General features: G+C 41.9%; 9 protein-coding genes across 13 annotated transcripts; 4 read left to right on the forward strand and 5 right to left on the reverse strand.

The window, feature by feature from the left end:
• The first annotated feature begins 1,142 nt into the window (after positions 1–1,142).
• On the forward strand, positions 1,143–30,666 carry lmtk3 (lemur tyrosine kinase 3). The gene is made up of 16 exons (XM_072461468.1): positions 1,143–1,382; positions 4,361–4,494; positions 8,867–9,020; positions 11,516–11,589; positions 12,335–12,453; positions 14,187–14,274; positions 14,507–14,655; positions 14,737–14,821; positions 15,022–15,143; positions 22,058–22,207; positions 22,567–27,886; positions 28,187–28,362; positions 28,514–28,650; positions 28,728–29,053; positions 29,125–29,209; positions 29,447–30,666. Exons 1-16 carry the CDS (start codon positions 1,292–1,294, stop codon positions 29,584–29,586), a joined length of 7,350 nt encoding a protein of 2,449 aa, XP_072317569.1. The 5' UTR covers positions 1,143–1,291; the 3' UTR covers positions 29,587–30,666.
• A 167-nt stretch (positions 30,667–30,833) lies between these two features.
• Positions 30,834–35,404, forward strand: prpf31 (PRP31 pre-mRNA processing factor 31 homolog (yeast)). Its single transcript, XM_072460964.1, has 13 exons — positions 30,834–30,933; positions 31,671–31,883; positions 32,580–32,640; positions 32,720–32,803; positions 32,882–32,979; positions 33,055–33,161; positions 33,237–33,406; positions 34,177–34,334; positions 34,415–34,504; positions 34,612–34,739; positions 34,818–35,019; positions 35,099–35,197; positions 35,273–35,404. Exons 2-13 carry the CDS (start codon positions 31,674–31,676, stop codon positions 35,387–35,389), a joined length of 1,524 nt encoding a protein of 507 aa, XP_072317065.1. The 5' UTR covers positions 30,834–30,933; positions 31,671–31,673; the 3' UTR covers positions 35,390–35,404.
• A 1,751-nt stretch (positions 35,405–37,155) lies between these two features.
• cnot3a (CCR4-NOT transcription complex, subunit 3a) lies at positions 37,156–51,061 on the reverse strand. Of its 5 annotated transcripts, none has more exons than XM_072461634.1 (18): positions 50,890–51,061; positions 50,243–50,332; positions 49,455–49,522; positions 49,047–49,121; positions 48,878–48,967; positions 48,581–48,709; positions 47,513–47,608; positions 47,211–47,430; positions 44,310–44,437; positions 42,652–42,708; positions 39,374–40,265; positions 39,159–39,264; positions 38,937–39,078; positions 38,624–38,723; positions 38,360–38,558; positions 38,143–38,275; positions 37,948–38,073; positions 37,156–37,880 (listed from the first exon to the last, which is right to left on the reverse strand). In XM_072461634.1, the coding sequence occupies exons 2-18, from the start codon at positions 50,265–50,267 to the stop codon at positions 37,782–37,784; spliced, it is 2,685 nt and encodes an 894-aa protein (XP_072317735.1). In that variant the 5' UTR covers positions 50,268–50,332; positions 50,890–51,061; the 3' UTR covers positions 37,156–37,781. The 5 variants fall into 5 exon arrangements, with proteins under 5 accessions (XP_072317735.1, XP_072317732.1, XP_072317733.1 ...); XM_072461631.1 differs by having other exon boundaries at positions 49,455–49,540; XM_072461632.1 differs by lacking the exon at positions 50,890–51,061 and adding an exon at positions 50,733–50,868 and having other exon boundaries at positions 39,383–40,265; positions 49,455–49,540; positions 50,243–50,336.
• A 642-nt stretch (positions 51,062–51,703) lies between these two features.
• tfpt (TCF3 (E2A) fusion partner) lies at positions 51,704–55,932 on the reverse strand. The gene is made up of 7 exons (XM_072460274.1): positions 55,790–55,932; positions 54,993–55,135; positions 53,892–54,014; positions 53,461–53,531; positions 52,611–52,680; positions 52,400–52,528; positions 51,704–51,824 (listed from the first exon to the last, which is right to left on the reverse strand). The coding sequence occupies exons 2-7, from the start codon at positions 55,089–55,091 to the stop codon at positions 51,732–51,734; spliced, it is 585 nt and encodes a 194-aa protein (XP_072316375.1). The 5' UTR covers positions 55,092–55,135; positions 55,790–55,932; the 3' UTR covers positions 51,704–51,731.
• A 62-nt stretch (positions 55,933–55,994) lies between these two features.
• ndufa3 (NADH:ubiquinone oxidoreductase subunit A3) lies at positions 55,995–57,741 on the forward strand. Its single transcript, XM_072460272.1, has 4 exons — positions 55,995–56,072; positions 57,249–57,323; positions 57,401–57,478; positions 57,555–57,741. Exons 1-4 carry the CDS (start codon positions 56,066–56,068, stop codon positions 57,644–57,646), a joined length of 252 nt encoding a protein of 83 aa, XP_072316373.1. The 5' UTR covers positions 55,995–56,065; the 3' UTR covers positions 57,647–57,741.
• An 87-nt stretch (positions 57,742–57,828) lies between these two features.
• Positions 57,829–77,114, reverse strand: LOC140373660 (BAR/IMD domain-containing adapter protein 2). Its single transcript, XM_072460271.1, has 16 exons — positions 77,016–77,114; positions 74,884–75,017; positions 74,574–74,649; positions 74,317–74,403; positions 71,302–71,363; positions 70,800–70,871; positions 69,829–69,966; positions 67,555–67,707; positions 64,477–64,632; positions 63,125–63,386; positions 62,259–62,651; positions 60,926–61,121; positions 60,778–60,840; positions 60,035–60,200; positions 59,920–59,960; positions 57,829–59,021 (listed from the first exon to the last, which is right to left on the reverse strand). Exons 2-16 carry the CDS (start codon positions 74,929–74,931, stop codon positions 58,949–58,951), a joined length of 1,986 nt encoding a protein of 661 aa, XP_072316372.1. The 5' UTR covers positions 74,932–75,017; positions 77,016–77,114; the 3' UTR covers positions 57,829–58,948.
• Positions 77,115–110,531: 33,417 nt separating this feature from the next.
• LOC140374239 (neuronal pentraxin-2) lies at positions 110,532–115,520 on the forward strand. Its single transcript, XM_072461070.1, has 6 exons — positions 110,532–111,048; positions 111,360–111,457; positions 112,136–112,574; positions 112,694–112,941; positions 113,500–113,679; positions 115,300–115,520. The coding sequence occupies exons 1-6, from the start codon at positions 110,532–110,534 to the stop codon at positions 115,507–115,509; spliced, it is 1,692 nt and encodes a 563-aa protein (XP_072317171.1). The 3' UTR covers positions 115,510–115,520.
• Positions 115,521–122,499: 6,979 nt separating this feature from the next.
• Positions 122,500–131,396, reverse strand: cyth2 (cytohesin 2). Its single transcript, XM_072461408.1, has 12 exons — positions 131,204–131,396; positions 129,402–129,552; positions 128,817–128,883; positions 128,622–128,740; positions 128,461–128,541; positions 128,245–128,357; positions 127,544–127,692; positions 126,201–126,312; positions 124,890–124,966; positions 124,272–124,343; positions 124,021–124,175; positions 122,500–122,735 (listed from the first exon to the last, which is right to left on the reverse strand). The coding sequence occupies exons 1-12, from the start codon at positions 131,268–131,270 to the stop codon at positions 122,648–122,650; spliced, it is 1,251 nt and encodes a 416-aa protein (XP_072317509.1). The 5' UTR covers positions 131,271–131,396; the 3' UTR covers positions 122,500–122,647.
• A 1,105-nt stretch (positions 131,397–132,501) lies between these two features.
• Positions 132,502–139,103, reverse strand: sphk2 (sphingosine kinase 2). The gene is made up of 7 exons (XM_072461407.1): positions 138,463–139,103; positions 137,690–137,839; positions 137,525–137,619; positions 137,310–137,425; positions 137,038–137,235; positions 135,393–136,959; positions 132,502–134,778 (listed from the first exon to the last, which is right to left on the reverse strand). The coding sequence occupies exons 1-7, from the start codon at positions 138,926–138,928 to the stop codon at positions 134,716–134,718; spliced, it is 2,655 nt and encodes an 884-aa protein (XP_072317508.1). The 5' UTR covers positions 138,929–139,103; the 3' UTR covers positions 132,502–134,715.
• Between the last annotated feature and the right edge of the window lie 2,544 nt (positions 139,104–141,647).

Consider the following 141,647-nt stretch of genomic DNA (forward strand, 5'->3'; position numbering starts at 1 on the left):
ATAATGACCAGGAGCCCGTTCTGATCATAATGACCAGGAGCCCGTTCTGACCATAATGACCAGGAGCCCGTTCTGATCATAATGACCAGGAGCCCGTTCTGACCATAATGACCAGGAGCCCGTTCTGATCATAATGACCAGGAGCCCGTTCTGATCATAATGACCAGGAGCCCGTTCTGACCATAATGACCAGGAGCCCGTTCTGACCATAATGACCAGGAGCCCGTTCTGACCATAATGACCAGGAGCCCGTTCTGATCATAATGACCAGGAGCCCGTTCTGATCATAATGACCAGGAGCCCGTTCTGACCATAATGACCAGGAGCCCGTTCTGATCATAATGACCAGGAGCCCGTTCTGACCATAAGGACGACCAGGAGCCCGTTCTGATCATAATGACCAGGAGCCCGTTCTGATCATAATGACCAGGAGCCCGTTCTGATCATAATGACCAGGAGCCCGTTCTGATCATAATGACCAGGAGCCCGTTCTGACCATAAGGACGACCAGGAGCCCGTTCTGATCATAATGACCAGGAGCCCGTTCTGATCATAATGACCAGGAGCCCGTTCTGATCATAATGACCAGGAGCCCGTTCTGATCATAATGACCAGGAGCCCGTTCTGACCATAATGACCAGGAGCCCGTTCTGATCATAAGGACCAGGAGCCCGTTCTGACCATAAGGACGACCAGGAGCCCGTTCTGATCATAATGACCAGGAGCCCGTTCTGACCATAAGGACGACCAGGAGCCCGTTCTGATCATAATGACCAGGAGCCCGTGACAATGCGCGTGCCGCGCGTCTGACGTAAGATGCGAGCGAGCGCAGAAAAACACAGAGACAATGTGAAGTAGCGGACGAGAGAGAGAGAGAGAGAGAGAGAGAGAGAGAGAGAGACCGAGGGGCAAACGCGCAGAAATCCTCCAACCGGGAGAACCGTGCGCGCGGGTTGTTTTGGTGAAGGAAGACGTCAGCTTCTGGAGGAGCGCGAGCCCAGCGGCACCGCGAGGACGCACAATAGGGCACCGCGCGCACCGTGTTCAATTGCGGATTATCGGGGTTTGGGGGGAGGAGGCGGCGGCTTTATTATTAGGAGAAACCCGTATTTGAGGAGGGAGGGAGGAGGAGGAGGGGGGGACACACGGAGGAGACGCGCGCACAGACCGCGGTGGAGTCGACGGAAGGAGGAACGCTGCTGGGAGCGCGGCGCGGCACCGACAGTCGCCCGGACCCCGCTCGGATGGTGCTCGCCTTGTTGTTGTCGCCATCGGCCCGGACGCGACGACGATGCGGCCGCACTGCTGGGTGATGGTAGCGCTTGCGGGGATCATGTCGTACTTGAGCCCGGAGAGAGCGCTCGGAGCCCCGCAGAGGGAAGGTGAGCGGCAGCGGCGGCGGGCGGTGTTGACGGAGGAGGAGGAGGAGGAGGAGGAGGAGGAGGAGGAGAAGGATGCTTTGGCAAAGGGGGCTTCTGTTTGGAGGGCGGGGGGGCGGGGATCTGACAGTGATGCTGCGAGAGGAGAAAGGAGAAGGCCCCGCACATCCAAATGAATGTAGTGCATGGTTGTTATTGCAGAAACAGTCAGGTCGCGTTGACGATGGGAATATTGTGCATCCACGCGCAGCCATAATCCCACTTATTGCTCAGTGCGATGTCTGTTTAGCTCCCAAAAAAACCCATAACGTGGCCAGATATTCCATCACGTTAGTCCCCGGTGGCATCTTCTCTCGTGTTTAAATCTGCACTTGCACCGCTCTTACAACGTTTGGCACGGGGTTGTTTATGTCACCGCCGCGCGCACCATCGTTGTTTTTATAGGAGACGTTTGCTTTTGGCACTGGAGCCGCCGATGAAAAAAAAAAAAAAAAAAAAAAGGCCTCTACAAGGGTCCTATTTATATTCAGGGTCTGTCTGGACGTCTGTCTGTGGAGAAAGATGAGAGAAATGCTGAGCAAAGGAACTGTGCGTCAAGTCTGAGACGCCAGAGGAGGTTGTTTGTGTGTTTTTGTTTATTTGTTTGTGTTTAGCCGACGTTGCACTGCAAAGAAAAATGTCCAGGAGTGAAATTGCTTTGATTTAGGTGATGTGTCTTGTCTTGTTTTGAGACGTTTTGTCTAGTTCAGATTGATTTTGGGAAATTGCCTGTATTTCTGACTGGTTTCAACATATCTCATTTCTATTTCTGTGGCGTGAGTATTAAAAAAGACATCTAAAAAGTGAATACATATAGGTACATTGTATAAAATGTACAGATATTTGTACTTGAGACAGTTGTTTAAACACTTGTGGTGATTCCAGCAGCAGTATTTGCTCATGTTGTCTCATTTCCTAAACTGTCCCTCCAAATAACACTGCACAACTTGTAGCTTCGGTGTGATCACTGGTATCTTTTGCAAAGCTTTACAATATTCATAACGTGTGTACATTTTTAAACAGCCTTTTAAAATGCAAGTGTTTTCAGTATCAAGACCCGAGGTTACATTTAGATCAACCGCAGAATGTATGTCACCGACGTCAGAGAGAAATATGTGACGACACAGTTTTGTTCTGATGTTTTTTCCAATCGTTTTTGAAAGACACGAGCGATCGGTGGTTCTTGGACAGCACAGCACTCGCACTGTAATGGGATGGAAATTGCATTTTTTAACCTTGTTTCCATAGCACTATCATAAAAAAACCCAAAACTGTTCTCATACTGAGTTAAAGTGGCACTAAGAAACGCTTCCGGTCCATGCCACCTGCTTGTTTCTATGGCGATGTCTGCGTAGACCCTCAGTCGCGCAGGCAGTGTCAAAAGTAACAAAAGGGTTGAGAGTGGATCAGCTTTGCCACTCATCCAAGTTGTTTCTTCAGTTCCTGTTTCCCACAATAAGATTAGAGATGCTAACTCTAATCTTACAGTTGTTTTCATCATATTACCATCATTTAAGGCGGTAGAACAGATCATTTCCACACGCAATCACCCACAAATACGCTTTTAGTCACTGTACTTGTTGCTATAACATATTACCGATGCCGTTGTTGCCGTGCTGTACAGTAAAGTGTGACCTGAGCATTGGTGCAAAGTTAAACTCCTGCCCCCCTCCCCTTTTCTTCTTCACAGATGGTTCACTCCCCTCACTCGACCACGTTGAGGTACAAACATCCAAATGTCCCGATCCCTCCCCTCTCTCACCCGCGTGACTCCCAGTTCTTTACAATGACCACAAGCCTACTTCTTTTCCAGTTTCCAAATCCCTCCCAGTTCGCGCTCCTCTGTTTTTACCTCTGAAATGACAACAGCCTCTTCTTTCTCCCCCTTTTTGCTTCTTAACCGTGTCTTCCCGAGTGGAATGCCATATCCAAAAAAAACTGTCCCCCCCCGCTCCCTCTCTCCTCGTTGGAATGGTCTCTTTTACCCACTTTCAGACTGCACACAGTGTTTTGTATCTGGAAGTAAGCTCTGCTCTCCGCTGCTTCCTGCCGACTCCCAAACTTCCCCCCGATGCGAGCTGTTCCATTGGGGTCGTTGTCCACCGTGTCTCCGATCCGCTGCAGCCACCAAAGCTCCAATGGTTTTTTGCACTGAACAAAATACTTGTTCTACAGTATACTTCTCTGACTGCGTGAAATCTCTGTTTTTCCCTTTCGATGGCAGAGGTGGGTAGAGATTGAGAGGCCAAAACATGATCAAAGTCAATAAGGAATAATGGTGAAATAATCCAGTGATTGGTTGTAATTTGACATAACAAAAGAATGAATTATATATTTTAGTTTAGTTTTCGAGACTAAGGAACCCTTTTGTCCCGCTTGGGCGTAAATAAACTAATTCTGATTTGATTTTCAAGCTAACAAAAACAACAATGCACGTTTAAAAAGCGTAATAACTTCCAAATAGTCGAATGTTTTCACCTTCACACATTGTCAACATAAATCTTGTCTCGTATTGACTTATTCAGTGTGCAAAGTGTCCAGAAATGTTACTCAACTAAAAGTACTGTGAATGCTAATATATAAATGTACCGTATTTTCAGCACTATAAGGCACACTGGATTATAAGGCGCATTAAGCGAAACAAAACCACACAAAATCGCTTCGAGCTCAGTAAGCACAGCCAGAATTAATCCATATATAAGACGCACTGGATTATAAAGCGCACTGTCGTTTTTTGAGAAAATGAAAGGCTTTTAGGTGAGCCTTATAGTGCGGAAAATACGGTAGAGACAAAACCACAACCAGTACAACATCTCCAAAGTTAAAGCGAATATAAATCATCTCCACCCACCTCAGTCCTCTGGCTCGTTCCCGTCAACTCCAGGCCACGATCGGCGCCAACAAAACACTAAAAGTTGTACATTTGTGTCTTTTCGCTGCAGTCGCCCAGTCCAGGGTGGTGTCCCTCTCTCCTCCGCCCTACGTCGTCATCCTCATCTCGTGCTCGGGGCTCGTCTCCTTCGTCCTGCTGCTCCTCACCTGCCTCTGCTGCAAACGAGGCAGCGTCGGCTTCAACGTAAGTCTGGCTTCGCATCGCCCGAATAGAATGTCGTTTGCTAATTAATATTGTTCAGTATTTGCACAGTCTAGCACGTTGGTGATTTAGTTTTGGCCTTTGTTTGAGAGCACTAAACGCGACGGCAGTAGTTCACAACCTTTTTCTCCCAGCGACCTCTATTTTACCTGTGGATAAATGCGCTGGAGACCCCAAAAGTCTCTCCCACACGACAAGCATGAGGAAAAAGATGTTATGTAGGGATGCAACAATTTAATCGATTCATCGGGATGTCACAATGTCAAATTTCAGTGTCAAGGTTATTGTGAGGAAAAAACATCACAGTTTAACGATTTTTTTACCAAGGTTGTGTGAAATCTTGTTCAGCACGTCACTGTTTCTCAAGTTTGTGATCAGCTTTATGAAACTGAACTGTCTGAATGACAAATAAAGTGAATGTGACTAAAACAGCCGGATAAAAAAGTACTTTATATCTAGATGTATTTTTTTTTTTATTATAGATTTCATTAAAACCACTTAATTTTGCTTCTAAAATAGTCACGATTATTATTATTATTATTATTATTATTATTATTATATTGTGACCTAAAAAAAACACAATAATCGATTCATTAAATAATTATGTCATCCCTAATCGCATCTAATCGATTATTGAGATGATCATCAACTAATTAGTATCTAGCGATTGAATAATTGTTATTGGGATTATGAACAGACTCCTAATGATGCCACGTGTGAGGGAAGATGTTTTACGACTGGTACAAAGCAGCAATAACATCAAAATGACACAGGACACGTGTCATTTTAGCGTTTTTGATCACACAAAGCTGCTTTATTTGTAATATACTGTATCAGGACGTTCTCAAGCTGAGTCATTTTAATTAAGTGATTGATAGTTGCTGCCCTGATGCCGTGGTCATTGAGGATGCTAATGCTAATGCTAACTGGAGTGCGTTAGAATAATGAAGGTAGTTTCCGGCATAAGTGAATCCCATTCTCTTCACCTCATTCCAGTGGACAATTTACACAAATGAATCTACTTTATAGCATATTTTAGAGTTCCTGCTCAACCGGAAGTGCGATTACAACGGAAGCGCTGATCTGTGGCATAAAATGGCAAAAGTGGGTGAAATAAGGTCAATATCACTACACTGCGGACGTCACCAAAGCAACGGCTGAACAAATGAGCTGCTGTTAGAACAGATTAGCTTCAACTTGACTGAGATAACTGATCGCTCGGATGGCAAACGGCCACAAACTGTTCCTTTATATTTGCTAATTGTTTATGGCAGCTCGTGGGACCATGGTATAAGCAGATTAAACACCTCGGAGCCGTGCGTTACATGATTACATGGTCCATTTCTGAGCCTTGGTGTGTTATGAAATAGAATGAGGTTTATTCCAGCCCTGGCCCTGGCCCTGATCCCACCAAAGTCCGACCAAAGCTTGTAAAAAAGCAGAGTGACGTTTGTTCACAGCCACATGTTGATTACCTTTCATGCTTGAAGACCGATACAGATAAACAAAGGCGTTCCTGGGGGAGACTGTGACTGCCAAGCGTCTTTACACCCTGTGTGTTAATGTATGTAAGATAAGATAAGCTTTATTTGTCCAACAATGGGGAAATTTCATTGTTGCAACACGGATGAGGCACAGAAACAGATTAGGCAAAGAAGTATAATCATAAAAAAACAGAAAAAACCCTCTTATTGAAAAACTATTATTAAAAAACTCTTATTAAAAACGCTTATAAAAAAACTCTTTTAAAAAAAACTCTTATAAAAAACTCATAAAAAACTCTTATTAACAACTCTTATAAAAAACAAATACAAAAAAGTCTTATTAAAAAACTCTTATTAAAAACCCTCTTATTAAAAAACTCTTGTAAAAATTAAAAAGTCTTATTAAGAACTCGTATTAAAAAACCCTCTTATTAAAAAAGTCTTATTAAAAAACTATTTTAAAAAAAACTCTTGAAAAAAAAGTCTTATTAGGAAACTATTTAAAAAAAAACTCTTGGAGAAAAAAGTCTTATTAAAAACAATTTTTAAAAAAACTCTTGGAAAAAAACCTCTTTAAAAAAACCTCTTCTACTCTTAATAAAAACAACACTTCTTTACGGCTGTTATATGGAGTGTTCCTCTGGCAGAATCACATGCTTTAACACAAAGACAGATTTCTTCCTCAATAAGAACATAAACATTGACACATTTCCATCACACTCTTCAGCGCGCTTCGTGATCATTAGAACCATTCTCAAAATAACACGGAATTGCTCGATGCTGTCGTTCTGATTCCACTTCAATCCCGATGAAACTTTATAGAAGTGTTTGACTCGCACGCAAATAGTTATTTTTCTCTGAACCCGTCGGGACCCTTTGGATCCAGGTCCAGACTTCTTCTCTGAGTCACACATTTGTAGAGAAACAGGCCAGTGGATGTCGAAGAGTCTTTGAATATGATCAAATATGACCATGATATGATGGTGTAGACCGTAACTGAACTTATTTCATATCCTGTAATGTGGGGGAAATTATCAATATCAGCTTGACATATCGGCCTCGAAGCAAATTGGCTATTGGCTGCTCTGGATTAAAAACTGATATACACACAAAAACACCACCGACCAATTATTTTATATTAGATGATAAGAATTTATATGGGACAACAGCGATGAAAGTGAAAGTGGCACGAGTCAGATGAGGATTTGATTTTTACTTGTACCGTATAAGTTGCACATTTTTTCATAATTTTTGGCCGGGGTGCAACTTATACTTATATTTATACTTATATACTTATACTCCGGAGCGACTTATATGTGATATTATTTGTTATTTTCACACTTGCAACCGCATTTCATACTCCAGTGCAACTTATATATGTTTTTTTTCCCTTCTCTATTATGCATTTTTTGGCCGGTGCGACTTATACTCCTTAAAAATACATTAACAGGTTTCTAGAGCCTTTCTGTATAAATAGTTGTTTCTGCATAAACTCCCTGCGATTACAGTCTTTTGAGTGCAATCTGGGTCAGATACATGACTGAGACTCTGTTTTAAGAGATCTCGCGCCACTTTACTCGACCGCAGTCCGGACGCCCTCACCAGACTCTTCCCTCTCGTTTCATTTTGGTGGAAGTCTCCTCCAGGAAAGGATTCTTCCATTAAACAGACATAATAGTCAATAAAGCAATGAAGCAGACCTGGGCATCCACCGTGTTTGATTAGAGAGACGGCAAAGTTCAGGAGCAGAGACAGGGCGCCTTTACTTCGGCCTCGGTGCATTCCCGTCTTCCCAATCACCAGATCACTGAACGCAAGAGCTGCATTTATCCGTGACTATCCTCTGTGATTAATACATTAGAATGCCCAAAAGCCTACGTTTAATCTATGTTTCATTAGGCACTGTTTATAGAAAATAGAAGGCTGGGCTTTAAATACAATGTTCTTTTAGTTTGTGTGTTGTACGAAGAAGGGAAGTGCAATGAAATAGAGGAAAATACAAGGACACATGCATTAATCTTTCTGTTTTAATGTACAGCCAATTTAAGCTCCTGATGCAAATATTGAAGGATGCAACAATATCCAAATCTCAAGATACGATATTATCACAATGTACACGATATTTACTGAATTGATATTTGGAAGAGACAAACAGAATTGTGGACAGAATGTGATCAAAGTGCTGCATTTCATTCATTGAGTAAAAGTACATCTGGTCAAATAATACAAGACATAAAAGTTAAAGTACTGTATTTGGTTTGAATGTGCTAAACTGTAGTATAAATTAGGTAAAAGGTTAAATTAGAAAGCCATATTTAGTTATAAAGGGAACATTGGATAAAGGAATTAAATTAGCTGACATTTTGTACATTTACTATTTCCAAAACAAGAGTAAGAATAACTTGTCAGAAATGTCAATATTGTTAACGACCTTCAAAATGGATCAAGGCCAAATGACAACAATCCATGTGATGAGTGACATTACAGCCACAACATGTGAAAACCTGTGAATCTGGAACTTCTGCACAGTCTCTGTGAGCTTCATAGAAAGCTTTAAATGGGACAAAAGACGCATTCATAAAATCCGTGGTCCGTGTAGTTTTACCTGTTTCGTGTATAAAGTCTATATCACGACATTTTGGTTATAGTTATATTACCAACAATATTTATGAAAAAAACATCAAACTTCTGCCTTGTAGTTAAAATATACGGACAGAACTTATCAGGAATTGTTTGCTTTGGTTCTTAAAAATGGTATGAACTGCTGCATGTTTTGTGCCGAATGTCTCTCCCCAATTGTCACACCTTCGTGCTCGCCTCAGAGACCGTGAAAAGGGCTTAAACGTTGTGTGCTGTTGTGGTTCCTGCAGGAGTTTGACAATGCCGAGGGCGAGGACTGCTCAGGAGGCTCCAGTCCGATCCAGGAGGACAGTCTCTCCTCGTGCCCTTCTCTCCCAGAGGTCTACACTCTCCCTGTACGGGACCGGCCCAAGTGCCAGGGGCCGCACATACACGACACGTCCGGTGAGTAACATCTCAGGTGTTTAGTTATAGATGGAAAATGTACCGTTGTTTTTGAGACTCGTGTGTTACAATGAACAAAATGTAAATCTACCAATGTTATAGTCACAGTTATATGTACCTGAATAAGCATAATAATGTGTCTTTTAAAGGAAATGACTAATTTAAACAGGTATTTTTATTGATATATATATATATATATATATATATATATATATATATATATATATATACATTTATATATATATATTTTTAATTTAATTCAATTATTTTTTATTTTTTATTTTTAGGCCCGAGCGCCACAAGCTGGCGAGAGGCCTATTAATCTCGTATGGCTGTGCGAAGGACGGCTGCGAAAGTGCGCACATAGTGCGCACGAAATCGAGCGCACTAATTAGTATTAGGAAAATGGAACATTACCGTTGTAAACGGGCGAAGCCCGTGCAAAAGTGCGCACTAAACGAGCACTTTACATTGGGATGACGACCGCTTCGCGGTCGTCATCCCCATATAAAGCACTCATTTTCGCTAAGTAGCTCACGAATACGTTCCCCATCTCTTGCATGTTCCGTGCATATAAGCATGTAATGCAAAAATTGAACATTATTACTGTATAGAGGGCCAAAAACACAAAGTGGGCGGAGCCCACTCAAAATTAACGAAAGTACCCGTCAGTGACCAGGGACCCACACCATGAGGTAGGAAAGCGCGAGCGCTTTGCATCGGAATATTATTCTTTCTTTCTTCTTTCTTTCTTTCTTCTCGGGACCAACCCTCCTATTTTTCACCCAGTGAACATTGACGAAAAGTCACAAAAATTTGCACACCTCTAAAAATCGTGCCTCTCTACATTCTGGCTATTTCCCTTTTCTAAAATAAAAAAAATTGGCGCATCAGCGCCCCCAAATGTACCAAAAATGCATTGAGAGAGGAAATGACCCAAAAAAAATCTGATCGTAGAATCATGAAATTTGGCGCAGAGGTAGATGGTGACAAGAGAAGTAAAAAATATTATTACGGCAACGCCGTCCACCCAACCAAATGTCGGCCTTATTGGTTCAAAAATGGCTAAGCATGACTCGGGAGTTTTTCCAAACGTCGTACTTTTACGAACTCCTCCCAGGGCGTTGGCTCTAAAAAGCTGAAATTTGGTGAAAATGCTACTGAGGAGTGGGACATCAAAAGTTATTCAAATTACATTGATCCCTGTCACGGTCTCTGTGCGGCGAAGCCGCAAACTTTAGCTAGAATTTCAGAAATCTTCCAAATTTAACATTTCTGCCGTTTGCGCAGATAAAGTCCGAATTGCGTCAAATTAGAATCAGTTGTTAAACTCTTTGCCCTAAACCTACTTGAAGTGAAATCAATTAATTTGGCGCCACAGCGCCCCCTACAGATTTTATATGGAGGTTAAATGTTTAGTTTTGCGAAATTATCTGAAATTTGACACAAAACTCAATTTTGGCCCCATCAAAAAAGTCAATGAGACCCATGTCATAATTGTTATGGCGTTGCCGTAACGATGACCGAAACCTTCCATGTTATTCCAATGGGGAAATCACCAGAACATGTTTACACTTTAGACTTTCACAAACTCCTCTTAGGGCGTTAGACATATTAACCTGAAATTTGGTGAGACTCATCTTCAGGTGTGGACCATCAAAAGTTATCCACATTTTTATTCAAAGAGTCACGGTGTCTTGCCGCACATTTTGCCAAGAATTCAAAATAAAATTGCTTTTTGATGGTAAAACAAAGGGGAGAAGATGTGACAGCGTCACAGATTCAGCAGTAGGCATAATAAAAGGACAATTGGGGCGTGTTAGCGCCCCCTCCTCTTGCGGCGTGGCGGCGGCGTGGCGGCGGCGTGGCGGCGGCGTGGCGGCGGCGTGGCGGCGGCGTGGCGAGGGCCGATCATTGCCGCTTGCGGCTATATTTTTATTATTATTATTGTTAATCTATTTGTTAGTATTTTGTTATTTTATTTATTATCATCAATTTGTTTGATTATTTATTTATTTATTTATTATATTCTGGTTTTGTGCTTTATCTAATTTATCTAATTCCTAGCCAGACTTACCGTACTTTCTCTTTTTAACCACTCAATAGCGTTGATTTGATCACAGAGGTGTTTGTAACATCTAGTTTGCATTTAAAAACGTTAAATGGTAGATATCTAAGCTGGATGAATATGTCTCACGTTGATATATTTTTAAAAAGATCGTGCTTTAAACCGCTCACATGAAAGCCTCAAACGTTGAACTTTTGAAGAGTGAACTTGTGAACGCTGGACTCCCGCTGGACTCCTCCCGCTGGACTCCTCCCGCTGGACTCCTCCCGCTGGACTCCTCCCGCTGGACTCCTCCCGCTGGACTCCAGTCAAGCAGAAACTGTGAACTCTTTGGTCCTGGACAGTGGATCCGCACGTGCCATGTCCACATAAAACACACAAAAACCACTTGTATTATCCTATTTTAACATGCCCGTTCTTTTCTCAGATCCTAAGTCCCAGTGCTTCAAAAGACACTCTTTAAACTACCTTCAGGAGATCGGGAATGGCTGGTTCGGAAAGGTAAAACGATTCCTCTGAGAACTGTAGATTAGGTTTTCCTCATTTTTATGTTCTATACTTGGACTGCTAGATTTTGTGCATCGTTTAATCGTTTAAGGTTTTGTCCTTCCAGTTAGATCAACAACAACAACTACAGTTACTCTTCCCGCAGTTATTCTCATAGTTTCCCCAAATACTTTTACTTTTACCTGAGTAATTTCCTGAAAAAACGACTTACCGTATTTTCCGGACTATAAGTCGCACTGGAGTATAAATCGCACTGGACTATAAGTCGCACTGGAGTATAAATTGCACTGGACTATAAGTCGCACTGGAGTATAAATCGCACTGGACTATAAGTCGCACTGGAGTATAAGTCACATTGGAGTATAAGTCGCGGCAGCCTTAAAATGCATAATAGAGAAGAAAAAAAGATATATAAGTTGCACTGGAGTATGAAATGCGGTTGCAAGTGTGAAAATAACAAAAAATATCACATATAAGTCGCTCCGGAGTATAAGTATAAGTATATAAGAATAAGTATAAGTATAAAACTATGAAAAAAATACAATATGTTATTATTTTGAAGTGATTCTGCTATAATCTGACACATTTGAATTCACATTTTACGACTTATCTGTGTAAATCTGAGCATTATTGTGATACTGAAGTTTAGTTTGCTGCCATAGAGCGATGTGTTGATCATAAGTTGTTCAGTTCCACATTGTGTGATCTACAAAAGCGCCGTGTTGGCTGTGGTTTGCAGGTGATCTTGGCTGAGCTGTTGTGTGACCGCAGCTCGTCTCAGGCCGTGGTGAAGGAGCTGCGCGTCAGTGCCAGTCCGCTGGAGCAGAGGAAGTTCCTGGCTGAGTCCGAGCCGTACAGGTGGGATTTATCTGTGGTTTATTCTGCATTTTACGTTTGATAATATATGTTAAAGAGCTAAGATTTTGACAAATACGGATATCTCGACCTGATAGGACCATCCCGATGACACTGTTTTGACAATCCATCAGAAGATTTACTGAAACGTGCCCACGAAAGTGCTGAAATATCACTTTAAACTTCTTTTTTTTAAATAAATAAATATACTACACAAGTTTATGTTATTTTTATGTGCAATCAGCTCTTTTTGTAGCCTAGTTAATTTTAAAATAAGAATAAACACAACACTAACACAACAGATCTAGACCAGAGAGCGAAAATAAAATACAAATAAACATCAACTACACATCAAAGAAACAACATCATAAAGCATATCTAAATTAAAGTATTTCGAATTTGTACATTTAACTGTCTATTTAAACAGCTTTTATTCTTCTATTTTGATATGCTGTTACAACGTTACCCATTGCATCCACTATTTGTGTTTCAGTTTCATTAATGTTTCTATGTAAACCCTTTTCAAATGAACTGCTGTGTACAGATAATAAAGTGTGTTGAATTGAGTTGCTTTGGAGATGCACTGTTAAACCAAAGGCTTTGTGGCTATTTTGAGTCAAGGTTATTCATGTTTTTGTCCTTTGAGATAGTCTTCATGCAGACCTTGTTTCATCAGGCTTATTTTAGACCTGTTTTATCTGAAGTATCTGCACGGTTTAGACCCGTTTTAGTCCATTATAACCAGCTTTAGCCCTGTTTTTAGTCCTTTTTCATTCTAGTGGTTCTCGGAGACCCTGAACGTTTGAAATGCATTGACCTAAACCTTCCCGCTAAACAAAGCTTTTCTTGGTTGGTGTTTAAGTGGTCATGGTTACATAAGGCTCGCTGTAGTCGGGGATGAGTTATTCCCTGTGTGTGACTCAGAATTATATTTTGGCCGTCCCGCTCCGGCTTTAACATTCTCTCAAGGACACTTTTCCTTGGGGCTGCCTGGGGCCATTCATTTTCTCAGTTCGTCTCTTTGGCTAAAACCCATCGCAAATTCACATCTTATTTTGGTACAGTTGTGTGCTTTGGCCGAAGAGATCAAAATTAAACCTGCATAATTCAGAATACTGAGTGGATTTAGTAGTTATCGTCTTCAGATTTCCATTTTGTTGTTATTAGGGACTGGACTCACGAGGAGAATGCTCCAGAGAGATTTGTTTTTGCCCTTGTGTTTACGTTTAGCTCGGGCATAAAAAGGGTTAACGGCGGTGAGATGCGTCTCTTGAGAAGGGTTCGTCTCGTCGCGTGGGATTTGCGTCTCGTCCAACACCTTTAATATTGAGGTTAAAGTACAGTTGATTGTGCCTGTAGGGAACATTTTGTACTTGACTCATCATTGAACACCGCTGGGAAAGCAGTGCAGCCCCCGGGGGACCCACCTCAAACTCTCCAGCTAGATTCATGGTCAGTTCCTTGTTGGAGGATTAGTCTTTTGTGTTGTAGCTCAATGAGAGAAACAGGGAGAAACCCAGGGGGAAAACCAAGCAGAGACAGCTTTAGTTGAGATGAGCACCAGGCATTACTATTGTTGGAGGAATAGTTTAGCAAAATAATACTGTATGGACCTAGTTATAGTCATAATATAATGATCAAGCCAGGTTGTTTCCAATTAAAATACATTTAGCACATAATAAGCATTTAAAAACAACAAAACCTAGTCTTAAAATGTTGTGATCTTTGCGTTTCAGGAGCCTGAAGCATCCCAACATTCTCCAGTGTCTGGGACAATGCAGCGAAAGCATACCGTACCTGCTGGTCATGGAGTTTTGTCAGCTGGTAAGTACTTTATGTCTTCATAACAATCCAGGAAAATGGGCTGCTCTTATTTATTTAAGAAGAGGATATTTACGGATATGATAAAAATTATAAAAAGCATTACACAGCAAGTTCAAACTACATGTTTATATATACTTTTTTATCAAATTATGGCTGTGTATGGCTTCACAAATTAAGCTGGAATTCTCGTTTTAACACCATAGGACTGACTCATTTACATTTGTTCCCATAGGGCGACCTGAAGCGGTATCTGCGAGCTCAGAGAAAGTCAGACGGGATGACGCCTGAGCTGCCCACGCGAGACCTTCTGACTCTGCAGCGCATGGCCTTTGAGATCACCTCAGGTCTGCTGCACCTGCACGAGAACAGCTACATCCACAGGTCCGGAAACACAGCAGAGAACAATGCAGAAACATGTGCTCATAATGATAATAATTACACTGTATGTTTGACTTCCTGCAGTGATCTGGCATTAAGAAACTGCCTGCTGACCTCTGACCTCACTGTGAGAATAGGAGACTACGGTTTGTCTCATAACCATTACAAGGTACAGTTACATTCCTCCTTTAAATAATAATAAATACATGCTAATAAGAAACACGTTAACTGCAATTTAGAGTTTAAAATCACGTCTATGAATCTGCTTAGTGCTGATGACTTACCTCATGTTTGCGTTATACACTATGATTCAATATTTACAATATAGCCGCTTATTTCACATTCAGTTATTCCTGTTTCTTTCTTCAGGAGGATTATTACTTGACACCAGACAAACTGTGGATTCCTCTCCGCTGGATCGCTCCAGAGCTGCTGGAGGAGTACAGAGGCTCTCTCATCGTTACAGATCAAACCAAGACCAGTAACGTGTGGTGAGTTCAATCAACAACATCCTGAGTACAAGCAAGTTTCCTCTCTATAGGTTCATTTTATTACAGCGAGACACTGCAGGTGAATAAGAGAAATATTTAATTTAGAGACATCAATTTAAAGCTTTATCTGTATATAATTATGTAATCTTTTCATATAAAACAATAGCATTTTATGTGTAAATAATGCCCAAATTGTATACATTTGGGACATGCCAGGTTTAAATTTCATGCTTCATTTGGAATATTTATTGCCTTATTAATCAGTTAAAGTTAAAACTAATAATAAATCATATTTACAATTAGATATCAACAAATCCTTCAGTGCAATTCTTCAAAATCATTTCAGTACAAGATTGTAAGGCTTGGTGTGTGTATTTTAAAGTATGATCTTTATGTATCTATAAATGTGTTCTAAGGATGCATGAAGATTAGCTTAAACAATAAAACATCTTTAGGAGCAGACTGGGCATTTTTGTTATTTCCAGGTGAAAGCTTTTATGATATATCCTGCTTCCGAGTGCACACGCTTTTTTGCTCGCTCCGCTTGCTATCGCTGCTTTCCTTATTTATTTTGCTTTTTAATCAGTTTTTGTCTTCCAAACATTTTTGCTTTAGACTTTTTCAAGTAAACCAAGGATTTTAAGAACATTTTTCCAGTTTTAACGACATATCTGACGCCAGCGACATGTCCGGGAAAAGAAGGGAGAAAGACTGTGAACGCTGTCGGAAATATCAACAAGAAATTAATGAGCTGAAAACACGGATATTTGTTTTGGAATCTGAAAAAGTTCTTCACGATACCATTCCTGTGTCAACCGACGGTAAGAAGAGCACACTTTTTACAAGAAAAACTGCTACTTTCAACCTAAACCGCAGTGACTCTGTGTCGTTTCCGAAACTGTCTAAAAACCAGAAAGACCAGGCTGTTTCTTGGAACAAACTTGGAGCAAAGCCTAAACGATACAAAGATAACGCAAAGTCACCTAAAATACAGCTCACCAACAGATTTTTACCACTTTCAGAGATGGAATTAAATGAAAAAAGGAAAGATGACGTGGCCAAAATACAGCGAGGAGGATCTGTGCCAGGAGCCAAGGTCACGTTAGTAGGGGACGGCGCGATAAGTCACGTGACGCATGAAAAGATAAACACACATTCTTTTCCAAGCGCCACTGTTTCTGAGATAACGTCACTCCTTCCAAATATTATGGCTAAGCATGGAGGAGCTAAACAGCTGATTGTGCACGTGGGTGCAGTGGACATGCGGCGGGAACAGACTGAAGTTTTGAAAAAAGACTTCTTGAAGTTATTCGACGTGCTTGATAAAATGGAAATCAAAACATTCATAAGTGGACCTCTTCCAAACATAGACAGGAGGATAAACAAGTTTAGCCGGCTTCTTCAGCTGAACACATGGCTGTCCAAAGAGTGTTCCCCGAGAGGACTACACTATATTGAGAACTTCTATCTATTCTGGAAACGAGAGGACCTGTTTAAGAGAAATGGCCCCCACCTATGCAGAGGTGGAGTGAGGGTGCTGACAGAGAACCTGCTCCACGCTCTGAGGCATTGGACTGGGCCTGGACAGGGTCCTGAGCAGATAGTTAGAGAAGAGAGGAATGAGAGAAGAATTCCTGCTCCATCAGCCAGAGACCGAGCCAATGTTTCAACATCAAAAGCACCACAACCTCAGCCTCCACCAAAGGATTCATCAGCAGCTGCTCCACCACCACCAGCAAAGGATTCAGCTCCAGCTGCTCCACATTCACCTCCACCGCCTCCAGCAAAGGAACAATCTTCAAAGGCCTTGGACCCATCTGTGACAAGCCCAACAACATCCCTGTCATCGCCCCTGCCTTCACACCAGCCCTGGGTTCCCCCTGCAACATCTACTCCCACTAAAGATTCATCATTCTCCTTCTCATCTCCACTCTCACCCATGGGCCTTCCCAGCCATTTTGAAAGTCTGATCAAATCAGGCATTAAGATGGCTCCACTCACGCCCAATATAGCAAGGGCTATGTCAGTACCGACTACACCAACAAAAGCCCCACCACCCATCCCCCCTCGCCTCTCACCTGGTCCCAAACTCTCCTTGGCTACAAAAGCCCCACCACCCATCCAACCTCGCCTTTCACCTGGTATCTCCCATAGCTAGGATGCACTGGGTCTCAGCGTTGCCGGGACTTATTGTCACATTAAAAAGCAAACAAACCCGGGGCCCTATGTAAAAAGAGCCCCCCCTAGTGCTATTTCTGTAGTCACATCATCACAGAGATGGAAAAACAAAATGCGAGTCAGGCCCAATCTGAGAAATGTGATTCATATTCCCTGTGAAAAGATAAAGCCCAGTCTCACTGAAACTAGTCTGAAACTTGCTGTGCTAAATGTCAGATCCTTATGTAACAAATCTCTCTTAATTAATAATTAGGCCCGAGCGCCACAAGCTGGCGAGAGGCCTATTAATCTCGTAAGGCCGTGCGAAGCACGGCTGCGAAAGTGCGCACGTAGTGCGCACGAAATCGAGCGCGAAGCGCTCGCCCACTTCCAAACACTCACTAACGCACTCCTCCACTCATGCACGCCCCGTGCATACTAATTAGTTGTAGGAAAATGGAACATTACCGTTGTAAACGGGCGAAGCCCGTGCAAAAGTTCGCACTAAACGAGCACTTTACATTGGGATGACGACCGCGAAGCGGTCGTCATCCCCATATAAAGCACTCATTTGCGCTAAGTAGCTCACGAATACGTTCCCCATCTCTTGCATGTTCCGTGCATATAAGCATGTAATGCAAAAATTGAACATTATTACTGTATAGAGGGCCAAAAACACAAAGTGGGCGGAGCCCACTCAAAATTATCGAAAGTACCCGTCAGTGACCAGGGACCCACACCATGAGGTAGGAAAGCGCGAGCGCTTTCCGAAAATGTATAGTTTATGATATTTGAAAAATGGGAAACATTGTTTTCGCATCGGAATATTATTCTTTCTTTCTTTCTTTCTTCTTCTCGGGACCAACCCCCCTATTTTTCACCCAGTGAACATTGACGAAAAGTCACAAAAATTTGCACACCTCTAAAAATCGTGCCTCTCTACATTCTGGCTATTTCCCTTTTCTAAAATAAAAAAATTGGCGCGTCAGCGCCACCAAATGTACCAAAAATGCATTGAGAGATGGGAAATGACCCAAAAAAAATCTGATCGTAGAATCATGAAATTTGGCGCAGAGGTAGATGGTGACAAGAGAAGTAAAAAATATTATTACGGCAACGCCGTCCCCCGAACCAAATGTCGGCCATATTGCTTCAAAAATGGCTAAACATGACTTCGGAGTTTTTCCAAACGTCGTACTTTTACGAACTCCTCCCAGGGCGTTGGCCCTAAAAAGCTGAAATTTGGTGAAAATGCTACTGAGGAGTGGGACATCAAAAGTTATCCAAATTACATTGATACCTCTCACGGTCTCTGTGCGGCGAAGCCGCAAACTGTAGCTAGAATTTCAGAAATCTCCCATATTTAAAATTTCTGCCGTTTGCGCAGATAAAGTCCGAATTGCGTCAAATTAGAATCAGTTGTTAAACTCTTTGCCCTAAACCTACTTGAAGTGAAATAAATTCATTTGGCGCCACAGCGCCCCCTACAGATTTTATATGGAGGTTAAATGTTTAGTTATGTTTTGCGTAATAAAAGGACAATTGGGGCGCGTTAGCGCCCCCTCCTCTTGCGGCGTGGCGGCGGTGTGGCGGCGGCGTGGCGAGGGCCGATCATTGCCGCTTGCGGCTATATTTTTATTTCTTCTTATAATCTTGATTTTATGTTTTTAACTGAAACATGGCTTGACAAAAACACAGGAAATGTAGTTCTGATAGAATCTGCTCCACCCAACTTTAAGTTTGAATCTGAAACACGAGAAAACAAAAAAGGGGGTGGAGTCTGTGCTGTCTTTAGAGATGAAATAATGACCCGCAGGTTGTCTTTTGGGGTGTTTTCATCATTTGAGTATGTATCCTTTAAAATGGAGCTAAAACGGTCTCCATCCATTCTCTTCATTGTTTTATACAAGCCTCCCCAGCACTGCCAAAGTTTTATTGATGATTTTACTGAGATGCTTTCAGTCGTATGCACAGACTTTGATGGTTTGGTCATTACAGGTGATTTCAATGTGCATGTTGATAATATTTGTGACAGAAACGCTAAAGAGCTTGATGCTGTCCTTGAAACCTTCAGTCTTACTCAGCATGTGAGAGGCCCCACCCACAGCAAAGGACACACTCTAGATCTCATAATTACAAAGGGGGTAAATATTTCAAATGTTAATGTGATCGATGTTGCTCTGTCTGATCATTTCTGTGTCTTCTTTGACCTGTCTGTTTCTCCCAAACCTCCGGTTGGTCCTGCAGTTGTTCAGAGGAGACACATAAGTGATGGCACAGGTGCACTGTTTATGGAAATGATAAACTTTGAAAATGTCTCATGTTCTAATGTAAATGATTTGTTGAACTCTGTTACATCTAGTGTTTTGAATGTTCTGGACACCATCGCCCCTATAAAGGCTAAAATGGTTAAAAATAAGCAGAAGGCGCCGTGGAGAAATGATGATTCGGTCAGGGCACAGAAAAGGGAGTGCCGCAGGGCCGAACGGAAATGGCGCAAGTCAAAGCTCCAGGTTCAAAAAGAGATTTACAAAGAAAAGCTGAACATGTACAACCTAATCTTATGTAGAACTAGGGAAAGATATTTTTCTGAAATAATTGGAAGCTGCAGTAACAACTCGCGTGTCCTGTTTGCAACAGTAAACAGATTAACAAACCCTCCAGCTCAGCTGCCGTTAGAACTCATTTCCACATCCAAGTGTAATGAGTTTGCATTATTCTTTAATGACAAAGTTCAGGGCATTAAAAATGCTATAAATCCCACAATGCAAAAAATTACCCTAAAACCACCAAGACACTTAGAGCTAACTCACTTCGCACCAGTAACTGACAAAACTGTCCATGAGATCATCACCAGTCTGAGTTCATCTACATGCTGCCTTGATGTGTTACCCACCAGATTTCTAAAGTCTGTGCTGAACAGTTTGTTAGCACCACTCACTCACATAGTTAACATGTCGCTTCAATCTGGAACATTCCCAATGTCTTTGAAAACTGCGGTCATAAAGCCTCTCCTAAAGAAGAGCAGTCTTGATGCCGCAGTACTGAGTCATTACCGGCCCATCTCTAATCTTCCATTTTGGGGCAAAGTCCTTGAAAAGGTTGTTTACCAACAGCTCACAGATTTCCTCTTAATAAACAACTCATTTGATGTTTTTCAGTCAGGTTTTAGACCTCATCACAGCACTGAGACTGCTCTTGTCAAGGTGACAAATGACATCCGCCTGAACACTGACACGGGCAAAGCCTCAGTCTTAATTCTGTTAGATCTGAGTGCTGCTTTTGACACTGTCGATCATGGGATCCTCTTACAGAGACTAGAGGACTGGGTAGGCATCACTGGCACTGCCCTAAACTGTTTAAGGTCCTATCTGGAAGACAGGAAGTACTTTGTTGAAATTGGTAGCTGTGTCTCAGACCACATGACCCTGACCTGTGGAGTGCCCCAAGGGTCAGTCCTGGGTCCCCTTCTGTTCAACCTCTACATGCTGCCGTTGGGTCAGTTGATACGCAGTGAAAATGTGTCCTATCACAATAATGCAAACGACACTCAGATCTATGTTTCACTATCGGCAGGTGACTATGGACCAGTAGATTCACTCTGTCACTGCATCCAACAGATCAGTTTGTGGATGCAAAACAACTTTCTCCAGCTGAACTCAGACAAGACTGAAATAATCGTTTTTGGCCCACAGAAACAAAGAGAAAGTGTTAGCGGTCACCTCCAGAGTCTCGCTCTAAAACCTACAAACCAAATTAGAAATCTGGGGGTAATAATGGACTCAGACTTGAACTTTAATAGCCACGTCAAATCAATAACATCAGCAGCTTTTTACCATCTAAAAAACATTGCCAAAATCAAAAATATAGTGTCAAAACCAGATTTAGAGAGACTTATCCACGCGTTTGTCTCCAGTAGATTAGACTACTGTAACGGCCTGCTCACTGGTCTCTCCAAACGAGCTGTAAAACAGCTGCAGTACATCCAGAACGCTGCTGCTCGGGTCCTGACCAGAACCAGGAAGTATGATCACATTAGTCCTGTTCTCAGGTCTCTGCACTGGCTCCTGTGGCTCAGAGAATAGACTTTAAAGCAGCTCTGCTTGTGTACAAGTCTCTCCATGGCCTAGCACCAAAGTACATCTTGGATATGTTAGTGCCATATGAACCATCTCGGACTCTGAGGACCTCAGGGACCGGCCTCCTGCTGGTGCCCAGAGTCATGACTAAACATGGGGAATCTGCGTTTCAGTTTTATGCAGCTAAAATCTGGAACAGTCTTCCTGAAGATGTGAGACAGGCTTCTACTCTGACAATGTTCAAATCTAAGCTAAAAACAGTTTTGTTTAGCTGCGCATATGACTGAAAGGATTTTTTCTTTGCACTCTTCTCTTTTGTTTGTGATTTTATTAGTTTAGAAAATCAGTTGGATTGATAATTTTTAATTTAGTTAATTTTATTGTATTTCTGTTTCTGTAATTTCTTTGTGATTTGAATGCATTTTTCCTGCTGTGTGAAGCACTTTGAATTGCCTTGTGTATGAAATGTGCTCTACAAATAAACTTGCCTTGCCTTGCCTTCGTTTTATGTTTTATGTCTTGCTTTAATGAATTGGCTGTCTTATTTGAGAGATTATAGGAATTACTTAAACCTCCTCAACTCCTTTATCAACCTGTTAGCATTTATATTCAAGTTAGTACGTCAGACTGTTACTTTTTATACAAGCTTCTGTTAAAACTCCTCTGTTTCCTCCTCAGGTCGCTGGGAGTTGTGATTTGGGAGCTGTTTGAGTTTGGTTCTCAGCCGCACAGACACCTGAGCGACGAGGAAGTGCTGACATTTGTCATCAGAGAGAGGCAGATCACTCTGGCCCAGCCCCGACTCAAGCTCTCCCATGCAGACTACTGGTAAGAGCTCATATACGCTCATATATCCATGGCCACACTTGCCAAAACTATTTCTTTTACAACATCGGCTGATGATGTGTTTAATCTTCCTTTTTACATACAATTTTACTGTTTCCTAGTACTTTTCTGTATAAATACTCATAGACATGGTCAGATCATAGACATCCAGAAATTTTTTGATAGATTTGCCTGTTTCAAGTTTTCTTTATTTAAACAATCGATCGCCAGGGCATGTCTTTATTTGACTTTAGTCAACTATAGCACTACACACTCACTTGTTGCTGTACTTGCATGTATCATCACAAATAACGAACTTCACACGCAGTTATTAAACTCACTCTATCCTCTCCTATTTTCAGGTATGAGATCATGCAGTCGTGCTGGCTTCCTTCGTCACAGCGGCCGTCTGTCGCGGAGATTTTCCTGCTCCTCTCCTCTCTGCTGGCGGCTGAGGGCGGCGCCTCATCCCGGGGAGACGCGGGAGATGAGGACGAGGAAGACGAAGAGTTTGAGGAGGGCAGAAGAACGAGAGGAGAGAGCGACGAGTCGTTCGAAAGACGCTGGGATCTGCTGCGCCCGCCTGCTTTTCAGATCGCTGCCAACGAGCGACACAGAGCATACTGCAGGGACGACACGGACAACTCTTACCCCCTGCTGGATCCCGTGGGGAACTGCATCACGCCAACGTCCACGGAACTGGACGACATCCTGACCGTCACAGAAACCAGCAAAGGCCTGAACTTTGAGTATTTTTGGGAGAAAGCACACGCGAGAAGAGGCTATAAACAACTCCCTCCCCCTCAGCCAATCCCGAACGCGAGCGGTAATCACAGACAGTCACTGGACACGCCCACTGTTGTACCTGTAATAAGCGCTCGAAGCCCCTCCCTCGCCAGTGAATACTACATCAGATTAGAAGAGCATACACCTCAAGACAGGTCGCCAACGCTTAAGGTGAAGTCCACAACGCGCACCAATTCTTCCTGCCCTGGTGACGTTGAGCTGGTGGAAATTCGCAGCGGGATGCTAGGGAAAGAACATGTTCCGTATTGTTCGGAAAAATGTGGCGGCGCGAAAGGCATCCAGACAGTGAGAGCGAACGAAATACAAATCCAAGTGCCCAGAACTGGAGTGGCAGAGTTTCGAGACGTGTCGAGCAGAGTGACGGATTTCTCCATCGTCGATCTTGGCGATGACGAGGACGAGGACAAGAACAGGGGCAAAAATGCGGACAACAAGTCATCCCAAGCTCCAGTGCTGCCCCCGAAACCTCGCTCCATGTCCATGTCGTCAGGCAGCCAGCTCCACTCGCGCCCGCTTCCCGCCCCTCCGCCAATGGGATACAGAGGACTGCCCCACTATAACATGAGCGGGAAGATCGAAACTGATCCCCTTCACGTCGTCAGCAGCTGCCCGCCGTCCGCTTTCGATCACTTAGGGCTTCATCGCACCAGACAAGCTTTACCGCCCTCGCCCTCTCTGTCGCCCTCCCTGCCCCCATCCAGCCATCCAATTTACCCCATGTGCTCGCAACCTCTGCCGCCGCACTCCAAACAATGCTACAACAATATTGACTCATACTCCCGATACAGAGCGCAATCCACAAGAGACCCGCTAACTAGTGATTTATCTGAACGCGATGGCAACATGAGGTATAACGCTAAAGAAGCAAGTCATTCGCGCGCTAAAAACTTTGAATCTCCCATGCGCCGCGAAAACCCGCTCCGCCCCATTTACCGTAACATCTCGCGACCGCAAGACCAAGACCTTGAAAGGCAGTCGTCGTCAAGTCCGACTTACTCAGACGAGGACGATTCACCTTTCGGTTCGCCGGACAAGTTTGGTGGCACGACTATCGCTCACTCCAGTTTGTCCGAAGACGCAGACCCGTCCTCTTCGGAGCAGTTTTCTCGCGGCATGAAGAGAACGCAGTCCCGCCTCGACACGATCCTGCCAGCAATTTGGAAAGAGGATGCGGAACTCCAAGCCGCAGCGAGAAAATCACCCATGCACCTATTTCTTACCGAGATATCGACGGTGACGGAAGCGAGCAAGTCCAAATCAGAGGTTTCGTCAGAGGAGGACAAGCGTGAAAGTTGGGGGAATTTTGTTTTACCGAATCGTGGTATGAGGCGCTCCCAATCGCTTTTAACTGAATTGTCCGGGCAAAGTAACAGAACGACCACGGACGAAGGAGCTGTCGTGAATGATCCATGCCAAGGCGATTTATTCTTGACTGAAGTAAATACAGGAAGCATTGAAATAAATGTAGAAGATGAGTCCAGTAACAATGACTCAGTTAAATATCTGTACCCAGGTGGTCCCAGGTTGCACCCTCATTCTTCTGAAGAAACATTGCATAAAGAAGCAGAGGGGGTTTATTCAAAAGGTATGCCACGTTCCAGATCACTCCTCTCCGATATGACAACGGAAAAGCAGCAGGATGAACCAAAACAAACCGAAATGACAAGGGAAGAGTTCTTGAAAGAGATTCAGTCGGCGGAAACGTTCTTGACCGAGATCATGTCCAGACAAAATGCAACAACCAACGCGCAGGAGGTAGAACATTCGCCAACGCTTTTATCGCCAGAGTACGAGACGATATGCTTGAACCCGGACGTGGCACAGACCATACGTTTTCAGACCAACAAAGGCAAGGATGACACACACACGGAAGCCATCTACGCCCAAGTGACCAAACGTGCAAAAAAAAGCGAGGTTAAGATTTCCGTCAAACCGGACATCCCTCTACTTCACATCGCTTCAAATATTCCAAACGAAAATCAGGAAAGTAACGAAGCCTCTCACTGCCAGTCCGACGATTTTGTCTTCTCGGAAATCATGCCAAAAAACGGTCTTCTGCACAACCAAACAGTTTCTAGTCCGGACAAAGACGAGGACAGCTCTGAGGCACCTGCTTTACCTGCCAGAGGAGGAGACAGGGAAAAACTACTCGCGGAGGAATCGGATACCGTTATTATGCGAATGAATGAGCTGCTTCTCACAAGTGACCCTCTCGTAGGCAACGGCGAAGTCGTTAAAAATGGTACAAGCCCGAAGCCAGAGGAACAGCTTGACGATACAACAAGAGACATTGTCCAAAACGATAACGAGTCTTTGTCCTGCAGAGAAAGTGAAAATATCGACTGTTATCTTGTCACGTCCGATGCCTGCACTCCTTCCACTCCAGATTTCTCTTCGTCCCTTATGACTCCGTCCGATTCCGTCCTTTCGCCGATGACTTCCAGTTCAGCAGGAGGTCTAACACCCAGCGATTCTTGGTCCGGAGGAGGTAGACCTCTGGGAGCCCAAACACTGCACCGCGACTCTGCTTATTTCTCTGACAGCGACTGGGAAGGGGACGCGACCAAGAGGAGCAGCAGCGATGGTTCGCTGGCGTCCAGGCCTTGCAACGGGAGAGGGACGGGCCTGAGTGGAATAGAGGAACGCATTGAAGAAGACTTAGCCGAAAAAAGTCCTCTAAAACGTGTGTATAAATTTGATAAGTCAGAATCCGAACATGGCGTTTTTGAGGACGGTGACCAAATAATTAAAGGACTGTCAACTACACAAAGGGACGATTGTGGTATTTTCCTGAACAAAACTGGTCCGAATGAAGATCAGCAAACCAAGGAATGTGCAGAGTTTATCGACAAGTTACTTTCTAAACTAGATGACGAGTCCCTGAAAGAGCTACACGCCAGCGATGACTTTCCCAAAGAAAACCACTTCACAGAGAGCTTAATTTGTCAGATATCGGACAGCAAAACTCACGGATCTTCTGAACTCTATTCCAAGTCACAGTCAAAGAGCGACATAGAGATGAATGATTTGATAGATCGCGCAAAGGAGCATATTTTAATTGATAAAGAGTATGAAGATAATGGCATTTCATGTGTAAACAAGCTGAAATGTACACAAGACATACTTGAAGTAGAGCTGAAGATTTGTGACATTCAAGATGAGGCCAATTTGTTGATAACGGATGATAACGAAAGTGTAGAAATGAATCACAAAGAAGTAAGCTCAACAGATCAACCTTGCTCCTACAGCGGTGATGGCCTTTTAGACACAAAAGAGGCAGGTGGCAGCAATACGGCGGCTACGTCTCCTCACAGACGAGCGGAGATGTGGAGGGACGGCTCTGTTGACAAAGACGAGGAAAATCGGAGGTCACTTTCCAGCCAAGCCGAGGAGGACGAGACGGGGAGCGGAGTCGTCAAGGGAGAGTTGGATTGCCACCGCTTTTCAGAGCAAAAACCGCGCTCGCGCCCGGACGAGAACGACCAGTGGGCCTCCCCGGAGAAACGGGCCCAAGACGCCGAGCTCAAATCTGAAATGTTCACGGGGTTCAGTGACGCAGAGTGGGGAGTGAGGGAAAGGATAGTTATCTGTGAGGAATTCTGGGAGGAGAACGACGAGCTGGCCGGAAGTGAGCCCCATCCAGCCGCGTTAGAGGAGGTTGAAGATGCGAGCAACCATGAAATACAAGGACGTGACACAAGTGGCGTCGAGTGGGAGCAGCGAGTTGAGCAGGTTTTGGATGTGCAACAGGAAGAAAATATGGAGGAACTGTTGTACAGCAGTAACTTGCAGGAAAACGAGGAAGAAGAAGTCGAAGAAGTCGAGAACATTGAAATCCCGGAGAGAGAGATTATGGGAAGAGGGCGGAGGATTATAGAGGGTCAAGACAGTGAGCGGGAATCTACAGACACAGAAAATCACAATTTCAATCAGTGGCCTCGGAGTTGCAATCACAACGAAGAGCAGGTTTTAAGTGAAATCAGTGACGTGACAAGAATATCCGTCTTTGTCCGACAGACGGACGAGGACAACCTGCAAGGAATTGAAAATGCCAAAGATGTTAAGCTTGACACGAGCCCAGGGAAACAGTGTGATGAGGGCGATGTCGCAAGGGGGAATTCAAAGGAAGGCTACAGAGACATGTCCTTTGAATTTCAACCCCGTAATGTAAGAATGCAGGACGTTTCGGAGCCGTCGCAGGACAATTTTAGCTCGGTCGATTTTCCCAGTCCTCCGCAGAGCATTGACCTTGACGTGCAGGATGAGAAAAGTTTGGACGACTCGTTCCCCAGCCCGCCGCCATCTGTCAGCGAGGAGTTTATTACGAACATGAATCTAGACCAGCTTGCAGCCAGCACAGAGACACACTCATATATCTCTACAGCTCACAGCGTAGAAGTCCCAGAATCATCCGCTACAACTCAAACTAAAGTAATCTCTCCTGTGCATAATAAACTAAGCCACGAGCCAGCACCGACGTCCAAAAATGAGGACTCACAAAGCAACACAGTCCATAAAACATCGCCTGATGTTACGCAACAAGATGTGAACACGATCCCCAAACTTATGATTTCTGAGTGGAAAGACTTGGACGAGGAAGCTTTGGAGGATTTTGAAAAACTTGAAAAATTGTGTTGTATTTCTGGCGATGAAGAAGATCTTTTTCTGGGAAATCTGGAGCTATTGGAGTCATTGAGGAAAAGTCCTGATCGTAATGGAAGAACTGCAGATGGCTGTGAAGAAGTCTGTGGCACAGCTTCAGAAGAGTCTACACAAGTGGAACAAGAGGAAAGTGAGGAGACGTCCAACATGGTGTCTGACGAGGTCAAAGACAAGAGCTCTCGTGCGAAGACAATGAATGGCCTTATGATGCAGGTGAGTTCATTAGCGTTTAAAAAAGGGCTGGGTACTGGTAAAAGCTCCTTTTAGACACTTTTAGCAATGAAAATATTTTAATACAGGAAACTGTGTGTGCAGTTTTAGACTGCAAGTGTGAATCCAGCCTAAAACTAATGCTTTTGCTCGAAGAAATAGTATTTTATACTTTTCCTGCATTGTTTTCTAGATATTCTATGAAAAACAGGAATAATTTCTTTATTTAAGGTATCCAGCCCTAATTCAAGCTTGCGTTAATGCCTCCTGATGTGACTCTAAATATAATTTGTATTGTTTTAGATTTGTGAGGAACGCCTACAATTTTCACTCAGTGAGAATGTGAAGACAAACATGCTTTTAGCGGAGACCATTAAGGACACAGTGGATTCGCGGACATGGGAAGAGCAAATTGCAGAAACTGCAGAAAGTGAAAGCAATGGAGAAGTGGTCAATGACCCACAAGAAGATGAGGAAAGGTAGGAATGATTTCTGAAGTATAAAAGTTGTCTCATGCTGTTACCTTTTAAAATATATATACATATATATATATATATATATATATATATATATATATATATATATATATATATATATATATATATATATATTTGAAATGTTCTGATGTAGCCAAGAAAACCTTGAAGCAGTTTCAAGCGCTGAACTGGGTGAAGAGCCATCTGAGGAGAATCAACCTGAGCCACTCACTGTGATAGATCAGCCTGAAATTACACCAACGCAACAGACGACAAACCAGGCAATGAAAGGTATACATTCAACAAATGATTTAGTATTGTCTATCTAGTGTTTATTCAGTATTAAAATGTCAATCTTATTATGCTAGCCAAGTTAGCGCGTTTGTCCCTGGCACTCCCTCCTCTTGCTGTGACTCTCCCTCCGACGGGGAAAGGCTTCAGAGATGGACCGATTGGGAGCCGCCTCGGGCGCCGGAGAGGCCTGTCCCCGGGCAGCGACCAGGACGAAGACGAGGAGGACGAGCAGGAGGACGAGCGCTCCAGACGAGTCATTGTGGTGATGGAGACAGACACAGACAAACGCGTGGGCCTGAGGAGTCTGCTGAAGTCACCTAAAGAGCCGCTGGACAGACAGAGGGACATAGGAAGAAATGTGTCCTTTTTTGATGATGTCACCATTTATCTATTTGATCAGGTACACTTGATATTCACTCAAAAACACAGTTAACCCATAAATCGCCTGACGTCTTTCTCTTGTTATAACAGGAAACTCCGACCAATGAACTGAGTGTCACGACTCCGACAGGTCCAGCCCCTGTCACTGTCAGAAACTCTAAGCTGGATGTTCGGGGTAAGTCCATATCGCACCGATCGCTTCAAGTTTACATTCTGTTCTTTCTCCTCTACAAACTGATGCACTGTAGCTAAAATAGACAGTTATGTAATGTTGTAGCACTTCAAAAGGGCAGATGGAGCTGCAGTTTTTTTCATCCTTGCGCGTTTCATTGTCACACTTTGTTGTATTAAAATGTTATCTTGTTTTGTATATACTTTTATGTTAACCATCTTATTACATTATTCTTTAAAGGGCCAAATGCTAAACGCAAGGACTCCAAAAGAAAAGAAGATTACTCCATCAAACCCAAACCCAGGTCCCCTCTCGGAACAAACACAGTGACATCGTCTCGTTTCACTGTCAGCCCAGCGGACGACCCTCACTTAGTCTGAGGCCACACGAGGAGCAGCACTTTGAGCTAAACTCAAACTACCAGCCATTTACCAGAGGCTATTTTTATATTGAAAAGCACCTGAAGGAAAAGACTCCCGTAAGAGCTGGACACAGTCCAGGTTTTACCGGCAACAGGATTTTGTATGATGGTCTGCAGAGCTCAGTCTGTGTGTTTACAGAGGTGACTGTAAACGCAGCTGAGCTCAGAGTCTGGAAGAGCCTGGAGTTTGTAAAATCTGACACAGATTTGACAGCTATGCACCGGGAGTCCTGCTGAACCAGCCAATATTTTTCAGGCTTCACCTTTTATGTTACATTTGTATATTATATTCCAGGTGTGTGGATTTTTTCTTTCATGTGTCCATGTTGACACCTCTCATTTCCTAAAGGGTTTTGATTGTTGTCATTCTGTTCTTGTAGGATGCAGTCGTGAACGAAATCCCTTCACTGTATTTATAAATACACATTGTACAAATCTCATCCTGCAAATGTATCTAAAACTGTTTTAAAACTGGTTTCTTTAACTATATTGTTAGACTGCACGGCAAAACAGTTTCTTTAAAATAAGTCTCTGCACACTACTTTACTATTTATTATATTATTTATTAAATTATGCAATATTTATTCATTTTAACTATTTATTCAGTTTAGTTGCGTTGCCATTCTAGGTACATTGCTTATTTTGGGACGGAATGCATCTTCACAAACTTTCCTTAACAAATAGAGATATTTTCCAAGACATCATAATTGCAAAAGTATTTTGTATAATTTAACTTATTAATATAATGTGTATGGAAGTATGTTAGGTCTTCATTTACCATGTCTTTACATCATGGAGCTGTCGAGTCTCTGTTTAGCTTGTTTAAGGACTATAATAGTAGTTTAGCATGAAAACTGAATAATTTCATACGTAAATAATATCATTAGATATTTTGTGTATTAGTTATTTTGATCTCTTCATACAATCCAGATAAAACCAGTCCATTAGTCTGTTAAACGTTGGTTTCAAACCTGTATTGTTTCAAATGATTTTAAAGGGCGTGTATAAAAGGGGAATAAAACAGTCAGATGGAAAATTATTTCTGTATCAATAAATTGCTTCATTTGTACTCGTCGTCATTACAAACCTACGTAACGCAGTTTGTATTAATGAACTACATTTCCCATGGTTCATTGCAACCATGACGACGTATTGATCGTGCGACCATTCAGCCCTGGTTAAATCAAACGCAGCTGCTGTAATCTTTCAACACTAAAGGAAAGGATTTTATTCTTCTCTTATTTAAGGTTTTATTCTTTTTAAGTCGACCTGCATTTCGTAGCTTAGGCCAGACTTGACCTCGGAGGTGAGTTTTGTGGAGTTTTATCTGTTTTATCTTCACCAACGTTTGCTAACGTTAGCTTAGCACGAGCCTGCGGTTTGTTTGTGATCTGCTTCTTCTGCGGTTTATGAAATTCACGCAAACATAACTCAAATACTCTACGTGTTGTTGCTGAAAATCAAGTGAAACTAAAACATGTTGATGTCAAGGTGTTCATTTTTGTGAATTATTTTAATTTTTCTTGCTCGTTTTTGCTTTGGAATAGAAATATCTTGACTGCACGGACTTAAAAAGAAGACATTTTGGTTTTTAATTGAAACTACAACGTACAAAAATCGGTATATTACATTTAATTATTTGTGAACTGCAACACGATCTAAAACGTCTTAATAATAGAAACGGGTTCACTGACTTCCTGTTCTATACTGAAAAACAGATCTTTATTTACTTTATTGATCGAATATAATAATGAAATAAAAAAGACTAAATCATAAGTACAGTGAAGTGGGCGGGCATAGGGGTCTGGTGAAGACTTATTTTTTTGTGCACTCAAGCCTCTAATGCAGGTTAATACTGAATTATTCAAATACAATCAATCACAATACAACATTGAGCAAGTTTAGGATGAGGCAAAATCGTTACAACATGGATAAAAGCTCGTGAAAGTACATTTTACATATTTTTTCCTCTCTAAACCCTGCGTCTTTTGCGTGACAATGATATTTCTTTCCCGTAAAATGACTCTTTTTGCGCTCGTGCAGAGGATGTCTCTGGCGGACGAGCTCTTGGCCGATTTGGAGGAGGCCGGGGACGAGGACGGGCTGTATCCAGAGGACGAGGAGGGGGATGAAGATGGCGATTGCGTGCAGAGGGCCGGCGGGGGCCTGGAGGACATCGCGGAGGACGAGATGGAGGTGGACTACAGTAAAGCGGAGAGCGTCACGTCCATCGCCAAACTACGTAACAGCAAACAGGTCCGTCTCCTCAAACAGAGTCTCTCGCCGACGGGAAAGTGGTTCTCTTAAAGCTCGATGATGTCGACGCTTTGAATTCAGCTTGAGCCCGTTCATATTGTTCCGTTCTTGGGCAAAACGCTTCACTCGTGTCATTCACACAACAGAGCCAGGAACGTTTTAATCAAAACAAAACAAAAAACACATAAAACATCCTAATATACTATACGATACGTTTAATCTGGCAAATCTTCTCAATTACTCCACTGTCTTGAATTTGGGAATTTTTGACGATATTTACACTTAAATCTCCTGCCAATGTTTGGTTTGGTTAACTGCATTAAAGAAAAACCTAAAGCTTTATGTGAACACTTAAGTGCAAAGAACGAGCTCCTGAAAATGTAAAAACACTGCTCTGTTTTTAGTCAATGGTAAAACAGGGTTATGGTTGTCAGAATATCATTTATATTGATTTTGTATTATTATATTTCCGTTATATTTTAGTCATGTAGAGCAATGCACAGTTTTGTAGTCATTTAAAATAAGCTTTTTTTTTTTTAATTATGAAAATTGGCTACCAACCCTAAAATACCTCCTCATATCAGTCGATCTCTGTATGAATAATGCCTCATCCTAAAGTTCTGATGATTTAAAAAAAAAAGGTTGAAGAATCATGTGTTTTGTTTCACTTGCTGATTCACCTTTTTGTTTCTTCAGTTTTCAGAAATCATCGATAAAATCTCCGACTACATTGGAAAACAGCGCAATAATTCAGAAGGTGAGTTTTGCCCTCCGTTTTAATCTTTCAACGCCATCGATTTAATGCTAATTATTAAAGCTTTTCATTGTGGTTTCAGTCTCTGGCCCAGTGGAATCGGATCCAGAATACAAACTCATCGTGGCCGCCAATAATCTGACCGTAGAGATCGACAACGAGCTGAGTACGTGATTCTGAACTGTCCCGCATTAAAAACCCTGCGCTCGTCTCGTCATTGTACGTGTCATTTTTGTATTTTCAGATATTATTCACAAGTTTACACGAGACAAATACTCCAAAAGGTTTCCGGAGCTCGAGTCTCTGGTCCCAGATTCTTTAGATTATATTCGCACTGTGAAGGTAAAGCACAATCTGTCGTCGCGCTCCTGTTTCCGCGGTTACACCAACACATTTAACGTTTGGTTCTCTGTTCAGGAACTCGGAAACAATTTGGAAAAGTGCAAGAACAACGTGATACTGCAGCAAATCCTCACCAACGCCACGATCATGGTCGTGAGCGTGACCGCCTCGACCACGCAGGGGTGAGTGTCGCGGTCTAATGATGGCGAGCGACGGCGACCACGACGACGAGCTCAACGTTGCCTTTTGCTTTACAGGTCGTTGCTCACGGAGGAGGAACTGAAGCAGCTGGAGGAGGCGTGCGACATGGCGCTGGAGCTGAACCAATCGAAACACAGGATCTACGAGTACGTGGAGTCCAGGATGTCCTTCATCGCCCCGAATCTGTCAATCATTGTGGGCGCGTCCACGGCGGCAAAGATCATGGGTAAGAAAATCTATGACTAATCAAAGTATTTACAAGTGTTTTCCAGTAAAATCACAATAAAACACAATATGACTCGGCAGAAATATTAGTACTTACAAAAGTGTTACCTCGTCACCTTTTTAAAAACAGTTTAAATAAATGCATGCAGTTTTTATTATTAGCTTGTTTGTTATTAATACATACGAATAATAAATCATTTTTTTAAAAGTCCTCAAACCTTGTTGCCACTTCATTATCTGGTTTGCTTTAGCTGGAATGCTCCACACTGGCTTTAAACGTAGCATGTTTCCAGTTATAAGTTTCTCATCGCTCAAAAATAATTGGAAAAACTGGGGGAAATGACTCTTCACATTCACAGATCTGCCCAGTTACCAGGCCAGTCACCTCCTTGTCTCCATGGAGATAGATGTGTTTAATGCCTTTTACTGCGGAACTTTCAGGGCAAAGCAATGGCATCTCCGTAGAGACGAGCGGGTGACCTGAACTAAAGAAAAAAAAACGAAGGAGGCTACAGATTGCTCCATTTTAACATTAATTAATCTTAAGTGTTAAAGACAGACTGAAGCAAATCAGAGGAAGAAAAAACGTCATAAATCACTGTGTCATTTCCCGTATTCTGGTGCATTTTAACGCATTATTATATTGATTTATTCTAGCTTCTATTGTGGAGCGTTCTTGTGCGTTTGTGTGGTTTGCATGGACTTTACAAACGATGAATTACCAGGTCTTGCGTTGTTACGATGTCTTCTGTTTGTGGTCCTTTGTCGTAGGCATCGCTGGAGGACTCACAAACCTGTCCAAAATGCCCGCGTGTAATCTCATGCTGCTCGGCGCGCAGAGGAGGACCCTGTCTGGCTTCAGCAGCACGTCTCTGCTGCCGCACACTGGCTTCATTTACCACTGTGACGTCGTTCAGTCTCTGCCCCCCGTGAGTGAAGTCATGTTGGGCTTTTTAAACTCTTCACGTGCCGAGCTGACGTTTCACCGTCTGTTTTTTTGTGTGGTCAGGATCTGAGGAGGAAAGCCGCTCGTCTCGTGTCCGCAAAGTGCACTCTGGCGTCGCGAGTGGACGGTTTTCACGAGAGCTCTGATGGAAAAGTGAGAGCACACCAAACATAAGCTGCTTTAGATTTATTTAAACTATAGTTGATTTGAACAAAACTAAACTAAAATGATCTTGCTGTCTCTAACTCACATTTGTGCAGGTTGGTTACGATCTCAAAGAAGAGATTGAGAGAAAATTTGACAAATGGCAAGAGCCGCCGCCGGTGAAGCAGGTCAAGCCCCTCCCGGCCCCCCTGGACGGACAGAGGAAGAAGAGAGGAGGAAGGAGGTGAATATTAAAACCTGCTGTGTGGTTCAAGTCATTGCTTCTGTTCGGATCACTTAAGGAAGCTTTCTGTTTGTGAAGGTATCGAAAGATGAAGGAGCGACTTGGACTGACCGAGATCAGGAAACACGCTAACAGAATGACCTTTGCCGAGATTGAAGACGATGCTTATCAGGAGGACCTGGGCTTCAGTCTGGGTCAGTTGGGGAAAAGTGGCAGTGGGCGTGTCCGACAAGCTCAGGTCAATGAGGCCACGAAGGCCAGAATCTCCAAATCGCTGCAGGTGAGCTCTGCAGAACAATGTGTTTGGGAGGTTTTCTCCTTTCTCTGGTTTGTGTCTAACTGGACAGTTTCATCTGCAGAGGACGTTACAGAAGCAGAGCATGACGTACGGAGGAAAGTCCACAGTCAGAGACCGGTCCTCTGGAATCAGCTCCAGCGTGGCCTTCACTCCTTTACAGGTACAAGTGCATTTGTTTGTTCTCCATTCAGCAGATTCAGCTGATCAAACAAAGATCACTCTGATTATTTTACAGGGGCTGGAGATCGTGAACCCACAAGCTGCAGAGAAGAAGGTGGCTGAGGCCAACCAGAAGTATTTCTCTAACACGGCCGAGTTCCTCAAAGTGAAGAAGGAGGTCGTCAAACCGTAATCAAACAGCATCAACTTGTTTTAAAGACATTTTGTTTTTATTTTCTGTTTGTAAAACTTGTGTTTTAATAAATGTTGTTTACACACTAAAAGGTGTTATTCTGAAATAGATATTCAATATTTTTGGTCAGAAACACATCTACTCTTCTCAGGACTTGCAGTTCTCAGCTTTGTCATAACTCCTGGTAAACATCTTTGACAAGCGAAACTTTAACCCCTTTTGCTATTTGAGATCCATAAAAAAATTTAAGCGGTTCCTGAACCTCTGGAGCACAAACCAGTGTCTGGAGCCTTTGTGAAGCTGAGACTAGTTTTGGACTCCAATCTCTGTTTTACTCAGTTGAAACAAGCGCTGCTCTGAGGAAATCAGATGTTAAATCCCGCCTAGATTCTTATTCAATATGAGTAAAGCTGGTTTCTGGAGAGATCGGCTGATTGACACTAAAATGAGCATTTGTTAGGTTTGACAACACTTAAGAGCGGGAGGTAAAATGACAATAGTTTTCGGGACTTGTAATGTAGCAAAAATAACCAGGCAGAATCTATATACAAGTCCTATTTTTCCATTACCGGTATTTCATTTTTAATGTGTTAAGATAAGATATTCCTTTATTTCCCACATGGGCAAATTTCATTGGTGCAACGCAGGAAGATAGAGGTAGATACAGAAGAAAAGAACAGATCACTTATAGGAAGTCTGAAATACACTTTCAGTGTTAATCCTGATATTTCCCAGAATGATTGATTTGACTGGAAATAAGAGGGTTACAGCTTGCTTTTTAGGTACAGCATATTAAGAGTTCCCTTTTATCAGATGTGGACAAAATGGAATAAATAAAAAATCCAAAGTCTCATGTGTGGGACGCCTTAAGCAGAAGTATAGAAACCCTGTTTTAACTTGACTCAGGGTTTGTGTTTAGTCATGTACTTGTCTCGACAGTTTGGAGCTTGTAGTAAAACAGTAATAATCAGACTGGCACGTCATTTCATAAAAGTATTTATTGAAATTGTACAATCCTGATAGACTCCTGTTTATGACATCTCCCATGCAGAACTGTAATGAGGAAAATGTAAATTGTTTTGAAATTCACATTTTAATGTTGCCTTTCTGAAAACATTAAAAGCCCCAAAAATAGAATCTATAAAAGGCAAAAATCTTTCAAAACTTAACATATTTTCATTTTTATATTTTCACAAACACCTTCCCACCCAAAGTCTGAAGTCTACACAAGGAGCTTATTTGATTGAATATTAAGTTAAAATCTTCAGTACACTGTTTATGTTGCTTAAAAGGATATATATTATCCAGTTGATGTAACACTCGGATTATTGGTCTGAGTTTCTCTAACAGCTAAAGACAAAAAGCTCATGAGTGTGATCACCATTTACATGTGAACAGTTTCAGTGCACATTCACTGTACGGCTCTGGAGCTCAAACAGGTGGAGAACGTAACAGAGCGATACCAAGTGAGACTAAGAACAGCAAAAGTTAAAACGGGGAACTGCGTGGTCTTACAAAAGGCTGTGGTCAGTATCCGGGTCATTTATTCAGTGGTACATTCATCTTTATGGTCAGTGTGGACGATGGCATCAAGGCTGCTGGGAAAAAAACTGCTGCAATAAAACAAATATAGGGTTTGAAAACTTTACTTTAAGATTTATTTTACAAGTTTATTAATTTCTCACAAACAATGCGCCATAATAATGCATTTCTTTGACAGGATAACTTAAAAACATTTTCTGTAAAGAGAGGGAGTCAGAGACCAGTTCAATTGCATAGCAATTTAATCCATGTCCAATAAGGACTCTTTCCCTGTCACAGGGAGAGGCCCTGTGGTCACTCTCAATCAGCGTTTAATTGACCAAGACAATATCAATAAAACTTTTGATAACCGCTTACTATGTCTAATAGTGACCATATTAACAGGCATCAGAGGGTCTTAAAAGAAGCCATTCCTACACTCCACGACTAAATGTCCACTGTACTTCCAAGTCTAAACCACCAATTACAGTAAATACAAGATGGGCAGTTTACTATCAAATCCCCAGTTGATTTGTGTCGAGTCGAAGGTTTCCGGGCTCATGTTGGACAGGTGGTACAGAGAATTTGTTGAAACAGAAAAAGAAAAGGAAACATGAGAAACATGCATGGGGTAGGCTTTCCTAATGCCACGTGTGCACAGACTGGCACAGCCTGGCACAGCCCGAGCCCCTGCAGCACACGCCCGAGCGGCCCATAGGGACGGCCAGAGTCTGCCACATGACGAGCTGGGGCTTTGAGGCTCCACCACACAGAGGGCTTCTACTACACATCACAATCTCTATCCACAGTTTGGAGTTCAGTCTCGGAATGTCAACAGCAGCACGTTTTGTCTCTGTCCTTTCTGTAGCCGTCACTGTAGATCGCGGTCTTCCAGGTATCTGTACTCGAAGGTAAACCCCTCCTTTTTCCGCTGGCCCCATTTTTCATAGTCAAAGTAAATGTAAGTGCCCTGGGGAAGGACAGACATTAATCAATGTTGTACAAACAGTCCTTCAGAGAAAGAAGACAATAGTCACCTGCTCAAACTCGTCCGTGATGGTCTTGGGCTCCTCGTGCCGCTGGAACCACATCATGTACTTAGTGTGAAACCTCCACGACTGCTTCTTAAGCGCCTTGGCCGACAGATACTGAGCTTTTGTGCCCTGAGACACCAGAGAACACCGTTACACGCTGAGGAGAGCAGGCAGAGGCGCTGTGTGGGTGTGTTTTACCTCCAGGTAGTAGAAGATGAAGAACAGCGTTTCTGTGGACAGTCTCTGGTAGAACTCTATAGAGTCAGAGTGATGTGGCGGCACCTGGTGGTGAAACGGCAGCGTCGGACATGGGTTCCTCATCAGGTACTGCCTGTGGGACGTCACAAAGACTGTTAGAACCGTGTTGTAACGCTTATGATTACGCGTGTCCATGAAGGTGCTAAAGAGCCTTCACCTGATCCTCTCTGAGTCTGAGGGGTGGGGCATGTGCGTCCACGCAGACTCCTGCATGGCCTGCTGGTACAGCTGGTCTTTGGGCAGCGGTGTGGGGCCGAGTGGACACACGCCGAGCGACGGTGGTATGCTGACTTCAGAGATGGACGGTTGTGGAGCAGCGGGAGTGCCGGGCACCGCAGACGAGCCGGAGAAAATATCTGCAGGATAATTGTGTGGTGAGTGGGGATCCTGATGTTTTGGTGGTGTCTGTGTGTTCACTGACCTCTGTCGGTCAGATGCAGATTGCTGATTTCTCCGTCCAGACCTGAACCCAGAGCTGCTCTCTCAGCCATTGCCTTCAGAGAACTCAGAGGCTCCGGCGCCTGTGGAGCACAAACACAGCACGAGTCACTCTACTGTCCCACCATCTGAGACAGTTTCACTGGTCTCAGTCGGAGACGAGCTCCAAAAGGCATGAGTGAAAACTTAAAGTGGTGTTTGTGAATTCGACTGATTAAATTAAAGTTTCTGATTTTCCTAACTTCTTTACACACGTTGAATTTCTGTCTCAGTAGAATTACAGTCCTTCATTTTACCTTGAGGCCTTCAGAGGACTGAGTGTACGAGGGCGGCCCGTTGAGGAGACTCCCTCCTCCGGGTGTGCTGTCTGAGAAGGACGGGGACGGAGAGCTCGGAGGCAGCGTGATGGAGCTGATTAAACTGGGACCATTGTCCATCCTGAAGCAGAGAAAATGCATCTTTTACAAACAAAGATGATGATTCTTATTATTATTACAAAGACAAAGTGCAGGACGTACGGCTGACTGGTGGAGGAGCTGAGCGATGAAGGTTGGCTGCTCTGGGACTGGCTCGGTGTGCTCGGAGCTGACTCTGTAGAACTCTCTGCCACAACCGCGCTGTAACCTGAGCACAACAGCAACACTACTTTTAAGATCTACTTTCACATCTGATCTCAATCTGTCATCTCAGCAAACACAGACGATGACAGAAAATGACTTTCATAACAACATACTTGTGCTACCGTTTTGTTTGAGTCCGCTTGGAGGCCTGGCAGGTGCAGAACTGACTCCTCCGACGACTCCGACGCCGCTTCCGTTTCCTCCCATCAGACCCACCACACCAGGAGGTGAGCTGACGGAGCTGGAAGGGACCTGAGGGGCCCCCGGGGCCAAACTCTGTCCAGGCACCAGTCCCAAAATGCTGCTGCTCAAAGAGCTGTGTGCAGAGCTGGAGCCCAGCAGACCCAGACTTGTTCCTGTGCCGTTGGTGACGCCGCTGGAGCCTGAGGTGGAAATGGAAGTGCTCTCCACTGAAATGCTGGACTGTGAGGTGCTGTTCAGCCCCAGCGCTCCAGAGGCCGCAGCCTGAGCGTAAGGGGCCGGCGTGGAGCCCGACATGAGCCCGGACATGGAGTTTAGCGAGGGGCCGTGGCTGATTAAACCCAGTCCTGGGATCTGACTGGAGCTGGTCCCCGACAGGCTTTTGCTTAGACTCAGGCCCAGGCCCAGGCCTAAGCCCAGGCTGAGACTGGAGGCGGGCGAGGGCGAGCTCAGGGAAATGGGGGCGGAGCTGATGGGCGAGCTAGGCGTAGGCAGAGAGGGGGTGCTGGAGGCGGGCAGGAGGGGGTTACTGGGAGGACTGGGCGTGCTGTGCCCTGTGACAGAGGGTTTGGACTGAGGAGGCTGCGTCAGGTTAAGTGCCTGCGACGGCGGCTGCACTGGAGAGAGTTGATGCTGCTGCACCGCGCTGCTGAAGCTCCCGATGAGGCCGCTGCTCGAAGGGACCGAAGGAATGCCCCCGACGACACTCGCCATGGAAACAAGAGAAGACGAGGACGACGAGCCAGAGGTCGTCGAGGAGGAGAAGGAGGAGAGCAGGGATGGGGTGCCATTTTTCACAGGCGACTGGAAATAACACAATCAAATTAGAATATGTACAAGAGACAAAGGCCAATGTGTGTTAAACACATGGTCCACACACAGAGGAGCCATCATGGTCCACACACAGAGGAGCCATCATGGTCCACACACACAGAGGAGCCATCATGGTCCACACACACAGAGGAGCCATCATGGTCCACACACACAGAGGAGCCATCATGGTCCACACACACAGAGGAGCCATCATGGTCCACACACACAGAGGAAACATCATGGTCCACACACAGAGGAGCCATCATGGTCCACACACACAGAGGAGCCATCATGGTCCACACACACAGAGGAGCCATCATGGTCCACACACAGAGGAGCCATCATGGTCCACACACACAGAGGAGCCATCATGGTCCACACACACAGAGGAGCCATCATGGTCCACACACAGAGGAGCCATCATGGTCCACACACACAGAGGAGCCATCATGGTCCACACACACAGAGGAGCCATCATGGTCCACACACACAGAGGAAACATCATGGTCCACACACAGAGGAGCCATCATGGTCCACACACAGAGGAGCCATCATGGTCCACACACACAGAGGAGCCATCATGGTCCACACACACAGAGGAGCCATCATGGTCCACACACACAGAGGAGCCATCATGGTCCACACACACAGAGGAGCCATCATGGTCCACACACAGAGGAGCCATCATGGTCCACACACACAGAGGAGCCATCATGGTCCACACACAGAGGAGCCATCATGGTCCACACACACAGAGGAGCCATCATGGTCCACACACACAGAGGAAACATCATGGTCCACACACAGAGGAAACATCATGGTCCACACACAGAGGAGCCATCATGGTCCACACACACAGAGGAGCCATCATGGTCCACACACACAGAGGAGCCATCATGGTCCATACACAGAGGAGCCATCATGGTCCACACACACAGAGGAGCCATCATGGTCCACACACACAGAGGAGCCATCATGGTCCACACACACAGAGGAGCCATCATGGTCCACACACACAGAGGAGCCATCATGGTCCACACACAGAGGAGCCATCATGGTCCACACACAGAGGAGCCATCATGGTCCACACACACAGAGGAGCCATCATGGTCCACACACACAGAGGAGCCATCATGGTCCACACACAGAGGAGCCATCATGGTCCACACACAGAGGAGCCATCATGGTCCACACACACAGAGGAGCCATCATGGTCCACACACACAGAGGAGCCATCATGGTCCACACACACAGAGGAGCCATCATGGTCCACACACACAGAGGAGCCATCATGGTCCACACACAGAGGAGCCATCATGGTCCACACACAGAGGAGCCATCATGGTCCACACACACAGAGGAGCCATCATGGTCCACACACACAGAGGAGCCATCATGGTCCACACACACAGAGGAGCCATCATGGTCCACACACAGAGGAGCCATCATGGTCCACACACAGAGGAGCCATCATGGTCCACACACACAGAGGAGCCATCATGGTCCACACACACAGAGGAGCCATCATGGTCCACACACACAGAGGAGCCATCATGGTCCACACACAGAGGAGCCATCATGGTCCACACACAGAGGAGCCATCATGGTCCACACACAGAGGAGCCATCATGGTCCACACACAGAGGAGCCATCATGGTCCACACACAGAGGAGCCATCATGGTCCACACACAGAGGAGCCATCATGGTCCACACACAGAGGAGCCATCATGGTCCACACACAGAGGAGCCATCATGGTCCACACACACAGAGGAGCCATCATGGTCCACACACAGAGGAGCCATCATGGTCCACACACAGAGGAGCCATCATGGTCCACACACACAGAGGAGCCATCATGGTCCACACACACAGAGGAGCCATCATGGTCCACACACAGAGGAGCCATCATGGTCCACACACACAGAGGAGCCATCATGGTCCACACACAGAGGAGCCATCATGGTCCACACACAGAGGAGCCATCATGGTCCACACACACAGAGGAGCCATCATGGTCCACACACAGACGAGCCATCATGGTCCACACACAGAGGAACCATCATGGTCCACACACAGACGAGCCATCATGGTCCACACACAGAGGAGCCATCATGGTCCACACACAGAGGAGCCATCATGGTCCACACACAGAGGAACCATCATGGTCCACACACAGAGGAACCATCATGGTCCACACACAGAGGAACCATCATGGTCCACACACAGAGGAACCATCATGGTCCACACACAGAGGAACCATCATGGTCCACACACAGAGGAACCATCATGGTCCACACACAGAGGAGCCACCACGGTGCACAGAGGAGAATATGATGCTTGTCTAAAGCTCTCCACACACATCACAGAGATCTCACCTGACAAACTTCAGGGTCTGTCGACCGGCCCCGTTTCTTATCGTCCTCAGAGTTCTCCTAAAGGAGGAGAAACCTCGTTATGAAAATCCACTTAAAAATAATCATCTAGCAAAATAACCAGTGGATCAAACACAAATGGACTCAAAATAATAAATGTTATTGGCACAAATGTGTTCTTAAGTCCTGTATTCTGCCAACAAGACTTTGAGGTTTTACATATTATAATAATGATTATAGTAAATAGTAAAAACACAGTTTGAGCAGTTCTGTGTCGACTCAAATGTCCTTCACTGCACAGCTAATCCACCTAAGCACGTGTTAACTTGGTGTCATAGAAATTAGAGTTGGCAGATGTTATTTATATATTAAAAAAAAAAAAAGGATAATATCACAATAGTTGTTTTGGACAAATGCAAAATGAGAATATAGAGTATATCTCATCTAGAATAAAATTATTAAAAAAGACCTAGTGTAAAGTATAAAGTCATAGTTCTGATTTTATGGTCCAATTCATGTTTCGCACGAGACTCAACAAAGACATTTACGGGCTCATTTCACACATTCCTGATGCTTTGTTAAATATCAGCTGAATATTGTCAAATATCAAAATAATGCAAAAAAGATTCAGATCTCCATTTTCAATATTCAATAGGATTTTAATACGATAAAAGATAATTAACAGTTTTAAAGCCAATTAAAAACAAATAATGATCAGGTTTGACAAAAGTGTGTAGAGCTGGGTTTCGATTCAAATTTCAAGAATCGATTCGATTCCGATTTTTACGTTTCCAAATCGATTTTCTCAGATTCGATCTGATTTCGATTCGATCCGGGGGTTAATGTTATTAAAAATGAAAAATGTATTTGAACCGTTTCCTTCACTTCATGACTGTGTAGAGAAGCAACATATTAAAACTAGTATTATATCAATATTAAACAGCAAATCTTACAAGTATTGGTAGTTACTGATGGAAGACTGATGAAAAAGGGTCAATCTACCTTCAAGAAAGATAATTCAGGACAATAAATGGAGGACATGATTGAGGTGACGACATCTGCAACAGTGGATTCTACTGGGACACTAACCAGTGCATTATTATTATGCTTTAAAAATAATTAAGAATTCACCCAAAAGCGGTTGCTACCAAAAGCATTTTTATTTTAAAACTGCTCACACACTGCCAGTACTGAAACTGGAAGTATAAAATGTAAACGTTGAGCATTTTTCCCAATAAATCTTTATTTTGAATTTTTTTTTTTAAATTCTACTGGAAAAAATATTGATATTTGGACGTACGAATCGATAATCGGTCATTAATATGCGAATCGATTAAAAATCGGAAAATCTATTTTTTTCAACCCAGCTCTAAAAGTGTGTTTTCAGTTTGAGGATATTTCTTTCTAAATTTTAATTTCAGAGATTTTGACCAGTAATATTTATTTATTTATTTAATGGACCACCAGATTTTTTGGCCTGTAGGTTTTATCAGACAGGACAGTTCAGTGTGAAATGGGCACGAGACTGCGGAAAGACACGCAGCAAACTGTCGCGAGTTGATCCTACGGTGAACAAAAGCCTGACTAATGCAAAACTACAGGAGTTTACAGCAAATCCCGTCAAGTCCAGACTGTGTTGATCGTTCAGAGTTCACACTTACGGCCGTGCAGGCGGCGGGAGACGGAGGAATAGGTGACGATGACGTGGTGGAGGTGGGAGTGCTGCTCGAGTGGAGGTACATCTCGTCCTCCAAGTTTCCTTGACCCGACGGCGACGTGGCCACCAACGCTGCAGATAACGGCAAACAAAGCGCATGTCAGGGAAGCACGATCAAAAGAGTCTCTCACACACACACACACACGCACACACAGGCACACACAGGCACACACACTGGCACGCACACACACACACTGGCACGCACACACACACACTGGCACACACACACACACTGGCACGCACACACACACACACACTGGCACACACACACACACTGGCACACACACACACACACACTGGCACGGCTTCTGGTTCTGCACATTCAAGTCTCATTTCCCCCCCAGTCACTTTGTCGGAGGCTTTACTTGTAATTTTCATCACAATAAAAAAAACAGCAATTTACTGTTTTAATGAGCAAATTGCAAATGTTTTAGTAACTGGAAACGAAAAATAACCAATCTTTATTTATAACACGCCAGCAACAAAACCTCTCTACAGTCTGATCTGGAGAGATATCTGTGTACAATGACCTCGTACCGGACCCAAACCGCCTCGTACCTGACCCAAAGCGTCTCGTACCTGACCCAAAGCGCCTCGTACCTGACCCAAAGCGCCTGGTACCGGACCCAAACCGCCTCGTACCGGACCCAAACCGCCTCGTACCTGACCCAAAGCGTCTCGTACCTGACCCAAACCGCCTGGTACCTGACCCAAACCGCCTCGTACCTGACCCAAAGCGTCTCGTACCTGACCCAAACCGCCTGGTACCGGACCCAAACCGCCTCGTACCTGACCCAAAGCGTCTCGTACCTGACCCAAACCGCCTGGTACCTGACCCAAAGCGTCTCGTACCTGACCCAAACCGCCTGGTACCTGACCCAAACCGCCTCGTACCTGACCCAAAGCGTCTCGTACCTGACCCAAACCGCCTGGTACCGGACCCAAACCGTCTCGTACCTGACCCAAAGCGTCTCGTACCTGACCCAAAGCGTCTCGTACCTGACCCAAACCGCCTGGTACCGGACCCAAACCGCCTCGTACCTGACCAAACCGCCTCGTACCTGACCCAAACCGCCTCGTACCTGACCAAACCGCCTCGTACCTGACCCAAACCGCCTCGTACCTGACCCAAACCGCCTCGTACCTGACCCAAACCGCCTCGTACCTGACCCAAAGCGTCTCGTACCTGACCCAAACCGCCTCGTACCTGACCCAAACCGCCTCGTACCTGACCCAAAGCGTCTCGTACCTGACCCAAACCGCCTCGTACCTGACCCAAACCGCCTCGTACCTGACCCAAAGCGTCTCGTACCTGACCCAAAGCGTCTCGTACCTGACCCAAAGCGTCTCGTACCTGACCCAAACCGCCTCGAAAAACGACAAAGGTCACACAAATACAACCATTCATACAGAAAAGTGTATTTATATGTAAAAAGGCAGATTAAACTCCAACTTCCTGCTACTGTCCCAAATAAAGCTTTTCAATCTAAATAAATAAATCGACTAAACATCTGCTTTATCCACGCAGTTAAAGCGTCCTTCCTTCAGACTGCACTCATCTTTAAGGTTAAGAAACACTGGTTTAGACTTAAGCAAACGTGTTCTGAAAAGCAGTTAAAATGTCACTCTTCTCTCAGATGTGAACGCTCGTGGACGTGTTTACAAAGAGCACAGCAAACTGTATCTCTGCATCTCAAACATCCAATGTTTTGTTTTGAGGATTTAAATGGTGCACTTAAGGCCGGAACACAAGACAGGATGAGTCTTAAACTATTTATAAACACGAGACAAAAAGCACAGACGTGGAGAAAATCGTACGAGCGTCGGCCGTTTCCTGTCCAGAGTAAAGCCACGAGTAAATGTTCAAAACGGTCAAGTTCATATGCAAGTCCAAACTGTCCCATTATTATTTCGTAAAAGGATCAGGTCACAATAAAAAAAAATATATATATATATTTAGAAGCAAAATTAAGTCTTTTTAGTTAAATCTTTAGCCCAAAAATAGACATAAATGTAAATAATATTTATCGTTTTTTGCGTTGTAACAACGAAATTTCCCCTTGTGTGGATATTAAAGGATTATCTTATCTGGTCATTTTTGTCAAATTTAACATAATTTTGTCTGTCAGAAAGTTAAATTGCGTAAAGCCGGTCACAAACTTGAGGAATAGTAACGTGTTAGACAAGAATTAATGAAAGAATATTAAAGTTAAGTCTCCGAAGTGAATAATAATCGTGAATCATCATTAAATTGTGATGTTTTTTCCCCTCACAATTATCGTAACACTATAATTTGACATGGTGACATCCTAGAGAGGAACTACTTTCACTTTTTTTCCACTTCTTTATGTTTTAACACTTGTGATTGAATGTAGGATCGTGACAATCGTCAACAAAGATAAGAAGATGATCGACATTACAGCATTTCTAAACAGCATTGTGATATTGTTAATCATATAAATCTGGGCCATGATAATCGCACAGGTTCAAGCGTCAAATCAGAGTCACATCCAAGTACTTTCGGAAACCTAATCACAGAAAATGGCTCATATTTTTGCAATTTATATGATTTTCTGTTTAAAAAATTTGGTCACATCCACATTTTCTCAACCTTTACCTCCCTCCTCGGCGCGCCTTTACCTCCCTCCTCGGCGCGCCTTTACCTCCCTCCTCGGCGCGCCTTTACCTCCCTCCTCGGCGCGCCTTTACCTCCCTCCTCGGCGCGCCTTTACCTCCCTCCTCGGCGCGCCTTTACCTCCCTCCTCGGCGCGCCTTTACCTCCCTCCTCGGCGCGCCTTTACCTCCCGGGAGGCGAAACCCGACGGTGAAAAGCATGTGTACTCACGGATGTCCTCTAGGTCCAAGTCGTCGTACAGGAATTCATTCTCTTCAAAGTCCGGGTCTTGAGAGGAATCTATGTAGTACTCGACGTCGTCCTTGATCTTCTGGATGGCATCCACGGGCACGGAGTCGTTGTCGAGCATGCGGTATATGGTCTCCAGCATTCGAATGTGAAATCGGTGCCTCTCGATTAGCCGCTTCAGCTCTTCAATGCGATCTTGTTTCTAAAGGACAACAACGGGAACAATTGTCAGAGCAAAAACAACAAATATGAACAGGTATTTTTTAAATAGTTTTTTCAAATACCTCTTTGTCTCCTTTCTTTTTTCTTGTTTGGACCGAGAGAGATTCAACTTCACTTTCAAACTGATCCACCTGCATATTTAGTGCGTCTATCGTATTCTGGAGAAAACAAATAATAATTAAGTCAGATTTATAAAGTCACAGGGTTTCCACTCCCATTAGTACAAATTATTATTGTGGCACCACATCATCGTCATAGTCGAAAAACAATCTGAATAATACATTACTTTGTCAAATTGCTTTTGTATTGATGCTTCTAGCTCCATAACACAAAAGTAAATACTGTTAGAAATCCAAATAAATAGGAGTTTTGAGTTTAAACTAAAATTTGGGCTGTGCAATTATTTCTTTAAATGCAATTTAAGTGACTGCTCCTAACAATTACAATAATATAGTATAATACAGCAGTAGTAGTAGTGGCAGTAGTACAATACAGTCATCTACAGTGACATCACAAAATATTCCTAATAAGTCTAGAACAAAGCAAGAATGTCAAGATTATTTGGTAAGTCAATAATCATGATCATTCCTATCATAAGAGTTGCAATTTCCCAGGCAAAATGTAATTATTCTGATTCAAGCTACACTCGAAAAAGTAAACCTAGACGTGCCACCTCAAGGTCTTTTTGTAATCTGTCCGTTTATGTCACACAGGGAAGTATTTCATAAAGCTGGACACATGGAACTGTATCGGGCAATGGAGAATAAGTATGTTTACGAGCAGACACTTCACACTTCTCCATCCACAGCACTAACGCTCTCTCTTTTAAACCCATCAAACAGTGGAACCAGCTCCCAAACCTCCAAAACCGTCGACAGAGAAAAATCAGTCCAGTTGATCTTGTAACTGTTCTCCTACAATTATTTACAGTCTTAAAATTGTAACTACTTAATATTTCCTTTACTTCCCTATGGGCGGCAACAACTGAGTGTTTAGAGTTGTGTACTATTTGTATGTTTTTACTCCACCTGCCCCGGGACTAGTGTTCTGCTCTTCTCTTTGATAGAGCACAGTTTGATACCGTGACCTCCCTGATACACAAGTGTAATAGTATTATATTATAGTATTACCGTTAACCACTGCCCCGTCTCCTCCTTTTCCCTCTGTGCGGGGTCCACTTTTTGAGCGAGACCCAAACCTTCTTTCGAGTAGGCTTTTGTTTTTGTCTCACGCTCCACGACTTTGAACCGCTCCATTTGCTGCAAAAAAAAAAGAAGAAGAAAAGAACGGAATTTAAATGCCATGTCTTTATAGAACACAGAGTAACGTGACGTCGAAACGTCTGAGGAATAAAGTCTGGCGGTAATGCAACACTCGGATGCCAACCGCCATAAAACAACAACAACAACAACAACGTGACTTCTTACCGTTTCTATTAGTTTGCGGTTTTCCACTAGCTGCCGTTTGTCTTTGATCTCGTTTGACGCGACCCATGTTTTTATCTGGTCTCTTAGCCGCTGGAGACAAACCATTATTACAGTTTATAAACATCCACCGACTTGATTTGTGGTTGCAATAACTCTGCGATGGTCTTACTTGTAATTTTTTAATCTCTTTTTTGAGGTCAGCCTCATACTTTTCCTTTTGGTTTGCGTTGGCTGCATTATGAAGCTAGAATACAAACAAAAAAAACATTAACACGATGACGTTTGTATGTAGACGTGCGAGATTTAGCAAAGAATGGATAATGTCATTGTTTTAGAGATATGCTGAATTACCAAATCAAGTATATTGTCTAGATTAAAACTATTCAAAATGACCACAAAAAGAGACGCTAGAAAATAAAATGAACACAAACAAAGTGTCCCCCAAAGTGTACACAGTGATATTTCTGCACTTTTAAGCTTAATTTCACAGTCATGGAAAATATGATCTGAATAAAGTTATTTAGAAAACGCAAAATAATCTATCGGGACTTGAAACGTAAATGTAAAGCGTCGGTACCTTTTGCCAGATGTCTTCAAACTGTTCTACACCTTCTGCTACTTTTTTCAAACATCTATCGATTTCACCTGAGGAATAAAAAAAGACTTCAGTGCAAAGTTAGCGTTTCCCTTTTATAGGAGAGACTATGGTGGCCCCACTGCAGACACAGACGATACTTTATGCTTGTAGTATCGGCAGTTGTCATAACATGTTCTGCGAGTTTTAAATCGTAATAATTAGGTAATTGTTAATCATTATTATTGCGGACTAACGCAGACTCCAAAACAACTCCAAAATTACCTTAATAATTACCTGCGACGTTATTAAACACTAATGTCAAATAAAATAGAACAATTGGAATTTTCATCAATTGTACGCCTTATTTGTAATATTTATCTTACTAGATGTTGCAGGAGTTGTATTTCAAAACGTATTTAATTAAAAAAAATCTCAACGTACAAGAGATAAAAGTTTGACAAGCCAAGCTAATCGACTAAATAGTTGCAGCCCAAGTCATAACCATTTAGTTGCAACTATATTTCATCTGTAATCGGTGCTTTTTAGATCTATGACACTCCAAATAACGCACGGACTAAAACAATTAAATAATAGAAAATGTGGATCTCTTCGTGCCACCATAGTCTCAGTGAAGCCCTGTGGAAACACTGCAAAGTTAAGCATCACAAGCAGTCACATTTTGCCCCGAAACGAAACAGCATCCAGGCTACAAACCCCAGCACATGGTCAGAGCACTTTTCAGATGTGGCCGGACAGCGAAGAGGCAAGAGTGTGAATGCGAGTTTTACCTTGTAGTTTTCTCTTGTCAGCCATGGCTCTGACTACGACACTGTCCACATTCCGTCTGTCACACAGTTTAGATGCGTGGAGGCAACACACTGTCTTATCTTTTAACACGGGAGAAACACAGTGGACATCCTTCAATATAAAAGCCAATGTTCACACACACACAACACGAGCACAACTGTTTTCCCCTGCACGAGCCTGTCCTCCTTCCCCCGCGCGCAATCGGCATCCGCGAACGCCACTTTCTGTCGATTATAACGCGAGCATGCACCTGACACTTCAGAGGGAAAACGCACGAGCATGAATAGTTCTCACCTACAATAAGCAATCTGAACAATTAGCATCTGGGAGCTAACGTTGGTGCTAGTCAGTGCTGAGCTCGTTTTGATCCCGCTTTAGCCCAGGGACAGAGATAAACGAGCAACGTTTTAATGCGTCGCCGTTTCTGGAGCCCAGCAGAGATCATGTGTTGGATTGTACAGCTGGAGCAACTTACATTTGCTATCAGACCGTTAAAACGAACACCTACGAGCTAATTCGGCTAGCTGCCAGCCTCGCTAATGCATAAATGCTAGCTAGCAGCTTAGCTAGTCAAATTTAGGAAAAAGGGAAATGGGTAACGCGAGAATCAATGTTACATGTGTGCAACGTTTACCTAAAGTGGGGGCTTTCGTTTGTCTTTTTTTTTCAATTAGAGCCACAAACTAATTCCAAAAAGTCTTCTTCACTTCCAAATTGTGTTTTCTTTTCGACAGGCTCGCTCTATATTGTAGCTGAAGATGGACGGTAACGAAAGTCCCACCTCCCGAAGCGGTCCCGCCCCGACGCAAACCTGGGCCCCTGATTGGACGCGGCGCACGACTGTCAAACGTACGCCTCTTGATTGGACAGTGTTTCTGCCTGTCACTTGGTCACATCCGCAAAAAACAGACCGGGGCCGAATAAACAGTAATTTATTGTTTTTATTTATTTATTTAATTTTTTAAAGAAATATGATCCTCCTCATTAGTTTTACATGGACAGAAATAAAATTATACTGAGAACAAAAGATAAAAATACATTCTTTACAAAATTGTTTATACTAGGGTGACCATCTGTCCCTCTTTTTTTGCCTGGCCTTTTTTCATTGAGGCAATTTGAATTGAATAAAAAGGTCGAGTGGGATTTATATCAACATTACATCAACATTTTTGGGTGTACTGGCTTTCTGGGTTGTAATATGTTGGCACCAATTTCTATTCCAGTCTCTTTCTGTCCGTTATTATTGATAAAAACAAAAAATCATATGGCGTTATTTTCTATATTAGCTCAAATTTCCCCAAGTCCTTCCTTCCACATTCAAAAACATGTCCCACTTTTCCTAGTTCATGCCATTTACTTTATTTGTACATTTTTCATACCGCAATAGTGAACAAAAAAAGTAAAACTACTCCAAAAAAAAATAACTAAACAGAACAGTACTATTTTACAATAATTAATGTGAGTTTTGTCTCATTCCGTGTTGTAGGAGCAGTATGACAAAGAGGGAGGGCTGGGAGTGTCTCCAAACGGCGTCTCAGCCAACCCCGACACGTCTGTCTCTGCCTGGTAAAACAAAACGATGCAAAATGTATGAGCAACATTATTACTCACATTACACTTGATTAATGTGGTCACAATTTTGATTTCAAGCACAATTCCTGCACACACGTTAGAGCTTTCCCTGGAATGACCCCTATGAATGGTGGCAAAGTGAAGTAGAATATATATAATAGTACACTTTCTAAATACTAATTGTTTTAAGACACAGGAAATAAGATACATTTTTGAATTTCCAGGGTTTATGCGAGTTAATTTGCTTTTCTGTTACAAAGAATGGACAAAATATTTCTATTCTAGCCTCAAATTTGGATTAAAGAACGTAATATATCTGTAAATAAAACTACTGTGCGAGTAATCATTTTCAAGTAAGTAGCAGTGTTTAATATTTTTCCCTCATATTTAACATATTTAGTATTCTGTCTTGATATTTGATTGCATCTTTTATTCTCCTGCAGTTTTGTACTTTGCATTACAACCCTGAAATTATCTTATAGTGAGAACAGTGTCCACGCAATCAAAAATAAAATGAGAATGATGTAATAAAACCTAAACAATAATTACGACGAGCGGACTTATACCTGTTGGTCTTTATCCTTTTCTTGCTTTGGGACTCGATGTCTCCTCTTCCTTTGTCCGATGCTGTTTTGAACCGATGCGCCGTTCAGTTTGTCCTCCTCGAGAGCATTCGGATCCAAACCAGACTCGTCCTAAAAAAAGCACAAGCACGATTCCGGCGTTGTTATGATAGAAAGTAACAATCTTGTGACGTCATGAACACAAAGAGCTGACCTCGAGCAGGATGGTGAGCTGGGCCTTTCTGTAATCGTCTCCATGACCGTCAAGAGTCTTCATCAGGAAACTATAATAAGATAAATATGTGTATAAGATAAAATACAACTTTATTAAGCTCACAGTAATTATATGACATTTTAATATTATGAAGAAACACAGAGATTTTGCAGATAATAATAATAAAAATATATTTATTGTGCCATTTCACTATTGACTGTTCAACATCTTGCTTCATTTTCAAACCTTGTCTGTTTGAATAAATACAATAAAAACTGTTTTTGTGAAGCCCTGCGTGTAATGTAAGGCAATACAAAAAGAAATTGAATTGAATCATATTTTTGAACAGAAAGCAGTGTTTCCCATTAATAAAAGAGACTATGGTGCCCCCTCTTATAGTCTAATTTATCCCTTATAGTCTGAAACGAGCTAAACCATCAACTGGTATGACAACTAATACTTTTGGCTTGTTGTATTGTCTTAAAAATCATGAAAAGGAACTACACTGTTCAAAAAGGAACTATTTAAAGATTGAATAGACGCAATAAGAAACATTTACAATCCAACATTTGTATAAAATACAAATTGCCTTTGCCAAGATAGTCTCAGCAGAATATATGGGAAACACTGAGAAACAATCATTATTTATAGAGAGTATATATATATATATATATATATATATATATATATATATATATATATATATATATATATATATATATATATATATATATATATATATATATATATATATATATATATATATATATATATATTACACAGTTATGACAGGTATAACAAAGTACTACTGAAAATGTTATTGTTCATGCAAGTGAACGAAAAGCATTACCGTCGTTCTTTCTTCAGGCTGCGTGTTATTCTTTGGACTTGATGAAGGCGCCCAAGAATTTTCTGATTTACCTAGAAAAAATATACTAATAAAATTAAAGTAATCCCTAAATTGTGTATTAAACATTACAGTTCATCCTTATCTGAAGTGGGGTTTAAGACATTTCACAAAATTACTGGGTTTCATATCACAACATTCTGTAGTAGGCCTATAATATTTAATGGAGGTAACAGAGGCTGGTGTCATTTATAATTAGCATTTTCCTAAAAGTATTCGTAAATGACTTAAGTTTTTACAAAATCATTTGATAACTTTTATTTTAAAAACAGTTTAAATAAAAGCTTTTTTGACCAGTTATTTAAATAGTTTTAAAGAGTCTTTTAATAAGTGTTTATTTAGTTTATTTAGTGTTTATAGAGACCAGCACTCACCTGTTCGATTTCTTTACATCGTCTGCTCAAAGCGACATATTTTCTTTTGTCTAGAGCTCTTCTTTCTTCATCTTCTTGTTCAGCACTTTCCAGCAGCTCTTTGTCGCCAGAGCCAAGTTCAACCTGTGCGGCAGATAGATATGAAATATTTATAATTACATAGTGTTGTCATGCTACTAAATATTCAAACTCAATCCTGATGCGAAGAAAAAAATCTCAATAACACGACATACTTTAAAAATACATACTTAAGTTGTACTACTCTTAAACAATGCACTTCTGTCTCCAATAAAATCATAATTGCATTTATTTATAACATTTTTAACAAAACAATGAGTTTTCTCAAATATTAAAAAATACAAAAGAAAATAATCGATCACAATTTATATATTTGAAGCGCCATCTTTAAAGCGCTTCAAATATATATGAAATTTCTCCATGTGTGGACAATAAAGGAATATCTTATCTTATCTTAAAGACAATAAACAGTCATTTTCGACACAAATGAATAATACTTTCGTCCTGTTAAAATGTGATCTATTCTAATTCTGACAACGCTCAGGATCATCCTAAATCTATTAAGGAAAGTTTAGTCTGTTTTTGTTTTGTTTTTGTTAGTATTAGTATCTAGTTTCAATACTAGTTGCAATGATTTTGACAAACATTTTATAGTTATATTACAGTATATAAGTGTTTAGGCTACTTTTAGTATTGAATCAATTAGTCTTGGGAATTGATATTTTTTAACCACACATGTAAACAGATATTAACTTTTATTTCCACACAGTGCTCCTGTGCCATGGTGAGCAGCCAGTCAATGTGTCACATTTTGGTAAAAATCTAACCAACCAAGTGGCAAATAGAAATAATATGTATATTACTCTTAGCTATTACCTGCATTTGGCTGATGCCTAATGCCAAGCCCTATATGGAATGACATTTTAATAGAAATCATAAATCAAACCAAGCAATTATAATATAATAAGCATATTATAATAATATATTATAATATATATATATATATATATATATATATATATATATATATATATATATATATATATATATATATATATATATATATGTTTACTGTCCACGTGCCTCTCCAGGTCCCAGCTGAACTTCTCCGGGCTCCAGCTCTGCCTCCAGGATGTGTCCCCCAAACAGAGGAGGCAAAGCCAGGCCTGAGAAATCCTCCATGGTCCAGGGACGGGCACAGTCACATCACCATCACCTCAGGATTTCTATCATTGAAGATATGAAATAATTATGGTTAATGGCATTAGAATATTATGCAATATGCCGTAATAGAACAGCACTTTTCTGGCCCTGCACTGACCTCTGCCAGTGTAAAGCCGATGGAGTCAATTTAATAATAATGCTTCACTGACCTATTTACAGTAAATATCTAGATTCAGACCAAGTCAGACCTGGTAGTAATTTTTATGCCAGGTGTAGAGGTTTTGAAGTTTTAGTATTATCTAGTCCTGGTTTAGATCCGGTTTAGTCCTGGTTTAGATCCGGTTTAGTCCTGGTTTAGATCAGGTTTAGTCCTGGTTTGGCGCAGGTTTGGAGCAGGTTTAGTCCTGGTTTAGATCAGGTTTAGATCAAATCTAGTCCTGGTTTAGATCAGGTTTTGGCCTGGTTTGGAGCAGGTTTAGTCCTGGTTTAGATCAGGTTTAGATCATGTTTAGTACTGGTTTAGTCCTGCTATAGACCTACTTTTGTTCTGTTTAAGACCTGTTTTAGTCCTGGTTCGACCTGGGTTTGTCCCATTTTAGACCTGGTTTCATACTGTTTTAGTCCAGACCTGGTTTAGTCCTGGTCCTGGAAACACTTGAAAAGCCAAATCATTTCTACGGTATTGCGAGGTGCAAGTCACTGAAAATGTTCCTTACTTTGTTATAACGTTGCAGCAGCTTGTTTGTTTGTTCCCCGGGTTTAAATCTTCTCTTCAATGCGTATATACCATGGTTAATACTCAGACTAAATTATAGTTCCATTCTGTAATCCATCAAACAAAAAATACAACTAAATAAGCACGCGTAACCGCTTGAAAATATAGCTGTTTTTCTTTTTCTTTTTTACTCCTTCGGTGGCGCAGTAAATATACGTCATTTCCTGGTGACTGCATTTCCCATGAGCACGCGCGCTGTAAAACTATAACAGACAACATGGCGGGTATGTAGACGTTTTGTGTCACTTTTTCACGCCTTTTGCACTTAAATCATGCAGAAATATGCTTATTCTAAAAAACACGAGTCACGCGAATCAAATGTCTACGTGCGATTTGAGTTTTTGAAACGAAGTCGCGTTTTTAAAAGCAATGGAAACGTGACCTTGGTGTGATGCTAACAACATTAGCTCTAGTTTTATGGAGATTTTCGTTCGCACATTTTATTTAGATTTAGACGTGTGTTAGGATGTTAATGTTTAGTTCATAAACCCTTTAGAAATGTGTGAACAAATGCATGCTATATTCAGGAGTGGAAGCAAACTAGAACATAATGTTATTCAAACGGAGAAACTAAGATTAGATTAGCCTACAAATATCAACGATAAGCAAGGTGTTTTTGTCTAATGGAAGCCACTCAGCTACATGCCAGTCATATTAGAGTCCAGTATAGAGACCCTTACTATTACATTTTACGTTATGTTTATTTAATAGGCTATTATAGACATTTGGCATTGTTAACTCTGACAATGTTCAAATCTAAGCTAAAAACAGTTTTGTTTAGCTGCGCATATGACTGAAAGGATTTTTTCTTTGCACTCTTCTCTTTTGTTTGTGATTTTATTAGTTTAGAAAATCAGTTGGATTGATAATTTTTAATTTAGTTAATTTTATTGTATTTCTGTAATTTCTTTGTGATTTGAATGCATTTTTCCTGCTGTGTGAAGCACTTTGAATTGCCTTGTGTATGAAATGTGCTCTACAAATAAACTTGCCTTGCCTTAATGAAGGAAAACTCAGATCTTTAGGTTTCACTTTACAAATACTTACAGAAATGCTAGCCCTTAAGTAGTTTTTATATTTATATTTCAGACTTTACCACAAATCATACTTTTTTAATTATAGTAAAGCAAACTGGCTGTTTCTATCCTTGAAATTGTTGCATATTTCTTGTTATAAAGACTTGTGTTATGTCTTAATTTTCCCTTAGTTGCCTCCATTTCTGACATTCTGTTGACATAGTCTTATAATACCCGGCACATTTCTTATGGCAACCAAATGTCCATAGTTAACAATGTCCTAAGTAGAAAACATAAACCTCGTGTCCAGATACTTTGATCACTGAGTTAATTCATTTTTATATCCAGGACCTTACTTATATGTGAAATACTCATCTGTTTCAGGGGTTGTTGGTTTCCTGAAAAATGCCTGGAATAAGGAGCCTGTTATCCTGGTCTCCTGTGCCATTGGACTCGTGGGTGAGCCACAACTTAAAATGTTGAATACATTTGATGAACTTGTGACAATCTAACTGTGATTAAAACTCATGTTTCAGGTGTTGTTCTTCCATTCGTCAGCCCGTTAACAAAGTACTCTGGAATGATCAATTGTGCTGTACCGTTAAATTACCCTGGTAATTTTTGACAGACGACATTGTTTTTCCTGATTTCTTGAATCAAATTTCAGTTATATATCTTTATCTCTTGCAGTCCCAGTGCGAGATGATGGAAACATGCCTGACATTCCTGCCCATCCAAGTGAACCAAAAGGAAACAACCTTGATTGGCTAAAAAACTTGTAACTGTTAAAAAATCAACATCTGGACATGTCCATGTCTATTCCACTTCTCTGTCAGCCAGTGTTTGAAAATAAAGAATTTTATTTATTAGTCCTGTATGTCTTTGCTCAGTTTCTATGTGTTTCTTGTGAAGCCGCCATACCTCAACCACTGTGATGCTCACATTATGAAGAAAAGACGGTGAACAAACTGATTGTTATGCTTTATTTGAAGTCACTGTTGCAACATTATATATCTAATGTGCTCATACTTCCAGTTTCACATGATTTGTTTTATACAGAATAGAAATAATAGTGTAACACACAATTCATTAGGGATGATTTCTACAATTTTATTTCACAGCTCAAGACAAACTTAACTACATTTTAATGTAATGTAAGTTTCTGACTTGTCAAACCATACTATTCACTTCCCATTTACTTTCTCAATCACGTTCAAATGGCATTTCTTGAAATATATTTTTTCTTTTCAATCTTTCTTTTACAGTTCTTGTGAATCCAGGGCTCATTCATTTTCCAGACATTTTTTAAATTTTCTTTTAACAACCTTCTTGACATTCTTTCTAAAAAACATTTATTTGATCAAAAAACCTTTCAAGAGATCAATTAGTAACCATCAGAATCTTCTACTGGTGCTGTGGTTTACACTGAGGACAAATAGTTAAAAATTTAGCATTACAGTTATCAATATTCATATTAAATGTTCACAGAAAATGTGAGACAGACTTTATACAATCAAAATGACAACGCTGTATTCTATGTTATACTTAAATAAAATTAAGTAAAGATTACTTTCCCAATAATTTTTTTTACAGATATCAATATGTAACGTTGTTTTGTACTGAACTTGTCATTTATTACAGTCATTTGAAAGTGAAGAAATGGCCTTGACCATTTTATTATCTTTTATTATCTATCAAGTGTATATAATATTTATGAAGCAGGAGCCTGTCCTCTTCAGTCATTATAACATCAACATTTAATACTAAAAGTCTTCTATTTGGAGCCAGTCCCTACATCACCTAAAGAAAACCACTATATTTTATCTGCAAAAACAAAATATCTGCATTTTAAGATATAGTCTACAAACGCTGAAAATATGTCATCAAAATACATTTTATATCTATTTTTACATAGTATTCTCAATCTATTTGCTATGAAAGCAAAATCAGTTGTGTTATCACATTTATATCTGGCAGATTAAGGAGAACAATTTCAAACCGTTTTGAGCAACACGGTTCCATTTCCAGGACCCGGTCAGCGCTGAGGACATAATCAGGTTGGACGTTCTTGTTGATCAAATAACTCACTCTATGATGGGGGCGGAGCGATCGTTGGTAACTGTTTTTCTGAGGCGGATGTGGGCGAAAGGATTAGGCCTGAAACGCAAAACAAATTGGAACGATAAAGAGTAAATAAACAATACTTTTGGACGACGTTCACTCTGCAGGTCTTGATGCTCAATTCAAATCAATTAAAATGTTCATGTCACAGCCCTGAAGTGTCCTGAGGTGCAGAGGAGGATGCTCTAGAACCAGGAGCTATTCTTTTGTCACATTATGAGAAAGACTTAGTGATTTAGTGACCAGCACAATTTGTCAATAATTAGTTTTCAAAAAATCATCTTCATCTTTTACCTAAAATAAAAACAACTGAATAGTTCATATTTGTCATACTTTCATTCCCCAAATACAAATTAAAACCTCACTTTCACTGCTGTTTTCTGGCAGGCCTTTTATTGTGTAATCCTGCCTTTTCCAGTGAAAAAATGCACCACTTAAAAACATAACTTTTGAGTAGACGTCAGATTAAATGTGATCCGTGTGTTCAGATTTAAGTCAATTTGCAAAAGATCCAATTCAAATCTGTTTTAGTACTATATGAAAGTGGCTTGAGTCGCATTCCAAAAAAATCTTATTTGGGCTGTTAACACTGACTATGTTCACACAAAAATCTGATCATGATCTGTATTGTGGACCGTTAAAAGGATTTAAATGACATGAAAACCTTAAAATCCTATGTGAGTAATCAGAGGGACCGTGACGAGAAAGGAATTAGATTACTCACATTAGATTTTGCAGTTTAACTATAATTTTAATAATCCTTTAACTACACAAATCTGATCATAATCAGTCTCCATGAATGGAAATTTGTGAAAAAAAATCATCAAAAAAACGTGTGCCATGTGAAGACGGCCTAGACTTTCTGAAATAAGTGTTTCTATGTCATCTCTGCTGTAAAACTGTGGGGAACTATTGGTTTCAAACTGACACAAACCTGGTCGGTGATGGAGGTGGCGGGCCCAGCGCTGCACAGATCTGTGGCACACCAGAGGGACAAGCGTTGACATAAGGACTTCTGTTCGGGGCATATGAAAGCTGGCTGTACTGACCTTGTTGCCCTCGGCGATGCTGTATGGCCGCGGGCGAAAGCTGCTGATCCTCGGGGGCACGACGCGCTCCTCCTCGGACTCCGGGGTCAGAGCGGCGAGCCCGGACGAACACAGCTTGTCCAGCTGTCCGGTGCTGGTGCTGTTCACTTTAGACAACAACAGAGGACTGCAAGAAAAACACACAGGAAATATAGAGCTCTGACTCAGGGGAAAACATTTTGAAATGATAATGAAATAACTTTTACACTTGATGTTCATCCAAATGCACTTTTTATTATATTTGTATTATTTACATTGTTTGCATTATTTACATTATTTATATTATTTATATTATTTATATTATTTATATTTATTCTACACTAATTTATACTGTGCAGTAATTGTGACTTGTAAATAAAAGACTCCTTATTCGAATCCATAAGAACCTTTAAAAAAAATCTTTAAGCGCAAAAAGTTGACTCAAATAAGGAATTTTAACAGTTTTTGCAGTTTAATTGTATACAGTACTGTATTTCGGCGTCTTTACAGGATATTTTCTCCGATACCTTTATTTTATGCAGTACAAAAAAACGCATATTCCAAAACATAATGCTAAAATAAAAAACTGTAAGAACTATTTCCCCCCCGATTGAACGGAAAGTGTTTTTGAAATAATAAATAAAACAACTTTAGTATTTGTATAGAGGAACGTTCTGGAAATCTACAAACTGCTTTTATTCGATTTTTTACATTTCTTTCTTTACCTTTCAACATTGCCGATGTTACTGTTGAGATGTTGCGTGTAGGAGAAAGGGAACCAGCCTTTTCTGTGATGAAACGAGCACAGAACCAAACATTTTAAAAGCAGACAGTTATGACTTTAACGTGTGATCAAATGAACGTCCGTTGTACCGTCCCGTGCGGTCGTTCTGCCCGTAGTGCCACCCGTCTCTCGGCTCAGAGATCAGAAGCGTGATGTTGTCGCCGGGCAGAAAAGGCAGGAGACAGGCCCCGCCGCTGACCCCGGCCTGAGGCTCCGGAGTGTGGGCGAACTGGGCCTCGACGCGAGTGGGGCCCAAGAGAGGCAGGAGTCGAGGCAGAGTGGAGCCTGCTACAGAGACCGAGATGAAAGACGTTTCACTGGTTTCATCGTAACAACACCATACTGTCCGTCAAACAAAATACTGCAAATTTATACTGCAAGATTGTGAGTCTAATTTTGAGTTCCACTGGCCCCTGCGTCTGGGAAATTCTAGAAAGTTGTCAGTGCAAGACCACTGGATTTAAGATGTGATGTTAGATCTATTACATTGAATTCTTGTGTGTGTTTTAGTGACATTGGGACGGATAACACAATAAACTTCTTGACATTTTGCTCCCGAGTTGATTTCATAGTTATTTTGGGAACCCCTGTTTTAGAAGAAGTCACAGCAGCAGCAAGTGCATGTTTCATTTGTATTGTTTGTGAAATCGGAGATAATTATTAATCAATACGTTTCACTTTTGTCATTTGTATTTTCTGTGTGTTTTATATTTTCCTTGTGTGGGTTGAACTCTTCCTCAGAATGACTTTGGGCAGCATTTTAGTTTAAGACATTTCTTTTGTAAATACTGAAGAAAGCCCTGAAGAAGCTACTGGTTTGGTCTAGTTGCAGCTTAATTTATTATTGTATCTAATGAATCTACCTGGACGTAACTGAAATCTTAATGTAACCGATACAAAAACACATTTGAATATACAGAAAATGCTTAAAAACTAAAAATACAGGACTAAATTAATTTCAATAGTCATAAAACTTGAAACGAGTCAGCTTTATGTCAAAGATTAACTCATGTCATGTCAAAGTTACCATTCCCACCTCTTGCATACAGTCTATATTTAGTTTATATTTAGTTATATTTAATTTTATCTCTACACATAACATCTATAATAAGTGTACTTTTTTTGGGCTATTTTTATGATTATAATTTGTTATCAATAACTATCCTTATGTTGTAATGTTTGAGCAACAGTGACCAAGTCATCTCCCTTTTTGAAGTTTTGCAGAGAAGAAGGGTCCATTATTTTATTTCCTGAATGCTGGTGAGTCTTTTATTGCGCAATTACTTTTTCATTGTCTGATTTTCACACTTCCTGTTGGTTTTAATTCACAATCTTGTGAAGCCCCGGCGAGGCGACTGCAAAAACAAATTGAAATGCGTTTGACACATAAAGTTTGAGCTCAAAACACCCAAACACCTTTACCGTGAAAGCCTGTGTGTCTGTTCTCTGCCCCGGGGCGTCTCGGCAGCGGCAGAGTGGCCGTGGCGGACACCTCGGGCCCCTTCAGGAGCCACGGGTTAAGTGAAGGCTGCTGCTGCTGCTGCTGCTGCTGGAGCGGCACGGGCGTCATGGATCTGGAGAGGGGCGCGCTGTGGGGCAGAGGCGGACTGTGCGGGGCGCTGTGGGTGATGGGGAGAGTCATGCCCTGGGTGGAGCCGGAGCCCGCCGCCAGCTGGCTCAGGGGCATGACGGTGGACGGGATGAGGCACGGCGACAGGTTGGACGTGTTTGTGGAGAGGAGCTGTGCGGAGGAGCCGGAGGAGGAGCCGCCGGAGGAGGAGCCGAGGGGCGGAGAAACGGAAGGACCCGCCCCACCTACGGACACCAAAGCCAGTTCATTGTGATTGTACAGCACTTTACAGGTCACGATAAAACAACTATTACTATAGAGGTTGTGCAGGTGACGTCACAGCGTTCTGAATTGTAGCAGTGAGTGGAAAAAATGTATTAGAGTCAATGACGTGTATTTAAAAAGAGCTCAAAACACTGGTAAAATGTGAAATTGAGTGTCCTAAATCTCAAACAAACTAGCTCAGCTCTACAGTCGCAGCAACAACAGAGAAACTACTTTCACTACTTTAATATTTTGCCGTACAAAGTGGATTTGAGCAAAACAATAGCTCCACGGCCGATGTAAACAATGTAAATAAAAGCAAAGAAACACCTTTTATCAGTTGTGCTGCCTATCATTCTGCCACTCTCAGTCTGAATGTTGAAGAGTATTTTTAAAAAGTCTGTGCATAACCTCTATTGTGAATAATATACACTAGATTTGACACGTTGCCCACCTTCAGAGAGCGGCGTGCTGCAGTGTTGTGGAGACGCTCCGGACGACGATCCTCCTGTGGCTCCTCCGGACTCAGACGAGGAATGAGCGATTTGGGGAGAGTCCTGGGACAAAGAGGGCTCGCTGTGAGAGGCTGAGGGGCCCGAGCGCTGCTGCTGCTGCTGCTGCTGCTGCTGCTGCTGCTGCTGCTGCTGCTGCTGCTGCTGCTGAGGCCGACCCGACTCCCCGTTCTGTAGCGGCGGCACCTCCTGAACCGACAGTCTCTGGAAACATCCAAACAGATCATTTGATACGTTTGCATTTGTGAGACTCTCCTGGATCCCTTCGGTTAGGGGTGAGAGATATCGAAAAACAAACAAAATTATGTTAGAAATGTGTTAAAACGAGTGTCTTTTATAGGTCTTAGTTGAGCTTAATTATCAGACAAATGTGAAATGTCTGTCAAATTAATGTTAAAAAGTTCAGAAATATCACTTTATACCTTTATACTTCATTATCTTAACTCAGCTCTTTTTGTAGCATTTTACTAACTACAAACGATTCTTCGACAGTCATAATATTATCAAAATTTTGACATATTGCCCACCTCCCGATGGTACAAAAATCCAAACAAGCCTATTAACCAATCAGATAAATGTGTAGTCTGTTAGTGTCAGAACAAACATTGAGACATAAGAGTGAAAAAGAAAAACTAAATAACATAGCGAAACAACAAGCAAAGCATTAAACTCTGTGGATCTGAGAAAATAAGTTCTGAATATTACGGAGATATGGACCAGGCAGGGATGCACTAAAAGAAAATAATCTAATCAAACTGGGGACAAATAGGCAAAATGTTTAATAAAATCTAAAATAAAATTTGGTCACTATATTGAAATGTGTAGTCTAACCTGTCATATGCACTTGGCTGAAAATAACTCTAAAGCTGTTCACGAAAGGTCACGATTGGTCCTGTTAACATGATTTATGATGATATTAGTATCGATTAGGGCTGCAACAAGTTAATCGATTATTGAGATAACTGTGAACTGATTTTGTCAAGGAATAATTGTTATCAGGACAATGAACAGATGTTTTATGACACAGGGCGCGTGTCATTTGAGAGTTTGTTGATCGAAAAGCGATTTGCTCTGTAATATAATATATATTCAGGACGTCCTAAAACTGCGTCATCTTCACTTGTCAGTTTTTCTCAGTCAAATTGAGTAAAAATCTGATCATTACATGCATTTCACATTCTAAACAACAAATTTATTAGTCAAAAGAACAATCGCTAGAGTGATGGATCAGCCCCGTTATCGATACTACAGTTGTTTTAGTATCGATTGCTGTCCGATATTCGATACTACTGACCTGTTCAGCCTGTGCCGCCTTGTTGAGCCTGAGGGCCTCGGCGGCGCTCTGGGGGGCCGTGTGGCGGAGCAGGTTGAGGGCGCGCTCCGGGAGTTTGGTCGGCTGGGAGCAGGACTGTTGCCAGGACGACAACTTCTGACCCAGGAGCTCCTTCACCTGAGCGGAGGAGGAACAGGTTTGTGATGATCTAAACTCAGCACTATTCACACATGAAACTGTTCTCACGCCTCTCACGCCAAGCACCGCATCAGAGAAAAACGTGGCTTTCTTAACCGGGTCTATAATGAGACTTTTCAAGGTCTAGATTAGAGCTAAACCAGGTCTAAGTTAGTTTCTGCTCCATTCATATTGTTGGTTAATCTACTTGTCTTTTACTGACCGATGTCTGTGTCATTGTTTGATTTTCTGCTGTGAAATCTGTCATTTTGGGCTCTACAAAAACTGACTGACCAAAGCTGCACTGTCCCTTTAAACTGTACTCTACTGTCCCTTTAAACTGTCCCTTTAAACTGTCCCTTTAAACTGCACTCTATTGTCCCTTTAAACTGTCCCTTTAAACTGCACTCTATTGTCCCTTTAAACTGTCCCTTTAAACTGCACTCTATTGTCCCTTTAAACTGTCCCTTTAAACTGCACTCTACTGTCCCTTTAAACTGTCCCTTTAAACTGTACTCTACTGTCCCTTTAAACTGTCCCTTTAAACTGCACTCTATTGTCCCTTTAAACTGTCCCTTTAAACTGCACTCTACTGTCCCTTTAAACTGTCCCTTTAAACTGCACTCTACTGTCCCTTTAAACTGTCCCTTTAAACTGCACTCTATTGTCCATTTAAACTGCACTTTAGTGTCCCTTTAAACTGCACTCTAGTGTCCCTTTAAACTGGACTCTAGTGTCCCTTTAAACTGCACGCTACTGTCCCTTTAAACGGTCCCTTTAAACTGTCCCTTTAGACTGCACTCTACTGTCCCTTTAAACTGCACTCTACTGTCCCTTTAAACTGCACTCTACTGTCCCTTTAAACTGCACTCTACTGTCCCTTTAAACTGCACTCTATTGTCCCTTTAAACTGTCCCTTTAAACTGTCCCTTTAGACTGCACTCTACTGTCCCTTTAAACTGCACTCTATTGTCCCTTTAAACTGTCCCTTTAAACTGTCCCTTTAGACTGCACTCTACTGTCCCTTTAAACTGCACTCTACTGTCCCTTTAAACTGCACTCTATTGTCCCTTTAAACTGCACTCTATTGTCCCATTAAACTGCACTCTATTGTCCCTTTAAACTGCACTCTACTGTCCCTTTAGACTGCACTCTACTGTCCCTTTAAACTGCACTCTACTGTCCCTTTAAACTGCACTCTATTGTCCCTTTAAACTGCACTCTATTGTCCCTTTAAACTGCACTCTATTGTCCCTTTAAACTGCACTCTACTGTCCCTTTAAACTGCACTCTATTGTCCCTTTAAACTGCACTCTATTGTCCCTTTAAACTGCACTCTACTGTCCCTTTAAACTGCACTCTACTGTCCCTTTAAACTGCACTCTATTGTCCCTTTAAACTGTCCCTTTAAACTGTCCCTTTAGACTGCACTCTACTGTCCCTTTAAACTGCACTCTATTGTCCCTTTAAACTGTCCCTTTAAACTGTCCCTTTAGACTGCACTCTACTGTCCCTTTAAACTGCACTCTACTGTCCCTTTAAACTGCACTCTATTGTCCCTTTAAACTGCACTCTATTGTCCCATTAAACTGCACTCTATTGTCCCATTAAACTGCACTCTATTGTCCCTTTAAACTGCACTCTACTGTCCCTTTAGACTGCACTCTACTGTCCCTTTAAACTGCACTCTATTGTCCCTTTAAACTGTCCCTTTAAACTGTCCCTTTAGACTGCACTCTACTGTCCCTTTAAACTGCACTCTATTGTCCCTTTAAACTGTCCCTTTAAACTGTCCCTTTAGACTGCACTCTACTGTCCCTTTAAACTGCACTCTACTGTCCCTTTAAACTGCACTCTATTGTCCCTTTAAACTGCACTCTATTGTCCCATTAAACTGCACTCTATTGTCCCTTTAAACTGCACTCTACTGTCCCTTTAGACTGCACTCTACTGTCCCTTTAAACTGCACTCTACTGTCCCTTTAAACTGCACTCTATTGTCCCTTTAAACTGCACTCTATTGTCCCTTTAAACTGCACTCTATTGTCCCTTTAAACTGCACTCTACTGTCCCTTTAAACTGCACTCTATTGTCCCTTTAAACTGCACTCTATTGTCCCTTTAAACTGCACTCTACTGTCCCTTTAAACTGCACTCTACTGTCCCTTTAAACTGCACTCTATTGTCCCTTTAAACTGTCCCTTTAAACTGTCCCTTTAGACTGCACTCTACTGTCCCTTTAAACTGCACTCTATTGTCCCTTTAAACTGTCCCTTTAAACTGTCCCTTTAGACTGCACTCTACTGTCCCTTTAAACTGCACTCTACTGTCCCTTTAAACTGCACTCTATTGTCCCTTTAAACTGTCCCTTTAAACTGTCCCTTTAGACTGCACTCTACTGTCCCTTTAAACTGCACTCTACTGTCCCTTTAAACTGCACTCTATTGTCCCATTAAACTGCACTCTATTGTCCCTTTAAACTGCACTCTACTGTCCCTTTAGACTGCACTCTACTGTCCCTTTAAACTGCACTCTACTGTCCCTTTAAACTGCACTCTATTGTCCCTTTAAACTGCACTCTATTGTCCCTTTAAACTGCACTCTACTGTCCCTTTAAACTGCACTCTATTGTCCCATTAAACTGCACTCTATTGTCCCTTTAAACTGCACTCTATTGTCCCTTTAAACTGCACTCTACTGTCCCTTTAAACTGCACTCTATTGTCCCTTTAAACTGCACTCTACTGTCCCTTTAAACTGCACTCTATTGTCCCTTTAAACTGCACTCTACTGTCCCTTTAAACTCAAAGGACAAAGATGTGAATAAAATGTGTTCTAAATTAAGCCTAGACACCAGGAATGTAGATATTTGTTGTGTTTGTGTTGTATTTGTATTTATGTGTGGATATATTCCGTGTACTTCACCTTTGAGTGGTAGTTGATGAGTATTTTGGTGACACAGCACTGTCTGTCCACCAGGAAACAATATCGTCTACGCTCCTCTGTCAGCGCCGACCTGTAACCCGTGGCAACCAGAGCGTCCAGCTCCCCTTGACGACGGCTCATCAGCTCCACGAACTGAAGCAGAACGTCACAAAAACATGTTACACGCATCAGGGATATTTGTTCTTGATCTGGGCAGATTTTACTGCTGCAAAAGTTCTGTCAACACAAGTCAAATAAGTTCAATACGTCTTTCTTTTTCTGGAAGATTTATTATTTTTGTTAATAAGAGAGAAAGTATATCGCAACAACAACAACAACAACAACAACAACAACAAGGAAACATGTTCCTCTTATTGACTGGATTGATCTGCACAGAAATATTGCCATTTCACACATTTTTTCACAAAGTTTCTTCCTCCAAAAGATGAACTCTACAGTGAAATCACATACTATTTCAGACATTCCACAAATAACAATCTTACTTAATTTGGAAATGGATAAATTTATAGACTTTGGACAAAATGGGATGTTTACTTTGGATTATATGTGCATTCATTTTCTTTGGATTTCTGTTTGCTGTTTCTGTTCTCCTGTTTTTATCTCTTGTGCTGTTCTGTTTTTGTATTCGTTCTAAATCCTCTAAATGAGTCAAATGGAATTTAAAAAAATGTGTGATCTACAAAGTAAAAACAGATTCATGCAAAACAAGGTAAACATTCTTCATTGGAGCCATTTTCCCTTGAGTAGCCATTTGGTTTTGCAGCAAGTCCAAAGCAAAGTTCATGCGGTGCAGCACAATGTGGCGACCTTTTCTATAGGACAAGATTTACAATCCAACTAATGGAAAACACATAGCTGGCCATTTAGAAGGGTCTGCTCTGCTTCAGCTTCAAATCCACTCAGCTACTTACAGGATTGATATTTCTGTCAATGAGCGTTTTGTGCCGCTCTGTAGTTACTTGTTCTTTACAAATCTAATCTGCCCCAGTTTTAATCTGCTGTAAGAGTGGAAGCTTTAGATGTATTGAACATGTTAAAGGGCTTGACTGATTCATGCATGTTTTTACGTTAGTGTTGAGTGAAATTACACAGTCACTATTGGTTCTTGTAACTTTATAATTATTATAGAAACCCTGCACGTATCACAGGTCACATGTCTCGTCCGACAAGTTCGTTTTGTAGATAATCATCGTCTGATTCTTGCTGTTACTTTCTGTATCCCTCGGTCTTATTGTTTTCTCGGGATCCATCGTCAACGTTGCGATTTTTCCCGATTTGTGGCAATGTTGGTGTTTGTGCTGCCTTAAAGCATCATTGACAGCGACATCTCCATCATGGCGTGACGTCATTGCCATGGCAACTGTACAGATTATGGCCACGCATTACGCAGTCTCTCGTGACGGCTTCTTGCCATTGCAGAGCGTCTAGTTTCAAGTTGAGGTGAGCTCAAAATGGCCCTCTACATGTTCCTGTCTGGATCTCAGGAGCCTTCAGTCACCGGCGTCAGAGCAAAAATCTAACCAGGATGCACCGCGTTCAATTCAACACAGATCAAAACCACACCTCCGCTCTGTATTCTCTTGTGACTTTTCATTTTGCAACGATAAAAACAAGTAAATAAAACTCTCTCACGGTGAAATGCCATTTTTCAAGGAGTCAATGGAGCGAAGTATTTTTAGATCAACAACAAACAGGTTTATAATGAACAAAGTAAAAATGAAAGAAGACTCTTTGTGCTTCTGTCTAATACATAGTTCCAATCTACGGCCCCCGTGGATCATTATTATTTTTATCATATATTATATCATATTTTGGACATTTTAAATCGCAAATATTGTCCTAAAACAAAACAAGTCTGCTTACTTCTGTTATAGTCTAAGCATTATCGTCTTTAAATGTAATAACACAGCAGGAATATCTACGTGTTAAAGGTGCACTGTCACCGTTCTAGAGACGTGTCTGTTTCCATGGAGATGTTATCGCTTTGCCTTGAACGTTTCGTAATGTGGCATTTTAAACGTGTGTCAATCTTGCATTCATGTTTTTACTGCAAAAACAAACCCCGAAAACCCGCAGCTCGACGGACATGAGCCGCAACGTGGCCGAGTGGCAGTGTTTTTTAGAGGTTTTAATGCTGTACTGTGGAACACCGCGGGCACGACACGGCACCACTTTTCCACCACACCTTCACTCATCCGGGAGGTGACGTGGCGCATGTGTTCACTACGCTCGCAGTGGGTGGGGCGGCGTTACCTGCATCTCGCGGTCTCCGTACTTGTTGGGGTGTCGACTGGCCTGGCTCTTCCGGCGCAGTTTCTTCAGCTGCGACTGGCAACGCTCGATCGACTCCGACTTGGACCGGCGCTCGCCCTGGTACTTCTTCAGCGTGGCCTGAACGTGAGCGAGAGGCGTCACTGGTCGTTAGTGTGAAAGTGGGAGGCCAGTTTGGGCTTTCGCATCGGATAATCGGAGTGAGGACCAAATACAAACACACACACACAACAACAACAACAACAACAACAACAACAACAACAACAACAACATGTCCACTGTCTTTATAATTATAGATAAGAGATAAGTCTAAGATGTACAACTACAGTAGGTGGCCGTGATGTAACACTTGGATACCAATCGCCATAAAACACCAAAGAAGAAGAAATATGAAGAAATTGTCTACCGTATTTTCCGGACTATAAGTCGCACCAGCCAAAAAATGCATAATAGAGAAGAAAAAACATATATAAGTCACTCCGGAGTATAAGTATATAAATATAAATATAAGTATAAGTCGCAATACGGCCAAAACTATGAAAAAAGACTATGAAATGACTTATAGTCCGGAAAATACAGTATACCAAAAATGCATGCGATGTTTAAGCATTGGAAAAAACTTGCATAAGGGACAAGAGATAAATAAAACGTCAAAAACCCTGGATGTTTCAAACTATCAAGTACGACATTTTAGCACCTTAACAGCGACAAAAATGAGTAAGAAAGGATTTTGTTGAGAAAAGGGGGAAGATATGAAGAGTTTTATACTTCTTTCTGCTCCTTTTCATTCATACAATTGAATGTAAAAAAGAAAACAGAATTGTTATTTGAGAATTCAACTTAGATTAATTAAACAAAACCAAAAAAAAAAGAAGAAAAAGAAAAGGAAACGTTACAAAAGCACGCAGGAGAAACGCGCCAGGCTTTATCATCTTGAGCTGCCTCAGACTTACAGTGAGGTATTTGATGTCCAGTTCCAGCTTCTGCTCCAGTTGAGACAATAGTTCGGAGTGAAACAGCTTCAACTGGGACAAAAAAAAACAGAGCAGAGGTTTTTTTTGGACTAAATACAGTTGTAATATTGTATCATCATCGCGCGTAGCTGTTCCTCGCATTTGCACCTCCACACGTACAGTCTATTGGCCTGTGTTACAATTTGATCACACTGCAGCTGAACTAAACAACAAAAACCTGCACAAAGTCAAACGTTTTCTCTGCAACATAAATTAAACGAGGTAAAAATTCCAAAAGCGCTTGCAAAGAGTCACAAGATAATTGGGATTAGGGTAAAACAATAGCTTAGAAAAGGTGACATAACAGCGTAAATTCAACATTAAATTGTTTCGAGTGCATTTTACAGCAAAGTTGATCCGGTAGAACATTGGATTTTGTGTTCGCACTGTTCATGTCTTTCAAAATGTGTAATTAAAACATTAAAATAATGTGCTCTCTTACCACATCTTCCAGTTGCACTTGGATCTGCCTGTGAACCTCTGCCATCTGAAATAATGTATCTCCTGTGAAGATTAGAAGAGTTTTAGCATTTCAACGGACTGAGGTGTAACTTTGGGTCACGACACGTCTGAACTTATCTGAAACATGTCCTAAAAAGTCATTCAAACAAAAACCAAAAGAGGACTAATCTCAAAGTATCTCACGGTTTGCAAAGGCCTTTAGGTTCAGTGTACTTAACGGTGTATTTAGCTGGCAAAAGTAACAATAGTAGCATGTTTTTCAGAACAAATAACAGCTAACTAGACTAGATAACGTAAAGTTAAGTAAATTACATATCTTACTGTGTAGTTCTATTAAACGCTGTTCAAATCAATATGAAGGTGCTCCTGTTTGTCTAATAATGACTTAGTTTGGTGGTAAATATACATTATATTTTTACCTCTGTAATGTTGCAATTTGTGAAGAAAATTTGACAAATAAAAGTTAAAAATTACAGGAAGTAGAGCTGAGTTCTTAAACACAATCCCTGTATAACGTAAAAACATACATTTGAGACGTACAACTACAGTAGGTGGCGGTAATGTAACACTTTATTGATACCAACCGCCATAAAACACCAAAGAAGAAGAAGATGTCAAAACACAGCGACATTTCACACTTGACTGACACACTTTTCTGACAGTTTAAACAATCATACAACAAAATAAAGGTGTTATATGGTATTATTGTGTGTCAAATCATAACTGTTCATCTGTAATTTATCTGGATTTGGGCTCTCGTTTACAGTACGGTTGCTATGTAACCGTTGTGGAATCACCTCTACCTATGTCACAGCTGCTGCCAATGACCAACCAGGAAGTGCAACTATAAACTTTACAAAAAGGGTCAAACTGGGGACAAACAGGCAAAATGTTTAGTAAAATCTGAAATATAAATGTGGTCACTACGTTTTAGTGAAATGTGAAAGTGCCCTCTGACCTGACATATGCACTTTACATTACATTTATACATTATTTACTGAGGGTGTGAATAGTTTCATTTCTCAGCGTGAACTTCCAGAACCGCGCCAGCTCCAAACCAGGATCAACCCGGGACTAAACCGGGACTATAACCCAGCGCTAAACCAGGGCCAACCCGGATGGACCTCGGCGTTTGTGAAGCCCGTGTAGGCCCTGGTCACACGGCTCTGTAGTGTGCGCTGGTTGGCATGCGGCCCTCTCGCCCCCGTGCCTCCCCCGCTGTTTGCCGCATTACAATGAGACCATGTGGTGTTGTTAATCTCTCAACAATGACCCCACTCACTCCACTTCCCCCTGTTCACTTTCTCCGGCCACATTTCTTCTCCTCTGAGCACACAGCGCTGTCAGCTCCTCCTCGCCGCTCCTGTGCTCCCCATCACGAGGCATACTGTATCCCACCTTTAGCTTTAGCTTCTTCTAAACATGCGTTCCTTTGGTGGCATCGGTCAGAGTTTAAACCATGTTCAGTCCATGTTCAGTCCATGTTCAGTCCATGTTCAGTCCATGTTTAGTCCATGTTTAGTCCATGTTCAGTCCATGTTCAGTCCATGTTTAGTCCATGTTTAGTCCATGTTCAGTCCATGTTCAGTCCATGTTTAGTCCATGTTCAGTCCATGTTTAGTCCATGTTTAGTCCATGTTCAGTCCATGTTCAGTCCATGTTCAGTCCATGTTCAGTCCATGTTTAGACCATGTTTAGTCCATGTTTAGTCCATGTTCAGTCCATGTTCAGTCCATGTTTAGTCCATGTTTAGTCCATGTTTAGTCCATGTTCAGTCCATGTTCAGTCCATGTTTAGACCATGTTTAGTCCATGTTCAGTCCATGTTTAGTCCATGTTTAGTCCATGTTTAGTCCATGTTTAGTCCATGTTTGGTCCATGTTCAGTCCATGTTCAGTCCATGTTCAGTCCATGTTTAGTCCATGTTTAGTCCATGTTTAGTCCTTATGATCAAACGAGGTCTAAACCAGGACGAGACCATTCCAGGTTTGGTTTCAGAGCCTGTTACGGTTTAGTCCTAACGTGGTCCGTGCTCTGCTCTGAAAGGCTTAAGTGAACTTCTGGACGTCTTGTTCATGAACACGTGTACGGACGTAAGCCGTGCACTTAACAGCTTTAACGTACTCCGCGAGGTGCGTTAGAACTGCGCGGCGCAGGGATCAGAGTTGTTTGATGAGCTTACACAACACTCGGCCACAAACTGAAATATCTCACTTGTGACTCTGAAAAGCCTGTTTACCATCAGTGAATGTCTGAGATTTTAAGTTATTTCTGTGTCCTACATGAAGCTAGTCCCCACACAGCAGTTGAGCATTGGTCTATCCCTTGCTGTGCTGCCCGCTGCGGCGTAATGATACAGAAAGTGGTTGAACTGCTGCCGGAACTACTTGTAAGTACAAATTTAACGCGCTGCAGTTAGCGGTGCAAACCTCAATGGCCTCGGCGTAAGTGAGGATTAAACAACGAGGAGCGCGTTAAAAAAGTGTAACAGTGTAACTATAGTGTAACTACGTGTTGTTAAATCCGTTTATAACACGGCATCACAATCTGTGAAACAATCGGTGAATATAAAAAATAAAAAAATTGCAGTCTGAGGAATCAGTTAGCGCTGTTTTAGCTGAAGCTAGTGAGTAGCTAGTGACATCAAAATTCTCCCTGACTGTGGTGTTACAGAACGACAAACTCTGAACTCTGAAAACTGTCTCTTCTCTGTCACGAGCCACTTTTACTTTTTTAGAACCGCAGCGCTTAGAGAGACAATATGGGAAAGTTTGTGTGTTAGTTAGTTAGTTACTTTACGCACAGTTTTATGTATATGTACGTATGTAAAATCAGCTTGTAGGCTCGTAAAGGTTTACACAATCTTTCTCATAACAAGTTCTATGTTCTTTAACAATAAAACTAGTCAGTGTTACCCGGTTTCAGCCCGTGGCATCAAATGGAGCCGACATAACTGGCATTGCTGTTGGAACCTTCAGCCTTAAGCATAAACGTACCCAGTTCCTTCGAGCCTTGACCGTCGCTGGCGAGTTCGCCCAGTTTCACCAGAGCATCAAAGTAGCCCTTGGCAGCGACTGTGACTCCTGTGAAATACAACAAACTCAAATTTACAGATACAGCAGTAAGGGGGTTTACTGTGCACTTCAAGAACACTTTTCCCCCAAAAAATACAGTTTTTCATGCGCCTAAACAGCCATTTACTCACTAAGTTTAATCATCACTAACTAGTAATATTAGGCGGTGCTTAACAAACCTGTCAGTGCTTTCTCGTAGTGTTTCCCCATGACCACAAAGTTCTTTAAACTGGGGTTGAACTGCTCTAAAATCCCCTGTTGGCAAAAAGACAACATGTTCATTATTATTATCAGGGCCGTGTTTACAAAGGTTGCGTGACCAAAAATAGATGATGTCATGCTATATTGTGCTGCCCTTTGAAATCTGGAGCAAAGCCATTTTCTGTCTAATCTACAGTGGCTTAATAAAGCACAAACTGAGCAAATAAATGACAATAACTTTTAGCAGTAAATAGAACAGCACTAAATCAAAACCAGACGACGGCGTACCTTGTAGACATTTTCGGTCATCTTGTTCACTTCTTCAGTCCGAGACATGCTTCCGTTTTTATTTGTCTCCTGAATTTGACTCAAAAGGTTCTGCAGAGAGGTTCTCGGGCCTACGCTTTGCAGTCGTCAGAAAGCTGTAAGACACAGAGAAGAAGCAGGAAAAAATAGTGATATTATGGCACATTTTAAACATTTTATCATTTCTCCTGCTGTGTGTTTTCTCAGTTTAGTCCAGATGTACTTGGTTTGGTCCTTGTTCTTGTCTGCTTTAGTCTAGTTTAACTTTAGTTCCACGTTTAGTGCCAATTTAGTTCCAGTTTTGATGAAATGATAATGAACGCACCTTAAAGCAAGATTAAACTGGGACAACATCAGAACTAATGTGGCACAGCCATTTGAGAAGCCATTCTAAACCAGAACTAAACTAATTGATAAGAACTAAACCAGGACTAGACAGGTTCTGAACAGAGTCTAAACCTGAACTATTACAACATTCTTTAAGTGGCCTAAAATATGAACATAAAACTAAACAATTTGGGAAATACTCTTCTAAGAAATGTTTGCAACAACAAACTCACATGTAGCATTTACAGAAGAAATATGTGAAATCCCTGAGAGACGAAAATAAGAAATGTTCAACTGATTAGACGCTGCCAGTTTATTAAATCTGAAACAGACATAAGTGAGACATATAATAATGACTTTAAAACTATTGTTTTAAAGCTAAAATGGAATATCAAAGCATTTAAAGCATTTAAAAAACACAAAGGTTTACCGTGAGTCATTTTATATCAATAACGCCGTTTATTTGATGCATAATATGTCAAATAAGTGTAATCTCTCATCTGGACAAAGCTTTTGAAATCAAATCAAAATTTACAGATGAATTTGATACAAATAGTTTCCAGATCAACCTTTCCAACTTTTTCTACCAGAATAACAGATCTTTTTGTTTTGTCGAGACATTGTCACATTTTATAAAATTAAAAGACTTTGTGATGTATTTAGATTAAAACAATTGCTGGGTGTAGTCACGGTAACATAGAGAACTTCACTGTAAATAGTCAACAGTCAAACACATTCTTTAACAAGAGGAGCTGCGTTTGGAGCTGGAGCGTTTCCAGTCTGGATTTGAGGCCAAAAATGTGCTGGACTTTGCTGCTCAGACGTGTTTTGACAGTGCGATCGAGTGAAAATGTGGCTCCGGCTCATCTGACTGAACGTGACACGATGAAAACAGATTCCTGCTTCATTGAGGTCGCCAAAGCTCGTCGTCGTCGTCGTCAGGGAAACGGTGTGAGGAAAAGCACCAGAGGTAAAAGATGAACTGTGCCACTGTCTCCAAGCAGATGGGAATGTCCCACAGTATGGCATTAATTCATCTTCATGGAGACGAACGAGGGACACGACCGGGGTAAGTTACAGGTCGCATCTGTGGAGAGGTGAGCACCTTCGTGGTAAGAGGAAAAAACACCTGTAGTTTGCAAAATAGATTCATGTGACAATGCAGGCAAAGCAATAACACGTCTCCATGGAAACCCCCATCAGAAAGGTGGCATACTGCACTTTTAATTCTGTCATTATGTGCTAAATGATCTGCAGGGAGGTAAATAAAAAGCCATAAACTCTAATAGCTTGACAAGTAGAACTCAAAAAACTCTCCTCATGTCAGAGGCTTTTACTTGAGCTCGAGTCAATAGTAATTTGCATATTTTATGAGTTTAAGTTTAATGAGTGATTTATAGAGTTAATGCTGCAGGTGCCAATGGCCTTAATAGAAGATGCATGACATTGCAAAGCAGCCTATTTGTTGTATCTCAACGTGTTTGCACATAAGACTAAAGACCAAAACTCAGGTTGATTCGAAAAAAGAAAAAAAAAGATTAGACGTGATGTAAAGGACATTAACACTAAACACGCAGACAAGCATTAGCCATTTTGTGTCGTGCAAACTTATAAATGGGTTATTGTCAGTAAAGTCACCACTGATCATCAGAAAACACCCATTTTACATGTTTTTTCCTCACAGAATTGGCACGTAACCTCATGCCCCAAACCCAAAAACCCTGATCAAAAGAAACACGGCCTTTTAAAAAAAAAAACATCCAGCTCAAATAAATACAGCCACTTACCTTTTTTGACCTCATTGTACAAATCTATTCCAGCGCGTTTCTTGTGTGTTCAATGAGCAGCGCAACACGTCTCTCCTCTTGTCCTCTTCAGATACTTTCCCTCTCTGCTTCTTCTTTTTTTTTTGGAGTTAGTGGGGGGTTGTTGTCGCTGCGCACACGGGACGGCGCACTAAATCTTCACTCCCCCCCCACCCCACACCCCTTTTTCACATGGCCCTCTCTCTCTCTCTCTCTCTCTCTCTCTCTCTCTCTCTCTCTCTCTCTCTCTCTCTCTCTCTCTCTCTCTCTCTCTCCTTTTTTCTCCCAAACTTTGCGCTCAGGAATTGAGGTCAAATACTTGGTGCCACTCGGCGCTACCTCTCCTCATCACCACTGAGCCGCTTATCAACATTGAGATTGTGCCCCTCGCGACCCTCTCCATCCAGAGCCCCCCCCCCCCCCCCCCCCCCCCCCCCCCACAGGCCCGTGCAGAGCCCCCCCCACAGGCCCGTGCAGAGCCCCCCCACAGGCCCGTGCAGCAGCAGCAGCGGCGGCAGCGGCAGCGGCGGTGTCCCACAGTCGGCTCCTTGTCCCCCCCCCCCCCCCCCCCCGCGCTCGCCTGGACAGAATAACAATGAGCAGGAGACGGGAGCGCGGACCAATTCAATGGGCAAAAGAAACAGACTAATGACTTGAACTTTTTAAAGCCAAATACGCACAGACGCGCTGCAGGAAAAAAGAGTGATCCACGTTGGTGTCAGGCTGAGCTAAACGTGTTCTCTCTGTGAGCTGTGTGTAATGAACGTGTCGGCTTCAAATTGCACTTATTTAAAATTCGGGAAATTAATCACAGACATAAATGCAAGGTTTTCCTCAGTAACAGCCTTCCCCACAGCGGGGTGGGTGGTGGCACGTGATGGGGAGGCAGTGAAATCAGAGGCCACACAATTCATCTCATTTATGGCTTATAGTCTTTTATTGAGCATTTTCAAGATTTAAATGTGGTGACTGACATGTCAAAATATCTAACTCATTGTAATGTTGTGAGTTTATTCATAAACATTTTGTCAAAAGCAGGAATTTTTCAGGTCTAAGGCCCATCCCGGTCTAAAATTGAACTACATTTTCTAAATTAAGCAAATATTGGAAGGAGTTCGTGTAGCACAGTTTGAGAACCACTGCCTATAATGAAAGTCATCACATCTTTTTAAATACTTTTGTTTGTTTCGTTACCAAGACAAAATAAGTTATTTTTACCATGACATGGTTGAGCAGCTGTCATCTTCCACACAATGTTGACATTAAGATTATGCTAAAAAATTGCAATAGTTTTTGTCAGTATCAATACAGCCTAATACAAACCATAAATATCAGTAACAATGAGAGTTTAAATAATATAAATGACATCTATCTTTTGTGCCATTGTCATTGAAAAAGGCTTTTATTGGTTTGTCTTTTATTGATTTGTGGTCTCCTCCTCTTCCTCTGCACCAGTCTCCTCTATTTCCCTGAGCTCTCCCCCTCTCTTCTTCTTCCTCTGTACCAGTCTCCTCTATTCCCCTGAGCGTTCCTCCTCTCCTCCTCTTCCTCTGCACCTCTCGTCTAGTCCTCTAAGCTCTCCCCTCTCTTCTTCTTCTTCTTCTTCTTCTTCTTCTTCTTCTTCTTCTTCTTCTTCTTCTTCTTCTTCTTCTTCTTCTTCTTCTTCTTCTTCTGTACCTCTTCTCTATTCCCCTGAGCTCTCCTCCTCTCCTCTTTCCTTCTATGCCTCTCCTCTTTCCCTCTTTTCTATTCCCCTGAGCTCTCCTCTTCTCCTCTCCTCTTTCCCTCTGCACCTTTCCTCTTTCCTTCTACGCCTCCATCCTCTCAGAACGTTACCTACTGTTGCTTCTACTCGACGGACAGAAAGTGCATATAGTAAAAACAACAGACCAGTTGAAGTGTTTTAACCCATGCAGGTCTGTTCTTTCAGCAGGGCAGTTGGCATCTCTGTGGCCCACATACATCCGGCCCATGGTGCATTCCTGCTCCCCATTTTCTCACAGAGGGCACACACAGGAGGAGGAGGGGCCCCGGGGCGCAGAGCCAGGTCTTTCACCAAACCGCAACAAACTGGGCAAAAGAGGAAAGAAACAATGGCTCACGAGACTTGCGTGATTTAAGGAAGTGACAACTAAGAGCCAACAACAGGCAAGTTAAAGATTGGAACATAAAGGCCTAAATACATTGCATGCTAGACTGTGGTTCGAGTTGTAAAGATCAGATAAAATACAGGTTGAGCTATAACAATATCAAGCACATTATTGAAAAAAAGTGTATTCCCACTAGAGGACGCTGTTGTCTAATGCACTGTTTTAGACTCGGAGCAGATTCAGATCCACTGCCACGAAAGGTCATCTCAAGAGTTCAACCGTGCAGCACTCACTTTATCACTACGTTCTGAAGAATTTTATGAAATATTTTGGTTCCAGCTGGATGTATTTCCCAATTGGACCGTATGTAGCGTATAGAATATCTATGTAGCTTTGAAGGGACATTTTGCAATTAACATATTATTAATACACAAGGTATTTCTTATGAGTTTGCAGCATATCATATGGACCTTGGCCTTAATGTGTGCACAAACATGCTCAAATGATGCACAAACGTTTGTCATCATTCTGGGGTCAACCGGACAGTACGGAGGGCTAACTTCACACTGTCTGTGGGAGTAGGATCTCTCCTTCACTGTTATTCTCCTCGAGGTTTCTACAGCCCCGTTCACACACAGTTCCCAGTAAATTGCCATGTGCATATTTCCAGAACACTCAGCAGTGGCCCACATCCATACAGACTTCAGTCCCAGAACATTGCTTGATTTGGCTCTGTTCACACTCAACCCGGATTTCTCTCTGATTCTATCACTATAACAATGTGCTGCTGCATCATCATCAATCAATCAATCAATCAATAAATCAGTTTGTTTGTAGAGCACAGTTCATACAAAAGTAACTCAAAATACTTCGCAATAGTAAAAACATTAAAATCCAAATGCAATATAAATCTCAATACAAAAAAATAATGTAGTTATACGTTAGAATGTAATTAAAATGAAAGCGAAGGTGCAGCGGCTTTTGAGCAGGAGCAAGTTTAGTTTTGTTTGGTCTTAATTTGGTGGGACAATGTAGAGACTTAAAGCACAAAAAAGAATTTCCATCTGCAGTGCCTGATTGACAGGAATATATAATACAGTGCAAACAAAACACATTCAATTATGTGATCACTTCAGAGTCCAAATACACTCGCACACAACATAAAGAGTATACATGACCTACCAGTTTAGCTTTGCACTATTCAAACAGTCCATAAAATACATATTCAAATACATTGGTCAATTTGTCCAGTAAAAAAATAATTATTCATGAGAGTACTTATACATATTAACATGTTGCTACAGCGCATTGTGCGCTCTGCTGAGAATCAAATCAAATCAAATCAATTTATTTGATTTGATTATAACAGTTGCCTCTGAGGGCCACAGGGAGAAATGAATCAACAATGTCTGTGGTGGCAATGAAGTCAGACAATGTCTGTGGTGGCGAGGGACGATGTCCCAGGGTCCTCTGTCCTTAGACTCTCCTTCTCGGCCAGGAAAAGCTACAAAAAAAACCTCTTTGGGAAAAAAGCGTAGAAACCTGGAGGAGTTCCAGTGAAGGAGAGATCCGACTCTCACAGACGGACAGACGGACACGAGGGAGACTGGAGCTGGAGCCACTCTTCAGGCAGAAGAGGGACCGTCTGAGTCGAGCTGGACCCACTCTTCAGGCAGATGAGGGACCGTCTGAGTCGAGCTGGACCCACTCTTCAGGCAGATGAGGGACCGTCTGAGTCGAACTGGAGCCACTCTTCAGGCAGATGAGGGACCGACTGAGGCGAACTGGAGCCACTCTTCAGGCAGATGAGGGACCGACTGAGGCGAACTGGACCCACTCTTCAGGCAGATGAGGGACCGTCTGAGGCGAGCTGGACCCACTCTTCAGGCAGATGAGGGACCGACTGAGGCGAACTGGAGCCACTCTTCAGGCAGATGAGGGACCGACTGAGGCGAACTGGAGCCACTCTTCAGGCAGATGAGGGACCGACTGAGGCGAACTGGAGCCACTCTTCAGGCAGATGAGGGACCGACTGAGGCGAACTGGAGCCACTCTTCAGGCAGATGAGGGACCGACTGAGGCGAACTGGAGCCACTCTTCAGGCAGATGAGGGACCGACTGAGGCGAACTGGAGCCACTCTTCAGGCAGATGAGGGACCGACTGAGGCGAACTGGACCCACTCTTCAGGCAGATGAGGGACCGTCTGAGGCGAGCTGGACCCACTCTTCAGGCAGATGAGGGACCGACTGAGGCGAACTGGAGCCACTCTTCAGGCAGATGAGGGACCGACTGAGGCGAACTGGAGCCACTCTTCAAGCAGATGAGGGACCGACTGAGGCGAACTGGAGCCACTCTTCAGGCAGATGAGGGACCGACTGAGGCGAACTGGAGCCACTCTTCAGGCAGATGAGGGACCGACTGAGGCGAACTGGAGCCACTCTTCAGGCAGATGAGGGACCGACTGAGGCGAACTGGAGCCACTCCTCAGGCAGATGAGGGACCGACTGAGGCGAACTGGAGCCACTCTTCAGGCAGATGAGGGACCGACTGAGGCGAACTGGAGCCACTCTTCAGGCAGATGAGGGACCGACTGAGGCGAACTGGACCCACTCTTCAGGCAGATGAGGGACCGTCGGAGGCGAACTGAAGCCACTCTTCAGGCAGATGAGGGACCGTCGGAGGCGAGCTGGACCCACTCTTCAGGCAGATGAGGGACCGACTGAGGCGAACTGGAGCCACTCTTCAGGCAGATGAGGGACCGACTGAGGCGAACTGGAGCCACTCTTCAGGCAGATGAGGGACCGACTGAGGCGAACTGGAGCCACTCTTCAGGCAGATGAGGGACAGACTGAGGCGAACTGGACCCACTCTTCAGGCAGATGAGGGACCGTCGGAGGCGAACTGAAGCCACTCTTCAGGCAGATGAGGGACCGTCGGAGGCGAACTGAAGCCACTCTTCAGGCAGATGAGGGACCGTCGGAGGCGAGCTGGACCCACTCTTCAGGCAGATGAGGGACCGACTGAGGCGAACTGGACCCACTCCTCAGGCAGATGAGGGACCGTCCACACAGGGCAGGGACCACTTCACCAGGAGAGGGGCATCTGGGTCCACAGGTCCTCAGGAGTGAGAGAAAGAAAAAGAAGGCGGTGAACAGTTTGCAAGTGGAATTAAAAAATAAATATTGTTTGATAGCATAAGTAGTCAGAAGATGAAGAGGATAGTGCTCAAGCTGTCATACTTCCCCCAGCATAGTTACTCCAAGGGCAGCGTAGCTAAAGCTGTGGGTTTATGTTTCTGTTCCTAACTAGTCTGACCATAAGCGATTTCGAAGAGGAACGTTTTAAGCCTGGACTTAAATGAAGAGACGGTGTCAGCATATTTAACATGGGTTGGGAGCTGATTCCATAACACAGGAGCTTGGTAGCTAAACGCTCTACCTCCTACAGTACTTTTAGAGACTCTTGGCACCACCAGAAGGCCAGCATTCTGAGAGCGAAGAGCTCTGTTTGGATGATATGGTTCTATAGCATCTTTGAGGTAGGATGGGGCCATGTCATTTATGGCTTTGTAGGTCAAGAGTAGAATTTTAAATTTGATTCTAGACTCGACGGGGAGCCAGTGAAGAGACTTCAGCACTGGCGTAATGTGCTCTCTTCTTTTTGTTCCTGTTAGTAATCTTGCTGCTGCATTTTGAACCAGTTGAAAGCTTTTTATGGAGCTTTTAGGACACGCTGCAAGCAGGGAGTTACAGTAGTCTAATCTAGTCATTACAAATGCATGGATAAGTTTTTCGGCATCACTTTTAGGCAGGATTCTTCTGATTTTGGCTATGTTGCGCAAATGGAAATAGGCTGTTTTACAAGCTTGATTTATATGAGCTTTAAATGAGAGCTCCTGGTCAAATAAGACTCCAAGGTTTCTTACAGTAGAACTAGAGGCTACACTAACATTGTCCAGTGTGACTATCTGCTCAGATAGATAAGTTAAGAAGCAGGTAGTTTAGTGTCATCCAGGTTTTTATCTCCTTCACACAAGTACTAAGTCTGTCTACTTGATCGCTCTGATCAGGTTTCATTGATAAATACAGCTGAGTGTCATCTGCATAGCAGTGGAAGTTAATGCCATGCTTTCTGATAATGTTGCCTAACGGCAGCATATAAAGAGTAAACAGAATTGGACCGAGTACCGAACCCTGTGGCACACCATAAATTACTTTAGAGCTTGGTGAGGAGCTCTGGTTTACATTAACAAATTGGAACCTATCAGATAAATAGGATTTAAACCAGCTGAGGGCTGTTCCTCTGACACCTACATCACATTCTGACCTCTGCAGTAGAATGTTGTGGTCAATGGTGTCAAACGCTGCGCTGAGGTCCAACAGAACCAGGATTGAGACCAGTCCATCGTCAGCGGCTAATAACAAATCATTTGTGACTTTAACTAGTGCAGTTTCAGTGCTGTGGTGGGCTCTGAACCCTGACTGGAAAACTTCAAATAAGTTATTGTCCTGCAGGTGGCGACAAAGCTGTTTTACTACAACTTTTTCAAGGATTTTAGAGACGAAGGGAAGATTTGAAATAGGTCTGTAGTTTACCAATAGGTCGGGATCTAGATTAGGCTTTTTCAGAAGAGGTTTAATGACTGCATGTTTGAAGGACTGTGGAACATAGCCACTTTCGAGTGAAGTATTTATTATATTAAGAATAGGGTCTATAATTAGGGGAAGAATGTCTTTGAGGAGTCTGCTTGGAATGGGGTCTAGGACACAAGTTGAGCTTTTAGAGGACATAATGGCTGAAGTTATCTCTGCTTGATCAACAGCTGTGAACCTTTCTAGGTTTACAGGTGGATTTATATGGGACGTTAGATTTACAGCTTGGGCTAGTTCAGGGCTAATAGCGGGGGTAATTTCATCTAATTTATCTCTGATTGTTTTTATTTTATTGTTAAAAAATAGGAGGAAATCATCAGAGCTGAGTGTAGCTGGGATTGAGGGCTCTATTGCACTGTGACAGTTTGTTAGCCTAGCTACAGTGCTGAAAAGGAATTTAGTGTTACTTTTGTTGACTTCTATTAGATTTGAATAATATCTGGTTTGGGCCTTACGCAGAGCCTGCTTATAGGACAGCAGGCAACTTTTCCATGCTTTTAGGGATTCTTCGGTGTGAGAGCGACGAAATAATCCCTCTAACTTTCTAACTCTTTGTTTATGTGAACGCAGTTCTTGGTTGTACCATGGGGAGGCGCGCTTTGGCCTAATGACCTTCTGTTTTAACGGCGCTACAACGTCAAGAGCAGACTTCAGAGAATTCATGGTCAAGTCGACACATTGATCACTTAAACTGGGACTAAAGCTGTTCTCAGCAGGATCACATGACATGTCACTGAATATTGGCTCTGTTATTTCTTTGAATTTTGAGATAGATTTTTCAGATATTGTCCTTTTCGTTATAACTTTATTCTGTGGGACTGGATGATCTTTAAGAATAAACTGAAAGGTAATTAGGAAATGATCTGACAATATAGGGTTTTGAGGGAGGACAATGAGGTCACTAATCTCTGTTCCATACGTTAGGACAAGATCCAGAGTGTTCTTGTGAATGTGAGTCGGTTTATTTACATTCTGAGTGAAACCAATGCTGTCTAACAAGGCGCTGAAGGCATTACTGAGAGCGTCATCACTCATGTTCACGTGGATATTAAAGTCTCCAGCTATAACTATTTTATCCCAGGCTAACACTAAGTTTGATATAAAGTCAGAAAACTCTGTTAAAAACTCTGAATAGGGACCAGGAGGTCGGTAGATAACTATGAACAAAACTCCTTTTTGGTTTTTCATATTTGGACATGTGATCGACAGCATAAGGCTTTCAAATGAGTGAAATGCATTGTTAGTTTTAGGGCTCATGAGTAGGCTTGAGTGGGAGATCACTGCCACACCACCACCTCGGCCTGTGCTCCTGGCAGTCTGAAAGTTAACATGGGTGGGTGGGGTGGACTCATTTAGTCTGACGTAGTCGTCTTGTTGAAGCCACGTTTCAGTTAGAGCTAGAAGATCTATGTTATAGTCACTAATTAATTCATTAACTAAGAGCGATTTGGAGGAAATTGCTCTAATGTTTAGCAGTCCACATTTTACGTGTTTATTCATTTGTATATTTGTGTCATTTGTGATTGTTATTTTCCTTAAGTTATTTGGTCTGACGCCTGAAATATTTTTTCTGAGATGTGACTTTTTGGCATTATTTGTACGAGGGACACGAGGGACACACACAGTCTCTATCTGTCTTGAATCTGAACACTTCACATGTAACAGAACGGGCGAGAGTTCAGCGACAGAGGAGCGTCTTAAACTGCTGCTCTGCGCCCAGGGCTCATCCCTAGATGGTCACTTAACACGACTAAGACTATCGGTCAAATTCCAAACTAATAGGGATGTACCCTCCGAAGTCGGATGGATGCCATCCCTGCGTATGAGCCCGGGCTTTCCCCAAAACGCACTCCAGTTATCAATAAAGACAACGTTGTTTTGAGGGCACCATCTGGATAACCAGTTGTTGAATGCTGAAAGACGGCTGTACAATTCAGCATTGATCCGATTGGGCAGGGGACCAGAAAATATGACAGTGTCTGACATCGACTTCGCTAGGTCACACACCGCGGCTACTTGAACTTTGAGCACCTCTGATTGTCTCCGCCGGGCGTCGTTACCGCCTGCGTGAATCACGACTCGCCGGAAACGGGTCCTACTCTGCTTTAAGATCCTAAGGTTTCCTTCGATGTCACCCATTCTGGCCCCCGGGTAACACCTAACGCTAGCAGCTGGCAGCTTCACGTCTCTAACAATAGAACTCCCGATTACAAGAGTTTCTCTAGTGTGTTCAGCGGGCGTGTGATCGCTGAGGGGAGAAAACCTATTATAGACGTGAAGCTCACGGCGCTCTGAGGTTCGTCGCTTAGCGCCTTGTCCCCTCCGAACTGTCACAAATTGGTCCCTATTCTGTTCCTGGTCTAGTCCCGGCTGCACGGGAGACGCTGAGGGGCTGAGCTCGGCCTTACTGCTACTGCTAATGCTAATGCTACGCCCTGCAGCGCGGTCCGGTAGCCCTCGCGCTAAAACCGAACTATAACTGGACTTTAGCTCCTCTAAACAGCGGATCCGCGCTTCTAACTCCGTAACCCTGGCCTCCAAAACTACCACTACACTGCACTTCACGCACCTATCATCAGAGAAGGAGCCAGGGTTCTGACTCGACATATGAAAGCTCAAACAGGTAAAGGTAGATCCAGCCATGACGCTAGCGGCTAGGCTACGCTAGGCTAGTTCAAGAAGAAAACCGGCCGCGGACTTCCATCTCTGCAGGACCTGTACATCTCCAGGACTCTGGGACCCTTCTCACTCTGGACACAGACTGTTTAAGCCACTCCTCTCAGGCAGGAGGCCACTCCCCTCAGGCAGGAGGCCACTCCCCTCAGGAGGCTATGGTCCATCCGGACCAGAACCTTCCGTCACAAGAACGGTTTCTTTCCCTCTGCCGCTGGACTCATGAACACTGCCTAAGCACCTTGGACTCACTGCACTGTTCACTTCTTATTGCACTAAATCATTTTAGATTTTATTTATGTACATATCATGCCTATTTCGGACCTTATTTTAACTTTACTTACCTATTTTAATATATCTGGTTGCTTGTTTGTTTTCATTGTTCATTGTTTTGTTGTTTGTGTTGCACCGAATCACCAGGACAAGTTCTGTTTGTGAAATGTGTTCATTGACAAATGGCAATAAACCTTGATTCTGAGCTGGCCGGTGGGCTCCAAGTGCAGCCGGCCGCAGTGTCGTGACTTCTAATTCCGACTCTAACAATGTACTACTGCATGTCCTCCCTTCTCTCATCCCCCGTTTTATGCTCACATTTCCTGTCTAATACAGCCCAGTTGATGCTGACAAGTTTGATTGTTCCAGAGCCACTAGTTTGTTTGATCTTTTAGTTCAGTAGGTGGTAGTGCTGTTGGAGACGTTGGAGGTGAGCAGGAAGAGGAGCAGGAAGAGCAGGAAGAGAAGCAGGAAGAGGAGCAGGAAGAGGAGGAAGAGGAGCATGAAGAGAAGCAGGAAGAGGAGCAGGAAGAGGAGCAGGAAGAACAGGAAGAGGAGCAGGAAGAGAAGCAGGAAGAGACAAGATAATATAAGATAAGCCTTTATTTGTCCACACAATGGGGTGTTGCAGATAACATATAGGAATATAATATTAATATAAAAACTCTTATAAACAAAACTCTTAAAGACAAAACCTATCACATTCTTAATAAGGAATAGAAAAAAATAAAATAAAAAATAACATAGCATAACATAATAATAGTGTCAAAAGTAAACACTCTTATTTACAGCAGTTATATGCACATGAATATGACTTATTATTATTATTATTGCGTATGAATATGACAGTATTGCACACGATTAAGTCAGAGGAGCAGGAAGAGGAGCAGGAAGAGGAGCAGGTAAGTGCTGGGACTGGAGCAGGTTTGTTGGCATGGAGATTATAGGGCCAGCACTAGCTCATATACGGAATCGGGACAGAAGTTATCGGAATGGAAGTTACAGAATCCAATATGGTGGCCCTCGTGGCGGCCCACATCACTTGCGGTTAGAGATAAGGCACCTGGCACCTTTTGCGACACCTGGTAGGTGTCCCCAAACAATTCACCCAACTCCTCAGGGGGGATCCCGAGGCGTTCCCAGGCCAGCCGAGAGACATAGTCCCTCCAGCGTGTCATGGGTCTTCCACGGGGGCCTCTTCCCAGTGGGTCATGCCCAAAACACCTCCCTAGGGAGGCGCCCAGGAAACATCCGGAACAGATGCCCGAGCCACCTCAGCTGGAGGAGCAGTGGCTCTACTCCAAGCTCCCCCCGTATGGCCGAGCTCCTCACCTTATCTCTAAGGGAGCGCCCAGCCACCCGGCGGAGGAAACTCATTTCGACCGCTTGTATCCACAATCTTGTCCTTTCGGTCATTACCCAAAGCTCATGACCATAGGTGAGGGCAGGAACGTAGATTGACTGGTAAATCGAGAACATTGCCTTTCACCACAACGGTCCGATGCAGCGACTGCATCACTGCAGCCGCTGCACCGATCCGCCTGTCACTCGCTCGCTCCATCCTTCCCTCACTCAACAAGAACAAGACCAAAAGATACTTGAACTCCTCCACTCGGGGAAAGGACTCCCCACCCACCTGGAGAGGGCAAGCCACTTTTTTCCGGTCGAGAACCATGGCCTCGGATTTGGAGGTGCTGATTCTCATCCCAGCCGCTTCACACTCGGCTGGAAACCGTCCCAGTGCATGTTGCAGGTCCGGGTTTGATGGAGCCATCAGGACAACATCGTCTGCAAAAAGCAGAGATGAGATCCTGTGGTCCCCAAACCGGACACCCTCCGACCAGAGGGGTTAGAGGTTAGGGGTTAGGGGTTATGGGTTATGGGTTATGGGTTATGGGTTATGGGTTATGGGTTATGGGTTATGGGTTCGCAGGTGTGCCCAGCCAACCAGAAAACTGGAGAAGTCACGCCCACAGAAGCGAGACACATGATGAAGCGAGGAAGAGGACACAGGGAACTTGGCACTGAAACGTTCTCCTCTCTGGGACCTCGTCATATGATGATGGTGTCTGAGGTGATGTCAGGTCATATGTATCCCTGTATCTCACAATGTTTTCAGCCTGTGACATCAAGCTCTCAGTAAAATAATGACAGCAGTTGATCTGATTTAGAACGAATTGTGGAACAGGAATATCAGAGAACTGGACAGCTCACTCCCATCCAACCCAAGTGTGAGGCAAACAACTCTCAACTCTCACATACTGTCGGAGAATATTTCAAGTACACTCCAGTCGCCAGTGCACATCCGCTTGCAACTAGGAGTCCTTTTTTCCATTGGCTGCTTCCATCTGTGTTGTCGTCTTGACTGCCGGCCTTTTCTTTCAAGAGCTTCTCAATTTGAGCTGATAATTCTTGCTTTTGTTGTTCAGAAGTTTCTTTCTGTGAACGAATTATGTCAATAAGTTCATTCTCTCTAGACTGCAGGTTGGAGATGGTTTCACTTTTCTCCTGGAGTTGAGTTTTGAGCAAACTGATCAGACCCAGTGCTTTTGTTGACGACTCCCATAAAACCCTCACATTTAGGGGTTTTTGTGTTTGAGCCTTTACTTGCATCGCATGCTTTGTAAGGAAAGCTAAAAGTTTTGCCATTTCTGCTTTTTGCTGATCTTTTTCTAGCTGAAGAGTATGGTTTTTCTTCACTTCGTTACCATGTACAGTACGGATGTCCTCCAACTCCAATTTTAAATTGACCTTTTCACTCTCAGTGTTCTTTATAAGTGACTGAAACGTTGAAATATTTTGAGAGAGGGCCTCTATTTGTGCTAAAAACTCACCTCTCTCCTGAGCAAACCTTTCTTCATGTTTAACCATCTCTCTGCTTAGTTCTTTGTTCCTTTCCTCAAGAGACAGTAAACACACTTCAAGTCTGTCAACCTCAGCTGTGAGATTCTGGTTTTTCAACTGCAGTCTGGTCTCAAACTCATGTTTGTCCTGCTTTGACCTTTCTTCTACTAATAACACCATGTCACGTTCTTCCTTCTCCTTTCTAAGTTCAACGTTTTGTTCAGTTTGAGAATCTAAAGTCTCTCGAAGTCTGTCAACCTCAGCTGTTAGATTCTTGTTTTCCAACTGCAGTCTCACGTTCTCTTCAGTGAAGGCCTCTACTTGAACCAAAAACTCATGTTTGTCCTGTTTTAACTTTTCTTCTACTAATAACATCATGTTACGTTCTTCCTTCTCCTTTCTAAGTTCAATGTTTTGTTCTGTTTGAGAATCTAAAGTCTCTAGAAGTCCATTAATCTCAGCTGTGAGATTCTTGTTTTTCAACTGCAGCGTGGCGTTCTCTTCAGTGAGGGCCTCTACTTGAACCAAAAACTCACCTCTCTCCTGATCAAACTTTTCTTCATGTTTAACCTTCTCTCTGCTTAGTTCGTTGTTCCTTTCCTCAAGAGACAGTAAACACACTCCAAGTCCATCAACCTCAGCTGTGAGATTCTTGTTTTTCAGCTGCAGTCTCACGTTCTCTTCAGTGAAGGCCTCTACTTGAACCAAAAACTCATGTTTGTCCTGTTTTAACTTTTCTTCTACTAATAACATCATGTTACGTTCTTCCTTCTCCTTTCTAAGTTCAATGTTTTGTTCTGTTTGAGAATCTAAAGTCTCTAGAAGTCCATTAATCTCAGCTGTGAGATTCTTGTTTTTCAACTGCAGCGTGGCGTTCTCTTCAGTGAGGGCCTCTATTTGAACCAAAAACTCACCTCTCTCCTGATCAAACTTTTCTTCATGTTTAACCTTCTCTCTGCTTAGTTCGTTGTTCCTTTCCTCAAGAGACAGTAAACACACTCCAAGTCCATCAACCTCAGCTGTGAGATTCTTGTTTTTCAGCTGCAGTCTCACGTTCTCTTCAGTGAAGGCCTCTTCTTGGACCAAAAACTCACATTTGTCCTTTTTTGACTTTTCTTCTACTAATAACATCATCGTGTTACGTTCTTCCTTCTCCTTTCTAAGTTCAACGTTTTGCTCAGTTTGAGAATCTAAAGTCTCTCGAAGTCCATCAACCTCAGCTGTGAGATTCTTGTTTTTCAGCTGCAGTGTGGCGTTCTCTTCAGTGAGGGCCTCTACTTGAACCAAAAACTCATATTTGTCCTCTTTTGACTTTTCTATTACTAATTGCATCATCATGTCACGTTCTTCCTTCTCTATTCTAAGTTTAACGTTTTGTTCAGTTTGAGAATCTAAAGTCTCTCGAAGTCCATCAACCTCAGCTCTGAGATTCTTGTTTTTCAACTGCAGTCTGGTCTCAAACTCATGTTTGTTCTGCTTTGACTTTTCTTCTACTAATAACACCATGTCACGTTCTTCCTTCTCCTTTCTAAGTTCAACGTTTTGTTCAGTTTGAGAATCTAAAGTCTCTCGAAGTCTGTCAACTTCAGCTGTGAGATTCTTGTTTTCCAACTGCAGCGTGGTGTTCTCTTCAGTGAGGGCCTCTACTTGAACCAAAAACTCACGTTTGTCCTCTTTTGACTTTTCTTCTACTAATAGCATCATCATGTCACGTTCTTCCTTCTTCTTTCTAAGTTCAACGTTTTGTTCAGTTTGAGAATCTAAAGTCTCTCGAAGTCTGTCAACCTCAGCTGTTAGATTCTTGTTTTCCAACTGCAGTCTCACGTTCTCTTCAGTGAAGGCCTCTACTTGAACCAAAAACTCATGTTTGTCCTGTTTTAACTTTTCTTCTACTAATAACATCATGTCACGTTCTTCCTTCTCCTTTCTAAGTTCAATGTTTTGTTCTGTTTGAGAATCTAAAGTCTCTCGAAGTCTGTCAACCTCAGCTGTTAGATTCTTGTTTTCCAACTGCAGTCTCACGTTCTCTTCAGTGAGGGCCTCTACTTGAACCAAAAACTCATGTTTGTCCTGTTTTAACTTTTCTTCTACTAATAACATCATGTCACGTTCTTCCTTCTCCTTTCTAAGTTCAATGTTTTGTTCTGTTTGAGAATCTAAAGTCTCTAGAAGTCCATTAATCTCAGCTGTGAGATTCTTGTTTTTCAACTGCAGCGTGGCGTTCTCTTCAGTGAGGGCCTCTACTTGAACCAAAAACTCACCTCTCTCCTGATCAAACTTTTCTTCATGTTTAACCTTCTCTCTGCTTAGTTCGTTGTTCCTTTCCTCAAGAGACAGTAAACACACTCCAAGTCCATCAACCTCAGCTGTGAGATTCTTGTTTTTCAGCTGCAGTCTCACGTTCTCTTCAGTGAAGGCCTCTTCTTGGACCAAAAACTCATGTTTGTCCTGTTTTGACTTTTCTTCTACTAATAACATCATCGTGTCACATTCTTCCTTCTCCTTGCTAAGTTCAACGTTTTGTTCAATTTGAGAATCTAAAGTCTCTCGAAGTCCATCAACCTCAGCTTTGAGTTTCTGATTTTTCTCCGTTTCTACCTGAATCTGACCAATTGATTTATTGTTTTGAGCTTGGAGTGACTGAAGTTCCACCTTAAATAACCTCTCTCTTTCATGAATTTGATCCTCAATTTGCATTGAATGTTTTTCATGCCCCTCCTCTATACTCTGTAGTTTTGTGAGTTGTTTCTTTAGTTGCTCAATTTCCGTTGTAATCCCATCTAACCTAGTCTTGAGAATAACGTTTTCAGCCAATAACATGTCTTTATCTTTTTCAAACTGCTTTTTGATCGATTTAGCCTCAATTTTGTGATCGCCACTGTCACAATTTAGTTTCATCCGTTCTGTGTAAAACTGCGCTTGTATTTTCTCCACTTGTTCCTTTGAGCTGCTCTTTAAAGCCGAGATGGTTTGTAGGTGTTCATGTTTTTGAGTTGTTATAATCTCATTCAGTCGCTGTATCTCAACATCTTGCTGATGATTTTGTGACTCAAGCCTCTTGTTTTTTTCTACTTCATTCTCGTGCTGAGAGGTCCATTTTTCCAGAACATCGCTTAACATGGAAAGCTTTTTTTTCATTAAAATCTCATTATTATGGGGTAAGTTCTCTTCTCTCACGGGATTCTCTTCCTCTTCCATACTGTTGTATTTACCGCCACCTACTGTAGTTGTACGTCTTCTGTAGTTGTAGGTCTTCTGTTGTTGTACGTCTTCTGTAGTTGTACGTCTTCAAAGTATGTGTAAAAAAAAAAAAAAGCATAGAAAGGGAGAGCGAAAGAGAGAGAGAAAGAAAGAAAGAGAATCTTCGACGTCTTCTTCTTTGGTGTTTTATGGCAGTTGGTATCTAAGTGTTACATTACCACCAGCTACATTACCACAACTTACTGTAGTTGTACAAATTGTGCCGGGTCCGTATCACCTGTTCAACTTCTTTGGTCATCCAAACCATCAAGCCTGGCCTTAATGACATCATCAAGACCAGGCTTTTGATGTAATTCTTCCTCTTATTCTTATTGGTTGTTGATATTCTAGAATGCAACAGTGAATTTATACAAACGCCATTATTAACGACAAGACCAGCTTCATTATGTCAAACCACTTCACCTCTACCAATTTATTGGTAGAGATGCCAACCGCCATAAAACAACAACAACAACAACAACAACAACATTGTGGACTCATTACGGACTACGACAGAGTCTGAGGACTACGACAAAGTCTGAGGAATAAAGTCTGGCGGTAATGCAACACTTGGATGCCAACCGCCATAAAACAACAACAACAACAACAACAACAACATTGTGGTGCAACCGAAAAGTCAACAACAAAGTCTGGCGGTAATGCAACACTCGGATGCCAACCGCCATAAAACAACAACAACAACAACAACAACATTGTGGTGCAACCGAAAAGTCTGAGGAATAAAGTCTGGCGGTAATGCAACAATTGGATGCCAACCGCCATAAAACAACAACAACAACAACAACAACATTGTGGTGCAACCGCCATAAAACAACAACAACAACAACAACAAAGCCGGTTGGTCTCTGACACAACAACTATTCTAGTCACAAAAACACATCATGACCTCATGGGCTTTGTAACGCCAAAGCGATGGGAGGAGTACTTTTACGGACTACGACAGAGTCTGAGGACTACGAAACGTCTGAGGAATAAAGTCTGGCGGTAATGCAACACTCGGATGCCAACCGCCATAAAACAACAACAACAACAACAACAACAACAACATTGGTTGAGGCACTGGAAGAGGAACTTTTAGGACTACGACAAAGTTGGGGAATAAAGTCTGGCGGTAATGCGACACACGACAGAGTCTGAGGACTACGAAACGTCTGAGGAATAAAGTCTGGCGGTAATGCAACACTCGGATGCCAACCGCCATAAAACAACAACAACAACATTGGTTGAGGCTCTCTCTTTTTCTCTCCCTTTCTCTCTCTCGTTCTCTCTCAAATACAAACATAATCACGGCACATGTTTATTGAAGCCAAAGAAACAGTCCATTCTGGAATAGCTTGTATGTGGATTAGAAAAATGGGTACCCAAGGGTACACCAGGGGTCATCTCCCTCAGTATGTCAATCAGCCCCACATTCATTAATCTACAGAACTCCCTGCCCATTATTCCTCCAGTGCCTCTCGAGTTTGACATATCCAATCTAGGTTGAATGCGTCCAAGTCCAATCACCGCCTCAGATTAGGGTTCCCTCAGAGTGGTTTACAATCAGGTCCACAATATCAAATCAAATCAAATCAATTTATTTTTGTAAGGCCCAAAATCACAACAACAGTTGCCTCTGAGGGCCACAGGGAGAAATGAATCAACAATGTCTGTGGTGGCGATGGAGTCAGACAATGTCTGTGGTGGCGATGAAGTCAGACAATGTCTGTGGTGGCGAGGGACGATGTCCCAGGGTCCTCTGTCCTTAGACTCTCCTTCTCGGCCAGGAAAAACTACAAAAAAAACCTCTTTGGGAAAAAAGCGTAGAAACACAGGAACTAATATCAGCAGAAAAGATGATCTCTCCCTGGTGGAGCATACACATTCAACAGAGCAAAAGCCTTTCCATTAATACTTCCTTTTAACAGTACATATCTGCTCCCCTTGTCCTGAAACTGTGTTCAAAACCCTCCTCCTGTGTTAACCCCTCCATGATGAACAGCACAACTTTCCATTACAAAATGTGGTTAGTTTTTTATGTTCAATGTCACTCAAATGGGTCTCCTGTAAATATATAATGTCTATTCTTCCTTTTCTCATTTTGGTTAAAATGTTTGATCACTCAATTGGGTTCAAAGAGCAATTAACATTAAAGGATGCCACTTGTAAAACTTCTGATGCCATTGTGTTGTGCCAGTATTGATTTTGCCATTAATAACCTTCGAATGGCTTTAAACTTTCTGGTCAAACATAACATACAAACACAGGAACTAAAAAAAACGGAAACAGATGAGTGGATGCAACCAGACACATAGTTTATGTACTAAAGCAGACAAACAATATGGAGTATAAAGTCTGATGTAAAAAACAAACAAATCACATCACTATCACTATGTAACACCATGTGAAGAGTCGGCGGGAAGAAAACCCAAATCTCAATTTTCCTTTCCCGAATTCCTCACAGATGTGATGGAACTTTGCTCATTGTTGACAAAATTCCTTTGGAATATCTGGAGCAAAGCAAAGACGACGCACTTGCCTTTGTACTGCAGATCTTTTTGCAGCGTTCATAACATGTTCCTTCACACTATCATTATGAAACCTCATTATTTGGCCTCGTGGTTTATCAGTGGCTGGTCTTGGTTTGCCCTGGCGATGTGCTATTTCTATTGTGATGGGAGGACTTCAAGTCATCTTCAGTATCTTCTTCTTCCTCTCCTTTCTGCCAGCCCAAGTCTGAGATTTAGTCTATGGGACCTGGACTCCAAATCTAGGATCTTACTTTTCATATTCTTGTTCTCTGTCTGCAGTGTCATCAGCTGGGCCTGCATTGCCTCCATCTAGGCCTTCAGTGTCTGTTGCTCATCCGTACTGTCTGAAATACGCTGTTCAGCTTCTTCGATGTGTGCTCCATTTCCTTGGGTCGTTTTCAGCTCCCTTATGTCGCTTTCGAACTGGTCGAATCGAGTCGCTCCGATTGCTGCTCCCATTTCCGTTCTAAACAACGCCATATCACGCTCATGATCACTATTGTTTCAGCATCCCCGCTTCTCCTTCCCCGGGCAGGATCACGGCCTGAGACTCTTTATATGGGCCGGTGGAACCCCATCCCTCCGCGGATGAAGAGTTGCGGTCCGACGCATCGGACCCGGTAGCCTTGCTAGCCTCATTAGCTTGCGAGGCGGGCTATTTTTTAATGGGGCCGTGGGTCAACAGCTTTGTTTGTATTGGCCCTGTAGTTTTACCTAGTTTTCCTTGTCCACTCCGCGCGTGCGCAGCCTGTCACCAAAATCAGAAGTCCATTGGAGCATATTTCAAGAAATCTCCAGTTGCCCATTTTCTGCTTCCAACTGTGTTGTTGTCTTGACTGCTGTATGTGGGCTGATTGTTTTTACTTTAAATATGATAAGATAAGCCTTTATTTGTTCCACAATGGGGAAATGCCAGTGTTGCAACATAAAATAGGTACAGAAGTAAACAACAAAGAACAGATAACTTATTGAAAACTTAAAAAATATTCTTAATAGGAAAGTAAAAAATATAATAATAATAATAATAATAATGAATATAGCCGCAAGCGGCAATGATCGGCCCTCGCCACGCCGCCGCCGCCACGCCGCAAGAGGAGGGGGCGCTAACACGCCCCAATTGTCCTTTTAGTACGCCTACTGCTGAATCTGTGATGCTGTCACATCTTCTCCCCTTTGTTTTACCATCAAAAAGCAATTTTATTTTGAATTCTTGGCAAAATGTGCGGCTTTGCCGCACAGACACCGTGACTCTTTGAATAAAAATGTGGATAACTTTTGATGGTCCATCCCTGAAGATGAGTCTCACCAAATTTCAGGTTAATAGGGCTAAAGCCCTGAGGGGGAGTTTGTGAAAGTCTAAAGTGTAAACATGTTCTGGCGATTTCCCCATTGGAATAACATGGGAGGTTTTGGTCATCGCTACGGCAAAGCCATAACAATTATGACATGGGTCTCATTGACTTTTTTGATGGGGATGCCAAAATTTAGTTGTGTGTCAAATTTCATATAATTTCGCAAAACAAAAAAATTAACCTCCATATAAAATCTGTAGGGGGCGCTGTGGCGCCAAAATAATTTATTTCACTTCAAGTAGGTTTAGGGCAAAGAGTTTAACAACTGATTCTAATTTGACGCAATTCGGACTTTATCTGCACAAACGGTAGAAATGTTAAATTAGGGAGATTTCTGAAATTCTAGCTAAAGTTTGCGGCTTCGCCGCTCAGAGACCGTGACAGGGATCGATGTAATTTGAATAACTTTTGATGTCCCACTCCTCAGTAGCATTTTCACCAAATTTCAGCTTTTTAGGGCCAACGCCCTGGGAGGAGTTCGTAAAAGTACGACGTTTGGAAAAACTCCCGAGTCATGCTTAGTCATTTTTTAAGCAATATGGCCGACATTTGGTTGGGCGGACGGCATTGCCGCAATAATATTTTTTACTTCTCTTGTCACCATCTACCTCTGCGCCAAATTTCATGATTCTACCATCAGATTTTTTTTGGGTCATTTCCTATCTCTCAATGCATTTTTGGTACATTTGGGGGCGCTGAAGCGCCAATTTTTTTTTATTTTAGAAAAGGAAAAAAGCCAGAATGTAGAGAGGCACGATTTTTAGAGGTGTGTAAATTTTTGTGACTTTTCGTCAATGTTCACTGGGTGAAAAATAGGGGGGTTGGTCCCGAGAAGAAAGAAAGAAGAAAGAAAGAAAGAATATTATTCCGATGCGAAAACAATGTTTCCCATTTTTCAAATATCATAAACTATACATTTTCGGAAAGCGCTCGCGCTTTCCTACCTCATGGTGTGGGTCCCTGGTCACTGACGGGTACTTTCGTTAATTTTGAGTGTTGAGTGTGTACACTTTGTGTTTTTGGCCCTCTATACAGTAATAATGTTCAATTTTTGCATTACATGCTTATATGCACGGAACATGCAAGAGATGGGGAACGTATTCGTGAGCTACTTAGGGCAAATGAGTGCTTTATATGGGGATGACGACCGCTTCCAATGTAAAGTGCTCGTTTAGTGCGCACTTTTGCACGGGCTTCGCCCGTTTACAACGGTAATGTTCCATTTTCCTACTACTAATTAGTATGCACGGGGCGTGCGTGAGTGAAGGAGTGCGTTAATGAGTTTGGAAGTGGGCGAGCGCTTTGGAAGTGGGCGAAAGTGCGCACTACGTGCGCACTTTCGCAGCCGTGCTTCGCACGGCCTTACGGGATTAATAGGCCTCTCGCCAGCTTGTGGCGCTCGGGCCTAATAATGATAATAATAGTAACAATAGTGACTCTTATATACAGCAGTTATATGGACGGAGAATATTGCACCAATATGATTGATATTATGTCAGAGCATTTGAATGTCAGTATTGCATATAAATATGACAGTATTGCACATGATGAAGTCAGTATTGCACATGATTATGTCAGTATTGCACATGGGTATGACAGTATACACATGTTCAGGACTAACAGTGTTTGTTATAAAGTCTGACAGAAGCAGAAGGAAAGACATGTGAAACCTCTCCTTCACACAGCGAGGGTGGATCAGTCTCTCATTGAAGCTGCTCTCCAGAGCGGACAGAGTGTCCTGCAGAGGGTGAGACTCATGGTCCAGCATGCTCCAGATGTGAGTTTACCCAGGACCCTTCTGTCCCCCACCTCCTGCACCGAGTCCAGAGCACAGCCCAGGACGGGGCTTTGTCCCGCTTCTTCCTCTCCCTCTCTGTGATGCTGCTGCTCCAGCAGGCCACACCTACAGGAGCTGATGCCACCACAGAGTCGTAGAAGGTCTTCAGGAGTGGCCCTGTCACTCCAAAAGACCTGAGTCTCCTCAGGAGGTAGAGCCGACTCCCTCAGGAGCAGCGGCTGATGGTGTTGAAGGCGCTGGAGAGATCGAATAACAGAATCCTCACAGAGCTGCCAGGCTTTTCCAGGTGAGAGAGAGAGCGGTGCAGCAGGGAGATGACGGCGTCCTCCACTCCGATGCCAGGCTGATATGCAAACTGCAGCGGGTCCATGGCTGAGCTCACGGTGGAGCGGAGGTGGTCCAGGACTAGCCGCTCCAGTGTCTTCATCAGGTGGGACGTGAGAGCCACCGGCCTGAAGCTGTTGAGGTCTTTGGTGCGCGGTGTCTTAGGGACTGGCACCAAACAGGAGGTCTTCCAGACCTGTGGTACCACCCTCAGCTTCAGGCTCATGTTGAAGACATGCTCCATAACTCCACACAGTTCACCTGCTGCATTCCTCACTTTAATCCTCTTCAGCTCCATCCTCACCTGTGCTGCTGTGACAGTCAGTGGTTGGCAGGGGGACTGTGTGCTGGGGGGATGGGTGGGTCCGGGTGGAGTGGGGAGCTGATGAGCCGGAGCAGAAATGTGGTGTGGGCCATTGTCCAGCTGTGGAAGAGAGCATGCAGCTGTGCAAGGGGAGGGGTGGGTGATTGATTAAATCACACTGTAGGCCCCCTCCGTCTGGACAGGGGAAACTTTGAAGCCTGAGGTGGTTTTCAGGCTCCTCCACACTCCCTGAATGTTCTGCTGCTGCAGCTGATCCTCCATCTTCCTCTTGTAGCTGGCTTCCGCCTGCCTGATCTTCCTCCTCAGCATCTTCTGCAGCCCTCAGCTCCTCCTTGTTCCCTGACCTGAAAGCTCTCTCAACTCACCCTCCGGGTGGGTACAGTGTTTTCAAAACAGAAGTTCATGTAGTCCGTGATACACTCTGTGATGGTGTTGATGTCATAAAGCTCAGTCTAGACCGTGGTGCTGAAACAGTCCCTCAGAGTCTCCTCGCTCTGAGCAGACCACCTCCTCACCACACGGGGCACCACAGGCTGTCTGTGCTCAATGGGTTCATACACAGGCCGCAGATGTACAAGGTTGTGATCCTGGAGGGAGGGGGGAAGAAGAATAAGGCAAGGCAAGGCAGGGCAAGTTTATTTGTAGAGCACATTTCATACACAAGGCAATTCAAAGTGCTTCACACAGCAGGAAAAATGCATTCAAATCACAAAGAAATTACAGAAATACAATAAAATTAACTCAATTAAAAATTATCAATCCAACTGATTTTCTAAACTAATAAAAAATCACAAACAAAAGAGAAGAGTGCAAAGATAAAAATTAACTACAATAAAATTAACTAAATTAAAAATTATCAATCCAACTGATTTTCTAAACTAATAAAATCACAAACAAAAGAGAAGAGTGCAAAGAAAAAATCCTTTCAGTCATATGCGCAGCTAAACAAAACTGTTTTTAGCTTAGATTTGAACATTGTCAGAGTAGAAGCCTGTCTCACATCTTCAGGAAGAATGTTCCAGATTTTAGCTGCATAAAACTGAAACGCAGATTCCCCATGTTTTGTCCTGACTCTGGGCACCAGCAGGAGGCCGGTCCCTGAGGTCCTCAGAGTCCGAGATGGTTCATATGGCACTAACATATCCAAGATGTACTTTGGTGCTAGGCCATGGAGAGACTTGTACACAAGCAGAGCTGCTTTAAAGTCTATTCTCTGAGCCACAGGGAGCCAGTGCAGAGACCTGAGAACAGGACTAATGTGATCATACTTCCTGGTTCTGGTCAGGACCCGAGCAGCAGCGTTCTGGATGTACTGCAGCTGTTTTACAGCTCGTTTGGAGAGACCAGTGAGCAGGCCGTTACAGTAGTCTAATCTACTGGAGACAAACGCGTGGATAAGTCTCTCTAAATCTGGTTTTGACACTATATTTTTGATTTTGGCAATGTTTTTTAGATGGTAAAAAGCTGCTGATGTTATTGATTTGACGTGGCTATTAAAGTTCAAGTCTGAGTCCATTATTACCCCCAGATTTCTAATTTGGTTTGTAGGTTTTAGAGCGAGACTCTGGAGGTGACTGCTAACACTTTCTCTTTGTTTCTGTGGGCCAAAAACAATTATTTCAGTCTTGTCTGAGTTCAGCTGGAGAAAGTTGTTTTGCATCCACACACTGATCTGTTGGATGCAGTGACAGAGTGAATCTACTGGTCCATAGTCACCTGCCGATAGTGAAACATAGATCTGAGTGTCGTCTGCATAATTGTGATAGGACACATTTTCACTGCGTATCAACTGACCCAACGGCAGCATGTAGAGGTTGAACAGAAGGGGACCCAGGACTGACCCTTGGGGCACTCCACAGGTCAGGGTCATGTGGTCTGAGACACAGCTACCAATTTCAACAAAGTACTTCCTGTCTTCCAGATAGGACCTTAACCAGTTTAGGGCAGTGCCAGTGATGCCCACCCAGTCCTCTAGTCTCTGTAAGAGGATCCCATGATCGACAGTGTCAAAAGCAGCACTCAGATCTAACAGAATTAAGACTGAGGCTTTGCCCGTGTCAGTGTTCAGGCGGATGTCATTTGTCACCTTGACAAGAGCAGTCTCAGTGCTGTGATGAGGTCTAAAACCTGACTGAAAAACATCGAATGAGTTGTTTATTAAGAGGAAATCTGTGAGCTGTTGGTAAACAACCTTTTCAAGGACTTTGCCCCAAAATGGTAGATTAGAGATGGGCCGGTAATGACTCAGTACTGCGGCATCAAGACTGCTCTTCTTTAGGAGAGGCTTTATGACCGCAGTTTTCAAAGACATTGGGAATGTTCCAGATTGAAGCGACATGTTGACTATGTGAGTGAATGGTGCTAACAAACTGTTCAGCACAGACTTTAGAAATTTGGTGGGTAACACATCAAGGCAGCATGTAGATGAACTCAGACTGGTGATGATCTCATGGACAGTTTTGTCAGTTACTGGTGCAAAGTGAGTTAGCTCTAAGTGTCTTGGTGGTTTTAGGGTAATTTTTTGCATTGTGGGATTTATAGCATTTTTAATGCCCTGAACTTTGTCATTAAAGAATAATGCAAACTCATTACACTTGGATGTGGAAATGAGTTCTAACGGCAGCTGAGCTGGAGGGTTTGTTAATCTGTTTACTGTGGCAAACAGGACATGCGAGTTGTTACTGCAGCTTCCAATTATTTCAGAAAAAATATCTTTCCCTAGTTCTACATAAGATTAGGTTGTACATGTTCAGCTTTTCTTTGTAAATCTCTTTTTGAACCTGGAGCTTTGACTTCCGCCTCCTTGGTGTTGGCAAAGAACAAGTCCAGTGTTTTATTGTCTCTGGTGGGGCAGGTAACATACTGGGTGTATGTTGGCAGAACAGAAGAGGGAGAAGCGTGGTTGAAGTCACCAGAGACGAGGAAGAGGGCCTGTGGGTGCTGTGTCTGTAACCTGCTAGGGCAGGAAAGCAGTGCTTCTCAAGCATTTTCAGCATTTTTGATAGGTCTCTTGCTCACCGTCAGATTCAGTTCCATTTGAGGCCACACTGGAATTTGAGATTGATTTAAATCCCCGCCCATTCAGACTGTCCATTCAGTCAGTTGATAATAGACAGAAGTGTGGCCTTGTATTTCAAGAGCTCCTCAATTTGAGAGGATAATTGATGTTTTTGTTTTTCAGAGGTTTCTTTCTGTGAACAAATTGTCCCGAGAAGTTCCTTCTCTCTAGACTGCAGGTTGGAGATAGTTTCACATTTCCCCTGGAGTTGAGTTTTGAGCGTATTGATCAGCTCTTGTTGTTTTTTTGACATATTCTTGTGAGATTTTTGTGTTTCCTGAATTTGAGCCGCTAATTGGCTCGAATGTTTTATGAGTAAAGCTAAAAGTTTTTTAATTTCAGCTTTTTGCTGATCATTTTCTAGCTGAAGCTTATGTTTTTTCTTCACTTCGTCACCGTGTACAGTAGGGATGTCCTCCAACTCCATTTTTAAATTGACTTTTTCACTCTCAGTGTTCTTTATAAGTGACTGAAACTTTGAAATATTTTGAGAGAGGGCCTCTATTTGTGCTAAAAGCTCACCTCTCTCCTGAGCAAACCTTTCTTCATGTTTAACCTTCTCTCTGCTTAGTTCTTTGTTCCTTTCCTCAAGAGACAGTAAACACACTCCAAGTCCATCAACCTCAGCTGTGAGATTCTGGTTTTTCAACTGCAGTCTCACGTTCTCTTCAGTGAAGGCCTCTTCTTGGACCAAAAACTCACGTATGTCCTCTTTTGACTTTTCTATTACTAATAACATCATCGTGTCACGTTCTTCCTTCTCCTTTCTAAGTTCAACGTTTTGTTCTGTTTGAGAATCTAAAGTCTCTCGAAGTCCATCAACCTCAGCTGTGAGATTCTTGTTTTTCAACTGCAGCGTGGCGTTCTCTTCAGTGAGGGCCTCTACTTGAACCAAAAACTCACCTCTCTCCTGATCAAACCTTTCTTCATGTTTAACCTTCTCTCTGCTTAGTTCTTTGTTTCTTTCCTTAAGAGACAGTAAACACACTTCAAGTCTGTCAACCTCAGCTGTGAGATTCTTGTTTTCCAACTGCAGTCTCACGTTCTCTTCAGTGAAGGCCTCTTCTTGGACCAAAAACTCACGTTTGTCCTGCTTTGACTTTTCTTCTACTAATAGCATCATCATGTCACATTCTTCCTTCTCCTTTCTAAGTTCAACATTTCTTTCTATTTGAGAAACCAAAGTCTTTTGAAGTTCATCAATCTCAGCTGTGAGATTCAGATTTTTTTCTGAAATGGTTTTCAAATGCCCCTCCTCTATACTCTTTTGATTTGTGAGTTGTTCTTTAAGTTGCTCAATTTCCGTGTTTAGTTTATTATTTTCAATTTGGAGAATAACTGGTTGAGAATCTCCCTTGTTGAGAACTGACTGAAGTCTTGGCTTGTCTTGCATGAGGTCCTCTATTTTATATGATAACTGCTCTCTTGATTTAACTTCACTTTTATGATTGCCACTTTCATAATGTTGTTCCATCTGTTCAGTGCCAAACTGCAGCCAGTAAACCTCCGCTGTGAGCTTTTGTGACACATCCCTTTGTTCATTTGAGCTGCTCTTTAAAGCCGAGATGGTTTGTCGGTGATCAACTTGTTGAGTTGTCATAATCTCATTCAGTTGCTGTCTCTCAACATCTTGCGGATGATTTTGTGACTTCTTGTTTTTCTCTACTTCATTCCGGTATAGAGAGGAAACCTCCTTTATTTGTGCACTATAGATACAGTTTGTCAAATGCAAATGTTCCATCACGTTGCTTACTATTTCAAGCCTTTTTTTCAATGAAATCTGACAGTTGTCTGATTTCATTTTTTAAAATAAAATCTGGCAGTTGTCTGATTTAATTAAAATCGGACAACCGCCCTGGGGTAAGTTCTCTTCTTTTATTCTGTTGTTACTTTAATGGCAGTTGGCAGCCAACTGAAAAGGTGCATAAACCGCCACCTACTGTAGTTGTACGTGGTTTAAGCTACTCCGTAAAAAAGAAAATTCTGTTCCATACTTCTTCTTTGGGGCTTTATGGCGGTTGATATCCAAGTGTTACATTACCGCCACCTTCTGTAGTCTTAGAATTTAGACTTTCTTCTTCTTCTTCTTCTTCTTCTTCTTCTTCTTCTTCTTCTTCTTCTTCTTCTTCTTCTTCTTCTTCTTCTTCTTCTTCTTCTTCTTCTTCTTCTTCTTCTTCTTCTTCTTCTTCTTCTTCTTCTTCTTCTTCTTCTTCTTCTTCTTCTTCTTCTTCTTCTTCTTCTTCTTCTTCTTCTTCTTCTTCTGTGTTTTATGGCGGCTGGTATCCAAGTGTTATATTACCACCAGACTTTATTCTTTAGACTTTATTCTATGTTGTGCCACATTGCGTGTTGTTGTTGTTTTATGGCGGTTGTTGTTGTTGTTGTTGTTGTTGTTATGGCGGTTGACATCCGAGTGTTGCATTACCGCCAGACTTTATTCCTTAGACTTTGTTGGCATCCAAGTGTTGCATTACTACGCTTCGGCTGGCGACATTGCCTGTTCAAATTCCTTGATGATGTCATCACAATTTCTATGATGACGTCATCACACTTTCTGTGATTATGTCACTTTTTGTTGACACAGGGAAACATGCAGCTTTTGTCCTCAAGATGGCAGTAGCAATGAGTTTGCAACGTCACTTCAGACCTACACCTCATAACTAAATGTGTAGAGGACGGCATTACGGCAGGGAAGAAACGGCGGTAATGATGGCAACATGCATGTGTCATGGAATTAGACATACACCAATGCTATTTCCTTAACACATAGAGAACACAATTCAACTTAGAATATGAAACGACACAGAAATATCAGACGTTTGTACGGCAAGCTTGGGAGAAAACGCCGGGACGGGGTCACGCAGGCTGCTGTAAGCAGTCTGCGTGACCCTCCTGCGTCTCACCCCGTTTTTCTCATGCTGGTTGGTTTTATTAGATATTCTGGAATAGGCGGGTCACATTTCTCATTGGTCAGCTCCACATCAAGGCACTTGTTTTTTACAACAGCTGGTATTTTTCCGTAGAGATAAAGCCTTGGGTAATGTTTACCCAAACCCCTGGGCTTTTACACCCCCTCCCCTGGGGTGTTACCCCCCCTGGGGCAACATTCTTGCTCCATCTTTACAATACCTTCACAAACAAATGCTGTCACACACCCGTTTTTCTCTTAGACTAATGATGCAGATAATATATCACTATTATGCAGATAAAATACATCACAGAAATATAATCATATATTCACATTTTATCACAGCATGAAAGTGAGTTTTTGGAGTTTATCTTTGTCGTTAAATGAAGTGTAGTTGGAGATGTTGATCGTCAACTTGGGTTCGGGAGCAGGACCACGCCTCAACCTCTTCTCCTCCAGTAACCACATCCCACTCTTTAACCACACCTCTAATTACCCAGAAGCCCTATTCATAAGGCCTATTCACAGCATATCTTGTCGTCTCTGCTCTCTCGACCCCGCCCTCCCACCCCATGTCTCTGTCATCTCCACCTTAACACACCACCATCTACGGAGGGGGGGTTCTGAACCAGCTGGGCTGATTACCCGAGACAGAGCCCATCCTGAGTCTCTACCCAGCCAACTCTAAAAATAAAAATGCATCTTAAAAATGAATGAGATTAAACATTAGCGACCCTCGCCTGGTCCGAGTTTTGATTGCGTAGATTGTGCTCAAAGTCTGCACAATTACATTCCTCTTTCTAATATCATTTTAAAAATGGTTTATATGTTATTGAGGAACACACACAGAATAAAAGATTATAGGGACATTATATATCACATTAACACACTAACAAAACTATAATACGTGTATTAAGAAGTTCTTTGTTTGCGTGGCTTCAAAGCTTTTAATGTGTCTAACAAGTTAAGCTCAAAATGTGGTCCAAGTTTAAAGAAATACAAGTGGCCTGGGCTCCTGTGCGTTTGCAGTTGACCTTAACATGGCCATCTGGTGTTCGACTCGAGCCGCTTTGGCCGTCAGTCAAACTGGAAAAGACCAGGGGTTAACGAAGCCAATTAGTCCCGTGCCTGGAGCTAGGAGAGCGCTGGGATGTCCTCTGAACCTGACGCCACTGTCTGGGCCTGCGAAAAAGAAGGTCAAATCACCTGCACAAATATCTGCCACTTTCATAAACACCTTTTTTCCCCCAGGCATCCTTTTATTTTTACATACTTTTCATTTTACTGCACCAAATATACCATTCAAATTGCACCGTATCGCCAAAGCAAATTTGTGTTCATTCTGAATAGACTTTTGGGAAGGAAAGTTCGACTGTTACTCTTGTTTCGAGGAAGATTGCGCTGCAGTTTTTTGCATGGAGTATCAAAAATGTTCACGTTATCTGTAATAGTATGAATGCATGTTTCAGACGTATTTTTGAGCAATAAGACACAAGTAATAAATGAGTGACGTCAGTTTAATACCATACTGCATCGACAGGACAGGAGGTCAGGACGTTTGCGTATCCGCCGCACAAAAAGTTACACGGTGCGGATACACGGATCCTCCACAAGTTACAGTAATCCTAGAGTAATTAATTAAGGTTAAGTGAGTTGTGTGACAGGAGTGGAAGGAGCAGAGACGCGGTGGCAGGCTGAAGGGGGCGACGACGAGGAGGGGATTGAAGCAGTTGAGTCCTCGGCTTAAAATCGGTCTCAATCTGCTCCGGTCACTCGCCACGGCTTCAGCGGGACAAAAGCGCCGCGCCATTGTCGGGTAAGGCCCTTTGTTTGCAACGCTTTTGAAATTATTCATGTGTTTGTCTGAAATGGTACGGTGCATATTGAGTAATATGAGCGTAAATGTGCACGGCGTCTGCAATTTAAAAGGAATGATTAAATGGGCTTGAATTTAGAATCTTTTTTTGAGTAGACTGGACATTATGTTAGTGGAGTTTAAATACTTACGTAATAAGTCAAATACTTTACTTCCCTCAAATCTACTGTCTACTGATCAATTTGGATCTTTTTTAAATTTCATAAAAGTCAAAAGTCTAGTCAAATGAAAAGACTGGGTTTGCGTTGCACAACATTTTCTCTGTGATTTAACATTAAAGGTTCATTTTGCAGCTTTTCTTGTTGGATTCTCTTGTCTTGTCTCCATGGTGATGTTATTTATTGCTTGGCCTGGAAAGTTCCACAGTACGGCATGAAACTCAATATCTCCATGGAGACGAGCAGGTGACACTACATCTTGGTCAGAATAACGGCTGTAATTGAGTAAATGCACAGCAGATGTTTAAGGACACAGTGTGGAACATTCCGGACATTAATATCTCCATGAAACAAGCAACAAGTTACTTACTGCACCTACATTAACTGAATAGTATACAGTAGCATCAGTGAGCAAAAAACATTGGCATTGTCTTCTAAGAACATTCAGTAATTAAACATTTTGATAGTATTAATGTTAAATATGTCTGTAAGTCCCATTCATACATCATTTTGTCCATGTTTTGTAAATGTTTAGCTGTGAGGTGTGTTTTTTTGGGAGCAAACCATTTTACAGTTTACAGTTGTGACACATTTACACTACATTTTTGAGATCAAAAGCCAAATAAACAGAACACAAGTAGCACAGAAACAAAATCATGGCACATTCAAATTAGAGTCTGTCAAAAAGGTCAATTTACATTTTTCGATGTACGTATATATATAAATAAATACTACTACTAAAACACTACTTCTGCATGTCTCCAATGCAACAATTACAATATGTTCTATACCTCGATACGTCTCCCACCTCCAATATAAACGTCATTATTTGCTGTCAGTGTGATTTTGTATTGCACTCAGTTGTCAGCTTTTAATTCAGCCCTAATCAGCCTACTTACCTAGTGCTGGCCATATGGTGCAGGAGCCACTCACGGACCAGCCTACGCTGCACGCATCTGAGAGTCTGACCTAAAACCAAATAATTAGACTTTTCCTGAATCGCTTTTGAATTGTCTTGCTCTATAAGACACATGGTAATATTAAAGGAACTGTTATTTTGTGTTGAAATGTATATTCTAGTGTCTAAATATTTTTTAATTTTGTAATTGTTGTGGTATCAAACCTTTTCCATCAAAATCAAGTTGGAAAATTGAGTATTTTAAGCACTTTTTAGTATTATTGATTGAAACGAGACACAAGGTTATTAAGATTAGCCATTAAAAAAAGGCAGTTTGAGAAAAAAAAGTCCACAAATCCTTATTTCCTAAACCATAACTAATGAAAACCATATTAACCCTAAATTAACATTCTCAAATGGACACATTTTGCTTCATGTAGACAACATTTTCTGCTGTGTTTGCGTGTATTTGGATTATCTTCAGAATCCACACAAGCTACAGAATGGTGTGGAGTCAAGAAGCTCATTAACCTGCAGCTGAGTGCACAACAATGCTCTGTAATTAGGTTAATGGCGTGACCTATAGACCTTAATAAACTTAAGCACGAGGAGTGGAGACTGGGTGAGACTTGGTGCTGCTCCTCCACCATCTGTTTCCTGCTAAGCCTCGCTGCACAAGCCCCAACCGCGGCAAGGATCTGGAACTGGAACTAACCCTGGCTCTGGAACTGGAACTAACCCTGGATCTGGAACTGGAACTAACCCTGGATCTGGAACTGGAACTAACCCTAAACCTGCAAAAGAGTCAATGCTTCAGATATGGGATGTAACAAAAGCAAATATCTCTGTACGATATTATCACAATGTGCATCTCAACAGTTCTGCCCTCATGTTGTCTGGACTGAAATGTTCCCTCTGTTTCTTTAGCTTTTGCTGCAACAAAACAATGCATTTAAGTAAAGAACTACATCCCTACTTAACATAAAGGTTGGTTTTTTTTGTCCTCAAGATAGTGTCAGTTTTGCCTTGTCTGATCAAATATATGGACCAATAGAAAGATATTATATATTTATTTGGATCCCATTTGCTGTCACCAAATTGACAACTACTGCAACCGTTATATTACTCAATGAAAGATGCGTTTTTTAAATTAAATACATCTTTTAAAAGTAGCTTTTGTACAAGCGTCAGTAATAGTTGGTGGCGATTTGATCCATAATATCACAGCTCGAAACACGACAGATCTAAACGAGCCAAATGACCAAATGAACACTTGCCTGACCATTTAGTTATGTTATAATGCAAAAGCACATTCAAAAAAAATGTACCGTTTTTTTTTTTTTACTTTTACAGACATAAATAAAATAAAAAATCGAAACGAATAAATAAATGTCTCTTGATTCAATCTTCTTCTCTAATCCATGAAAGACGGGCATGAAGACACAGCCTGGCATGTGTCTTCAACTAAACGTGTCTCTCTGTGGCCTGCTTTAGGACGGACAAAGGGTCAGAAACAGGGTGAAACGCCATCCGGTGTTAACCCTTTCATCGGGACAGGTCCTGTTTGTTTTGCCACTTGCTAAAGCTGTGCACGAGCAGAGAAGAGGTCAGCAGGGCCAAGGGCATCCACAGGCACGCCGCCCGCAGAGATCTGAAGAGCCTCTTCCACCAGCTCATTTCTAATTCATAGAAACTGGCCTTCACGGCTCTATAGCACAAGCAATACACTGTACAAAGAAAACAACTGAAAAATCATATTGTTTGAGAGCTTCTAACTAGGTTTTAAGTTTAGGTTTACACGTGTTGGACTTTATTTTTGTCTATTCATTTCATAAGTCATTTGCCAAACTTGTCTTTTATGCTTTATTAAGTGCACTCTACTGGATACACAAATATCTAAATCATAAAAATCGTATTAAAACAAGTCAGATATACCTAGAAAAAAGAAATGTAAATGATCTCCACCAGGACGTCCTCAGTTCAGCCGTATCCGGGTTGAATTGAGTGAAAATCTCATTCACTGGCCTTTCGCATTCTAAACAACTAATTGATTAATCGAAAAAATAATGGCTAGTCCAAAATAATTGGTAGTTGCAGCCTTAGTTAATATCCTACATATTATCCAAATATCCTAACTCAACTCACTTAACTACGTAGCCTGAATCCCTCTTTATAAACTATTTGTTCATGATGAATTCGATCTTTGTTCATGCATTATAAAGGCTAATTAAGGTGTATTATTGTTAAAACGTTAATTGACCAAAAAGAATAGTCATGTTAAATGCTGGTCCATGTTGTTTTGCACTTGTTCATTAATACAACGCTTTATTTTACAGGGCTTTTCTCTCAACAACCCGATAAAGACCAACGTGGCATCTCGGCCCTCATGTTTTCGACTAGAAGATCTTTCCGTGCAGTCGTCTCGTCAACGCGGATTACTCATTAGGAAGTGAAGCCAATCTCTTAAGAAGCGTCTGTGCGTGTGTGAATTAGGGTCATGAAGCGCTCCACTCCCCTGACCGCTGTCCTCGGCCTGCTGCGCCTTTCCCTTTGCGCCGTTTCTGTCGCCAGCTCGAGCAGCGCACCGGAGTACAGCTTCCCGGCACACCCCCGTTTCGTTTGCACCCCTCTGCCGGCGGACGCGGACCCCAACTGTGTCCCGCACGCAGCAGGCGCCAGTGCGGGGTCTCAAACTCAGAACGCGCCCCCGGCTGGTTGGTGGGGTGCGAGCGAGGAGGCCAAAGCCACCATACTCCATTTGAGGGAGAGTCTGGTGGAGCAAAAGGAAACCATCTTGGACCAGAGGGAAACCATCAGAGAGCTGACGGCCAAACTCGCCATGTGCGAAGGGTTTGGACACGCCACCGCCAGTAACGGCCAGCACCACGCGCTGAACTCCCATCATGCCCCGGCCGTCGGGCATCACGCGCACGCTGACAACAGGCGCCACGGCAGCCAGCAGGGGCACCATGGAAACTACATACCAGATTCACCGCAACATCCCACGACAGGAGGTGACACAAGCATGGGTTAAATTGATCTGTGTCGTTTGTACTAATTACATCACGTCTTTTTGATATATAAAAGTAGTAAAACTGCACACTAAAAACCCCAAGAGTACAAATAAATAGATACATGCATAAAATTAAATAAGTACCGTAGTCTGACATGTACTTAACAAAATCTATATATGAATCTATAGTACTCAAAAGAAGATTTTTGCCATATTCACTATTTTTATCGAATTAATCAAAAATAAATCAAAGACATGGGATGAATAAGAGATAATAAGCAATTGCATAACTTGAGTATTCATGTTTTGCAGTGAAGGACAAACACGTGACTCCCGGGGACAGTAGCTCGTCTCCGGAGCAGAGCGAGCGGATGCTGCAGGCGCTCAAAGAGAGACTGGACAATCTGCAGGTGAGTGAACAACTTTTAATCCTCTCTAACAAAAGAAATGACTTCCTGCTGTTTCCTCTTTCTGTAATCGGATAACAAGATCACGTTGCCTAAGTAGTTTGCAACAAAAGAAGTATCAATTACTTAATCCCAATTTTGGCGTAAAATCAATAAACGTGCGTCTCTTAGTTGCAGCAAGTGTAGAAAGTATGTCAGAATCTAATCAGGAAGTGAAGTGTCCTTGCCTTAGGACAAAGAGCACCATATAACAGCATATATATATATATATATATATATATATATACATATATGTATATGTATATATATATATATATATATATATATATATATATATATGTATGTATGTATGTATGTATGTATATATATATATATATATATACATATATATGTATATGTATATATATATATATATATATATATATATGTATGTATGTATGTATGTATGTATGTTCAGGGTTTCAAGGTTTCTTTATTGGCTGCTCAGTGGCACAGAGGTTAGTGCACCGCAAGAAGGTCCTGGCTTCAACTCCAAGGCGTGTGGGGCCTTTCTGTGTGGATTTCTATGTATCCATCTATTTTGCACTGTAGTATAGGCTCAGTCCAGGATCTTCAGATTGAAAATGACTTCCTGATGAAAGTCAAAATGACCTTTGAAACCTGTTCCTTGTCACGTTACAGAAGAGAAACACGTCAGTGACGTACTCCAGCTCTCTGAAGGAGCTGCTGCAGAGGAAGATCAGCGCTCTGGAGCAGCAGCTGCACCACCAGACGGAGGCGCTGTCCGTACATGACCATGACCATGACCACGACGACCACAGCGATCACCAGGACGATCACCACGACGACCAAGGCCACGAAGATCACCACAACGAGCACCACAGCGATCATCAGGACGATCACCATGACGATCACCACGACGATCACCACGACGATCACCACGACGATCACCACGACAATCACCTCGACAATCATCACGAAGACAACCATAATGACGATCACCATGGCAACGAAGCGGACAACGGCTTCGTCTCTCGTACAGCCTACAGAGGACCCGGGCCTCGCTCCGGTTTCCGTGGCAATAAACTGGAGACTATGTTGAACCAGCTCCACCTGACAGGTACAGACTCATGTGGATAGGACTGCCACACCTGCCCTGGGGCTGACGAGGCTGCACAAACATGGCAGAATAGTTGCCAATAGACACTCTTTATAATCGTGCACGTTCTTTCCTCCCAGGTCCGGGCAGAACGAAGAATCCCGACGCCTTTTTGATCAGTTTCCCCATGAGGACCAACTACATGTACGGACGCGTGAAGAAGACTCTGCTCCAGGAGATCTTTGCGTTCACCCTGTGCATGTGGATCAAGCCGGGGATGGGTCCCGGCCTGGGCACGCCCTTCTCCTACTCCGCCCCGGGACAGGCCAACGAGATCGTGCTCATCGAGTGGGGCAACAACCCGATCGAGCTGCTCATCGACGATAAGGTGAGGGAGACAAAATGTAGCTTGAATATCGCCTCCAAAGCGTAAAAATGGCTGTTTAAAAGAAACTACGACTCAGGTTATCTACATTTCTCACAAGATCTGCTACATTTAAATAACTCAACAGGTAGATGGGGATTTATTGAAACAGAAACACAAAAATGTCCAGTAAGTGAATACATTTGTTAGACCAACTGAAATAAATATTAATGTTCTGAATTCAGGCTATTTTAAAAGGAGTGATTGATTTCTATTTGACGGCAAAAATAAATTATGGTGAAATAATCAATTTACTGACACGACAGTTTAGGCTCCGAACTACAGCAATGACTGTATTAGTAATGTTTTGGTATGATTTTATGGTGCGGTTGAATAAACTGCATGAAAATATCAAATGATAATGTATTGTCACTTTTGGGTGTTTGTACAAAAATCAAATAATACAGAATGACGTGAACACAGAGGGGAACGAACACAATGTAATATCTGCAAACAACAATTACTCGGCACAAAATGGCCGCCGTCGTGTAGCTCATAACTCACGGCTTCCGTCGTTGTCAGGCCGTGGCGCTGCCGTTGATGCTGACCGACGGGAAGTGGCACCACGTGTGTGTGACGTGGAGCACTCGGGACGGGCGCTGGGAGGCCTATCAGGACGGGGTGCAGAGGGGCTCCGGGGCGAACCTCTCCCCCTGGCATCCCATCAAGCCCGGCGGCGTCTTCATCCTGGGCCAAGAGCAGGTCAGTTTCTCCGCACTCGTCTTCAAAGGGCTAAATATGCGAGACAATTCAAAGTGTGTGGACACGTTTTGGCTCGTGACGTCGGTCCAAAAGTGCTCCGACGTTAAGAACCGTCTGTACCAAAGTGTGGCCCTCTTTTTAAAGGTGAACGATGTAACTTTCCCGTTGGCGTGTTTGCTACGCGCTTGTCTCCATGGATGCGTTCAACATCTTTTTCTTGTGTTCATTTAATTACTGGTGTTTTTATTTCCCTAAAACACCTCAAAAAACATGGATTTCTTAAATGAGCGCGATCGCCTCTGAACAGATCTAACTCGTCATCCGCTTGTCTCCGTGGAGATTAGATGGGCTGCAGTCAAAAATGTCCTGCCGATCGATTGGTCCACTAAAAAGGGGGCGTGGCAAAAGCGCTCAAAACTGTTGTTGGAAAATATGTCTAAACTGTGTCTTTATATGTAAAAAGGTGAATTCAACTGCTGTCCAATTTAAATCCTTATCATTTACATAAATAATACAATATTAGTTTGACTCAGACACCATGGACCGATTAATCGACTAAACGACTAAAGACCTAGAGCCCTGTGGGGCCTCGAGCCATAACAGCGAAATATGTTTCAATTTAACTTCTCAAGCGGAGCATTTTTCACTTTAGACGTCACGGTGATTCATTGCAATCAAGTTGAAACATAATTTCAACGGAATATCCCTTCTTATTAAGTTTAAAACCTACTGTGCAGTTGTTGTCTGCAAACATGTTCTAAAAAGCATCAAAACTTTGTCCAGATTACTTCCTTTGAAACGTTTTCAGTCCGGTCTGATCCACTCTGTTTATGCGGCACATTTCACGGACGAGAACATTTCCAAATTGCTGCAAATCTGAAACAACTCTCACACTGGCTTGTTCTCAGTTTATATTTATGTTTGTTTTTTAATTTTGTGAATATAAAAACAACACAAGAAACGTAACGAGACCAGAGAAAACACAGGAGATAAAAAACATGTATTCAATCAAAAGTAAATAATGAGAGCAGACATCCAAAGAAAGTTCAGAAGGTCAAATTAGTTCGTTAGGTTTCAGATTACCGTATTTTCCGCACTATAAGGCGCACTGGATTCTAAGGCGCATTGTCAATGAATGGCCTTTTTTCCATCATTTTCCACACTACAAGGCACACCGGACTATAAGGCGCATTAAATGAAACAAAACAGTCAGATAAGTCAGTGATTTTAACTTTATTAATGCAGCGTGCGTCAGCTTTTCATCGTTTCATCGCTTTTGGCAGTTGTTGCGAGATATTAATTAATCCATATATAGCGCTGTCGTTTTTTGAGAAAATGAAAGGTTTTTAAGTGTGCCTTATAGTCCCAAAAATACGGTACAGGTAAATCCAAATTTTGATCATGCCGGTCCAGTCCTTTTTGATCATTGGCGCTTTTTCATGAGGGCCTTTTTCCCTGCTCCCAGACGTACATTCTCAAGGTATCCATCTGTTGTGTCCATGGCAGGAGTTTTGAGGCCCGAATACTTTCAGCCTATATTTCAATCTAGACAGAAAACCCCTCCATACTGATCTTTTACCGCAGCTCAAACTTTCCCTTCACCTTCCCTCGCTCTTGCAGGACACGCTCGGGGGCCGGTTCGACGCCACCCAGTCGTTCATGGGCGAGATGTCCGAGGTGCACCTGTGGTCCCACGTCCTGGGCCCCGCCGACGTCCACGGCCTGTCGTCGTGCGGCAGCCACCTACAGGGGGACGTCTTTGCCTGGACGGAGACCGCGGTGGAGCTGCACGGAGGCGTGACCAGGCACCCCTACGACCACTGCCATTAAACGCACGCCCACAACAACAACAACAACAACAACAACAACAACAACTACTACTACTACAAGGAAGAAAATAAAAGGGCATTTTGTATTTAATTGCCTTCTATTCAGGGTTAGACAGCAACAAAAGCTTGGATAATCAGGCATTTTATATTTTATTGCATTATGTAAAATGGCCACAAACGGAAATGATTATTATTATTTTAAATCAGGAGCGTCTGATCTTATTCAGATTTGGAACTGAAGACAGATAAATCAGTTGGTTGATGTACTGGGCTTGTATTTGCACATTTCGCTGCTTTATTTGAACACTTTCGAGCGAAGAGGAGAGAACTGCACACAACAGGACAAAGCTCTAATCCAGTTTGAAGTAAAACAGTAAATGAGATTTGTAAATTTAATTGATATAATTTGAGGGGAAAACCAAAGCCGGCCGCACGTATCGGCTCGTAAATGGGTTTCTCTGGATTCTGAACAATCGATATCGGTCAATCTCTTGGAACTGAAGTATGAGGCCAAATGGACATTGTGCTTAACCGTGTTTAGACTTCATGGAAGATCATTTAACATAGAAGCCAGAGATCAAGCCAGATTCGCTGCAGTAATGATGCAATTGATCAGCTTTTAAGGCGTGCAAAAGTTTACGTCAAGCCCTGAACGACTTTAGCGCTGAAGTTGGATTACCGCGTACAAAACGATGTATTAAATGTGTGTTTGTTATCAGACTCCTCCACGTTCTGTCCTAATCCGTTTAGACATGTGTTTTTTTTCATTTGTATTATATTTTAAACTGGATCCTTTTATTAATTTAAAGGTTTCCATGAAAATACAGCTAAACTGACCAAAGAAATTGTAAATTGTTATGTTGCGTTTGTAGTTTTTTCATAGCAGACATTCATAAACTACATGTTGATGTCAGTGATGATCAAATATCCTTTTTCTACAAAGTGTAAGGTTTAGTTTTTGTAAGTTTTGCCTATGAAGACCCAGTGTCCTTCATTGTTTTGTACATAATTGTATATAATGAACTGTACATAAGATTGTTTTTTTTTTTTTTTTTAAATAAAGATGTGTTTTTTGTACATGTCAATAAATACTAGACGACCTACGATATTTCCAGGCTCTGTTTGAGTCTCGTGCCGGGATATTTAAACTGACCGGTCACATCAAGGACAGTATTAACTTTAATCCATTAAGACTCATAAGCCTCCTGATTGGTTTATTTACAATTGAAGCGATACCTTTTCAAATAATGTTCTGCACGGCTATTTCAAATACAAAATACATCAGACATACGTATAAGTTTGTACATTTAAAGCTCTTATGTTTGACCTATTTTGATCAAACCTACTGAACTGGCCTTGGCTGTTCTGGACACTACAACTTGAAGGCTAAATAGTGTAAATCTATAAAGAAGAGTGAAGTCAGATGATTAACACCTGTAAGGACATTTCAACTACATTTTAATCAAACAAAAGCATTCAAATGTAGGCTATTGTATTATGTATTTGTCAGAGTTGTCAGCTCGTTCAGCGTGTCTCAGGAAACTGTAAATCTGACACATCCAAGGATAAATCTGGTACCACACATTACTGCGACCTCGTACTACAAACTATCACACAAAAAAGATGACATGGGTCCAAGTACATAGACCCTCGTCATCACATACAGTAACGTTAATGCAATCTATTGTGCACGAGTTGATTTATTTATGCATTTTAATCATTTGTTGATGTAGTTTTGACATCATTTTAGAATACTATTTATAGAAGGTATTTGCAGAAACATACAAAGACAGAATAATGTGAAACAATTTACAAAAAGTATTTGAAAACAATATTACAATCCTGTAAAATGTAGGGAAATATTCAGTGTTTGTTACAGATTATAATCGTAAAAGTTTTTTACCGTTATAAATTGTACAAGACTTTGTATTCCACACAGTGACACACCATTTTAAATATTGAAGTCAATTACTGTTGCTGTTTTAGGGTATTTAACAGTTAAGGTTAAGGACTTTTGTTACAGAGTGCATAATAAATTAAAATCATCCTAAAAAAGGTTAAATAGACAAACATAGCAAAAGTTATTAATACAATTCTGGACAAATGGGGTCTTTGAGGATGTTACAGGAGAAGAATCCCTTGTGTTGTCCACAGTGAGCATGCAGCTTTGTCCTCAAGGGGGCAGTAGTGCGTGACTTAACTCTGAACCCGTGGTATTCAGATGGAGAACATGTGTCGGCCAAAACATGACTTATTTATAGTTGAACAGTCTTCTCATTTGAATGGTCACGTGTGTTTATGGACGTCTAACACTGCAAAACATGGACATGTGCAACACCGAGGTCACATCAGGAAGAGAGAGATGTTCAAAAAGATATATCTACTGAGATGATGTCAGCAGTTGAGAACGTGATTTTCAATAATCCTGCAAACTAAACGGGTTGATACATTTTCATGGAATATACACATTTGGCCTTTTTTTTTCTCCCAGATTTGTCATGCTTTTTCCTTGCATGGAAAACAGGCCAATTATTTTCCAGGTTTTCCAGGCTGTGTGGGAACCCGGCTTACAGAAGTACCAGAGGAACCTTACTGATTACAGTGATCGACTCTTTAATTTATGAAAAAACAAAAAATAATCTTGTCTTTCGAAAGGCTCTTTAAAAGGAATTCATTATTTTAAAGAGTCTTTCATGCCATCATTAAAAGCCTGTTTTAGATGAACATTTAATGCAGTTGTTCACACTGCTGTTACTACCATGGATCTACTAAAAACAGTTTACCACATTCAGTAATACAAGAGAAAGCAGCACCCCCTTGTGGCACACGTCACAACTACTGATCATAACTGATATTTCTGAAAGTAAAGTAACAATAATAAATGCAAAAACTTTATTTAAGCGTTTCAATTTAAAACCTTTGGAGGAAATGATCGGCCGAGAGACAAACTGTATAGAAATAAACTGTGATAGGATTGAAAAATGAAGAATAATAGATGCACTTATTATGTCACATCTTTAAGGTTTGTCCCACTGCACCATTTTATAATAAGTACAAAGCAACACACACTTTTGGTTTAACTTTATTAGTTAGACAATGATAACTGGCACCAATGAATTATGGGTTTCTTTCTGCTACATTTACAGATGATCTATCCATCGTCACCTCACAGTAAGTACAAATAAATAAATACAAAATAAAGCAATTTTCTGGGGTTAAACTACAGAGAAATCAAAGCCCAGTGTAGATAACTTTAGTGTTACAGTTTATAAACGTGAAATTGTCGAGTTGAACCGTTGGCAACCTTGAACATGATCACACAAAACCACAAACGGAATATCTAGCCCGCGTTAAACTGACAATAATTCAGAATTTAATCTTATTTTTTGGACTAGTTTGCTACTTTCTGTGAGCAAAATTACTTGTTTCAGACTAATCTGACTTGGAATAATAATAAAGTCTAAAAAACAGACAATTTTCATACAAATGAGACGCAATGTAAATATAAGTCCAAATTCATCAAAAAAAAACTCAACATATTCTGAATTAAAGTGATTTTAACCGCTCTAGATATTCTTTGTGCATAAATTAAAGGCAAGTGGAATAAAGGACATTAAAGGCATTATGTTTAGGTCCATATAAATCAATGGTTTTGTCTGAGGTCTCACAGAGATCTTCATTCAGCTTCATGCAGCGTGATACAACCAGTACAACAAACACAGTCAAACATGAACACTACATGAGTTAAAATGACACGGATTCAGAATCATTTCATAGTCAAGTTATAGCTATGATCCATTTAAATATATTTTTCTTATATCAAGTAAAGATCTCAGTGTAATCTCCTCTTTGTTGTCGTTTTCATTTTTTTTTCTTTAGATTAAACACATTTCAAGTCATCCAAGTGGCTTCTTCACTTTTGTCCTGAGGGTTGTTACTCTCCCGTTCCTCCTCTCGCCGTTACCGTTAGTGTCGGGCAGATAACCGACAGAAGAAGCTACTTGGATGAGTGGAAATACACGTTCACAGTAACAAACAAACACTTCTGTCCAGTCGACCAGAATTCAACTTTTCAATTCACGCAATTTCACATACGATCGCAATTAAAGCAAAATTTCAGACGGTCATTTTAACTCACGGAGCCGTTCCTCGTTTGCGTCGCAGGCATGAGATCGCGGTTGACGTTCCAGTATACATGTTCCAGTGTCAGATGTAACCAAAAGAGAGAGCGCTACAGAGCCGGACTCGCACCAACGTTTAACAATTTCTCCCAAAAATAAATGAATAAAGTGCAGTAAATCGTTCCCTAATACGACAAACTATCTCGTTATAGTCGGTGAACCGGAAGCCAAATCATTCATACAAAAAAAAAAAAAAAATACATGAACTTACAGTACATTTTCAGCATTTCTATTGGCGTTCCCCGTGAATTCAGTGCTTAGTGGATCTTTTACATTGTTGACTTTGATCTGATACGGTGAATTCAGTGGAGATACATTTTTTTTTAAAGAAATACAGAAGTCAAATGTTGTGAACCGAATTACTTTTGCGTCCACAAAGTCAATAAATGCGGTGTACTAATGTTTGAATTACAACGCAGCTTTCTAGTGGCGAAAACGAGCGTCATTTCCATTCAAATTTGAACAGATTATTTTAACTCTTTTAAACTTTCATAAACACGGGGAACGTCAAGACTTAAAACAAACCAGCGCACATAGCTTCAGTCTGTCGCCAGCATGCAGTTCTACAGTAGTTCTCAACAAAAACAAAAAAAGGTCAACTAAAAAGATCAGAAAGAATAAATTAAAAAGCGTCTAAGCTCGTCATAAACATTCTAAACATCTATGTACAAACGGTATACAGTGTAATGAGCTGCCATCTCCATTTCTGGGCCGTACGTTTCTTTTTAAAATGGGGGAAAAGACACCGGGCTTTGGGGAGTACGTTAGTTTAGTTATCACACAAGTCGTGTCCACTGCAGAGAGGAATATCTATGCTCAAAATGGCTTTACGTGAGAAGGTTTTTGTTTTACGTTGTTAGAAAGTCAAGATTTGTGGTATTTCAGTGGCTTCAATATATTATTTCGTACGGTCGTTGTCAGAGTACAAAAAAAATGCACTTATGACAACATGCCGAGCTCAATAAATCCTTAAATCGGCTAAAAATATGTATATTGAAACCAGCAAAACAAGCTTTTCGCAAGTAAATACTCACAAAATCAACCTAATTCGTCAAACTGTCCAATTTCCATATCATTTTGCGATTTCTACACCGTGTGGACATTCCTCTGTGCAGTGTCAGGAGTGTTCCATTCATTACTTACACTATTTGTAGCTTATAATCTGTTTCAACACGTAACAAAAGCCTGTCCCATCTATCGACGGTTGAAGCGGCGTGAACGCTCTCTCTCGCGCCTTTTCCTCCGGAGGGCTCGACACTCGCGGGGGTCTCTTTTAAAAAATACTCGGGGGATTACAGCGTTTGTGCTATTCAAACTGACCGCGCCGCAGTAAACACACGTTCCGGCAGGTTTTGTTCGACCCTCCGGCCTTCATTGTCCGTTCCAGCCGACATCAGATACACAAAGTTATTATTATTATTACTATTATAAGTTGAATTCACATTTTGACGTGGGCACAGCATCATTGAGTCTTGCGGTAGTAAGTTAGAAATGAAATGAAAAAGGCCCTGTACCCAATTTCTCAAACAACAAAGGGAGAAACGTGAAGTAAATCCTATAAAAAGGATACAACCATCGAGAAGTTCAGATTTGAGGTACTTCAATGATTCATGTCCCTGGAAATGAATATTTGTTTCTTTGAGCGACAATAGTGATGAATCGTGTCGAGGGGCGTGACGATATCGAACGTTAGAGCGATGACGATTGTTGTGAAACCAAAGCAATAGTGAAAGATCGTTAAATCGCGCCCGGGAACATTAATTTTCTTTCATCCGACGCCATCGTGAACCGTGGCTGTGAAATGTCACCTCCCGAGCGAGACGAATAAAGTTAGTTTGACAAAAACGGCCAGATAAAAAGTTGATTTTATATTTATTTTTACATTTATTTTAGGTTTATTTAACTAATTTCGCATTTAAAACTATCACGAATTTATAATTTTTTTGTTTATTTTGATTTGAATAATCTGTCCCTAAATCAATGGACTTTGTTTGATTACCGTATTTTCCGGACAATAAGTTGCACCTTTTTTCATAGTTTTGGCCGGGGTGCAACTTATACTTATATTTATATTTCGGAGCTTATATGTGAAAATATTTGTTATTTTCACACTTGCAACCGCATTTCATACACCAGTGCGACTTATGTTTTTTTCTTCTCTATTATAAATGTTTTGGCTAATGAGACTTATTCTCTGACTAAATACAGTAAATGAACTAATAAAACGGATTGGACAATGCAGTTTCCAGGCGAAAGCGCAAAATGAATGATTCTCCGGAACTTAAATACTGCCGAGTCAAGTTTGAACCACCATTAGCAGGACGTTTGACCCACTGTGCATTCATAGTTTCGAGTTTATAACAGCGACCAATACTTTAATGATTTATAATACGCTCCAGCAGTGGATCTGGACTCCCGCAGAGGTACAGGGCCTTTAAGGTTTGCTTCCAACACAGTCTTTTCTGACATTTTATCATCTCGTGTACAATGATTTTGGTCCAGATACGCTAAGGCAAACCACGTCACTCAGAAATGAAAGAAAAAAACGCCAATGCCTCGTCTATACAGAGCATGCAACGAGCCGTTCCTGACAGCAAAGACCTTTTTTTTTATTAAACGAGCACCGGATTACAAGACTCGCTCGATTCTAAAAAGGTCACCGCGTCAACCGCTTCCAAAACTTACCGTGGACCGGCGCAGAAATCGACTTTACAAAATGAAGAATACATTGATGCGGTCGTTTATTAATACCTCAGGATTCGCGTTGCCGCCGTCGCCGCCTCGATGAGAAATCTATTGTTCCGTTTGACCTCTAAAATGCAGCATTGAAACGTCTCGTAGACAGGAGAGTGTGGTAGAGGTGGGAAGGAGGTGGTGAGCTAATACGAGAGCGGAGGACAAAATCCCCACGTCGGAAGGATAAACAGGAAGACGGAAGAGGAAAGGAGCTGGAGTTTTTTACGGCTGCTCCTCCTTCTTCTTGAGCGAAATGCGCTTCTTTCTGGCGGCGAGCATCTCGTAGAAGGGATCCACGCTGACGGCCGATCTGGAGAAGGCAAATGTGGGAACTGTCAACCAGAGAGCTTCAAATAGAAAAGAATGAGAGCTAAAAAGGGCAGATATTATGCATTTGTTTTGTACTGGGCACCTTTAAGAGCTTTAAATTGTTCCTCGTCGTCATTGAACCACTGGATGTTGTATTTCGAGTGATTAGTGCATATTTGAGTCATCTCGCTCCAGGTCTTCACTGCTTGAGTCACGCTCACGGATATTTATTAACTGTAATTGCAATTTTATTTTCTTAAACTGCAACGCACACAGGAAACCGCGCGGGAAATGTTTAGATTTTTAGATCAATTTTGTGATTTTCAATGTCCAAAATAGACCAAAGCACATGCTCTTGTTTTTAGAACTTTAAATAATGCATCTACAGGAGATAAACAACACCCAGCTTTCCTCCAACATGCTAATGTGAGCACGCACATGTAATGAACACGATACGATGGCCCTAATGCTCAGAACGAGTCTGGGGATGAATTATGGACTTAAAAACAGCACCGGGATCTTCAGATCGTCCCCCATGACATCAGAAAACTAAGAAATGTGTGTTTTGTGAGGCTCAGAGAAGGAGCAGAGAAGGTGATTTAATAAACAGAATGAATCAGTGTGAATGAAGCTAAGTGCTAGCTAAATGCTACTCCAGGTAGCTACTCACTTTAACAAGTGAACAATGTTAGAGCATAGTTAAAAGCTCCATTTTAAGGTTGTGCAAATAAACATTTTAAAATTTATATATGTGGTCGGTCCTGCACCATTTTAAAACTGTTTTATATGTGTTGGAAGAAAGCTTTCATCTGTATGCTAAAGGTGCGACATGTACCGTATTTTCTGGATCATAAGTCGCACCTTTTTTCATAGTTTGGCCGGGTGCTACTTATACGTGATATTATTCATTATTTTCACACCGGAGGGCGCTCTAGGCTCTAAGCGACGCAGAAGAAGAATCGGCCCTTCCTCTACCTCCGAATTTGAGTGATTTGGGGTAATACTGAAGGTGTTACGTTAGCATACGTAAACATATTCATTGTGTTCTCCAAACTGTTATTTTAAATTGCATTTCTCAGTCTTGGTCTTGGATTTGATCAAAAACATTTCCCCAAAATATGCGACTTATACTCCAGCGAGACTTGTATATGTTTTTTTCTTCGCTATTGTGCATTTTTTGGCTGGTGCGATTTCTACTCCGGAGCGACACTCAGCTCCAGGGCTTTGTTTCTAGACATCGCACACTCTAGATCGTCAGCTCTTCCATCATTTCCTCGGACACTCACTTGATGCTGTGAATCCACTCGTCCTTTTCTTCAGGCGTCGGGGCAGAAATGCGGTAAACCATGTGATTACCCTCCACTACGCGGCCGTCCGCCTCCGTTTTACACGCCTTAATGAGCTGCCCGCGGTTGTTAGGGATGTACAGCTCGAAGCAGTTCTACGGGAGACGAAAAACAAGATACGTGTTATTTTTTTAATACAACTTCTGAAAGCGTTTGTTATGCATTTAAACTAAAAATACAAAAAAACAAACCGGTTTCCTGGGATCTTCCACTTCACGGATGCTGAGGTTTTCCAATGGAATGATTCCTCTGGGCTCTTTGTCCTTAAAGTAAACACGAATCAAAAGTTACATTAGTGTTTTTAAATAGATTAAAAGTAGTGCAGAAATGAAGCATGCTTATTAGAGCAAATAATAAAATAGACATACTATAAATCAGAATAAAATGCAGAATGGCTTTGAAAATGTCTCTTTTTTGTGTTCTTTGTTTTATGTTAATTATTTTTCTTTAAAAATGAAAAAGATTCATATAAAAAAGAAAAGGAATTTATTTGGACTAGGTGGGACTCTTATGTTAGATAAGATGAAACGATATTTTAGAAAAATTCAGTTTGTTTTTTAACCTTTTTTTTTTTTTTAACTTCTATGTTCTTAAATGAAAAAAGAAGAATAAATAAAAATCCTCCAAAACTGTTTGAAAATGTCATAACGACAACATTGCAACTGCTTTTACCGTGGCCTTGTTATCTATTTTTTAACTTTTACTTCTTTACTCTGAAATTGGCACGACTATTGCACCGCTCTTTCAGTTGTATTATGAATTCTTAAACCGTGTCTGAGCGTGAACGTGAGGGCTTTGGCGTGACTTACTGTGGTGTATTCAAAGTAATAAAGGCAGTTGTCTGTGAGAATGAACCACCGTCTTTTCCAGGTCTTTACGCGTCCCCCTGGAACAAAAAATGTTTTGGTGAAAAGAGCGTCACTCCTCGACATGAACTCTAGTGTCTCTATCGAAGCTGGAAACTACAATGATGCCATACATACCTCCTGAGCAAAAGAAGCAGCAGTAGCAAGGTTGAAATCGCAGAAGAAGCAAAGACGCAGGGGAGGAGGAGGAGGTTTAGAGGCAGGCCAGACAAACATCGTCAGATAGGGAGGAAAAACAGACAATTAGTGACATGTAGATAACGAGCCCCGCCATGCAAAAGAACAAACGAGTAGACCGCCATCGCACGGACGAGCGGCTCATGCTTTGGACGTTACTGAGCGCCTGCGGTGGCGGCTCAGACGTGGTGGCGAACAGAGGCACGGTCATTAAAGAGCAGAGCGTGGTCCAGGGGTGAAGGAGATATCGACAAATGTCACCAGGTCGGCGTTTTCGAGGTTCATTTACACTGCGGTTTTATTAAGGGGCGGATGCTGAAGATGGTTTTGAAACTAGAGACATTTGAGAAAATACTTAAGTACAACAGGACCAACTTTGCCTTTTTCTGACTTGTTTAAGAATGGTTTATAAATATGTCAGAACTAGAATAAGAGCATATGGTCATTTTGAAGAAACTTTTGATTATGTTGTGTTTAATTAAGTTCCATCTTCTGAAACAGGTCATTTTATAGGACGGCTCTAATTTAGGGCAAAAGCAGGTTTAAAATATCACAGGTTTTTCAAGATTTATGGTCGTCACGGAATAAGACTTGTCGTACCGGTTAGTGGAGGCGGCGTTTTTGTGCTTATAAAAATAACTTGATGAAAGAGAAAAGGGCTCGAGCTCCTCATCAGTTACTTCGAGGAGCGCTTGTGTTTACCGTGAGATCGTAGACGCGGTGACGGTGCAAACTCTCGGCACAGGTTTGATGGCGACCGCAGCTCGTCTTTGGTTGTACGACGCTTTTAAGTTTAATCTTTGTCCGTGCTCGGATGAGGATCAAACCGCTTTGAGACGCTTTACTGTAATTGGTTGAATCCCCCCCCATTTCTCACTCCGAGGTAAATCAGGAGGAGTAGGTAGTGAAAGTAGACGGCATAGGTGCATAAAGCAGAATTATTGTCACATCTCCCGTCGCTACATAATACTTGCTCTGTGTCACTTCAAGTAAAGTCACAAAGTATAACCTGAGAAAAGTTTAAATGTAATAGTGAATAAACAACACAGTAGTGAGGCATTGTTGAAATCATCTCACCGAGTTTGAGCAGCCAGCCTTCTCTGTCCGGGTTGAAAAAGGTGTGCGTCAGGTCGTTTCCGTCGTCCTCCGGGATCTTAAAGGGCTCGTTTTTAATACTTTCGTAAAGATTCTAAACAACAGAAGAGGAAAATGTGCCTTCTTAGGGTGATAAAAGTTATGCAGTTATGAGTCCTTCTTTGACCATTAAAAGTGCAATATGTATCTGTTCCACCACCAGCTCGTCTCCATGGAGTTGTTATTGCTCTGCCTGAAATGCTCCACAGTGCGGCATTAAACGTTTCTACAGTGCATTGACTCCATTGCAGGGATTATTGCAGAAATTCCTAGAAAAACAAGCTTTTACCTCTTGAAAGATCTAATTTATTAACCTTTATTTAACCCGGTAAAAAACCCATTGAGATTGAAACCTCCTTCTCACGGGTGACCTGAGCCAAAGTGAAACAATCATATAAATATTTACAAATTTGAAAGAGACATTTATGAATTATTTAATAGAACTACATTTGTTTTTTTAATGGAGAGAAACCCCGAGGTGAGACAGGTTTACACAAGCTTAATTGCAATTAAAGGGAGTTCCAAGCTGTGGGAACAGCATAACAGAAGGCTATGTCCACTATGTCCTGAGGGCAGGATTTAGTGACCTCAGCTCTCCGTGAGCCCTCGTGTGACCACACATTGTCCTATAGATCAGAGTGAACCTCTGAGCACTCAGAGAGCATTATGGATCACAGTGATGTGTGAGTCCAACACAACCTGCTGCTAATCCTAATGCACAATGATTAACAATATTCAGAGACTAAAGGAACATAGCTACTGCATTAACAAAGAACATTACCACAATCCAATAAAAGGTAAAATATACCAGACATTTATAGGCTTGAAAAGTGATGAATGATAAAAAATAAAAAAAAAAATCAAGCTTTATCTTCTATTTTCAAACAGAATCTTTAAAGTGAGCTCTAACTGTACAAACTAAATTGATGTCTAAGGACTTCAGCTCAATTCAGACCTTCACCAATGCACATCAAAGTAAAATTAAAAGAGCAATGATCATATTTACCTCCTAGAGGAATTTCAGAAACGGAATCAGATTTCGTCCCAAACTGACCAGCACAAAATGTTCACAAACAAACTCATAAACATTTTAGATTTACCTGCTTTAACTTCACACCTTCCTTGTTAAATAAACAGCAGATAGTTTGCAGCAACCAAATCGTTTTTTGATGTTAGTACTTTATTTTGGCTTTTTTTTTTTTTTAAAGATAGTACTGGTAATTAGTGTGTAAGACGGTCATCTGAGCTAAAATAAATAATAAGAGAGCGAGTTATTAGTTTCTTACCCTCAGCAAATCCTCCGGCAGGTCTCCTCCCTCATTGATGCCTCGATTCATGGAGATGAAGCGGTCCAATCCAGGTTTGTCCCTCACATTTGGGTTATGAAGGCTCGTGTTCAGCATAATGATCGCAAATGACAAGACGTAGCACGTGTCTGCGAAAGTACAACCAACAGAAGAATAAACTCTACAGCAATTCAGACTGGAACTAACATAACTTATCATGTTCACACTGGTCATAGTTTGGTCGTAGAATATTCCCGAAGACTTTGGTCTAAACTGGTCTAGTCCTAGTCCAAGTTCGGGTCCAGTTCAGAGTTACAGGCCTGTCATGATCATTACTGCATCGATTTATCTTTCAATTGATGCGAGATGGAACGATATGTTTAATGGCTAGATATTTATTGTATACATTTTCTTTGCACATGTGGGAAAATGTGTGTTTTTGTTGTTGTAAGATTAGATTTGAGCTGTACAAGGACGTAACATCTCGTAATTTATGCTTTCATTTGTTTGTTTTTTATTACTTCTTATGCTTTATTTACAATATTTATAAAAGGTGTTCCTGGGATTACGTAAGTGACATAAAGTAGTTTAAATATTTCCGTTTATCGTGATATTTTCTGTAGCTCTCTATCGCGCTTCCAGCCTTTTTTGTTGCGACAGACTTCCCAGTTTAGTCATTAAAATGTCCAGGACGTCTTTACCTGTGCTCTGGAAGACGCCTGGGTTACAGTGACAATATCTCTGAGCAAAAGCCTCCATCATTCGGTCGATCTTTTGGGCTTCGCCGGGCAAACGGAAACTCCACAGGAACTGCCTGCGGATGAAGCAGAGGCACGATTTAAGAAAAGAACAGTCAAAAATCTCCAAAATCATCTGAATAGATACATATAGATCAATAACACAAAGCTGTACGTTACCTCAGGGCTTGGACAAGGTTAAGATCTGTGAACTCGTGCAGGTCGACAAAAGCCTGAAGAACTTTAAGATTAAAATCGTCCCTGCGGCAAAGAGACAGCACATCGTCACCGAAACGTCGGGAACAAATACGGGAAAGACGGACGGGGATTTTGGACCTCACCGTTCTCCGAGGTAATCTCCGATCGCCGTCTTGTTGAGGCCTTCGCCTTTGTACAGGAACTGAGCGACGTCCTCGTGCGTGTGTCTGAGCAGCTCGTTTTCCACCAGAAACACGATGCCCTGCAATGGCAAAATTATGATCGAAAAACTGCGAAATGCTCATCTCGACGTGTGGTCAAAGTAAAAAAGGGTTCACCTTTTTGGGGTCCATGTTGAATTTCTTTCTTCCCATTGCCACGTGTCTATTCTTTTGTAGAGTTTTACTGCAAATAGAGAAAATGGAATAAGTCTCCTTGTTAACAGAGCTTCAGGAAAATGCTTTGGGTTACGGCGTTGTAGGTTGGTGAGTATTATAATTAGGGATGCGGTGAAATAGATGACAATATTCAAACAGTACTATGAAAATGTGCTAAAATGTAACTGTAAATGTCTGTCAAAAGACTGTCAAATCAATAAAAAAATAAAAAAGCATTAACCTCTCATTAAACCCTTTTTTGAAAGAATGCACAGAATGATTGCTTTATTTTTAATCAGCTCTTTTTTTTACAGCAATACTATTTCTTATTATGGACAAAAAACAACAACTATAAAATATTCTAATTTAAACTAAAAAACAATTGTGATTTTTTTTTTTTTTGATACATTACTACAAATCTCAACTTGTATTTACTTGTATTAATAACCATAGTACCCTTAAATGAGATTTCCAAAGTGCAAAGAAACGCCTTCCTATACATACATTTTGCTAACACTATGAGAATATAGTTTAAGTTGTCCGTACCTCCCCTCTGTGCTGGTTTCAAGCCCCTCGACTTCTAAAATGGCCTCTCGGAGCTCCTCTCTGAGCCTCTGGATCTCCTGCAGCAGAACTCCTTTCCTCCTGCGAATGTCCTCCAGCTCAGCACGCTCCTCTGGGCTCAGGTCTACTGGGACTGCAACGGGAAGGTGGGCCATGAGTACAACTACCAATGTACATGTGATTATAGCCTTTATTTAGACGCCAGGCAATTAAAACATATATAAAATAGAAATTTGAACCACGTGCTCAAGAGCTTTTTAAATGTTCTCATATTTTGTTTTCGGATCCTTTCAACCTCTGCACAGAATTCATGCTCGCACTACATTTTCTGTAGTTTGGCAATATGTTTGTTTTTCATGATTGAAGGAGTTTGGAATTATCTTGTTTGAGCCTTGAGAGCCCTGATCATTTCTGTTTTCACCTACCCCCTATCTCTGCCCACAATGCTGTATTTAGTAGCAATTATTTGAAAAGTTACGACTCCGAGGCCAAGTGTTTGAAAAGGTTGTGTAGCCATTTTCAAAAATAAAAATCTTTAAAAAAAGGAAAAAAAATGGACTTGGACTATTTTACATCAATATAGCGAATTATTATGAACAAAATGTTAACTAGTGACCTACTTATATAGTATTACAATACTAAGTACCTGAAAAAGTATAATCTGTTCTTTCTTCCTGCAAAGATTAATCTGAATAATTGTGACTAGTCGACTGGTCATATATTATCATTATTATTATTATAATCCTTATGATAATCCTTAAAATAATCCTTATCTAGAGTAAACAAACTCTAAAGACTCAAAATACCTTTTTAGCAACAAAGACAGTGGCATTATTTAATAAAAATGCCAAAAATAAAAGGAATTCAGTTTTAAATCAATAATATATTAGATTAACAAATATTCTTTATCTAAAAATGTCCTGTCACCTTATTTCATCCTTTATTTGGTTAAAAATGTATTAAAAGCATCTCTTTGATTAGTCAACTAATCATAAAAATTGTTTGATTTATAAGATGTTCTTTTGAAACATTCCCTTTAATAATTTCTCAATCACAAAGTAAATCCTCTTTTTAAATGCTAAAATCACACACAGACATCTCAAAACTCTGTCTTTGCCAAACATATTATGCCACAACAACACAAGCCACACCCACTGTCTGGAGTATTAGAGGGTCTTTACTTTCACTGCACAGATGTCACAGAAAGCAGAGGGGAAAGCGATACAAATGCTATTTCTATACATTACATTTTTTAACTTTTAAGTCATAATAAGTATCAACTTGCAGCTGTTTACATTATAATGTCAATTAAAGTGATATGATTCTTCTAAACAATTGGAAATGTAATGAGGCTTTACGTGCATTATTTAATATGGGGAAAAATAAATCTATGACAAAACTATCAATAAATCACTTGATTAAACGAGTTTATGTCCACCATAAATGTGGCAAAATATGCATGCAAATATCCCGATTAGCATGTTGCTCAAAAAGATTGAGGTTGTGGTGCATAAACGCTTATTACACGAGAAGTTGATTTATCTTTTGGGCTTGCACCAGGTCTTTAAATATGCATTCGTTTAGCTTTGTCTCACATTATTAGAATTTTGCATGACGTCCCTGCAGCAATGTATATATTATTATGATGAGAACAAACTACTCCAGTCAAACGTGTCAACAAAACAACTGGGTGTCACAGTAGAAGCAAATAAACCCGAGCTAAAGCTGCCAGTGTTAGCTGCACCACTAGCCACCTGCTAGCCCCCCGACGCTATGTTACTCACTGTAGTCCAGCTCGTCCATTTTCGGCGCTTTACTTTTAGGCATAAATAGTTCAGATTCGACAGTCATTCAATATGTAAATATGTGGATATATGTGTAAATATATCCGCACAATTATAGTAAAGTAATGACGCTTAATTGTCGAAAAATCTTGGGCCGGAGACAAAGAAGGCGGCGACAGCGGAAGTTGAGTCCGGGCGTTAAGAAGGACACTTCCGGTCAGCGCGACTATGAAAATACTCGTTTTAATAATAATTGAGTGACTGCGTAATGCATTACGTTCTTGTATGTTTTTATTATCAGTGTATTTATTTTTTAATCGAAACACGTTTTTTGGGGTCACATTTCTTATCCGATTTTTGTATTTCTATTTTTCTCTTCTTGTTTGTGTGATTTTTGCTTTTGCTTTAGTATTCCTCGGTCTTGTAGTTTTTTCGAGATTCGTCAAAGAATAAATTCTAAAGAATAAATTCTAAAGTCTAAAGTCTAAAGTCTAACTGCAGTGGGTGGCGGTATTGTGACACTTTTCGTCATTCATCCTCATGGCAACAGGACATGCCATTGCGCTGCTTCTAATTGTCAATTGTTATCTGGAGTACGCACACTCTAAACAGCGTCGCAGCAAGACATTTTTTATCCAAAACTTTGGCATCAAACCAAAATAACACATCAATTTGGGATTTTTGTCAATTATTTGCTTTATTAGTACAATATTTTAACTCTTGAAGCCCCCTAGAAGCATTATTTAAACTTTGCTGGTTTAAAATCTTTAAGACTTAATCAACTAATCTAGATTTATTTATTTTTATCAAGATTACTAAAAAAATTGTCAGTTGCAGAAATGGTTGCTGTCCTAATCAGGACAACACATGCATTTAGCCTATAGACATACATAACATGAGCCATTTGTGAAGTACTAAACATCAAAACCTTAAAGGCCCACTCTGTCAATCATGGATCTAATCAAATATTTATGTCAATGGCTAAAATATAGTGGTTCCAATTAGTTGTTAATTTGAAATGTTTACAAAGTAATTTTTGTGTTTTAAATCATTATAAATATATAAAATTGTCTTTCAAAATAAATCAACCATCAGGTTGCCATTTGTTATAAATAAGATTGAAAACTATTGCCTTGCTCAAACGTAGGCTTTTATATGTATTTTACAAATACATACCTACTTAAGGTACGGTATTACTTATTGTAATTTATAATGTTTGTTTTAGGAAGCCAGTTCCTCATAATGTAACCCGGTTATACTGACGCATCATAAAAGAAAGGAACACCATTTACTCAAAGTAAATGTATGAAGTTACATTTATTGAAAATTATAACTATTAACTGTACATCTTTCATAGTTTTAGTAATAATTACAACGTCCTTACAGGCAGTCCATGACAAACATAAACAGCTTTATAGGTATCAGTCCGTATCACGGCGCTAAAACATGTTCAACAAAGTAAACTATTTTCTCTTTACATCATCAAGAGTAAACAATATGGCAATTACTTCAGAGTCTTTATTTATTAATGCTCCTATTTGGAAATGTGTACAAGTTTACTGATAAAAGCAAAAAAATCACATTCTGTAGCTGTGAAAGCACAGTGTAAAATATTTGTGTACTAGCTGCTTTGTGTGCGGTGAAACAAAAGAATAAAGGCCCGAAGCTAAAATATGTTGTCCATCTTTCTGCAAACAAATGTGTTCAGTCATAGAGTTTCAGGACAAAGGCATTGATGAAGCGTGAAAAACAATTACAGTATGGTAATGACGAGCAACACAAAACTTTGTATGGGAGTACATACGCAAGTATAATTTCTGAATGGCAAGATCAAGGCTGGTTTTTTTAAGATATTTGAGTGTACAAAGAGCGCAACAAATTTGAGGCGACGTTTGTTTTTACATTCATCATTTTTGTTTGGAAATATCATAATAATTTTAGATCTATTTTCATTAGATTTACTTTGTTTTTGTACAAATTTGTGAATGTACAGTGATCAATTTGAGCTCATTACGGACAACTACAGGCGCAGTTATTTATTTTTTTAACTCTATTTTCTTAGATATTCAAGTGTACAGTGAGAGTGACGAATTGAAGGCCATCACTGACAATTACGATTCAATCTTTACATGTACATTTCGTTCAACGTCAATGTGCAAAATGAACAAAGAACAAACAAATGGACGTGGCATTAATCAAGCGAGTTAATAAAATGAACAGTCTAAAGCTACTGATAAAAGGCTTGCGTGTTCAGACGTGTCCAAGTTCACTAAAGCTTGTAAAGTTCGCCAACATCGAGAATCGTGCATCAGTTTGTCAGACAAACAGGCAGGAAAAAAAAACAAACGCATTGGTGACGTTTCAACAGCGACATTTTGTCCATTAGGTTTGGAGGGAAGAGGCCTTTGTCACTGTCGGGGGGAATCTCCAAAAATAAAACCCACAAATGTTGAACTATATCTGTCAAGGGTTGGGATAAAACCAAGTCGTATTAATTTTATGGCTTAAAAACTATCACTGTGTAATGCAAACAGTTGTGCATTTTTTTGTTTTTGTTTAATGTGGATAGGCCCAGTAATTCCCCAAAAATAAACAGCATTTTTACAGCTAACAGAAACTGACCCGCCCTCCAGCTTTGTATTATTATTGTATTTTCCTATATAACCTAATAAAATGACAAAAATCTCAATGGTTCTATTGCATGTAAATTCACATTTAATTTGTACTGATGTAGCGGAGCAGAAATACGCCTAACGATCCAGCTCTATCAGTCACGTAAGCCTAGCTGGTTATTATATATGAAGAGTGACCGCAGCGTCGTGAGTTCGAATCCCGACTCGGACTTGTATTTGTCTTCCCCTTTCTCTCTCCTGTCTAATAAAGCCTACGGGCAACAAAAGAAAAATGACTGAGTATTAAGTATTTCATTTTTATTTTGGAGATTTTAAAAAAAGGAGGCAGCAACGACATTGTCCAGCGGCAAATAAGGCATTCCAGGAGGGCGATTTTTTTCCACCGAAACTACTTAGATACAAAAGGCCATGGATATTTTTTTTTTCTGGAGGATGCCCGACACGTTCAATGTGATTTAAAGTGTAATTTAAGACGATTCTAATATTATTTGGATTTTTGTTCAATATCACGGTAAGGCAAAAACAGGTAGTGCGTTTCTGCATGCATACGACTACGGTACACGTCGGACACATGCACTGTCTGCACCAAAACAGCGGATTGTTTCCCCTCTCATAGTTCTGTGCAGTTTCATGCTTCGTGTAATCCTACAGCTGTGCAACTTTATCACTTTTTCCCATTATTTCAGACGCGTGAATCCCTGCAGACGCGCTCGGTGGGTTATCCCTTTTCATTAAAATGTGCATCCCGGCGTATTTAAGCGTCTCTCGTGATTTACCACCTCTCGCTTCGTTTCCTTCGCGGCAGAGTGGACATGGCAACAACGATTACATAATTCAGTAGACACGATGCTGAACGCAGCTCGACCAATCCCTGAGTCCCTAGAATCTTGTGATCTTCACTCCGGAATCGCCGACAATGAGACGAGACATGGCGGGGTGAACCTGTGGGATGGAAGAGAAGGCATGACAGTACTGTAAGACTTTATTATCAGAGGTACACAATAAAACACTTGCACAGACAAGTCCATCCTGAGGAACATTCCAGGCAAAGCAGGTGGTGTTACCCTCATTGGGAAAGTAGTGCACCTTTATCTACTGTATTTACTGTATTTTTCTTGAGTAAAAATACATTTATATAAAGTAAGCATGTTGCATCCTGCTATCCCCTGCTCTGGATTCTGATCAATATGGGCATTGACCATAAAACAAACAAACAAACAAAAATCTAAAAACGATACCTCAAAATATTAAATAGTAAGTATAGTGAATTTGGTGATATATCCCCATGAGTATTTACCTTTTTGTTATATTTAGCTAAATGATTGTGCTGCTTGTTCAGAACAAGGAAACTTGTTTGACATATTCACTGTTTGTGACTTTGTTTTGACAAAAAATACAGCTGTTAAAATGTATTTGATAGATTGCAGAATATCATGTACAATTTATCGTATGTTTTGCAAAATGTATTTTTGTATCAAGAGCCCAGAATTGTAAAAATAGTGTGGAATCGTGAGGGTCACTCATTGCCAGCCTTAATACAAAGTTTGTGCTCTGACCTGTGCTTGAAGAGGCCCATACGGTACAAGCTCTCCGTCCACCGTCAGCGTCCCGCGCGAGGACAGCGGCTGCAGGCGGAAGGCTCTGCAGGTCACGTGGCTCACATACGGAGAAGTGACCGTGTGATGCGTCCCTCTCTCCATGGCGAAGAACAGCCTCAGCAGAGTGGCCCTCGAAATGCCCGCCCGCACAAACGTCAGGTGTATCAAGCCGTCGTCGAACATGGCCTGTGGTGCAGCATGCAGGTCGGCCCCGAGGTGGGACTGATAAAGGGCCAGGACCAGGACAAAGTCTCCTTCAATGGTAACCCAGTCTCTGGTGGGAAGAGGCTGGTCGAGAGGCGGTAACAAGTCGTCTTTAGGGAGATTCGAAGGTAGCGACACGAATGGACGGTTTTTGAGCGGCGCTGCTGGATCGGATATGTCAAAGTTAAACGAATAGGACGGTGTGCGTAAAGGCGAAGGCGAGGTAGAGTTTGGGGTGTTTGCGCACGGGGCCAGGTATGCAGACGCGTGAGGCGAGGCGCAGGACGGAGACGAGGGAGGCGTGGGCGAGAGGGAGAGGGACAACGAGGAGAGTTTCGGAGGGAGCGAGTTGGACTGCGAGTGCTGAAGGAGCGAGAGGGGTCTTGGGCGAGAAGCGTTCTGGTTCTGGTCGAGTGCTTTGGGCTTGTGCGCGAACGGAGAGTGGCGGAACGGAGAGGAGATGGTCAGCGCGCGCTCACGGGGGTCCAGTGGGAACGGCTCTCTCTGGTAGTACGTCCCGTTTAGATCCATGTCCTCCACGGTGTAAGGCGCAGAGTCCGATTCCGGTCTCAGAGGCTGGCTCAACAGCGCACTGACGATCTGGCTGGAAGGTGCCGAGTTCTTTCTATTGCCCAGTCTGCTCTCCTGGGGACTGTCTTCGTAGGTTTCTTCATCTGCCTCTTGCCCCAAGTCCACTCCATTACGCTCACTCAGCTCTTTTGCATTGATCACCTGCTCAGATTCCTCCTCATCGCCGTCTTTGCTCCGGTCGTCATCGTCCATCTCGCTAGAGTCCTGCTCTGCTGTGCCCTCGTCTTCCCTTTCATCCTTTATGAGATCCAACCGTTTGTTCTTTCCCAGGTTACAATCTTCCCTTTCATTGGATTCTGAGCTGGTCCCGGATCTCTCGGAGCACAACTCCTCCTCAGCCTCCATCTCCCCCTCCAGCTCTCTCTCTCGGTCTTCTGCCAAACTGCTGGCCCTCACGACTCCCGTCCCGCCTCCTCTGGCCCTCTGCCTTCTCCTCTCCCTCTCCCGCTGCCTCTCCTCTTTCTCCCGCTCTCCTTCGCCTCGTCGAAGGCTCCTCTGCTCACTGATGCCCATGTCGGAGCTCGTGCGGTGAATGGGCTCTTTGCAGAAACCCTCCAGGCCCTCCGTGATACTGCGAGACAGAGGTCGTCGTGGCGGAGGTGGCGTGGCATCCAGAGACATGGCGGTGATGGACGGCGGTAAATAAGACAGTCGCCCTTTGTAAGATCTGAGAGAAGCTATGCGCACAAGGGTGCCCAAAGTGAAACGAGCTGAGCCTAAGCCTCTATATCTGCAAAACAAGATGAAGAGGCATCATTAGACACTAGAGAACGGAAAGAATGAGATTATAAAGAGAAAAGTATCACACCTCTCACTCTCAATATCAACATCGGATACAAAGCCCCAGGCGACGGACAGAAAGGAGAACAGTCTTCGGGGGGCAGTGGAGTGGCTGTTGGGAGCAGGGCTGGTGGTCACAGACACAAGGTCCATCGGTCGGACTCCTCCACGACAAAGGAGGAAGCAGCAGTTTAAGAGGAGGGGCTCCCGGAGGCACATGTCATATCTGTCCACAATAACACACGTCAGCCATTCAAATACCTATAGGAACATTTCTTTAGTAGAAGGTTACGTACTCACCCTGCGTGATGGTTGACAGAGCCGGCCAGTGCATTTCCAGAGCCACAGGGCAGAATGCCAACGGGCGTTTTTATTGCTTGTTGCCAGTCAGGACGCTCCATCAAGCCATTAATTACCTATCACATACAAACAAAAAATATATATATATATATATAAACAAGAACAATGAAATGTATGTTAGAACACGTTTGTCACAATGTTTACTGAGGACGTACCTCATGTAGCAGGCCATCTCCAGAAACGATGATGATGCCGTCCCATTCTGGTAGAGAGATCTCTCGTATGAGCTCTCTGGCGTGGTTCTGACGCTCTGAAGAAGATGCAGAGTCATTTTAGATTTACATTACGCCCTGATATTTTACTAGCTCAGATCATCTCACCGGTTTGGATAAGATTGTAGCTGATGTTGGCTTCTCTGATCATTGGCAGGATGTGGGTCTGACACCACTGCATTGCTTGGCCTCTTCCACTGAATGGATTGACCAATAACAGTAGCCGCCTGGGACGAGGTAGCAGGTTTCTCGAAAACTCTGGAAAGAAACAGGCAATCAAACAAACGACTGGTACAGGACAGCACAGAACCAGAATCAGCTCGCAACTCTCAAATCATGTCAGAAAGTGGACTTTAAGATAGATTTGTGGATTTATACTTCAGAATGCCAATAACAACCTCATGGCGTGACACATGCAGGAGTGCAAGTACAATAAGTAGGTGCAGCATAATACATGATATGTAGTAAAACTTGTTCCTTAATTCAAGGCTTGATCTAAGAATGCTACATATAATCTGATGTGATGAAACAACTCTCACAAAAGCCTCCATCTTAGAAAAGTACATTTTGTAAAAGTAAACATCAAAGGTCTATTTTTCTGGTGATATGCTGCGGAGTGAAACATAAACAGTAACCCACCCTAGGCTTTACACACAGAAAGATACAGACGGTCTGTGCAGAACAGATAAGAGCAACAGAAGATACGCAGAGTATAAATAAATCCTAATAGCCATACACAACAGAACAACTTTCTGAGATTAACAACAATAAAACCACAAAGACTGTGTGCGTCAGAATAAAATCATGGATCATTACAATACGTTAAGAAGCTGGATTATAACAGTCACTTGTATGTAAAGACCGCTGAGGTAAAGACTCACCTGTGTCCGCTGTGACGTCCACTCCGCGGAGCAGACACTGCACAGCAGCAGACCATCGCTCAGCTTCACTGCGGCTCTCGGACAGGTACGCCCGCACCTGCCTCCGCCGGGACACGCCTTTACGCTTTTTGCCCGGTGGATACCAGTACAGCACCAGCAGAGGAGGCGCGGGGGCTCGCGGACAGCTGCATCCCACCAGCTCAGACAGAGGCAGCAGCAGCCGGGCTTCCTTACCGGGACGAGAGAGTCTCTGGATATGTATGTGGGTGTAGGTTAGGGTCAAGGCGTAGTTAGAGGCCAAAGGGGGGGTGGGGGAGGCAGCGGGGGAGATCCGTCCTGGACCCCCAGGGCTGTTGGGGCAGCTGTTGTTGTTACTGTTACTCCCAGATCCCCAGTTGGCAAACTGCCCATGAAGCAGCGCCTCAGACGGGGACAGTGAGGACGGGTCTGGGGATCGCATCCTCATCAGCTCTGCACTTTAGATACAACTTGAGCAGGTCCAATCTCCAGGATGTCTCAGCAAACAAAAAATGTGGAATATACATAGAGTAATATATAATATATTCAGTGCTTAATTAGCTGAAAGTGTCATTTGGTGTTGTCCTGTTGTTGCTTTCCCTTTGAGAGATCTTAGATTATTTAAATTTAGATTAATCATTTCTGTCAGTAAAAGTAAAAAAAGAAAACAGTTACAATATCTACTTCCCTTCCACATCTATTCAAAAACAATAGTGTCAAATCTGCACAGAGGTTAATAAGTAAAAACTGCCTATTTAATCCATATTTAAATAATCATTACTAAGACAGTAATAAACAAACATGGCTAAGAAAAGGCCGCTATTGCACAGTTAATTAACGCAGCAAATTAAGAAAATATTTTAAATTAAACGTCCTGGCTTGAATGCAATCAAATGCCACCAGATATGATAGGTGCAGGTATGGACAAGACCTTTGATACCATTATTGCCATCTTTGATCTTAGTGATAATAAGGCGGCTTTACCCAAAGTTACTGGGCCAGCCTGGGAGACACTAGTGTGATATTTGTATTTTAGTCACTCCACAATAGGAGGGTGAAAAATAAAAAAATAAAAAAATTAAGACGTCAACAAAAACACAAAACAACAGACAAACAGACATGTACATTTCGTTCAACGGCAGTTCGTGGTGGAGCTTGGTTCACGTCATGGCAAAGTTGTCGGGTAAAGCTTCACGTGCCAGTCTTTAGTTCCCTGTTCCTGTTTTAAACACAAAAGAAATCATTAGAGATGCTTAAAACACATATGGGACTGTCAGCTAATGACAGACAGCAAACCCTTTTACTTTGAGTTAATTTGAGCGGACAGAGGTCGCTATAGTTCAGCGATAAAAGTGCAGAGTTGTTGTGATAAGAGAAGGAGATTAGATAGGATTCAACTACATCTCGGCGTCCCTTGACCTACACTTTCATCTCGGGTCAAAGCATTAATCACCAAATGGCACACATCCTTAGAGAATATGCTGAGCAACCAGTATTTTCCAACGTTCAACACATTGCTTCATACATTCAAAAGTTTCTAACATGACTAACAAAACATATAACTAATAAGAATATATTAGAAAGCGACAGGAAATTGACATCATCTTTTCTTCTTCTGTAAATCACTTTGAATTACTTTGAGTGTGACTTGTGCTCTACAATTAAACTTAACTTGTCTAGAACTAAAAACAGTGTAATAAAGGTCGATGTGGGGTGTCCGTAGTGTTGGTATGCGTTTGTGTTTTAATAAAGAAATGTGGAAGGTATATCAAAACATTGTGTTGGATTTATATTCAAAATGTATTTTAAAAAGGTAAAACAAGTAAAACATAAACATAAAAAAGGAAAATGCAGCATAATCTGCACAATAAATCACTTATGAGGTTGATTTCACAGTCCATTCATTGTTGTGCAATACCATTCATCCAAGGCACTTTAATATTTTAGTACATTTACGAGGAACTGTCATATTTAAAGTCAAATAGAGATATTCATTTTTTGTCAATATCACAACCCCTTTTAGATCCGGGCACATGTCATTGTTTCCCATTAACCCTGCAGTCTAAAAACAAAACTATACTTTTAGTTAGTTTAGCCTTTAGTATTGTCATAAACATAGACATAAATTCAATACATCCAACCTGTAATCAGCGCTTTTTGATCAGTAGAGGCAATAAGTGACCTTTATACATTTGCAATAAATAAAATTCTAATCTGAAGCGCTTGTGCCACCACAGTCTCAGTAATTGTTATGATATAAATAGACTGTTTATACTATTACTGTGGGGTTTGTTGTCTCTCCATGTAGTAGTAAGTGCCTATAGTAGTAGTAAGTAGTAATAAAGTTCCCTCGAGGCATTGCACAGTCAGAGAATGGACAATATCAGAGCAGTTCCTTGGCTGATGTCCTGCTCTGATAGTGGGACACAAATGGACCAGACTGATGCCATTGTTGCACCTCACGTCCTTGAAAACCCGGGCGGAGACTCCCAACAAAATAATGTCAGCTGCTAAATGTGTCTGCCACACAATGGACCGGCTGTGGCGCTCGCACACTGCTACTTTGGGGCCAAAAAATATGGAAAGCACGGACCGGTAGACATTTGTACAAGCTCACGTTACCCGGGATCAGGTTAAATATGCAGACAGAACATCAAAAGTGTGGCCATGACAAAACAGTGGTAATAAACTTGTTACAATACTTGTACGCGCGTAAAGGTGACGCGTAAAGGTGATTTAATCTGATCAAAAGTGTGTATTTTCATGAAGGCAGTGGAGTGTTTTGACTATTACCAGGGAAACACTTTGCTCCACTGTAACTGTGACATGTCTTGTGTCTGTGGCTAGGCTACTGTAACCTCAAGTGTCCGGCCACTTAGCCACAATGTGCTACTTTTGGGTCAAGCGTTTCGTTTAATTGAGTCGGCGTGACGCGCTTTTATGCGCAAAAGACGCAGTCAAAAGAGAACCGTCCCAATTTACCTGCATAATGTTTGTCTTTATCCACAGAAAGGGGTCAAAAGTAGAGTACGATAAGGCTAGATTGGGTGACAACACGGGCTAGCCGGGACCAAAAACAAGACTTTACGCAGCGCAAACAAACGCGTCTGTCCCGCGCGTCGCCCTCCGCGGCGGACGGAGAGCTTCGCGGGTGAAACGTGCGCGTG

This window comes from Eucyclogobius newberryi, unplaced genomic scaffold (assembly GCF_026437365.1).
Source record: "Eucyclogobius newberryi isolate DKJ021-1_F unplaced genomic scaffold, fEucNew1.0.hap1 SCAF_3, whole genome shotgun sequence".
NCBI classification, from domain to species: Eukaryota; Metazoa; Chordata; class Actinopteri; order Gobiiformes; family Gobiidae; genus Eucyclogobius; species Eucyclogobius newberryi.

What these genes read in the sequence shown, in the direction of transcription:
- lmtk3 (XM_072461468.1), top strand. Translation starts at nt 1,292, where the DNA reads ATGCGGCCGCACTGCTGGGTGATGGTAGCGCTTGCGGGGATCATGTCG. An exon ending in GAGAACAGCTACATCCACAG is followed by an intron (nt 14,656 to 14,736) that starts GTCCGGAAACAC and finishes GACTTCCTGCAG; the next exon opens with TGATCTGGCATTAAGAAACT. An exon ending in ACCAAGACCAGTAACGTGTG is followed by an intron (nt 15,144 to 22,057) that starts GTGAGTTCAATC and finishes TTTCCTCCTCAG; the next exon opens with GTCGCTGGGAGTTGTGATTT.
- prpf31 (XM_072460964.1), top strand. Translation starts at nt 31,674, where the DNA reads ATGTCTCTGGCGGACGAGCTCTTGGCCGATTTGGAGGAGGCCGGGGAC. An exon ending in TCGTTCAGTCTCTGCCCCCC is followed by an intron (nt 34,335 to 34,414) that starts GTGAGTGAAGTC and finishes TTGTGTGGTCAG; the next exon opens with GATCTGAGGAGGAAAGCCGC. An exon ending in ACGAGAGCTCTGATGGAAAA is followed by an intron (nt 34,505 to 34,611) that starts GTGAGAGCACAC and finishes ACATTTGTGCAG; the next exon opens with GTTGGTTACGATCTCAAAGA.
- cnot3a (XM_072461631.1), bottom strand. Translation starts at nt 50,267, where the DNA reads ATGGCTGACAAGAGAAAACTACAAG. An exon ending in AGTCCTCTGAAGGCCTCAAG is followed by an intron (nt 38,724 to 38,936) that starts GTAAAATGAAGG and finishes TGTGCTCCACAG; the next exon opens with GCGCCGGAGCCTCTGAGTTC. An exon ending in TCAGACTCAGAGAGGATCAG is followed by an intron (nt 38,276 to 38,359) that starts GTGAAGGCTCTT and finishes GACGTCCCACAG; the next exon opens with GCAGTACCTGATGAGGAACC.
- tfpt (XM_072460274.1), bottom strand. Translation starts at nt 55,091, where the DNA reads ATGGAGGATTTCTCAGGCCTGGCTTTGCCTCCTCTGTTTGGGGGACAC. An exon ending in GATGTAAAGAAATCGAACAG is followed by an intron (nt 53,532 to 53,891) that starts GTGAGTGCTGGT and finishes TATTTTTTCTAG; the next exon opens with GTAAATCAGAAAATTCTTGG. An exon ending in AGCCTGAAGAAAGAACGACG is followed by an intron (nt 52,681 to 53,460) that starts GTAATGCTTTTC and finishes ATCTTATTATAG; the next exon opens with TTTCCTGATGAAGACTCTTG.
- ndufa3 (XM_072460272.1), top strand. An exon ending in CTGTGCCATTGGACTCGTGG is followed by an intron (nt 57,324 to 57,400) that starts GTGAGCCACAAC and finishes CTCATGTTTCAG; the next exon opens with GTGTTGTTCTTCCATTCGTC. An exon ending in TGTACCGTTAAATTACCCTG is followed by an intron (nt 57,479 to 57,554) that starts GTAATTTTTGAC and finishes TATCTCTTGCAG; the next exon opens with TCCCAGTGCGAGATGATGGA.
- LOC140373660 (XM_072460271.1), bottom strand. Translation starts at nt 74,931, where the DNA reads ATGTCTCGGACTGAAGAAGTGAACAAGATGACCGAAAATGTCTACAAG. An exon ending in TGACCGAAAATGTCTACAAG is followed by an intron (nt 74,650 to 74,883) that starts GTACGCCGTCGT and finishes TTTTGCCAACAG; the next exon opens with GGGATTTTAGAGCAGTTCAA. An exon ending in CAGCACGCCGCTCTCTGAAG is followed by an intron (nt 62,652 to 63,124) that starts GTGGGCAACGTG and finishes TGGTGTCCGTAG; the next exon opens with GTGGGGCGGGTCCTTCCGTT.
- LOC140374239 (XM_072461070.1), top strand. Translation starts at nt 110,532, where the DNA reads ATGAAGCGCTCCACTCCCCTGACCGCTGTCCTCGGCCTGCTGCGCCTT. An exon ending in GCAACATCCCACGACAGGAG is followed by an intron (nt 111,049 to 111,359) that starts GTGACACAAGCA and finishes CATGTTTTGCAG; the next exon opens with TGAAGGACAAACACGTGACT. An exon ending in TCATCCTGGGCCAAGAGCAG is followed by an intron (nt 113,680 to 115,299) that starts GTCAGTTTCTCC and finishes TCGCTCTTGCAG; the next exon opens with GACACGCTCGGGGGCCGGTT.
- cyth2 (XM_072461408.1), bottom strand. Translation starts at nt 131,270, where the DNA reads ATGACTGTCGAATCTGAACTATTTATGCCTAAAAGTAAAGCGCCGAAA. An exon ending in TCAACATGGACCCCAAAAAG is followed by an intron (nt 128,741 to 128,816) that starts GTGAACCCTTTT and finishes TTGCCATTGCAG; the next exon opens with GGCATCGTGTTTCTGGTGGA. An exon ending in TGCCGGAGGATTTGCTGAGG is followed by an intron (nt 126,313 to 127,543) that starts GTAAGAAACTAA and finishes TCTGTTGTTTAG; the next exon opens with AATCTTTACGAAAGTATTAA.
- sphk2 (XM_072461407.1), bottom strand. Translation starts at nt 138,928, where the DNA reads ATGAGGATGCGATCCCCAGACCCGTCCTCACTGTCCCCGTCTGAGGCG. An exon ending in GGACGTCACAGCGGACACAG is followed by an intron (nt 137,840 to 138,462) that starts GTGAGTCTTTAC and finishes GTTTCTTTCCAG; the next exon opens with AGTTTTCGAGAAACCTGCTA. An exon ending in CTACAATCTTATCCAAACCG is followed by an intron (nt 137,620 to 137,689) that starts GTGAGATGATCT and finishes CATCTTCTTCAG; the next exon opens with AGCGTCAGAACCACGCCAGA.